Source organism: Tubulanus polymorphus, chromosome 6 (genome assembly GCF_964204645.1).
Source record: "Tubulanus polymorphus chromosome 6, tnTubPoly1.2, whole genome shotgun sequence".
NCBI lineage: Eukaryota > Metazoa > Nemertea > Palaeonemertea > Tubulaniformes > Tubulanidae > Tubulanus > Tubulanus polymorphus.
This window is the reverse complement of record NC_134030.1, coordinates 3,761,252-3,905,430: the sequence shown is the minus strand read 5'-3', so window position 1 is coordinate 3,905,430 and position 144,179 is coordinate 3,761,252. Positions and strand designations below refer to the sequence as shown.

The 144,179-nt window shown below is 37.7% G+C and overlaps 11 protein-coding genes across 17 annotated transcripts; 4 read left to right on the top strand and 7 right to left on the bottom strand.

The window, feature by feature from the left end:
* The first annotated feature begins 35,927 nt into the window (after window positions 1-35,927).
* Window positions 35,928-58,122, top strand: LOC141907374 (ITG-like peptide). Of its 2 annotated transcripts, none has more exons than XM_074796995.1 (5): window positions 35,928-36,245; window positions 51,073-51,154; window positions 55,241-55,309; window positions 56,462-56,623; window positions 56,982-58,122. In XM_074796995.1, exons 1-4 carry the CDS (start codon window positions 36,120-36,122, stop codon window positions 56,620-56,622), a joined length of 438 nt encoding a protein of 145 aa, XP_074653096.1. In that variant the 5' UTR covers window positions 35,928-36,119; the 3' UTR covers window position 56,623; window positions 56,982-58,122. The 2 variants fall into 2 exon arrangements, with proteins under 2 accessions (XP_074653096.1, XP_074653094.1); XM_074796993.1 differs by lacking the exon at window positions 55,241-55,309 and adding an exon at window positions 55,045-55,188.
* A 5,432-nt stretch (window positions 58,123-63,554) lies between these two features.
* Window positions 63,555-64,580, bottom strand: LOC141907202 (RYamide receptor-like). Its single transcript, XM_074796782.1, has one exon. It carries the CDS (start codon window positions 64,578-64,580, stop codon window positions 63,555-63,557), a length of 1,026 nt encoding a protein of 341 aa, XP_074652883.1.
* A 720-nt stretch (window positions 64,581-65,300) lies between these two features.
* Window positions 65,301-71,573, top strand: LOC141907201 (endothelin-converting enzyme homolog). Its single transcript, XM_074796781.1, has 21 exons — window positions 65,301-65,850; window positions 66,633-66,704; window positions 66,989-67,147; window positions 67,251-67,334; window positions 67,443-67,648; window positions 67,754-67,930; window positions 68,297-68,380; window positions 68,461-68,603; window positions 68,687-68,786; window positions 68,885-69,013; window positions 69,136-69,234; window positions 69,323-69,400; window positions 69,529-69,632; window positions 69,816-69,877; window positions 69,981-70,029; window positions 70,350-70,417; window positions 70,552-70,679; window positions 70,761-70,826; window positions 70,935-71,030; window positions 71,259-71,335; window positions 71,427-71,573. The coding sequence occupies exons 1-21, from the start codon at window positions 65,301-65,303 to the stop codon at window positions 71,524-71,526; spliced, it is 2,631 nt and encodes an 876-aa protein (XP_074652882.1). The 3' UTR covers window positions 71,527-71,573.
* A 636-nt stretch (window positions 71,574-72,209) lies between these two features.
* LOC141907331 (palmitoyltransferase ZDHHC23-like) lies at window positions 72,210-76,993 on the top strand. 2 transcript variants are annotated; one of them, XM_074796938.1, is made up of 6 exons: window positions 72,210-72,275; window positions 72,416-72,584; window positions 73,593-74,254; window positions 74,554-74,665; window positions 74,767-74,943; window positions 75,316-76,993. In XM_074796938.1, exons 2-6 carry the CDS (start codon window positions 72,421-72,423, stop codon window positions 75,563-75,565), a joined length of 1,365 nt encoding a protein of 454 aa, XP_074653039.1. In that variant the 5' UTR covers window positions 72,210-72,275; window positions 72,416-72,420; the 3' UTR covers window positions 75,566-76,993. The 2 variants fall into 2 exon arrangements, with proteins under 2 accessions (XP_074653039.1, XP_074653040.1); XM_074796939.1 differs by lacking the exon at window positions 72,210-72,275 and adding an exon at window positions 72,656-72,711 and having other exon boundaries at window positions 72,513-72,584.
* A 12,521-nt stretch (window positions 76,994-89,514) lies between these two features.
* On the bottom strand, window positions 89,515-94,361 carry LOC141907071 (uncharacterized). The gene is made up of 12 exons (XM_074796641.1): window positions 94,271-94,361; window positions 93,811-94,014; window positions 93,110-93,313; window positions 92,563-92,772; window positions 92,336-92,482; window positions 91,835-92,185; window positions 91,675-91,754; window positions 91,330-91,549; window positions 90,918-91,235; window positions 90,445-90,765; window positions 89,810-90,066; window positions 89,515-89,698 (listed from the first exon to the last, which is right to left on the bottom strand). The coding sequence occupies exons 1-12, from the start codon at window positions 94,344-94,346 to the stop codon at window positions 89,624-89,626; spliced, it is 2,463 nt and encodes an 820-aa protein (XP_074652742.1). The 5' UTR covers window positions 94,347-94,361; the 3' UTR covers window positions 89,515-89,623.
* Window positions 94,362-98,093: 3,732 nt separating this feature from the next.
* Window positions 98,094-99,164, bottom strand: LOC141907199 (membrane progestin receptor gamma-B-like). The gene has a single exon (XM_074796776.1). It carries the CDS (start codon window positions 99,162-99,164, stop codon window positions 98,094-98,096), a length of 1,071 nt encoding a protein of 356 aa, XP_074652877.1.
* A 3,151-nt stretch (window positions 99,165-102,315) lies between these two features.
* LOC141907589 (uncharacterized) lies at window positions 102,316-103,777 on the bottom strand. Its single transcript, XM_074797277.1, has 2 exons — window positions 103,342-103,777; window positions 102,316-103,011 (listed from the first exon to the last, which is right to left on the bottom strand). The coding sequence occupies exons 1-2, from the start codon at window positions 103,433-103,435 to the stop codon at window positions 102,776-102,778; spliced, it is 330 nt and encodes a 109-aa protein (XP_074653378.1). The 5' UTR covers window positions 103,436-103,777; the 3' UTR covers window positions 102,316-102,775.
* Window positions 103,778-104,445: 668 nt separating this feature from the next.
* LOC141907470 (putative defense protein 3) lies at window positions 104,446-107,257 on the bottom strand. Of its 2 annotated transcripts, none has more exons than XM_074797119.1 (5): window positions 107,211-107,257; window positions 106,285-106,498; window positions 105,817-106,042; window positions 105,262-105,350; window positions 104,446-105,106 (listed from the first exon to the last, which is right to left on the bottom strand). In XM_074797119.1, the coding sequence occupies exons 1-5, from the start codon at window positions 107,250-107,252 to the stop codon at window positions 105,051-105,053; spliced, it is 627 nt and encodes a 208-aa protein (XP_074653220.1). In that variant the 5' UTR covers window positions 107,253-107,257; the 3' UTR covers window positions 104,446-105,050. The 2 variants fall into 2 exon arrangements, with proteins under 2 accessions (XP_074653220.1, XP_074653221.1); XM_074797120.1 differs by lacking the exon at window positions 107,211-107,257 and adding an exon at window positions 106,666-106,775.
* A 700-nt stretch (window positions 107,258-107,957) lies between these two features.
* Window positions 107,958-110,315, bottom strand: LOC141907686 (uncharacterized). 2 transcript variants are annotated; one of them, XR_012619535.1, is made up of 2 exons: window positions 110,158-110,315; window positions 107,958-108,875 (listed from the first exon to the last, which is right to left on the bottom strand). XR_012619535.1 is itself a non-coding variant. In XM_074797412.1 (2 exons), the coding sequence occupies exons 1-2, from the start codon at window positions 109,069-109,071 to the stop codon at window positions 108,296-108,298; spliced, it is 618 nt and encodes a 205-aa protein (XP_074653513.1). In that variant the 5' UTR covers window positions 109,072-109,110; the 3' UTR covers window positions 107,958-108,295. The 2 variants fall into 2 exon arrangements, 1 of the variants encoding a protein (XP_074653513.1); XM_074797412.1 differs by lacking the exon at window positions 110,158-110,315 and adding an exon at window positions 109,034-109,110.
* A 468-nt stretch (window positions 110,316-110,783) lies between these two features.
* LOC141907684 (CDK5 regulatory subunit-associated protein 3-like) lies at window positions 110,784-115,586 on the bottom strand. The gene is made up of 15 exons (XM_074797411.1): window positions 115,375-115,586; window positions 115,131-115,173; window positions 114,876-115,007; window positions 114,631-114,731; window positions 114,506-114,554; window positions 114,335-114,423; window positions 113,866-113,955; window positions 113,624-113,760; window positions 112,971-113,127; window positions 112,821-112,892; window positions 112,600-112,711; window positions 112,342-112,430; window positions 112,058-112,260; window positions 111,548-111,719; window positions 110,784-110,938 (listed from the first exon to the last, which is right to left on the bottom strand). The coding sequence occupies exons 1-15, from the start codon at window positions 115,378-115,380 to the stop codon at window positions 110,867-110,869; spliced, it is 1,524 nt and encodes a 507-aa protein (XP_074653512.1). The 5' UTR covers window positions 115,381-115,586; the 3' UTR covers window positions 110,784-110,866.
* A 27-nt stretch (window positions 115,587-115,613) lies between these two features.
* LOC141907683 (protein Aster-B-like) lies at window positions 115,614-140,316 on the top strand. 3 transcript variants are annotated; one of them, XM_074797408.1, is made up of 18 exons: window positions 115,614-116,239; window positions 117,323-117,454; window positions 120,243-120,935; window positions 122,859-123,087; window positions 123,223-123,307; window positions 123,966-124,069; window positions 124,143-124,322; window positions 124,959-125,108; window positions 125,748-125,858; window positions 131,498-131,729; window positions 131,999-132,142; window positions 132,719-132,843; window positions 133,702-133,894; window positions 136,297-136,350; window positions 136,796-137,036; window positions 137,474-137,590; window positions 137,677-137,797; window positions 138,393-140,316. In XM_074797408.1, the coding sequence occupies exons 1-18, from the start codon at window positions 116,001-116,003 to the stop codon at window positions 138,489-138,491; spliced, it is 3,249 nt and encodes a 1,082-aa protein (XP_074653509.1). In that variant the 5' UTR covers window positions 115,614-116,000; the 3' UTR covers window positions 138,492-140,316. The 3 variants fall into 3 exon arrangements, with proteins under 3 accessions (XP_074653509.1, XP_074653510.1, XP_074653511.1); XM_074797409.1 differs by lacking the exon at window positions 125,748-125,858; XM_074797410.1 differs by lacking the exons at window positions 115,614-116,239; window positions 117,323-117,454 and adding an exon at window positions 118,787-119,086.
* Window positions 140,317-144,179: the final 3,863 nt, after the last annotated feature.

Below are 144,179 nucleotides of genomic sequence, written 5' to 3'. Positions count from 1 at the left end.
TTAAACGGATCACTATGCTGAAATGAGAACGCTGTCAGTTGATCGCATACTCCTCAGGGAAATATTGCTTCCCATGATTTGAGACGAGTTGTCGATAATCCTGTCGCCAAATTGAGCAGCTCGTCGCACTGTAGCAAATTGCTTTATTCGGCCGGAGAGCGGCTTTTTTCATCGGGGGGCATTAAATGATATATGTTTATTAAGGCTAGTAGATAGTTTCGAGTCATAAAAGCCGGATTACGATGTTTCCGAACCGATAAATTCAAATTTTGCGTCGATGTAACAATTTTCACTAATTTATTTTCTTTTCGAGTTCTCAATCGAATCCAGAGACAGATTTTGCCAAATTAAATAGTAAGCGTTCGCTGACCCGGAAACAACTGTGCCGATCGAGACGGCGATTGATGACAATCGGCAGTTGTACAGTCTTGTGAAATTAAGCCACTGGGACAGGAATAGTATCTCCGAGGAGAAACAGTCGCAATTTATAAGCCGGTCGATATGATAATAATCAATGTTTGTTTCTGAATACGAGAAGGGATGCGAGTAGTTTACGATGAATTATGAATAAAAGGACACGTACAATATCGCTGTATTATTCCGTCCTGTGACGTATGTTGTATACAATTAATCCCGTGTCATAATTCTTCACTGTCCTGTAATTCGCGAGTTTGACAGTTTTATGTCGTCAGATTAATGTTGTACTGTTAAGTTATCTGCGCGATAACGAACGCTTCGACGACAAGTTCGTTAATCCCAAGGTTAATGCAATGTTTACATTCAATATTAAGTGAGTAATGATTGTTGGTTGTTAATCAAGTCGAAAAGGAAAGTTATTCGCTTGGAATAATCAGCCATGTTCTTCTAGAACAACTCTGGTGGCTGATCGGGAAATACGGATATTTTTTCATCCTCCACGAGAAAAAACAAATTTTTGCGCGCTAAGATTTGTGCGAGGTCGCAAAAACAATTAAATAGATCCCTTATTCAGCATCAGGGCCATTCTGAATCAGTGTCGATGATTACTGGGTTCGAACCCAGGACATCCCTGTACATCTTCTATTCAGCATCAGGACCACTCTGAATCAGCGTCATTTATTACTGGATTCGAACCCGGGACACCTCTGTACAGTGTAGGGATCAACTCATCTCGCAGTATACTATGAACCTCTATTAGATTAGTTTATTTCTAACACATCTTCTGTTTGTAAAATAAAACTGTATCAATCTGCTGTCTATAATATTCATCTTTAAATAAGATTGTAATCCAGCAGGTCTGGGGTAAGGTGACAAACACTACAGTAAACCGGCTCACCCTTACTGGGACGAACTGAGACCAAGATTGGCACGAATTGAAGTGAAAGTCCGAGTAAGACTGTAAGGTTTACTGAAGTTATCTCTCATTACACTTTATAAAAGTGTAAATACAATCTGGACTTTAACTAGTTTACATGTCCATGAGTAGCCCGAGTTCTAACTTAAATCCATTCAAACAAGTCAGTTGAGGAGAGAGAGAGGGAGAGTCGAGTCAATGTGATACTATACTTGATTAATGTAATTCGAGTCAAGAGCCGAGTCTACTGTAGATTACAGAACCACAAAACAATTTGTAGCGAACAACTAAACCACGAATAGATCAGTAGTTGTGATCAATAGTTCAATACGTACATGTATCATATAAGTAAACATAAGTAAACAAAGACTTCAACCAATTATCAAACACCATAAAATCAATATAATTTATTTAAACATTTAAACACCATGCAATCAATAAATCTAAAAGCTCGTACCTGTACTTCAAATACACAAGTCACACCTATAAAGTACTAACCACCTCGTTTTACTTATTCAACACCAGGTTGACTCGGCTCCTCTACAGATCCTCATGCCATTTTATTGAAATAAATATGTATTTGCAATAACAAATGAATTAAAACAGTCGTAATTAACAAACACTGACAGAAGTCAACACAAATAAATCAAGGTCAGTCATCATGTTATGTCAATATTCAAACACACTACGGAACTGACTGCTGCATTTCAGTTCCACCTCAAAACAACATCAAATACTCTTTAGAAACAATCAAAGATATTCTAACTTGTTTTATTTAAATTAAAATAAAATTCAAATTGAACACACATGTTCACATACAGGGTCAGTTGCACCCAGACAATAATTCTCCAAGTCTTAACATGCATTAGAGTTCTCCAAGTTCGAGCAACACATTAGAGTTCTCCAAGTTCCAGCAACACATTAGAGTTCTCCAAGTTCCAGCAACGCATTAGAGTTCTCCAAGTTCCAGCAACGCATTCGAGTTCTCCAAGTTCCAGCAACGCATTGGAGTTCCAAGTTCCAGTGACACATAAGTGTTCTCCAAGTTCCAGCAACGCATTAGAGTTCCAAGTTCCAGCAACGCATTAGAGTTCTCCAAGTTCCAGCAACGCATTAGTGTTCTCCAAGTTCCAGCAACGCATTCGAGTTCTCCAAGTTCCAGCAATGCATTAGAGTTCTTCAAGTTCCAGCAACGCACTAGAGTTCTCCAAGTTCCAGCAACGCATTACAGTTCCAAGTTCCAGCAACACATTAGTGTTCTCCAAGTTCCAGCAACGCATTAGAGTTCCAAGTTCCAGCAACGCATTAGTGTTCTACAAGTTCCAGCAACGCAGGTATTCTCAAATGGTCAACAGATGCCATCTGAATATCAAAGCCAACATCGTGTTTAATTAGATGTTTCACATATTTTCACCTACAAGACAATCAAACAACGAACTTTAAAGGATAGTTTCAACAATCACTAAATCAATAAAATTAATCTATCTATTACAATATATACCTGATTTATAGTCAATTCAGATTCATGACTCATCCATTCTTTCATCCTTTCAACTAAGGAATATTCATGTAAATCCCTGCAGGTATTTTTCCATCTTGTAGTAACATACCATCTCTAGATATTTCCTTATTACAACAGGAAAACTCAAAATATGAATAATTTTGAATAATGTAAGACTTGAAAATTGATGTAATTTTCAATATCATACCTGATTTATAGTCAGTTCAGACTAATGACTCGACGTTTCTTTGCAACTGTTAACTTTGTGACTCTACTTTGCAGATTGACTGAGGCAGTTGACTCAGTACTACTGATCTCAGTGGTGACATTCATCTAACTGATGCCCGGTGATTGTCTCATCTCTGGTGACAATCAGTTCTGCGGTAAACCTTTCCACATTTGCTACAAGAAAACAAAAAATATGAGTAATTTTCATTTTTATGACTGACTTATAGTCTGTTCAATGACTGATCATTCCTCTGGTATTGCGTGTCTAACGATTTGCTATAAGAAAACATGTAACAAACCATCATAATGTTTGGGACTTTTCCTAAAACAAGAAATCAATGTTATCTGTATCTTAACATACCTGATTTATAGTCAGTTCAGACTAATGACTCGACGTTCCGTTGGAACTGTTAACTTTCCTCGTGACTCAGTAACTTTGTTCCCTACTTTGACGGAGATTACTCACTACTACTGATCTGAGTGGTGACATTCATCTAACTGATGCCTGGTGATTGTCTCATCTCTGGTGACACTTTATTCGTCAATATTTGCTACAAGAAAACACAAAACATGAATAATTCTTAATTTTGAGACATTGAAAATTGATCCCTATAATTTCAATATCATACCTGATTTATAGTCAGTTCAGACTAATGACTCGACGTTCCTCTGGAACTGTTAACTTTCCTTTGCGACTGTAACTTTTTTGCTGACTTTGACGGAGATGAATCAGTACCACTGATCTCAGTGGCGACATTCATCTAACGGATGGCTGGTGATTGTCTCATCTCTGGTGACTCAGTTCTGTGGACCTCTCAATATTTGCTACAAGAAAACACAAAATATGAATAATTTTCAATTTTGAGACTTTGAAAATTGATTTATACAATTTCAATATCATACCTGATTTATAGTCAGTTCAGACTCATGACTCGATGTTCCTCTGGAACTGTTAACTTTCACTGTGACTCTTTGTCACGTTGCTCCTGACTTTGAGGGAGATAACTCAGTACAACTGATCTGGTTGATCTGACACGACAATCTCTCTATAATCACTGCGACTTAATCTTCACTATATTATTTCAGACATTGATATTTTCACATTTAATTTCTACCACTTTTACAATTAATCATTAACCTTTCACATTTTTCTCTACAAAATGGGTGTTTAATCTTATCACAAATTATTTCCACACACGAACAAAGAAAGATAGCACGCTACATGGACCCGCGGGTGTGCATGTGTATACCCTGAAAAATACATAAACACAATCTGTGTGTCTTTATGTATTTAGTGCCATTTCATGCAATTGCGTTAGTGCATGGATGCATCAGTGCAAAGTGAGACATCAGGTGCAAAGTGAGACATCAGGTGCAAAGTGAGACGTCAGGTGCTAAGTGAGACGTCAATTGTTTTCACCGGTGTTTATGATGATCGATCTTCACTTTTAAGTCTATAATGGACAAGACTTTTAAAGAATTGGCTGCAATGTTTTGAAGCTTTATTAACTCAGGTTTAGAGTTTATCAGCATTGATAAAACACTCTGACCCAGTTTAGCTGCTTCAAGGGCTATCTAACGCATCTACTGAACAAAGTAATGATTCATCCAAATTTTAATCATCACCCTTAAAACAGAATGTAGTAATTAACAGGCAGCAGTATTTCCAATACTGTTTAGTTGACATGTAAAGTTCAAAGGACATTATAATTATTTTACATCATTCTTTTATATCTAGTATTCTTTTATACTCTGTCATACCTATTATTCTTTTACACCTATATATTGATTAAGAACTTTTGCAAGAAGAAAATGATAAAAATTGAATATCAGTTAACATGTATCCAGAAAAGGAGAATCCAGCTGATAGTTGTTCAAGGGGGTGTCATCCCAAAGACTTGAACGATATTCAGCTTTGTTAGCGTGGACCAGAATTCTTGCGGTAAAACAAGGTGGCCTCCGCAAGAGAAAAAGGGTCACTCAGTCAGCGACGAAGATGAGTTGAGTCATGATATAACGCAGCAATGTAATTTAACCTCATTGGTCTTTTTGGACAATTTCTTTGACTGCCTAATGAAAGCAGTAACTTAATTCAACCCCACTATTAGTGTTTTCTAATAACACCTGACAACCTTCAGGTGCAAAGAACCAAAGTTAAGCTATCAAACAATAGCATCTTTGAATATAACAATCTTAAAACGCAACTCCGTATGTAATGATAATTTGCTGATACCATATATACACAGAACCAACACCAGCGATATTTCAAAGATTCAACCACCACAGAACTATCAATGGATAGCTCTTCTGAATATTTTTACAATCTAAACGTTAAGTCGTAATGAGGACATTCGGGAAGCAGAATCAATCGTAATTCAGCGACATATGATACAATATGTACACAGAACCAACACCAACGACATTTCAAAGATGCAACCACGACAAAGCTATCAATGGATAGCACCTTGAATATTTATACATTTAAAACGTAAAGTCGCAATAAGGACGATCAGAAAACAAAATAATCAATCCCAATTAATCGACATATATTACAATATATACACTGAACCAACACCAGCGACATTTCAAAGATACAACCACCAAAAAATTATCGATGGATAGCTCCTTTGAATATTTATACATTTAAAACTTTAAGTCGTTATAAGGACGATCAGGAAACAGAATCAATCATAATTCAGCGACATATGATACAATATGTACACAGAACCAACACCAGCGACATTTCAATGATACAACCACCACAAAGCTATCAATGGATAGCTCTTTTGAATATTCATACATTTAAAACGTAAAGTCGCAATAAGGACGATCAGGAAACAAAATAATCAATCCCAATTCACCGACATATATTACAATATATACATTGAACCAACACCAGCGACATTTCAATGATACAACCACCACAAAGCTATCGATGGATAGCTGATTTGAGTATTTATACATTTAAAACTTTAAGTCGTTATAAGGATGATCAGGAAAAAGAATCAATCAAAATTCAGCTACATATGATACAATATGTACACAGAACCAACACCAACGACATTTCAATGATACAACCACCACAAAGCTATCGATGGATAGCTGCTTTGAATATTTATACATTCAAAACTTTAAATCGTTGTAAGGACGATCAGGAAACAGAATCAATCATAATTCAGCGACATATGATTCAATATATACAGAACCAACACCAGCGACATTTCAAAGATGCAAACCACCACAAAGCTATCAATGGATAGCTCTTTTGAATATTTATACATTTAAAACATTAAGTCGTTATAGGACGATCAGGAAACAAAATAATCAATCCCAATTCACCGACATATATTAAAATATATACACTGAACCAACACCAGCGACATTTGAAAGATACAACCACCACAAAGCTATCAATGGATAACTCTTTTCAATATTTTCAAATTCTAAACATTAAGTCCTAATGAGGACAATCGGGAAGCAGAAACAATCATAATTCAGCGACATATGATTCAATATATAGAGAACCAACACCAGCGACATTTCAAAGATACAACCACCACAAAGCTATCAATGGATAGCTCCTTTGAATATTTATACATTTAAAACGTAAAGTCGCAATAAGGACGATCAGGAAACAAAATAATCAATCATAATTCAGCGACATATGATACAATATGTACACAGAACCAACACCAACGACATTTCAAAGATGCAACCACCACAAAGCTATCAATGGATAGCTCTTTTGAATATTCATACATTTAAAACGTAAAGTCGCAATAAGGACGATCAGGAAACAAAATAATCAATCCCAATTCACCGACATATATTACAATATGTACACAGACTCAACACCAGCGCCATTTTAATGATACAACCACCACAAAGCTATCAATGGATAGCTCTTTTGAATAATTTAGAATTCAAATTTAAAATTAAAGGAGGTCATCAGTGTTGTAACACACTGATAATTCAGTTCGTTTGTCACGTTTCTACATGACAGTTGAAGAGGGAAGGAGGAGACTCCTTAACTCAATATCACCCCAAAACAGAGTGTATCAATTAACACCCAGCAGCAAGCAGCAGTATTAAAGGAGGTCATCAGTGATGTAACACACTGACAATTCAGTCCGTTTGTCACGTTTCTACATGACAGTTGACGAAGGAAGGAGGAGACTCCTGCACTCAATATCACCCCAAAACAGAGTGTATCAATTAACACCCAGCAGCAAGCAGCAGTATTAAAGGAGGCCATCAGTGTTGTAACACACTTACAATTCAGTCCGTTTGTCACGTTTCTACATGAGAGTTGAAGGAGGAAGGAGGAGACTCCTGCGCTCAATATCACCCCAAAACGAAGTGTATCAATTAACACCCAGCAGCAAGCAGCAGTATTGAAGGAGGTCATCAGTGATGTAACACACTGATAATTCAGTCCGTATGTCAAGTTTCTACATGACAGTTGAAGAAGGAAGGAGGAGACTCCTGCACTCAATATCACCCCATAACGGAGTGTATCAATTAACACCCAGCAGCAAGCGGCAGTATTGAAGGAGGTCATCAGTGATGTAACACACTGATAATTCAGTCCGTTTGTCAAACCGCTACATGACAGTTGAAGAAGGAAGGAGGAGACTCCTGCACCCAATATCACCCCAAAACTGAGTGTATCAATTAACACCCAGCAGCAAGCAGCAGTATTGAAGGAGGTCATCAGTGATAACACACTGATAATTCAGTCCGTATGTCAAGTTTCTACATGACAGTTGAAGAAGGAAGGAGGAGACTCCTGCACTCAATATCACCCCATAACGGAGTGTATCAATTAACACCCAGCAGCAAGCAGCAGTATAAAAGGAGGTCATCAGTGTAATTTGATAATGTAATTATGTAATGATTCATGATGTTATAATGTTTAATGTAATAATTCTATTGTAATAATGTTTAATGTAATAATTCAAGAAGGTAAGGGAAAGAGAAACAATTCTCAATATCACCTTTAAATCAAAGAATTAACACCCAGCAGCAAGCAGCAGTATTGAAGGAGGTCATCAGTGTTGTAACACACTGATAATTCAGTCCGTTTGTCACGTTTCTACATGACAGTTGATGAAGGAAGGAGGAGACTCCTGAACTCAATATCACCCCAAAACAGAGTGTATCAATTAACACCCAGCAGCAAGCAGCAGTATTTAAGGAGGATGATTCATGATGTTATAATATTTAATGTAATAATTCTATTGTAATAATGTTGAATGTAATAATTCAAGAAGGTAAGGGAAAGAGAAACAATTCTCAATATCACCTCTAAATCAAAGAATTAACACCCAGCAGCAAGCAGCAGTATTAAAGGAGGTCATCAGTGATGTAACACACTGATAATTCAGTTCGTTTGTCACGTTTCTACATGACAGTTGAAGGAGGAAGGAGGAGACTCCTGCGCTCAATATCACCCCAAAACAGAGTGTATCAATTAACACCCAGCAGCAAGCAGCAGTATTGAAGGAGGTCATCAGTGATGTAACACACTGATGATACAGTTCGTTTGTCACGTTTCTACATGACAGTTGAAGAAGGAAGGAGGAGACTCCTGCACTCAATATCACCCCATAACGGAGTGTATCAATTAACACCCAGCAGCAAACAGCAGTATTAAAGGAGGTCATCAGTGATGTAACACACTGATAATTCAGTCCGTTTGTCAAACTGCTACATGACAGTTGAAGAAGGAAGGAGGAGACTCCTGCACCCAATATCACCCCAAAACTGAGTGTATCAATTAACACCCAGCAGCAAGCAGCAGTATTAAAGGAGGTCATCAGTGTTGTAACACACTGATTATTCAGTTCGTTTGTCACGTTTCTACATAGCAGTTGAAGAAGGAAGGGGGAGACTCCTGCACCCAATATCACCCCAAAACAGAGTGTATCAATTAACACCCAGCAGCAAGCAGCAGTATTTAAGGAGGATGATTCATGATGTTATAATGTTTAATGTAATAATTCTATTGTAATAATGTTTAATGTAATAATTCAAGAAGGTAAGGGAAAGAGAAACAATTCTCAATATCACCTCTAAATCAAAGAATTAACACCCAGCAGCAAGCAGCAGTATTAAAGGAGGTCATCAGTGATGTAACACACTGATAATTCAGTTCGTTTGTCACGTTTCTACATGACAGTTGAAGAAGGAAGGAGGAGACTCCTTAACTCATTATCATCCCAAAACAGAGTGTATCAATTAACACCCAGCAGCAAACAGCAGTATTAAAGGAGGTCATCAGTGATGTAACACACTGATAATTCAGTCCGTATGTCAAGTTTCTACATGACAGTTGAAGAAGGAAGGAGGAGACTCCTGCACTCAATATCACCCCATAACGGAGTGTATCAATTAACACCCAGCAGCAAGCAGCAGTATTAAAGGAGGTCATCAGTGTAATTTAATAATGTAATTATGTAATGATTCATGATGTTATAATGTTTAATGTAATAATTCTATTGTAATAATGTTTAATGTAATAATTCAAGAAGGTAAGGGAAAGAGATACAATTCTCAATATCACCTCTAAATCAAAGAATTAACACCCAGCAGCAAGCAGCAATATTAAAGGAGGTCATCAGTGATGTAACACACTGATAATTCAGTCCGTTTGTCACGTTTCTACATGACAGTTGAAGAAGGAAGGAGGAGACTCCTGCACTCAATATCACCCCATAACGGAGTGTATCAATTAACACCACCAGCAAACAGCAGTATTAAAGGAGGTCATCAGTGTAATTTGATAATGTAATTATGTAATGATTCATGATGTTATAATGTTTAATGTAATAATTCTATTGTAATAATGTTTAATGTAGTAATACGCGAAGGTAAGGGAAAGAGATACAATTCTCAATATCACCTCTAAATCAAAAACACACAGCAGCAACGAGCAGTATTTGAATAAGGCAGCTATCAGTGTTGTAAGTCACTGCCAATTCCTTGTACCTCACAGTTCTACTTGACAATTCAAGAAGGTCAGGTTGATTTAGCAGTAATTTAGTCACAGTGTTTTGTAACACTTAATTTCCATCACCACCAATGGATTTAGCAGTAATTCACCCAGAGTGTTTTTAACACTTAACTTTCATCACTACTAATTGATTAAGCAGTAATTAATTCACTCACAGTGTTTTTAACACTTAACTTTCATCACTACCAATTGATTTAGCAGTAATTCACCCACTTTTACCTCACTTTTATCATAGTTTGAAATGAGCTGCAATCAATGAGCAGTTCAAACTTTTCTATTGAGAAAACCACAGCAAAAAACTAAATGTATACAAACAATTGAGTGTCTTATTTAATTGTTTATGAGAGAGAGGAGAGGCGAGAGAGAGAGAGAGGAGGCATGTACACCTACCTAACATAACGTTTAAAACTCAACTTCACACTTTCATTGTATCTGAACACTAAACTTTCACTACTATCAATTGATTCAGCAGTCAACAAAAGATTTGTGTCTTACTTATTTGTCAGAGGAGAGAGAGGAGTCATGTGAGAAATCTAGCGATACACCTTTCACAGCGTTTTTACAAATGTAAATCAGTCTTTTCTAGACTTTTAATATTAGGTGCTGTATTCTAATCGAAACCCTTTTAGCTTTTTCTTAGAGAGATCAAACCCAAGTCTGGCAAAGACTTCAACATTTTGACAACTGCTCGCGTAGACCTGTTTACAAAACCAGCATTCATCATCATCAAACCAAAGCTGAAAACTGCAACCAATGAACCAGCGAGGGGAAAGTATGCCGAGATGATTGTTCATAGCTGCAACCAATAAAGTGAACTGCAACCAGTGAGGGGGAATTATATTGCGAACTAATAAGGAGAAAGTATGCTCAATCATTGAGATGATTGTTCATAGCTGCAACAAATAAAGTGAACTGCAGCCAGTGAGGGGGAATCATACTGCAAACCGGTGAGGAGAAAGTATGCTCAATCATTGACATGATTGTTCATAGCTGCAACCAATAAAGTGAACTGCAACCAGTGAGGGGGAATTATACCTCAAACTAATGAGGAGAAAGTATGCTCAATCATTGAGATGATTGTTCATAGCTGCAACAAATGAGGTGAACTGCAACCAGTGAGGGGGAATTATACTTCAAACCAGTGAGGAGAAAGTATGCTCAATCATTGAGATGATTGTTCATAGCTGCAACAACTAAAGTGAACTGCAACCAGTGAGGTGAACTGGAACCAGTGAGGGGGAATTATACTTCAAACCGGTGAGGAGAAAGTATGCTCAATCATTGAGATGATTGTTCATAGCTGCAACAAATAAAGTGAACTGCAACCAGTGAGGGGGAATTATACCTCAAACTAATGAGGAGAAAGTATGCTCAATCATTGATATGATTGTTCATAGCTGCAACCAATAGTGAACTGCAACCAGTGAGGGGGAATTATACTGCAAACCGGTGAGGAGAAAGTATGCTCAATCATTGAGATGATTGTTCATAGCTGCAACAAATAAAGTGAACTGCAACCAGTGAGGGGGAATTATACCTCAAACTAATGAGGAGAAAGTATGCTCAATCATTGAGATGATTGTTCATAGCTGCAACAAATAAAGTGAACTGCAACCAGTGAGGGGAAATTATACTTCAAACCAGTGAGGAGAAAGTATGCTCAATCATTGACATGATTGTTCATAGCTGCAACCAATAAAGTGAACTGCAACCAGTGAGGGGGAATTATACCTCAAACTAATGAGGAGAAAGTATGCTCAATCATTGATATGATTGTTCATAGCTGCAACCAATAGTGAACTGCAACCAGTGAGGGGGAATTATACTGCAAACCGGTGAGGAGAAAGTATGCTCAATCATTGAGATGATTGTTCATAGCTGCAACAAATAAAGTGAACTGCAACCAGTGAGGGGGAATTATACTGCAAACCGGTGAGGAGAAAGTATGCTCAATCATTGAGATGATTGTTCATAGCTGCAACCAATAGTGAACTGCAACCAGTGAGAGGGAATTATACTGCAAACCGGTGAGGAGAAAGTATGCTCAATCATTGAGATGATTGTTCATAGCTGCAACAACTAAAGTGAACTGCAACCAGTGAGGGGGAATTATATCTCAAACTAATGAGGAGAAAGTATGCTCAATCATTGAGATGATTGTTCATAGCTGCAACAAATGAAGTGAACTGTTCATAGCTGCAACAAATGAAGTGAACTGCAACCAGTGAGGGGGAATTATACTTCAAACTAATAAGGGGAAAGTATGCTCAATCGTTGTTGAGATGATTGTAACAGCTGCGACCAATGAGGGTTAAGTATATTGCAAACCAGTGATATTATAATATTTGAAAGAAGATTCTAGTTAAGCAAATAGTAGCTTCTTATATCAAAGACATTTTGTCACAAGCTAAAAAGAGCATTTTATATTACCAGGTATATGTCAAGAAATAAGGATTGAAGTGATGTTGCGTCCTGAGATCTCTGATCTGCTAGTTTGCAAGTGTATTTAACCATCACTTGTTAGTAAATGATTGGGTGTACTTAATCAAAAGGAGGAGGGACTAATGTATTGCAATGGTATCAATGCTACGAATGTATTTAAAAATTACTGATAAAATGTATTGATAAAACGTATGTTTAAAAGAGGCAGTTTAACGTCATACCACAGGACAAAACAGATAAAAATCGCTGATAAAATCTATTGATAAAACGTATTGTTTAAAAGAGACAGTTTAGAAAAGAAAGAGAAATAAAAACTACTATTTACAAATTTACAAGAAAGTTAAAAAAAAGAAATAAAAACTAATATTTACAAATTTACAACATTTACAAGAAAGTTAAAAAAAGAGAGAGAAATAAAAACTACTATTTACAAATGTACAATATTTACAAGAAAGTTAAAAAAGGAGAAATAAAAACCACTATTTACAAATTTACAATATTTACAAGAAAGATACAAAAAGAGAAATAAATACTACTATTTACAAATTTACAATATTTACAAGAGAGAGAGGGAGAGAGAAAAGAAAGAGAGATAAAGGAGAGTGAGGAGGGAGAGAGAAGAGAGAGAGGAGGGAGTAGGAAGGAGAGTGGTGAGAGGAAGAAAGGAGAGGAGAGAGTTAGTGGGTTAGAGAGAGAAGAAGAGAGAGTTAGTGGGTTAGATAGAAGAGGGAAAGGATAGAGAGAGGGAAAGGATAGAGACAGAGAGGGAAAGGATAGAGACAGAGAGGGATAGGATAGAGACAGAAAGGGATAGAATAGAGACAGGTAGAAAAAGAAGGGGTGATAAAAATGATAAAACATATGGGTAAAAACAATAAAACATATGGGTAAAAACGATAAAAAATGATAAAAACTGTTAAAAAGAGGCAGTTTAACGTCATACCACAGGACAAACAGATAAAAATCACTGATAAAATGTATTGCTAAAACGTATTGTTTAAAAGAGGCAGTTTTACATCGTACCACGGACAACTTGTAAATAGAGGTACACTAGCAACACTACTCATATGTTACTAGGTACAGTATTTTAGACAATTCTATAAAATTCTATAATTATTTTAACCTCTGCACTACTAAGTATTCGACAAAGGTCATCTTTAAAAATGTTCATATGAAATAAAACCAACAAAACAGAATGTAGCATTGAATTAATACCAAATGTAATCAGACGCTGAAAATCTGAAATCAACCATCAGCAATGTCAAGGAGGCAGGGCTAATCCAAACTTATAGGTACAAATGTGGCTAAAACAATAGATTCGACATTAGTCAATGAAAAACCAGTGAAAAGAAATATCAGTATCAAACTAAGATGGAATGCATTCATTCTGTTGTTTTGAATACTAAAATTATTCAATAAAATTAAAAATATTAATCATCAATTAAATCTATATCAAAATTTTCACTAAAATAGTCCTATTCGATGTATAGACATTATGATGTTAAGAAAATTAAAAAGTTTTAAAATTACTTTTAAAAAGTTTAAATAATCATTAAAAATCCAAAGTTAAAAGGATATCTAAAAAATATTTACAATTAGAAAATCGAAATCAATTAAAAATCTAAAAAGAAATATAATATAAAATAAAAGAAAAGAATATAAAACAATAAAATAAAAGAAATATAAATAAAAAGCTATTTACAACTTTACAATATGTACAAGTAGTGTTAGTACGGATAAAATGTGTCAATCGATTTGATGAAATATTTTATACCAATCATAATCAAAACCAAAGTGATTTCCAATTGGAATAACTGGGCCAGGCCAATCACTCACTCGATGATCATCAATTACTGGTACTACACAACCACAGAAAGAGTGGTTTTTTTACCGCGCAGTATATAAGGCCAGGTGAACCTCCCAATAATAATGCCGCCTATAATGTTTGGCTATTCATACGTTGATATGTACATCGATACATCCTCAATCACCAGGGTTTTATTGCCGCCCACCGGCACTCACGCTAACACAAACCCTGCACGCAAACCCTTCATTGGACCATTATGTTTTGTCCAAGATCTCTCGGGTCGACAGGTTGCTGCTAAGCGGCCACCAGTCTATATATCCAGTCAATCAGATGCCAGCTGCAAGACTGCCGGCGAAAAACAACGCATCCGATTCACTTAATACATAGACTGGTGGCCGCTCAGTGGTAACCTGTCTAACCAGGAAATCTTGAGCAATGTAAGAGACCAATGAAGAGTTTGCGGCCAAGGATCGTGTTGGCATGGGCTTCGGCAGATGACAATTAAAACCTGGCAAGTGAGGATGACATCGATATTGAATGAAAAAGCTGCATGAAATGTGTACGAGAACCTTGAAAGCGGTGAGAAAATAAAAAAACAAAGGGTGCAGGGACACCATGCCCACTCTGTGCAATGCTTGAGAATCTGACAATTTCAATATTCAATGCCCTTGGTAAACACAACAAAAACCAATGCTAGAAATTTTCAATTGATTGCAATAAAATGCGTAGGTACCAAAACTGATGAAAACATTGTATATAATTCTATTCCCATGATGGCTACCAGTCAGCTATCTTGATTCTCTGTCAGTTTTGGGCTGCAGATGCGTGTCTAGGGTAGATATGTGCATAAACCAAAATCTCAGGACAATCCATTGAAGCGCTTCCAAAACAGACAAATTACAGATAAAAAGTGAACACACTTAGGTCCCAAAAAAACCCAATCATCTATTCTATAACTTGTGATGTAACTATCAATTAACAAGAAAACAGGGGGAGGGGTAATTAAAACTGGTGTTAACGCTAAAATATTTTCAATGAACTGAGAGCAATTTCAACAATGATGAATTTACCCTCAGTTCATTCATTGTTTTAATGATGATCCTGAGAGTAATTTCAACCATGATAAATTTACCCTTAGTTCATTCATTGTTTTAATGATGATCCTGAGAGTAATTTCAACAATGATAAATTTACCCTCAGTTCATTCATTGTTTTAATGATGATCCTGAGAGTAATTTCAACCATGATAAATTTACCCTCAGTTCATTCATTGTTTTAATGATGATCCTGAGAGTAATTTCAACCATGATAAATTTACCCTCAGTTCATTCATTGTTTTAATGATGATCCCGAGAGTAATTTCAACCATGATAAATTTACCCTCAGTTCATTCATTGTTTTAATGATGATCCTGAGAGTAATTTCAACCATGATAAATTTACCCTCAGTTCATTCATTGTTTTTATGATGATCCTGAGAGTAATTTCAACAATGATGAATTTACCCTCAGTTCATTCATTGTTTTAATGATGATCCTGAGAGTAATTTCAACCATGATAAATTTACCCTCATTTCATTCATTGTTTTTATGATGATCCTGAGAGTAATTTCAACAATGATGAATTTACCCTCAGTTCATTCATTGTTTTAATGATGATGCTGAGAGTAATTTCAACAATGATGAATTTACCCTCAGTTCATTCATTGTTTTAATGATGATCCTGAGAGTAATTTCAACAATGATGAATTTACCCTCAGTTCATTCATTGTTTTAATGATGATTCTGAGAGTAATTTCAACAATGATGAATTTACCCTCAGTTCATTCATTGTTTTAATGATGATCCTGAGAGTAATTTCAACAATGATGAATTTACCCTCAGATCATTCATTTTTTTAGTGATGATCCTGAGAGTAATTTCAACAATGATGAATTTACCCTCAGTTCATTCATTGTTTTAATGATGATCCTGAGAGTAATTTCAACGATGATGAATTTACCCTCAGTTCATTGATTGTTTTAATGATGATCTTGAGAGTAATTTCAACAATGATGAATTTATCCTCAGTTCTATTGTTACTATTCTATTCAGTGAAAATCTCTAAACTGCATAAAATAATGAGATCTTAAACGGGATTATTGATTAATAATGTACCTGAGTGTAACTTATCATAAGATAAATTGACCCTCAGTTTATCAGAGGTTTTAAGTTAACTGCATTTAGTAAATCAACTTGACCTAAACTAACTAAAACTTAAACTAAACTAGATTTAAATCAACTGGAACGAATTAAATTCAAACAGCAAAAATTGATACAAATAACTAAACCAAATCTAACTAATTTAAGATAAGGCTAACTTAAAACAAACACACTAGTGAATTATAAACGTCATGCTCACAACTTAACAAAACCCAGTTCAACAGTTATGTAATTTTATGTATCTAAATTCTTGTAAGTCTTGTATCCGAATCAAACTGTGGAGCTGAGTACGGTTTTGTATGGAACGAAATAAATAAAAAAAACAATCGGAGTGTATTTTTCATACGATGTTTTCAGCGACATATTTTGTTATGATGACATCAAATTTGTGTTGATCTATATCATTTCCAAAAATACTATAGATTATCATTACGATCAAAGACGAGTTTTGAAAAAGCCGTGACGACGTTGGATAAAAATGATAACATGACCGCTAGCATTTAGGCTAGAGGAAATTCTAATTCAGAAATAGTATTGGACTTTTACTACTTTCTGTATCTTGTGCAGGAAAATTAAGTTTATTGTTACTGTTCGTACTACAAGTGGTTATGTTATCATATTCATTTGATGTAATTGAACTACGGTAATAATCTGACATGCCACCTAGTAGTGATTTTCTGAACCTAGACTTAAATAACCTACGTCAATTTCATACGTCGGAAAGCTGAAAATATCCTATCAAAAATACACTCGGACTGTTTCTTATTATTTATCGCATTCCATGATAGTGAAACATCTACGAAAAATGAGTAGATCTTCCGTTGTAAAATAGAAAATTGAAAAAAAAAATTCTCAAGAAAAAAGGTAAAAAAAGTACGAGAAAAAGTTCTCGAACACATGTCATGTTTACTGAGCCTATATCAACTATGAGTAAAAGCTCTTTATGCGTGCATTATATACAACATGGGCCTTTTATATAACCACTATTTATATCTGTGTTGTGGACCACGTAATTGTGTCAAAGAGTATTCAGTGATAAAACCTGGACCTTCAGTTATTCCATTCATGAAATCACTGAGGTTAGAATATACACAGTGATAGTCAAATATAAAATATTTCATCAAATTGAACTTTTAGCTAGTATTATAATACAAAAAAAACATTGTTCTAAAAGAATATGTACAAATTAAATAGTTTTAAAATATACACGAATGAAATATTTTTTTTATATACATACAAATAAAATAGTTTAAAGATACTTTGAGATAAAATACACACAAATTAAATAGTATAATATTCAGATAAAATAGTTTTTCGATATCATAGGTATTTTAAAATTCAGATATAAAATAGTTACCTTAATAGATTAAAATTCAGATAAATAGTTTTTAGATATCATAGGTATTTCAAAATTCAGATATAAAATAGTTACTTTAATAGATTAAAAATTCAGATAAAATAGTTACATTAAAATTGATATAATTCTCATTTCTAGAATAGTCGTAAGATACGTGTAAAATTGTTTTTAGAATTTTTGTAGAATTACTAGTTTAGAAGTATCAACGAAATTGTTTTCAAATATGAATATTTAAAAATTTATGAAACAGTTTTAGATGGATCACCTTGATCAATCATAATATCAAACCAAACCCCAAAAGATCTATAATCAATCAGCAAAAAAAATCCAATAATAGTAATAATTATTCATATGAGATATGATTTTGGGCAATAATAAATATGAAACCAGGAAAATAACTGACGATATTTCGCAGACATTAAAAAACTGCAAATAATTTTGAGAACTGGAATGAAATCTTTGACAAGAAATAGAATAGGAAAAGTTCAAATTTTTGCAAAGTTAAGATTAGGAAACTTAAAATTTGTGATAAAATGGAATTTCAGCACTGAAGGACTCAAAATTTAGGAATTTTCTATTATCTCGGACAGTGAAAAAAAAACTGGAACCACAAAAATTACAACACTAACTGTTCTGTAGAAATCTATTGGTGGTGCTGGTCGGATTTTGGGACCTCTTTGCAACAATAATTGCGAAGTGGCTGAGAAACTACAAGTAGCCTCTTTTCATGTAATAAATTAGTAGGTTATATCACATACTTTGATACAACTTATGCAGTTTTTGGGGACCAAGGAAGTGCCTGAGAACCTGATCTGATTAACTGCCATATGAATGATCAACCTCTTGAAACCAACTTCATCGTCGATTTCTTAAATCTATTGATAATTCCCTCTCAACAGCCTTAATCTGATGTGTGTTTTGTGCATTGCATGCCTACATGGAAACAATTCCACGCTCTATCAACCATATTTAAATTGCTTAACACAATTCTTGCAATTCAGACCGCAATCGAGGACCAGAAGACGTTACTTTATCAGAGCGGTGTCTATTACCGAGTTGCTCGATTGTTATGAACTTAACAATTTTCCTTTAAGACAATTTCCTCTATGATATCTCCTTAAACTCCTCTGTCATACTTCCATACACTCTCTACTATATCTCCATAAACTTTCATATTCCCTGAACCTCCTCTCTCCTGAACCTCCACTCTCCTGAACCTCCGCTCTCATACCTCCCCAACTGCCTCTCTCATATCTCAGACCTCCTCTCTCATATGCCTTATTGATTTCAACAAGAGATGCAGATTAATCTAACAAGAATCTTAAACTCAAATCATCATCCTGGTGATCGTTAGAATAAGTAGAGATCAATATCTATCAATAAAACCTGATTACTGAAGTGATTACGACTAATTCTCTAATCCAAGGTCTTTATTTTATCCAAGATTCTTTATCATTGCATTTTTGCAGATTTTTGCATGTTCAATTAAGAACTCGTAAATTCATGGATTGATCACTGATCCAGTGAACTTTCGCACCTTAGAAATGTGATGAAATTGATTACCGTAGTCTTTGCTGTGGTTTCCTTTCTTGTGCAATTTTTAATCCAAGCAATCTCACGTATATAAATATATATTCCTTTTCCTTCCTGAATAAACATTTTCGATCCTTCCGCTCACATGTGAAGGATTTTCCTCCGTTGTTGAGCATTAGATATTAACATTTCAATCATTCAAGTTTTCATGTCATATTAAATTAATCTTTAATTCTGTAATTAGAAAAACAGGTATGTTAATAACAATAATAATGGTTTTACACTTGACGTATAAACGTCATAGTATTTGGGGGAGGGGGCAACATGGAACATTGAACAATCTGTTTCAATGTAGTTTCCTAAGGAATCGCATTATGTGAAACATAGCTGTTCCTTCTCCACGTTATTTTCAGCTTCATAAGGAAACGCATTATGTGTGAAACATAGCTATTCCTTCTCCACGTTCCTAGTTCAATAAGGAATCACATGTGAATGCTGTTCCTTTTGATTTGAAAAATCCACTTTTTTCAAACTCCATAGGAGTTATTATAGGAATTGATTCCCTGCATATCCCGAAAGAGATTTTACATGGCCGACCATAGCGTTAGAATAGATGACTCATAAGAAAGACCATGCAAAAATGGTAAATGCTTCAGCATCATGAGAAGCAAAATGAACCTTAGTTAATAAGGTGTTGTAAGAGGTAATTCAAGGATGGTAAATGCTTCAGCATCATGAGAAGCACAATGAACCTTAGTTAATAAGGTGTTGTAAGAGGTAATGCAAGGATGGTAAATGCTTCAGCATTGTGAGAAGCAAAATGAACCATAGTTAATAAGGTGTTGCAAGAGGAAATGCAAAAAAATGGTAAATGCTTCAGCATCGTGAGAAGCAAAATGGACCTTAATGAATAAGGTGTTGCAAAAATGGTATGGAACACAGTGGGACGTACAGTCAAAAAACAAATAAATAAATGATTTAAAATGTATATGAATGAGAATGGGAGATGATGGAAAAAAATTTCTTTTAATCCAAAAAATAAATAAATTGATGAAATGATCATGAATTTTTTTATATTTGTATCATTTTAAATTTTTTTGGAGAAACCGTAAAAACTCCATAAAAACAATGATTAAATAAAGGTCTGGTTTTTTATTTTTATATTTTTCAAAATAAAAGTAAGGAAGGACTGCACGCCCACTGGTTCAAGGAGTGTTGACAGATATTTAACAAGGAGGAAGGGAAAACTGAGTTTCAAGAAGTGCCGATCTGCAGACGTGCGTGGGCTGATGTTGTTGCCCGGGTGATGGCGAGTGAAGGGGCTGATTTACTTTGATGTTCGCCGACGTTTAACCATTTGAAATTTTCCTTTAAAGGCCCCTTCAACATCGCGGAGCATTTTGATGGGATCGTGGTAATCAATGTTTTTAGACCAACCAGGGCCGCGCGCGATAAGCTCAACAGCGGGGGAGGGTGGTGCCCCCACTGGAGCGCCCGATGTTGACGCCTGGGCGGGTGTAATATTAGGTGTTTCATTATTTTCATTTTCTTCTTCTATTCTTCTTTTGTTTCGTCTTATTCGTGGTATCGTTGATGCTGGTCCAGTTGATGGTGGTGGTGGTGGTGGTGGTGGTGTTGCGGGCCCTGGTGGTGATGTCGCTCCAGGAGTGGCGAATTCCTCCTCATCACTGCTCTCCTCCTCAAAATTTGGTTGTCTCGGTGGAGGAGGACGAGCCGCACGTTTGCCCTTTTTTGTTTTGGGACGCCCCGAACCTATGGCATAATTGATATCTGGATTTATATTTCTACGGGGCGACCGACGCAGTGCGGGCGTCTGAAGCGGTGGGGCCTCTGTCGGGGTCCCCACGGCAGGGGCGTCCTCCTGCTCCAGATGTACAGGAGCAGGGTCCGCCTCCTGCGGAAGAGCAAGCTCAAAAGGTGGCACAATAACTAATGGAGGAGCTTGCTCCTCAGGCTCGCGAAGGGAGTCAACGCGCCTGTTAACGAAAGCTCCAAAGATGTTACGAGCTTCGCGGGCTGCTTCAGACTTGTTTTTCTGTATTGCTGTTAAAACATCCAAATCTGGAATGAAAAAAACAAAACATTAAGGATCACGAATATTACGCATAAAATTTTCATATCTGTAAAAAGTAACCTATAAAATAATGCAGCAGGCGATATTCATTGATAGGTAACGGAAGGTGATGTGATGGAAGAATGAACGAAGGGCCAGTTGAACGTTCGGAAACAACCATATTTGTCATGTCGCTGGTTGCAAGAGATGGTTGCCACCCTCTAACGCTGTTGTAAATACAATTTTACCACTCTCATTATCTGTAATAACCGTATTGTTAGACAATGGTATAGTAGATCATAAATGAGGCAGATAATGGAATCTTTCAGCGTACATTTTATAACTATATCCAATACATTTATGACAATGCATCCGTGGACGGGTACTATGCTAGTTACTGGTATCTAAAATTAGTGTCGATTTGATATTGAAACGAATCAAGACCGATATCCAGTCTCGTTTGGCTGCTTCGCGGATCGGTCTCGTCGAGCCTGGTAAGTGTTGGAGACCATACACCCGAAAGTGTTGGTAGGTGTGGTCGACCTGGTTGAAGTGGTCCGCGACTGGAGTCGAATTATACGTTCTGATGCGCGAGACGTGATTTGTGACACGTTCTTGTAAAGACATTCCGGTTAGGCCGACGTACAGCAGGTTGCACTTGGTGCATTCGATGCAGTATATGATTTCACAGGTCGCGCAATTAATTGTGCTGCGGATCGCGTACATTTTGTTGTGGCTGCGGCAAACGGTTGTTTCTCGGATGAGGGGGCACGTGCGATATCTCAGCGTTTTTCATCTCATTAGGTAATTTGATCAAAAGTTTTATTGAGCCTAATAGCGGTCAAAATAATCAATTTCTTTGTATTTTATACAATCTGACCATGTAGTGAATCCCCAAATTCCTTCTATAACTTTTTCAGTGCCCTGTCGACTTTCGTCGACATTTCTTATAGCAGTTTAGTCGCATAGAATTCAGCGGAGAAACCTGCCGCTAAATGGCTTGATTAAATGGCAGCACCCATTAGTAAGTTTTTATGCTGCGTTTTTGTGGTGTTGCTATTCGAAATATTTGAGTTTTTTTGCATTTGAAAGTAGCGGGTACTTATCCGGAGGTCACATGATTTAATTATAAGCTCATTTACTAATTATAATTACCCATAAAATATATATTTCTGACCGTAGACATAGAATATTCCATTGTCAGCTGTTAGCTGAGGCTAGATACCCGATTTGTTCATTTTGATACCTGCAATTTAGGGGGTTTTCAAATAAATAGGTCACTGATTATGATTTATGCGAATTAGCTCATTTGCATAGGACTTCACTTTCAGTAAGAATAATCATCACCAAAATTATCCAAGGGTCATACCCTACAAACTTTTCAATTACCAGCTTTATCTCTTACAGTTTTCACTCTATTGAGCTCCAAAGTTTCTACTGATTTTCCTGCTTTTAAGTAACAATGATGGGCACTCTGAGGGTTTTTCTCTAATTACACACAAACACAAGTCCTTCAATAGACTGGACATTTCACGTTTCTTTATCCCGCAACATTTTCCTCCGATTCAGTTCACTTGTGATGTCCTCTTTGAGTAATGGAAACTATGACCAGTTTAAGTCATGCGTGTGCATTAATAGAACATAAGGCCTAATCACTAGCAGCAAAAATACATAAAGATGCATGTATTTTTTTATGTATTTTTGTTAACAGAGATAGAAGGTTGATAGTACATAAATGTATTCTATAATATAGGCAAACAGCCATTACAATTTACCGGTTTAGGAATAAACGGAAATGAAGTGAACATTTATGGGATACGGAAAGCGTTCTGGGAAACCAGATCGTCATGGATTCGAACCCCGTATATTACCGTTGTGTCCCCAGCAAGGCACTTATCCTCATTGCCTCTCTGCACCCAGGAGTAATTGGGTACCTGGCCTGATAGATGACCCCTGAGCGCCTAGCAGCTGCTCGGATGTTACTTCACCCCAGCAGACCATTAAATGGCTGGGGCAATAAAACCGTAAAATGTAAAGCGCTCCGAGCTGCTGCTGGATTTAGGGCTACCGGTACATCAGACGCATAATATTGTTATTATTATCATCATCGAACAGAGCAATACCATAAAAGGCAAAACATATGTATTTAGAACAACATTTCATCTTTATTTCATCGAATTGAACAGATTATACCAGATATAGACCGTCTACCAGTTTAAGCGAAGTCTACAGTATCATTAAGGGCAAAAAATCCAATAAAATGCGATACATTTGAAAATATTTTTTTCTAAAATGAATTTTCACAGAATTTTAGTTCCAAAAATTGTGATATTTCCTTCGAGTACTGTACATTTCCCTATGGTTTTTGCTAAGTAAGTCTAATTTATTTTCATTGCATGACAAACAGAAAAATGACACCAAAAATTTCATTCATATTTCTTCTGTATTTTCATCATCAAACGAAAAACTTCAACTGTTATTCTCAGAAACAACCATCAGGGGTAAAAACCATTTCACGTGACACTGCCGGCTACTGTACCTTCAGAAACAACCATCAGGTGTAAAAACCATTTCACACGACACTGTCCACTGCTGTACCTTCATACAATCAAATCCATTCACTACAAATTATAATAAGATTTTTATCTATAAAAATCAAACATCGTTAAAACGCGAACAATTAATGATATTTAGAATTTAGGCCTTTTTCAAATGAATTCATTAAGTATTTCAAATAAGTCACTACTTACCATTCAAGTATAGAATCATTCAGTGGAATAATTCACTATGAATACAGCTGCAGCCATTTACAGAAAAAACAATATCAAATGTCGCTGTCGAACTTGTAAGGTGTAAAACAGGATAGACCTTGATAAATGTCAGGCCTGGATAACGGTGGAGGATATACTTTTTATAAAAGAATTCTGAAAATAAAACATTTAGTCAAAGGGTAGGCCTATCTGAAGAACAGCTAGAGGAAATTTGATAAAATCTGTTCTCAGAACGAAATGAATCACACAGTTTCGTTACTGACTAAACTGTGGTCCGGATACTGACTAAACTGTGGTCCGGATACTGACTAAACCACTGTATGGGACCGTATGCTTTGGTGCAGCTGAAAAGTAGCAATATTCTTGTCAGATTTTCGCTATATTCATTTTTACTGAATAATTCAGAATATTGGATAGATTGATCTGTATAAATAGTAATTATGGCATATTACATGTTGAGTTTCCTACACAATGTTGGTGCGACCTAATTACAATCAGACGAATACTAAAGAGAGTAAAAAAAGAAGTGAATTTTGACGTTCTGACAAAAAGAGAAGTTGGAACTGTAAACCAAAAGTAGCGATTTTGTGAATGATTCTCCTCAGTACAGAGATAAGCATGTAACTGGCACTTATCCGGATCCCGCGGCAACATCTGTGCTAATCGCAACTTCCGCTCACACCGTCCGATCGCGCACCGTCCATGAGATGATAAGCTGATACTTTTGTAGTTTTTAATATAGAAATAAAGCAGCAATTCAGTTTAGTAAAGAATCAATGGATTGCACATCGTCACTTCGTCATCTCTCTGCAAAACTTCATTCCTGGTCATAACCAACAGTAGTATTTTTTAGTATTATTTTCATGGATGGGTGAGCCCTCTGAAGGTGAAGCCATTCGGGCAGAACTGAAGAAACAACAACAATGTTTATTATCAACATCTGAAAAAATGTTGAGAAAAATGGAGCACTCCTCAGAGAAGATATCGACGAAAAACAAGTTACAGTTCTCGAATCGTTGCTGGAGGAATTTTAAAAAACATACAAGAAAATTTTAACGATATTCGAGAGAATTGAAGAAACTTTAGTCTAGAATCCGCAAGCGATAAGGATTATGAAAAAGAATCGACAGAAATTGTTGACCACCGGTCCACCGCAAGAACAGTGCTACTTGATTTATCGATCAACAGGATGCTGAACCAATCAAAAAGAAATGGAAAGTAATATCATGATTCATACATGTAAAAAAGATACGTCGAAACGAAAGGAAACGTTCTGTCAAAATGGTCATCGATATTTGATCCTTTGGGACTTAGTAGGATCGTTGCACCATGAAAGCCCTTATGATTAAGCAATGGACAGTGAACATTGAAAGGGACGAAGAGTAAAAACGGGCCAATGGACAAAGATCAGAAATTCCTTCGAACTTAGTAACGAAAAAGCGATGGATGATAGCAGTGTTTTCAATAAGAGCCAGGTCCCGGGTCTCAGACGCGTCTGTCATTTTTTAAGGACCCCACTGTTTTTTCAGGGACTGTCACATACGATGTGACCCTCCTGTTTTTCAAAGGGACCTGGCTTGTTAATTTCTTACTGAAAACACTGGATAGACGATTTGTTGTCGACCCATAACAAGAAGCGGAAATTGTAATCTTCACTGACGCATGTCCTGAAGTTGTAATCGGCCGCTTCATGTATATTACCCTGGATGTAAAACTGCAGATTCGAAAAATTAAACGAAAATTTTAAGATGAGGAAAGAATAACAAGCAATGTTAATGAGTAGAATATAGCGAGCTAATAACCGACACATACGGATCTATGTACTCAAACATGAATGTTGGATTTGGTCGAAAAAGATTGAAATGATTCGTACACAATAGAGTGGAAAAGATAAAAACGTTAACAAATGTTTCTGATTGGAATTACCTCGAAACAGCTGAAAATATTGCATAAATTCTTTCTAGGGGGTGCTGTTGGTGAAATTCATCGATTGGGAGTGGATAACTGGTCCGAGATGTTAATAATGTGGGATGCTGACTGATAACAAACATGTAAACCTCCTATAAGTAAATAAAGAGATGGCTAATGATTTCACGCTGAAACTGCAAAAAAAAAACATCTGCATATGGACACCTACCAACAGACACCTGCCAACGGACATCTGCTGCATGATCGATGCAGAAAACTTCAACTTGTGCAAGAAATTACTGAGTACTTCAGTCTGCAACTGTTGAGGACACAAATCAATCTACTTCCGTACAAGAACAACGAAAATGATGAAATAGTCGATCCAAAACTTCACGAAACGAACGGCACGTGAGGATGATTGAAACTGAACCAGTGATGTTGCAGACGATTCATTGATGAATACGTGTCATGGCTGCTGGTAGTTAATGTCACTCGCAGTCCACAAGGAAACAAGGAATCTTGGGCGTTTGTAAAAACTCACAGATACACCATTGAAGAATTCTATGGCAGCTGGGCGTTATTATAGCAACAAATGTAGGCACAGACGGGATGATCTGCTCAGTTAGAAATAAATCGTGTTTAAACTCTATTTACCGCAAGGCCGCAATATTTAGGATTCGCCAACAAATAGACGATGAAGATTCGGACTATGAGCCGAGCTAGTGAAAGACATTCGTATCAAACATCATATCCTAGTTTAGATCTAAAATAAACATTGAGTGGGTGCGGCTTGAGACTACTTCGCAGATAAGCTCATGATAGCAGTCGTGAGATATACCTCCTTCCCGCCATAATCTCAGGATCTCAAAATGTTGCGAGCAACTACCTAGAGATATGAAGAACGAAGTTTAACCAATTAATTAAAAAAGTGATCCTGAATTTCCTGACGTTTGATCAATGATTAATAAAAAGAAAATCACATGTTGTTGGATCCTGGAGTCGCAGAGAAAAACGAAAGTACCGTAAATACTAGTGCTACATTTTAGCGGTATCTAAAAAGTTGGTCCCATAATGTGACGGGTATCTGGATACGGACTAAACAGCTGTCCGGTTCCTGAACAGCAGTCTAAACTGTAGTCAGTAACCTGACTGTGGTTTAGTTTCACGATCGGATATTTTCACAAACCACAGTCAGGAATGGGAAGGTCATTTTTGTATGAAATCTTCGTCAGCCAATTTGACTGACGAGTAATTTGCCTGGCATTTCATTGTCTCTTAAGATATCTGTCTCATTTTTGTTGTAATCGACGCACAACAGATTCGTAGTTTGTCTGATACCTATAACACCTCACCTGACGATCTTAATCCATGTGCAAATCGGCCGTAAAGTGAGAGTAAATTTCCGTCCAGTCAACAGCTGCCATTTTGAAAATTACTGGAGGTGCTGGCACCTGTGGACTGAGGCCAGGACAACAGCACAAACTAACAAAGCGAAACGACGAAATTTAAAAAAATTAAAAAATCAACACTTATTCACATTTTTCTTTTACCAGAAATTTATTATTTCATTATTTATTATGGAAAACACGAAGACTTGAAATAAAAGTTGGAAAACCATCAAAAATAAAAATTGTCGTTTCGTCTTGAAAGTTTTATATAAATCCTTGTAGGTACCCTTGTCTTATCATGCCACATGTGCAATACAGAGAAATGGCGGCCAATGGCGAAATTTGTGGAGAAATTAATTAATTTCTCAAAATAATGCTGATTAATCACTCGAAACGTACATAAAATTGGATTATTTCGAAAGGTACCTGTGTTAGTTTGTGAATTAAGCCATTTATTGTGGACTGAAGTGAATAGAAAGTATATTTTTGAAGTGTTACTTTTTTCAACCGTGTTTTGGTCCTTGTCATCCCTAACGTTGGTATAAGCCCATCCGATTAGAAAAAGCTTACCACCAACGATTAGGTAACTAACTATCTAAACTGCAGTCCAGTTATTGACTAAACCATCGACAAAACCGCAGTCCAGTTATTGACTAAACGATGGACTACAGCGCAGTCCAGTTATTGACTAAAATATTGACTACACCGCAGTCCAGTTACTGATTAAAATATGGACTAAACTGCAGTCTGCTTACTTACTGACTAAAATGGACTGAACCGCACAGTCCAGTTACTTGATTTATTAAACATATAAATCAGGATTTTCCATGAAGTGCATTGGTCTGCAGGCCTAGCCAGTTTAAACTGTTTATGTTGTAACTTATCTCTATTGACTGGATACAGCATTGCATATGAAAAACATGATGAATATTTCACAATTTCGACGATATTTGAAAACCAGGAACGAGGAAATGAAGTTACTTCCTCAAGTTCATTCTCATCCACCAGAACCTCTACTCACTATTCAATTCAATTCAATTCAAATTATTCAATTATTCACCATTAGAATTATTAGCAAATTAAATTGAGTTTAAGTCGAGTAATTTGAAAAAGAATAAAAGACTAGAAACATAAAATGATATTTTCAAAATAAATTGAAATGAAATCAGTGTGAGACATAAATTGAGTTTTCCGAAATTAAAAAGTGGATTGAAAGAAATTGACATTTGATGATAGAAGATTGAGACAATTCGAAATTTAGTATCCAATAATGCGGAGATTTGAGATAAAATAATTGTGAATTTGAGATCAAACAATTTCAGATGTTGGAAATCAAATAATTTTAGATGCTTGTCACTAAAAATAATCGAGAATTTGATGAAGTAGAGTTTGTACTTACTCAAATCACAAAACGCGCCGAGGGATACAGGGTCGAGTGTCAGGACCTCGGCGCGCACTACCTTTATCAATCCGGAAAAAATGTCATATTTTGAAGACATGGTCGTGTTGCTGCTGAAGTAGAAGTTGAATTCATTTAAAGTTTAAGTTGAAGTTGTAATAAATTTGCTGGTATCAATGTTTGTCTTGTACTGTTGCTGTCACTGCTGCTGCTGCTGCAATGTAAAAACAATTATGTTATAAAAATCAAGAAAATCGAAAATTATTGATTCTAAGAAAAAGCTAACTCGAGTTTGCATTAGATAATAATAACATTAAATTATTGGGCATCATTATTTTCTAAATATTAAATATAGAAGCCACCAGAATTAAGTTGAACGACGCTTCGAATAAAAGGTTTCTATGGATTCGAGTCATGGTTGAATAGACTGAGCGGTCTGTGTATTACACCTAGGCATGTCAACTAGCCGCATTAGCGCGTAGATTTGAACAGCAGAATAACTGCTTCCGAAAATTTCATAAATAAATTAAATAAAATTCCTCAATAAAATCACAATAACGTCTTCATTTTTACGAGAACGAAAATGAAAGTCAAATGTTGTAATTTACTTCTAAATATTAAAAATACGATTTGGACAATTTTGAGCAAAAAGAACATCACAATGGAAATGTCATAATTAAACACGTATATGATATAATCCGAACTTTCGGAACTTTTGAAATTGTCTTAAACAAAACCGTATGCGAAACCTAAGGTCTATGTATGAAATTTACAAGTAAGATTAATAAATAGATTTGATCGAAAGAAATAAATAAAATGGACGACGTTTGCTTACCTGAAAGATGGCCGAACTGGAAGGAGGGATCAGCTGACCTGAGTATTTATACTGACAGTGTGACGTCACTGATCCTGACCAATGAAAAGTACTAATATTCCCGCCACGTCAAGAAAATCATTTCCTTATGGGATTCGAACCTCATCAATACCACATAAAAATTTCATTTGGTTCGAAACCACGCAAATTCAATTAATGCTCATCGTGGTGTGTCTTCAGTTTACCCCGGTTAACTCATCCGTTTAAAAACTGTCTACGATTTACTCTGAAAATTGTCGATTTTAAGCAGAGACATACAAAATCACATAGCAGGCAAACTTACAATCCGGACAGATTACCTGAGATCTATGGCCCAGTGGTTAGCACGCTTGCCTTGTTAGCTTCCCCTGCTTATTGCTGGAGGTCGCAGTTTCGAATCCCGCTAGAATAAACCATACATTTGGCTGGCAATTTTTTTTCTTAACGGGACTAGATAGTTCGCCTCTTTTTTTATATTTCAGATTGTAATGAGGGGTAGGCCTAATTCGTGATATTAATTGTTATGTGAAATGATTTACTTGATCTCTAATTTAAGAAAATAGATGGTGTGAACTGGCCCATGTTGAAACACGAATTTTGGTCCGACAGAAATGTTTAAGAACCCTCCAGATGATAAAGTTTCGGAGGGTATAATTTCTACTTTGAAGGGACAAAAAACAACAGCCCCGTATTGTGAGTGAGTAAACCCCGTGGTGGCTCCCACTCGAGGATACCTATTGTGTCAGGCCCCTGTGATTCCTGCGAGTAGTCTTTACCTATTGTCGGGTGGTGCCCCTATGCATATCAAGAAGTGAATTTGTGAACTAACTCGGTGTTTCGACTTTCATACTGTGGCACGCGAGTAATCTAGAACAGTCGATGGAGTTCTCATCTGCTATCGGAGAATGCTTAAACATCTCCGAACTCAATGTATTTCATCTCACGCGCGAAGAATAACTTCTCTTATTAAGGGAAGAAATATCATTTTCTGATATATTCTCGTCTCACGCGCGGTTGGGTGATTCCGCAGAGATTCAAATATTCCCCCAAACGCGTTCGATAAATTACATATGGATGTAAAAATCTGACAAAATACGTGTCGGATACGAACGAGAATTTAGTTATTCGACTCAATGTCGTCAATCAAGATTCGCTCGACGACGCCGTTCACTTTTCGATTTCCTCGAGTTGCGAATCCGAAATTCGCGATCGGAAACGGGCGTCATAAATAACATCCGATCGAGGAATTTGACGCACCTGATGCCTGGTAAATTCATTCCAGGCAAAACGAATGAGATTGGAAGTTACACAAAGAGAAATCTCCATATTTCATTCGTAAAATCATGACTCGAATGCACACCGAAGAGTGTTTTTTTCTTTTTCGTATCTTATCATTTTTCATTTGATTTGATTTGATACATTGGTGTCCATTACGAATCCCGCCACACCTGCCGGGAACGACAAAGGGGAAATCGTAGTACAGATATAATACAGTGTTTTTACTACATATAAGCCGTGTTCGTAATATAGCCAGTAGATAGTTTCGAAACAGCGTTTTACGAGTACGCTAACATGACGTGACGTATGGCCTGTTGATGTGACGTCACGGTTTTGTGTGCAGCTCTTCCCGTGCTCCAGAGTTTCACGTGTGAACGCAAATGCGGGGATTTAGACATTCGCGTAATTGTAAAACGTGGTGCTGAAATTCTCTTGTGGAATATGGCCTTTTTTCTGCTGGTCTGAGGGGGCGAGTTTATGTTTTTAGTGCACACAGTTCTCGCGGCCATTATCGCTACTTTTCCACGTATCAATCACAAATGCAATCCTAGTTCATTAACAAGTTGTCGATGAAGTGCCTTGATTGATTTCACGTCGACGTCCAATAACAGAAACCCGGTCGCTGGCGAGCGCTGATTTGTGCAGACAAATTGAGCAGCAAAGCGTCTATTTTTGATCCGTATTTCCCCGGGGCCATCGTACAATCACACGCCGTATAAAGTCCGAATCAAATTCTGATCATATTTTCTCCGTGGCTTCATCGGTAGTTCCGGATTGGGATTGTTATTATCTTTGTGAAAGGTCATAGCGTCCTACTACTCGGAGTGTTTCTCTAACGACCGTAAAATAGTCATTATTCCGGATGAAACGACGATACAATTCCGATAAGCTGCTAAACTATCCCACGCCAAACTGTAACTGAATAAATGGAATAAAGATAAAGACGCAGCAAATACCGGTAGCTGGTTTTCTGTCGTGGGTTGGGGTAGAAGAGGTGTTTAGATCGACAACTCTCGAATTCTACGCGGTAATAAGAGAACCTTTGCTGGTTTTACCAATTCAAACAAGGTTTCGATTGAACCCGATCAGATTTCGAAATACGCCCCTCCAATGCGTCCGTTTAAACCTGGTTTCATTCTCTGCCACTTACTGAATTAGTGTATAATCCTTAAATTTGACGACACTTAGGACCAATACCGGTAAATGAAACCAGAATGATCGTCAAAATATATAGCATCTATTCGGGTCTTCGTCGGTGAGCCACGAAATACATATTATATACCCCGTCTTCGCTTTGCATGGAGTCTGCGGTACACTACATTATTTGTTAATTCCGTTCAAATGTTGCGAATGAGACTTCAAATCAATTTCCAATTCGCTCGAAAATCTCTCGGGATTTGAACCCAATTGATACTCGTAAAATCTATTATCGCTTTGAAAGTAGCTTGATTGATCGAGCTATTTACAGCCATCGATCGAGGCGTTTTTCATTAAATTCTCAGTAAAGGGTAAAAACGCTGAGTTCGTTAGACGGTAATATTTGATTGTACGCACGTATTCATGAATTCATGAAGAAAAGACGTGAGAGCGTTGATTTGACGAATCAGAAGATAACTTTTTTTTCGTTAAAAGACGTTCTTAAGACGCTCTGAAGGGGTAAACGCAATAACAACTATACCGAAGCTCGCGGTTTGAATATCGTTCTGCGTTATTCTGAGTGAACGCGGTGATGTTCTTCTCTGTTCGTTCGGAGCAGGTTAAACGTCGAGAAAGCAGAAACTGACGATCCCTGAAGCTTGAAATGCCGTCATGCCAGTCATGCTAGTGATACTAGTTCAATCCGATGTTGAAGGAACTTAGATCTCTTTCATTCTCAAAGAGTTGTCTTTTGGACAGACTCTGTAACTGTGCTCCGTCGTGTTAAGTCACTTTTATACGGGTTAACGAACTGCGGCGGATATTGACAATGTTGTTTTGACGAAAACATAGGTCAAAAGTTCTCTGAATTACAGACTGTATTACTACTAGTACTGAAATAGGGACAGAGTCGAGACAGAACCGTTCCAGCAGTTTGCAGCCGTGAATGCCTCAAATTTGCGATAAGAGCATTTTATCTGCAGTAAATATCTGTGAAACAATTACGGTTGCTTTTGCGCGACAATCTCTTCAGGCAATCATATACAACGCTAATCATCTTTCTCGAGGAGCCTTCGGGTGCGGGTAGCTGTGTCTTCTGCGTCGTGTCTCCTCATATATAAAAACGCCGAAATCTACGAAAGGCCGTTGCCAGGTTAATGAGTTATATCTTTGCAAATTGTGTACACGAAATTGAACAATATTTCATGCCCCAGCGATGGAAATAAAGTTGGCGTCGTTCTTCGCTTATTTTTCGCGCTAGCGAACAACGTTGTCGGAATTATAAGGACAGCTTGATGTAGGTTTACGTGTAACGTCATTTACCATTTGAATTTGTACTACGACTGACGAGTATAAAATGAATATTTTCACATCTCCATCTATGAGAATGATAAAAAGGAATTCGATTGTGTTTTCGCTGAAAACCACGATTATATTTTTTTGTCTTTCTTAAATCGTTATTTAGACCGGCGTAACGCTCTAATCGCTCAGAACTCATTTACTGGTAAGGCAGGACTAAGTATTATGTATAACGACGCATTCGGAGGATAGTTTGAAAGGCCTCGATGCTTGTATAGTTCTGAGATTAAAGAAACGGGGAACGTGAAGATAAAATCTACAACCTTTGATCACACGCTTTATCCAACACAGGAAAATAAATAGATTTTAATGTGTTTTACAAAGATAATTCTTTGCATTGAAGTAGTCTCGATTTTCGAAAATTGTCTCTGTTATTATCATGATGGGTTGAAACACGGGTATCGAAACGATTGTTTTGATAGAGAAAAATGTTTCCCCCACTTTGAATATGAATTCGCTTCTAACATCTCACTAAGACCTTTTCCTTGCACGACCAACCTAGTCGAATGACTGGCTGAAACCTACGTTAATATACGCTGAGGTAATGCCCAGTTAAGATTCCGAGCATAAATAATGTCATTTCATTCTTTTCCAAACATAATCTGCAGCTGCGAATGTGAATTAATACCTGTCGTGTTCACGGTGAAACGGATCGACAGAGGGATTGAAGCTGTGTCCGGGGAATGAACGACAACGACTTCGGGGTTTTGGAACCGCGTCTGAGGAACACTGGCGGCGTTAACGAGCGCTAACGCCAGCGTTCAAATGGAAAACGACATAATTTACAGGCTTCCGCAAGTCGTTTCATGTTTCCAGTCCATTGACTAGTTTAACGTTATAACGAGCTGCGACGCATCGACACCGTAAACGAAATAGCATTGCTCCTTCGACTCGTGGTTTCTGTTGGCTAAGATTTATAACACTACAAGATCCCAGTTCCACAGTTCCACAGTACCACAGTTCCACAGTTCTGAGTTAAGATTTATTTCCGCTCCCTCTTTGTCCGTAGAAGTTACTTTTCTTTTCTATAATAGTGATGACTGTATTTTTGTATTGTACTTTTTTAGTAAAGAAAAAAACCTATAAAATAATAATGATAATGATAAAACATTAAAATTACTTAATTTTGACTCAGAGTTAACTCTAACTCCACACCGACCCAAACATACTGGCCGTCCAGATTACATTGCCAAAATACATAATACACGACTTCTGCTTCTTTCTGTTCGCCGAGGAACCTACAATTATTGTTCAGATATGATTTATATATTACTTGCAAATAATGAATGAACCATATTCATCGATTTACAGCTTCATATAGTTCACACGAATGTGGTGGCATAACTCTTTAAACAACACGAGACTTTCTGACACTTACAAGGTCGGCTGAGAGTTATTTGCACATTCGCTTAGTTCGGACGAGCCTAATTTACGATGTGTATATGACAGTGTTTGGTTCGAATATTTACCCGATGCGGCTTAATTACGAGAGCGATATGTGTCGTATTTTCATACGAATTGAAGTCAACGTCTGCGCCACGTCAGTATTGACGGACGTGCGTAATTCGTACGTAGCGGGCACGAGGAGTGATATCAGTTCGCGTGACTATGAATAACACTGTCCCTGCGATATGAGACAATTATTGGCCACAGTTATAACTCTAGTAGTAAAATAATTGCGAACACGGATGTAGGCTTTCTAACAATTTGCATCCTATTCAGCTCCAGCTTTCATCTCAATAATCAATCTGATCGTGAATACGGACGAACATTCCGAAATACGCCTTTTACCCTAACCTAATTTCTCATATTTATGGATAGAAGCGGAATATTTTTCCACTACTGTCACGGCCTCGACGCTGAAGCAATTTACGTTGCGAATTCCATTTCATTTCAAGCAGGTAGGCCTAACATCGATTAAAGCTGAGAATTAAAAATCAAAAAGAATCGGGAATAAGAAGTTCGAAACCTAAACTCGAGTCGCTTTGATAGTCGAAGGCTTTCTTTAGATCATTTCTATTCTGTTTGACTGAAACGACTTTTAGAAGCGAGAAAGTGTATCCCTCCGTGATATGTACGTGTACCGAAAAAAAACCCCGAAAAGTTCCTAAAAATTGGGAATGTACATGGATATAGCGTGGATATAGAAGTATTGAATGGGAGTTCAATCGCCTACGCATCTATTGAGACCAGATAATTGGCACTTCTCTGATTCGACGCTACCCCCCAGAAACTTGTCAGCTCGATCCACAACGCGTGATGATTGAGTCGGATAAACCAATCAATACTTACGCTTCATATATTACCGCGCAGCATCCATTCAATATCTAGTTGTTGTGTCGCTTTTCATCACGTGAACTTACGACGGACGGCGAACCATCATCTGACGGCAGCTGATCACTTTCCGGCGCGCGCGATTACAAACCAGAGCTATTACGGCAAACGCCCCTCAGTTGAAACATTACGACGGAACGATTTTTGTAAATTTTGTGAATTTTTATACATACTAGTCACACTTTATTAACTACCAACAAAAATGAATGGTCTGCTTTGTTTCGGAGTTCTTACGATAGTGATTGTCAGTTGCCACGGCTGGAAGAACGGAGAGCCTTCATATTCAGACGGATACAGATATGGTTATCCGTCAAGAAGAAATAGTTGGGTAAGTTTATTTTTTCAAGGCTTTCAAATAAATGCAATAAATTCGATACAATTTCTTGGTTTACACTATCAAGTGAAGCTTTTTTGCAGCATAAAATAATTTGATTATCGACAAAAGACAATATTGTTATAAAAATTTTTTTTTTTAAAGTTGATACATAAAAACACTCTAGGTTAATGTTTAAGTTGAGCTGTTTGCGCTTGGAAATAGAATAAATTCCGAAAATAAGTATGATTTTATACATGTAGCACAGAGACGATGGCCTTGTCCGTAAAGCATTTATATATGTAACTCTCTCTTACACAATATTGAATTAATGTAACACGGACACTTCTAGAGAACTATGTATCATCATCATCGTGTCCAATGTAGGAATCAATTCTTATTGCGTGTAACGAAGACCACGGGGCTGAGGCGGCTTTTGTTTGGCGAATTGATTTGCGATATATATTAATTGTGAGAAACTCTTACGCAAAATCTTGCTGTGTCGCTATTTATTTATAGATAAACCATTGGCGCAACATAATGGAATTTCCGCACAAACAAATCAGTCGTGATTGCATTAGATATTTGATTTTGTGTAATGATGTTTTTCACATTTTTCTGAAACATGTACAGCATTTTCATGAACTAAGATCTCCCTGGCGTAAAAGGCCATTTCAGGGTGATTCATTGCGACGGGATTCTCTGTGCCCATTTACAACCTGTTGTATCTGCTCGCATCGTAAGCAATCACGAATCAACCTACGCCCCTTCGCTTTAAAGGGATTCCTAAACGATTTCGATCCACACACTTAGCTGGAACCGACTGAAATATTCCGTGAGTTTGACGACCTCACATTACTCCTTACTAAGTGTGAGAATAAATTGTTCGTTTAACGACCCGGTCAATCCCCCTCAAATCCTCACGCTGTATACTTAATTAGATAAATCAATTAGCAAAGGCAGAGATATTTAATGCTTAACGGAACCACGATCGAATCTCTGGACAAATATCGTCATGTATAATGACACCATCTTGCACACCATCGAATCCGACATTAAATAGCATGCGTTATCAATGAATATGAAATTTATCAATATTATTGAACAATTTACAGTAAAGTTTAAATTGGCTACGCGTAACAATTTAATGCTTCGTTTCTGTATACTCTCATAAGAAATTATTCGGAGTGTTTGACATTTCATTCGAAAGTATCACCGTAGAAAGAGGGCTGAACATAAGTGACATAAAACCCGTGCGTCAATGATAGGTTGTCGTCTTAGCCGATGTTTGCAGAAAGAATGAACGACGTCAATATTCCGTCTGTTCGTATGACACACATATTCTGCTGCGAGTTTTATATTATCGCTCAAACTGATCAATCAAGGGCGCCGAATGACGGAGACTTGTTCCAATTAACGAAAATCTATACTCGGCGAAGATGAAATGGTATCGATTTGTCATTTTTATTTTGGTACTTTAAATAAGCAGGGCACAGTCGGAATTGCGAATGGGAGCTCGAACTTTTTGATGTGCCGTACAGTGCTGCCGCCGCAACAGGCAAATGATATGCAAATTATATAGATCGCGAACGACCTGTCTAAACCTTCAATTCTATCAAAATAAGTTGCTTATTATGGCAGCTTTCTGTTTGCCGAAAACCATAGGAGATTACGAAATTTAGTAATAGGCTTAAATCATATGTATCGATGATGAATAGAGATAAAAGCATTGATCAGCTCTTTCCAGATATAGATGCGTCTGATTGGAATACGAAACCATCAGCTCGATACACAAACAAAGTTTACACAGAAATAGATCATTATTTTCAACAAGTCTTCAATCAGCGCTCTGTGGGTAGCATGTAATAAGTCGCTATTTTTGTTCACATACTGGGTTACAGATGACCAGAGGCAAATGCTATCGATTTCTGGAATACATTTTGATTTTTTTTTCCATGTTTCACATCAATATGCTGCGCAATACTATTCTTGTAATTTAATAAAAAGAAAAGTATTTGATTTCAGAGGCATTCTTATCAATATCCTCAATGTCTGGATGGACTAGATAGATTTAATGAACACAAAATCACATTACAGAAATTACAAGAACTTTGACTTTTGAAATATCGAATTTAATGATCAATTCATATTCAGAATTCGCTAACAAAGAATCTCTCAGTACGTCACTAAACTGAAAAATAAAATCACACATTTCATACAATTTAGTCTTGAAATCAGTTGCAGCGAAAAGGTACAAGCGATCGAACAAAAGGCGATTAATATTGTCATATTCTCTGTATGGGAAACGCCCTTCAATCAAACTGATGGACAGGAGGCAAGACAGTTACTTCATTTGCGTCAATATCGCGTATCTCATACCGTTTATTATTCTTGTAACTTTGTAACTTCTTAATTCTTCATTATTTTCTCCATTTGACGAATACTTTTGACTAATGCAAGATTAAATATGAGTCTTAGTTTAAAAATATGAAATTCATTTAATATTCAAGATAACGCGGTAAGAATAGGCTTTAAATGTTTGAATACAAAGTTCTGAGTCTAATGATGTGCCGACTTAGAATATAAAAAGCGTCGTAAAATGAAAAAGTTGTCAATGAGCACTTCAACGACCTGCATGTTCAGAATACTGCGACAAACTGCCTTCGTGAAAATGATTAGATTATATGGAGCGTCGGGTTTTTTTCTAGTCAGTCAATTTCACTGAGAGCAGTTTACTCGTCATTTGATCTCACTCGAGACACCTGTTTAGCAAGAAGCGACGCACCGAGAATGGCTATCATCCTCAATTCGGCCATACATCATTAACACAGATACCACTCCGAATTTAAATTTCTACGTGCCGAAGAATGTGCTAAAACTATCTCATCAACTACCGTGTAGAATTTACCAGTTTCCAGCTCGTTCGTTCGAATTTCAAATATTTGCGATTGTATGAATAATCAGTGTTATTACAAGGCGTGTGATAGCAGATGTCCATAGTCAATTTATTTGGGTAGGACTATTACAGTCAAATTCACGCCGAGTTGATAATGATAGAATAAAGGAGAATTAGCACTTCGATGTGAGTAACCGGTGAACTTACATCAATGGCTATTATTCGAAATGAAATGAAAATCGCTGTTTGGTTAATGTACAGTCTCTTGTGAAGTCGATGGAACGTCGGTGTGGCCATAGGGAAAGTTAAAGCTTCCAGTGATCACATTGCTGAGTCGGGCAATCAACGATAAATTGCCGGCAAATTTTATCAAGCAATTTTCGCCCGAGACACGAAATGAGGTTTGAGAGACCGGTGACTCGTGGCACTTGCTAATGTACACGTAGCTTATACGCTCCAGTACTACTAAGTCGAGCAGTATCCATGAATGTCTTTAGAAAGCTTTTTAAATGAATGAACCCTTCTACTGTAGGCAGGAAAATACTTCTACATAAACGACAATCAATCTATTGACATGTCAACAAAATGCAAATACAAATGTGAAAACATTTATAGTATATATAAATGACGACGTTCATTTTGTAATTTGAGCACGCTCTAACAGTTTTGCTGTTGGCATCGTAGTTATACTCAACCTTTTTGATCGTGCTTGTTTGGGAATACGTTTCATTTTGATTATTTTTTTTTCTGTTTCGAACACGTTCCGCCCTTCAGCACACGCATTATTCCAGGGAAATGACATGATGGCCGCGATGGTTAAAAACAGAAAGCGGAGTTTTAACTTCTTCGTTATTCTATTTTTTGTTTACAGAAATTCGGTTTTGCTGATTCGATCATTTCATTCGATACAAATGAAACATTATTAGTCAAACCCGGCGCACACGATTAGTACAAACGAACGTTACAAATCACAGGAAAACGAATAGAACAAAATGCATAGTATATCGCGTTACTCTCGTAAATTTTCTAACAACTCGTTTGCAAAATCGAATAGCGTGCTTGTCACCAATAATTAGCGTAATGTACCGGCCAACGCGTCTTGAGATAAGTGTCAAGAAATAACGACCGACAGATGTACTAAATCACTTAATAATCCTTGGAAAGAAAACCTACGGTTCATAATGACGCGTATACGTTCGGTTCGTGAGCCGTTACGTCAACAATAGTTATCAGAAAATAACGAGTCATCAACACCGACGAAATCGGCTGCCCATTGTCAGGTATGGCAATCAATAGTTTGCGAATAACAAGCTCGGTTTTTACGTCGATAGCGCTGCAAAAACATGATACTTTGCCATAGAAACAACAGTTTAAACCAACCAATTATGAAAAATAAATCAAATCGTTTTCGATTACATATACGCTTCGGCATAACCTCGAGTCTTCCTTGTTTAGGGTGGTATCTGCTGAATACCCTCACAATACAGCTGAGCGATTCATTATATATTTTACTTCAGTGATGGAAATCTTTGTTATTCCCACTTAAATATCGTTAAGATTGCTCCCGGGAACTGTTAGAATTATCTTTTCGTTTCTTCGACTCTACGATGGAATTTAATGAAATCGATTGGAAATTAGGAATGGGAATTCTTCGCTGTAAGTCTGCACTTGTCAAGAGAATGTTTGTTTGGTTTTCTGTCGAAACCATTTAATCTATTAAACGCGCGCTCTTGGGGCAATGACGTTGGAAAAAATAAAGGACACGGAAAACTTAATTCGGCGAGAGTAAGGCAGTTACTGACAGCAAATGAGTTGATGAAGTGATGAAAATTCCCACGCGTCACAACACCGGGTAACTAATCCACTCTTCAGTTCCATGATCGTGATTTACTCGTAAAGAGCCTCTTCCGAAAAAAACTGAAAGAAAAAAGAATTAGAAAACAATAAGCAGTTTTGGCTGGTGTTCAGTTCGGGAGTTTTACATCATTTAGCAGCTTTCAACTACTCGATGGAAATGTAACGGTTAGAGCCCTAAAAGCCGCAATCGTGGCCGTTTGAACAATAGCAGGAAGAGACTTATGATAAATTATTCATTCCATACCGATTTTTCGATAGCAGTAAAAACCAATAACCAACCGAGATGTATACACTATGATATACATACGCCCGAGAAGGACGTAACCATTAAAAGTTCTTTTCACCAAATATTTATCGTTATCACTTACTAAAATCTGTACCAACGATATTGCAATTATTTTTGGAGTGTATATATTTTCAGTATTGCCACAAACATGCCCGAATTCGAAGTAGAATTGCTTAAAGGCGGGCGTCGATTTGCGACACGATGCGGTCGGTTGCAACTGGTTCGGTTGCAAATGACCAAGACCCAGTTCCACAATTGTGAGTTAAGGTTAACTCGGAGTTAAAATTAGTTCATCTTCAATTTGTTAACTCTGAGTCGTAACACAGATCTGTGGAACTGGGTCCATATCAGCTGCAATATGATTGTCAGCGTTGGTTTGCAATTTGGTAACTGGTCAGCCGCAAGAGCATGTTGGTTGGCTGTGACTGGGAGAAGCGATCGTATCGCGTCACAGAGAGTAGAACGGGTCATTGCTACGTTTCGTAGAGGGGTCGTAAAGAATCGCGTCGCTAGGTGTCGCAAGCATTCTTGTAAAATGTTGTAAAACTTACGCATTTCAGTCACGATACCGTATTTGTCTGTCAAGCACTTGACTTTTTAGCTGCACTAATTCTGTTGGAGACTTGCCATGCATTACAACAATGGCTATCATCTACAAATTTTGACAGTACATGAACCTGTCAATTGACCGTCAATATGGCATCATTCCGTGAAAAAATGGCTGCACGACCTTTACATATAGGATGGGGACCGGATTAGCGTGTGTTGATCCGCCGATGTCGCTTACATAACGCGAAGACACGAAAGTGAATCATTTGATTTTCTTATCCCTCGAGGGGATTAATGTTCACCGTTCGATAAAGACCGATGTTTACTGAAATACGATACGGATTGTTTTGGATGACGACGGGTTCGTAATCTCTCCCGTTTATGCACGACGAGGGAAAAGGACTCAACGGACGTGTCGGATAAGCTAATAAAACGTAGAACGCAGATTGGATCACCTGCGGTATGTGTATCGCTATCGAAGACCCGAGTGGATTGTTTTCGGTTACGACGCACAAAAACTTGCGATAGCAAGATAGCCTTCATTGATACCGGACGAAGAAAAACCTCTTCATCCGTATTGATTCAAAGGGATGTGCGCGATGAAGTTTTATCGTTCACGGCTCTTTTCCGGTGGTTTTTTTGCACGAAAGATCAGATAATCTATATTGTTTTTTTTGCCACCAAATGGCACCACTTACGGCTACAATAATTTACCCCCAAACAAAACCCGACGAACACGCTCTTAGTAATGGTATACAAACTTAGCTATTTCCATCGTAAGAACGGGGCTTATAATTGGCCGCGTAATTGCCTAATGATGGACTTCGTTTCGAATTTGATGAGCAAATCCTGTAATTAGTTAGCTAAATAAAGAAGCCTCTTAAGTGACTCATTTTAAGTTGGCAAATTATCATATCATGCGGCTATTTTGGGTTTCATTATACAATGATTGCCTTTCAATTCGAATGGCAATATCGTGGTCATCTGCAAGGCTAATTTCTTCAATACAAGCGGTTAAAATCATCAGTAAACCCCGGTGGAGCGAACTCTAATTGGCCGGCTAAACTTCGACTAATAACACACAGTTTCTCCTCTGATCGGGGTATAATTCGTCGTATGCGGAATTCCGTTGCTTCAATACATCTATAATTGACAATTACAGACTTCATTAATTATTTAGCCACCGAACAGGGAAAACCGTATTTCACATTGCGTCGACTGTGTACACGCCCATTCATTTAGACGCTTGAGGCTGTTGTTGTGCTGTTGTTGCGTCGATGAAATCGTCGTCAACAGTCGTTATGTCGGTATATTTAACTATATTGTGAAAATTCATTTTGCGCATTACATTGTTTCTTCGTGAACAATGGAGGACGAGCATCTCACCGAAAAGTGGCGGTGGCATTTCAGTCAGCATGTGATGGAAAAGCCTAGATATTTTGAATAGTTTTTTAGCGGCTTAACAGTAGCTATAAACCCTCAAATATCTTTGTCTTGTTTCCATCAAAGAGAATATCCGAACTATGACAAGAGAGTTCTAATCTTTGAATCGCCACTGGCCTGATGTGATGAAAAGAGAGGAGGGAGAGCACGAGATGAGGGCACAGTGTGTCTGCGTTTGTCTCGGCTATTTTTCCAAATTACGTATTGCTATTTTCTCATTCGTATTTCCATTTATTTTCATTTAAAACGCTAACTATTGCTATTTAAAGCCGTCGATCTTATATTTCTAAGGATAAGCAATTGCAGCTGCGACGAATTTAACAATACGATTTCAAATATATCTACACATAAGCGCATTATACGATTCGAAATGAAGTTCCCTTGGGGTTATAACACGTATCTATATATCCGGAAAGCCTATCAGTTTAGATCTACCCTTCAGGGTATATGGTTGGAGGAGTAATGTTGCGATAGTTGGTTGTTTTTTTGTAGGCGGTAGCACGCGTAGTTAGATGATGGACGTTGGCGAACTTGCATCGATTCTGGCTTCCACACAATTAGTGTTTTTGGCTAATACATCATCTGAAAGGCTGTGGCGTCACATTGGCAAAGCTCAGTAAACAATTGAACACTTGTATTTACCGGATAAATCAGCATAGTTAGATGGAAGGCCGAATTAATGAAGCACTGATTCTCTAAAACTGTATAAAACATTCGCTGGATAAATACAATGGTCTGTAAGACATGTCTACGAGCAACTGAGAAACCGAAATCGATCAACGCAATCCAATAACTTTAGCCACCGCAAAATAAATGACTCGGCTTCGTAGTAGGAAATCTCAAGGATTGGTGAACGTTTCGTCAACACGACAACAAATTGATACGAATGGCCGCGTGAAAAGAGCCGATAAGAAAGACGAATCGTATGACAAACAAGTTTCGCGTGACACCTCCCCTAAACGAAAAAGCTTTCTAATTAACAACACAATTCGTAAATTGCTCTTTTAATCCAATAAAGTGAAATAGACGTTAACCTATGCGGGGCACGTTGAACCCATATATTACAACAACGACGACTTCTTTCAACCGTTTGTTTTCGAACGATGGTTCATCACATCCGGTTCTTGACGGGTGGAAATGTTTTCCAGTTTCCTGCTTCCTTTCGTCGCCGTTTGAAGGACGTTTGACATTTGGATGAGACACATTTCATATGAGCAGTGTATTTTCATGTAATGAGTTCCAGCTAAAATCTGGAAATCTCTTCACGATAACCTAGTCTACGCACCTCTGCCATCAATAGACGAAGACTTTTTCTGAGAAATGATAATCACGGTTTTTAAAAGAATTTTTCATCTTTATTTGCCGTTATTTTTAACATCTGCATCCAGTCTATTGTGATGTTAAGGGTGTTGAGAAATCTAAACTGTTCTCCATTTCTGCGTCTGTCTTCCTCCATACGGACTGACTTGTGTACGCTTTTTGACTATAAAGGTGCCTCGGTCTCCCAAGGTATAATCTTCTAAAACGTTTCTTGGAACGTGTACCGGTTTGCCAGCAATTCCACCGCAAATTGACAGCAATTTTGCTCAATTTCAGCAGCTCGATATCCATTATGTTTTATTTTACGATTTGATTACACATTTTTCTGCTGGCAATAGCCCCGAAAATCACTCTCATTCCGAAGTTATACTGGCGTGATTATTGTAGGATAACGTATTGAACCGCGGGCGTTTACATTGCAGGCAAAACACGCTATAAATAAAGGGCGAAATTTATTGTGGAAAAAAAACTCGTAAGCTTTATTCGGTGTACTGCTTAAGAATTCCATTCTATCCATAACTGGTTTTCAGGATTTTCAAGATTAGAACGATGTAAGCTGAGAAAATTGAATTTTGTATTCTGGGGGAAACTATCTAACGTCAGATCTTTTACCCGTTCGGCGTGTGATGTAACACGAATTTTGACTTTAAGCCATTTTCCAGACGATTTAATCTCGTACATCTATGAATATCTAATTGCTTCCCGAAAGGCTGTCTGACATTCATATCCGTTCAGGTTTTTGGAAGTTTGCCTGAACGCCGTGTTATGCATTTGACTTCCGTCATTCGTCGTTAATGCAATTGGTTCACCCCAGCGATACGAGACTCGACTTATATAATTCAATTGCCGTTAACGAGGCCTGAGTCTCAATAAATCGCCTGATAGACTCGAATCTCGGCGCGATAATCTAAAATTCCACGCTGGCTTCTGACCGTACTCCCAACGATTATTCGCTATGGACCAGATTAAACGAATCGCACTGTCCGTCGTGTCGGTCGACGGTGACAACATGGGGGAGACATTAGCGGTAAATTGGCGTTATCAAGCTCACCGAGCACGTCCTCAACTATTCGTGGACAATCAGTACACAGCGTGCCATCTTCTATCCGGCATTTACATCAGCAGTTTGATGATGGATTGACCTAAACGGGCCAATTTGCCACAGATCACTGGAGCGATCGACATCATCTTGTATCGTAGCCCACCTGTTTAGAGACCGCGCAATCAGTAAGCTATTGATCCTAGAAGAATATTCTAGATTGAATTTAATTGGAAAATGTGCTGATTTCGTATCGGCGCGTAATATATCCGATTTATCATCTCTATCTGATTTATCATCTCTAAGGTTTTTGAATGAAGAGGCATCTGGCGCTCTTAAAAGAAGAAATCGGAAAGTGATTACGGATTTTTCGATGCACCGGTGACGTGCGATATTTAATCATCTATCAAGAGACAAATAAATAATATCCGGACTGGAAAGAATTCAAACCAGCATCTATACTCATATTTCTTAGAACGAACCTTTTCGAATATATTCAGTACTTTCCGATACAAAGATAGATTTTTTACCGATTTTCTTTTGAATTCTAATAGAGCGACATCTTGATAATAAGCTCTCACTCTCTTACAAGAGACGGGTGGTTAATTCTATCAACAGCCTCTAAATAGCATTTACAGTTGAATCCAGAATTGAATTTATCTTGACAGCGCATTTTCGCTGAACAACAGCAGTAGTTTATTCCGTGGATTTTGTTCATCCTCCATTCGAGATTAGAATTGACTTAATTCTTTATCAACCTGGACGCCAGTGTTGGAAAATTGTCCCATTCTGCATTGATGGTAAATCTGTCAAGTGTCACTAACATTCATCGGCGGTGTCTATTTTCGAGCAAAATGTTTCTTAGCCAAACCGCGGAGCGCTTTAACATGTGACTATTACATCCGCGAGGTAATGATTAAACAAATAGAAAATTACACGAGGATTTATTGTTCAGTTGATCACGCGTCAAAGAAATATGTTTCAGAACGTGAGAGATTTAGTTTAGACATTCTAGTGGCCGAATGAAATAGAGACGACTTAACTGATGGAACTCACGAAACTCATTGCATTGGCCAACTATACGATCGATCAATATGACTGGTGAATAATGAAAAACGATAGACTTTCACTCACAAATAGTACATAAAATCCATTTAGAAATGATATTATTCGCCAGAAGCTAGAGACAGTCCTTTGAACATCATCTGGACCCGATTTTATTGACAGGAACTGCGGCGAATATGTTTGATTAGATCGGTTAGATCGCAGTAAAACGACGAGACAGCGCGTGAATCTGACGAATTCATTTCATGTTGCCTTAGGTAAAAAGTTAAAAACCTGTTTTTTAAAACCGCAACTACATTTACGTATTTTGAAATATATATTTGTAATGGATCGTAATAGATATTGACGCAAAACGTCGAGTTTGGCCCAGGGTAATTTTTTTATGTACTCGATGTCTGTTTATTCTACAGTTTCCTTTAATCACTGCGTTCGAACGATCCCGACTCTTTTGACTGAAAAACCTATCGTTCGCTCGATTTAGTTTCAAGTTTCCGTTAATGTACGTGGCTGGTGCGCGCCACTTTCTGTAGGGAACGATGGTCACCGTAGCGTGTTAAGGCGCCAGTATACAGCTGACTTTATTCCCACAAACGACATGAAAACAATTATAAATCTGCAGACGCCGCCGTCGCTGCTAACAGTACACGATATATGACAAACGCGATGTCATTTTTACTATGAATATATAATACAGTATCATATGACCGAAGCGCCGTCGTGGAAATCATGGCACAAATTGCTCTTTTTCACTAATTCCAGCGAGAATTTATTTGCGCTTTACGAAGCAGTAAAGCCACGCGCCTGACACATATAGACCTTCCAAGTTCATAAATACAAACATTACTTGATGATGAGATATCGAGTTGTACTCAGTAGAACCAATAAACAAAAAAACATCCAATAATATGTAACGCATATACGAATAATCTTTATTACTCATTTTATGCATTGGACGAAAATGTGCCTAGCCACCTTAACTGTGTAAACGACCTTGGCTTTAACAAATTGTTTATTCCCTTAACGTGTGGTCATGGTGGCCTGGACATGAAATATTGCCTTACTAATCCGCAATCTGTATTTGCGCAAGGATGGTGGCTACGCGCAGAAATGAGACCTTCGAAAAAATTCAATATTTACACATTTAGTGACTGGATCCTTGTATTATTTACTCAACGTGTTTAGAAAGGGATTATTTTGTTAGCTACATAAACCGCATTAATTTCAACATTTTCAATCGGACCGTAGTCCCCGGGGGTTGAATTGAAATCGATGTGGTATGTGCAGCGTTTAGGCGACGGTAACGAATCGGTGGAATTCGATTAATCGGTTCAGAGTATATGAGAATTTAATGGAAGACCAAGTGAGCGTCGGTTGTGACGACGGTCACCCTATAGCATACGCGTCTTTAGATTGCGTCACTGCGTCTTTTACTCAACAAAAATGCGCGTACTCTCCGCTGAAGACTCAGTGGCTGTGTCATCAAACGTCACCCGAACTCTAAATTGACATTCCCGGCACATTTAGACGTTATAGCTCCCGAAAGATGAGATGCGAGGCAAAAATTTCGGGAACGCAGCACCGTGTCTAATTCGTATAATAAATTGCCTCCCAGTTTTTTTAAACCTTTTTTTCGGTAGACTGTTTCCGAATTTTATGTTCGTATGCCTAGTATTACATGGTGCGTATTGAGTGTAGACAATTTAAATCCAGTACTACCATCTCTATTGGCAGTTACATTCTGATAATCGTAACGCCATTCAGACTTGATGTCCAAATTCATCGTTGCAACAACATCGATAATATTGACCGATTTTAATTGCTCGGTGTCATAAACCTCGATAAGCGTTACACTTGAGAGTATCATGTTGCATCGGAAATATTTAAATTCTATAATTATGTGCATGTACTTCACATCACACTACAATCTCATGACGACAATACGTCCACTCCTTTGAACTGTTTGCAGTTAGTACAGTATCGGACTTTGGAAACATGAAAAGAAATGGCTCATAAATTTGAGTCGAAACGTCAAACTCTTTCCTAGTTTTTTTTCTTATTGTGGGATTATCAACTTTAGCCCCAGTGATCCCCATTTCTTCAATCTTGAAATAGGGAACTATCCCTCTTTTTATCTTTGATTGATTGAGTACCTTCAATTCGATTTGAATTGTCTGTCGTTTACAAACCCGCCACTCCTGCCGGGAACGAAACAGATACCTCTGTAAGCGATGATGTACTTGTACTTGGCATCGATGAATCGATTGAGTCATTTCAGCCGTAAGCAAATAAATCTTAGATAGGTGTAAAAATAACTGATAGTTACCAACATAATGGTTTTGTTGGATCCATTAAGACACACCAATGCTTTGAATTAACGGATACGGTTTTTTTTCTAAATTACGTAATGGCCACTAGAAAGGGTCAAGTAAGATAAAAGGGACTGGTTACCGCGTGTTGGGTGTGGCACCAATTTTCATGTGGTGAGTGAATCTATTTACGCGGCTCTGAACGCAGCGCGATTTAACAAACATCATCAAATTCTAATCAATTTGACGACAGCCGCGTAAAGATTCGTGTAGCGTAATTTGGTGGATTTTCATCTTGAATTAGATATAATTATGCAGCTGACGTGCTCTTAATGTTCGCGTGGAACGGCGGCCGCGGTATACGGTGCGCGAATATCGCTGCAATTACAACGAAAATCGCGAAATATCGTGATCGCGTCGTATAAGGAGCTGAAAACGACAAGTAGTTAAATAGAATTCATGTCTTTGATTCGGCGCCGCGTTTCAGAAATCCAATCTGAAAAATCAACTAACCAGACGCTTAAAACGATGTATAATATGTTTTATGGCGCAGTGTTGTCTCTTGATTGTTCATAATTTCATATTACATCGTGTTTCTATTATATCAAAAATGATCTACTTAAAATGACGGTATGTAAATCATTGCGCGATGTGTATTTCAATGTTTATCTGATGTTTTGATTTATATTCAAAAATACGAAACTTCATCTCGCCGTGGGTGTATTGTATAATCTATTATTCCGTGTAGGATGAAGCGACGATTTGCTGTTTATGCGGAAACCAATAATTCGAATTACACAGATTTTTTGATGGTGCTTATCGTCACGAAAAACTGTGGAAAATAATCGCGTCCATTAATTATTCAAAGGCTAATTTCCCCCAAATAGCGAATAAAGATATGACGATCCAGTTTTCGAAACAGTAGTCGAAAGTGTTGATTCAAGCAGTTGATATCCGGAATAGTCGTCGTGTTCTTGTATACCTGTGAATAATCAGTATCTTATTGAACCTCACTATCTTAAATTCTTTTCTAAATATCTTATATTTTTTCTCCTTCTCTTCTCTATATTATGATATTAGCAATATGATGATTTCTGTAATCAATCATTGCCTGCGTCATGTAAATATATATATCTATAAATGATTGATATCTAAGAAGAATCGTATATATAGAGGAGCCGAACTTGTTGTCAAATCAGTCAACATGAAGACGGATAGCGCTTTATTGGTAAACTCGATTTTCTGGAAATACGAGCTTTAGCTACGAGTTGCTTCATCGAGATAAATAGGTGCTCGTATTCTTTATGAAATCAAGTGAACTCGCTTTTGTTGAAATTTGTTAAAATTCAGGTAATAGTTTGTCACGACTTAAACGATATCTCTGCTCGCTGAACCTGTGTAGGGGACAATGGTGTATAGAAAATATTTTCAAAATGAACAATGAGCCTTGGGCTGAAATGAACTGCCAAGCTGCCTCTGAAAAAAAAATGTGTATGAAAAGAATTCAAATCGTGTACGGGGTGGAGGTCTTTTCAACGATTGTTTTCGCTCTATCGATTATGCGTGCAAGTAGTCACGATTTCAATTTTCAGCATCTCGACTAAAAGGCGTTGTCGAGTCACGCCTGCGTCGGGCAATTTACTGGTTCTCCTTCCCGACATCATCAGCTCCATCAAGTCCGGATACATTTCCTCTGATGAAAGCGAAACTCGCAATAGCTTTTGATTAACCCTATGTTTTGCCTCGGGAATATTTTAGTCTTTCAATTCACACACGACAACGTACGTCACCGTAGTAATTTCGAAAATTAACTTTTAAAAGGGTTACCGTAGAGTCTGTGATCTGGGCTCGGGGTCGTATTCACAAAGCACCCATTACGTGCCCCGTAAGATCCCGAACAGACATACGTGACACGTAGGCCTGCGAGTGCTTCTTGAACTGCACGAATGATGCCTATTTCCGAAACGAAAATCAACCGTGCTTTTACACAGGACGTGGACACGATCCCACATCTCTGGTATTTTTCTATTTATATTTTTATGTAAAGCGTAAAGATTTGTTTATCTGTTTGTGTATTTTAGTGTGGCAAGCAGGGGAATCGATGTTTTCAAAGCAGCCAATGTTGTATGGGATTTTACTGTGCATCGTTAGAGTCTGCAGAAGGTACGTATTCATTCATAACCGAACGTTTTGTTTCCATATACAATATCAGAGTTAAAGATATTTCCGAAGATTGTGTCGATCAATTCAAGTTCTGTAAGAAGATATTCATATTGAAGTATTATTCTACCAAAGAATCTCTTGATTACTTTCAAATTACGTACGATATTTGCCGTCACACAAAAATTAATTCCGTTCTATCTAAGGTCTTTTTCAATTTCTATATACCATCGTATACATGATCTGGCAATGAATCTTTTCTTTACGTTATTAGTTTTCCCCCTGCCTCTCTCTCTATTTTTAAGAGAATAAATTGCTATTTGCCCATTAATCTTCAGTGCCGTTCTCAAAGCTCCATATCGATAACGAGCGTTAGTTTTTATAGTAAGTATCGCCGAAAGAATCTTTGAATTCGACGGATCGAACGTGTAAAAAGTATGCAAAAATATGCATGCAGTATTTGCTATAGTTTATCGCGGAGATGATGAAAATGGCTGTATGGTTGTGTCAAATTATCGGAACTACTCCAGGGATGAAGTCAGCGATCTAGTCTGATATGTACATATGTATAATAAGATATATATCATCGGATATTTCTGTCTCTAGTATAAGCGTAATTCTTTCCCCGGTCACGCATCGATCATATCAAATATCAATAAAATATAACCACAAACTCCTCGCAGACGAACTGAGAACTGGCCTTGAAATATCGTCGTCGTGAGTTGGCTACGAATTAAGCCGCTTCTAGGACTGAGGAATCATGCGCGACCAAACCATTTCTCGAGTGGTTCTCGTAACGTCAACGGCTTAGTAATAGTTGAAAGAGAATGTTATCGAATTCGGCAACTACAGGAATGAAAGAACATTACTCATGCCACCACAAGTAGTCCAGTAATCCCGGCGAGTGAAGTGCACCACTGGCTAGTTTATAATACTTCGCAGTTTCCCCCACGACGCTTACCATAAGCATCTTACCCACTATAAACGATAGATTTTCTTCGTATTTCTGGGTTGACTGGGTTTCATACGAACCGATTACTCATTGCGCGTCTTGTTGCCGGGCGTTGGACCGAAAGTACAAGTCCGTGCCGTCAAAGGATCTGAGAATGTTTTTCACTTTTTTCAAAAACAAATCAGTGATTTATCCGTAGCCTACGATTTCCTTTCTGTAGCACACTCTCTTATGTTTTATCTTCACAGTCTTGTTGGTATCCGCCTCTGATCTAATCATTTATTTCATCCAATCTCTTCAGCCGTAAGTGGTCTCTTTCGTTCTTTCCAACGGAGCATTTTCGTCGACCACTTTCGGACCAAGTGGGATCTCATTAATCAACTCGGACGAGGACGTAGATATCCCACTGCAGTCGTTGTAAAGTCACATCGTCGACTATATGTTCGTTGTATTAGTGTACATTAGTAAAATGCGCACGCAAGAATTCTACATTATCTCCTTTTTTCGGAGAGATCGCCGTCAAGTAACGATTGTCATTTTGACCCGGGTAACCTTTTGATCGATAGAGTTAGTGTATAGCGACAATCATCAGTGCTGATAGATTCTGTAAGAAATTACGAAGTCGTCATTGAGAGAATCCCCCGTAGCTAAACACGGGTGTAATTGTCTACCAGAACAGCGTTAATTGCCTTTATTTTGTGATGAGAACGTGTAATTAAATCAGCACGTTTCGTCATGATTTGTATCAGAAACAATTTACATTTAATCAGAAGTTTCGTCGCTATCGAAAACTGTTGATTGCTCATCAGAACCAGATGCATCAGCGTCTTCCCGGTGCAGTGAGTATATATACATCAACGCACATACGAGTCGCCAAAAACCTTTTGAACGTTTCGACTATCACAGGTTTCATTTATGCACGCTCGCATTAATAGCTTTAGCTTCCGATCAGATCCATTTACAATGGGACATCACTTTTTACATGTCACGAATTAGTTTCGTGACACGGGGATCGTAAAATCGGATCTTTTCAATTTCTTTAAAACGCTCATCTTATCTTTCTCGCTAAATGACTCGTTATTCAGAAGACACCTAATGGTTTACAATACCTGATTACAAGACGTGCCTGATAGTACGTAGGCCTACTACTCGTGAAATTTGCCATCATCATAATTCCATACTGGAATTCAATTTTAAAGTAACGCAACGAAATATCTTAAATATATTTGCTGACATTCTTCAGCCGGAGACAAAATAGAGTGTTCCAACGCATGTAATACGAAAGGACAGTGTTTGTTAACGACGGTTAAATGCATGTTTTATTGCTGCAACCATTTAACTACGAGGCAATAAATCATAATGCGATCGTCTCCCGGTAACTCGGCTGGATATTGCGCCGACAAAAATCTATTTCAATCCCCCGCAAATGACACGACCAGCAATAGTTATACAACATTGAAAAACAAGCTGTATTCAAAAGTCTCGTCTGAATCGCGAGTTTGTGAAATTGGATTAGAGGAGGCGGTATTGAAAATGCGCATTCACGCACTATTCCCTCGTGTCGTGATTTAATCTTCAGTTTGATACATCTTACAGATTCTCACTAAGATCGCGTATTGACGCTCTATACAAATTAGTTCATCCCGCTTGATGTTCCAGCTTTCTTGTATTTTGTTTAGGTCCCGAAGGGCTGCCGTAACACTGAGCTCCATCTCGATCGTGTGCGTTATGAACGAACGTTTCGCCCCAGAAATCTAATCAATCTCATTTTGTGTTTATTTTCTTTTTATCAAATGTCGACCGTCTTCAGAGAGAATCAATGACGTAAAAGTGCAAGAAGAACATTGAGCGGTGTCGATCGATGAACCTCAACTTCAGATATTTTGGTTAAACTCTGCATGATACGTTCGTTCATGGACTGATTTTCAAAAAAAGAATTCATTAACTCCAATTTAGAACCCATTGATACATCAATACTATTCACGTAGATGTAATTACTTTCGCTGAAAACGCCTGCGGAGTTCACTAACAGGCCTATTTCTCCATTATAAATCCGTTACCGTTTCCCGGCATGCCATCGAGATTCAAAAGATAACTGACGTCTACCCGTTTCCGGTGTTAGTTGCTCTATGCAGGTGAAAACCGGCGGCTATACCACGTGATACCGCCGGATTATCTGACTCGGTTGAAAGTAATGACGTCGTTAATGCAAATCGGCCAAAAGCGACAAAGTGTTTATATATCATAATAATTCATCACCGACTATCCCGAGGTCTACCCACATAGAATGGTGGCTGATTATCAGGCCATATAGCAAAAATGGCAAAACCACAAACGTAGAAATTTTTTTTTTACTATTAACCTTTTTTGTCCATTGCGAATTCGTCTGAACAAGGCATTTAAAGGTTAAAATATTTTGCCGAAGAGAACACGCTTAGCGCGTGACTTACTTACCGAATTAGCCACCATACTATCTAATGAAATAGACGGTATATAGTTTTTGCGACACTCTTGAGATATTGTAAAACAGGTAACAGTATTCTCGAAAACACCCCGAATGATAGCGCAAGTAGGTATATATATATATCTCATAAGATTAGTAAAATTCACCATTCGATAGACACCATAGTGATATCGAAATTGCATTATTTCTATGGCATTTATCCTTTGGTTAACTTAACTCATCCACGATATACCCAATTTTTGAGCAACGTCCCTGTGCGATGCAATATCCATCATTGACAAAAATCATGACGTTCATATCAATTACAATATGGGTATATCAATACATTGGATGTATATTAATTTCAGTACTTTTATTAAAATGGAAATACATATATTGAAATTGATATTTCATTGTTTTATTGCACTATGATTGTGTTTGTAGTTTTAGAAAACGAAGCTTGAAAAAAAAACATTGTTTCCTTTCCTTGTTTGACAGGGAAGGGATTGTGGGGAGCATGTACCCCGACTTGTGAGTCCGATGTCGATTGCGCTGACGGTGAAGAGTGTACACTAGGCGCCGTTGGCAAGGCTTCAGTGCGCATGTGCACCGACAAGAAGCAAACTCGTAAGGCAGGACTCGGTGAGTATTCGTAGCGATCACGTGACGTCAATGTTTTCTTGCGATTTTGCAGGTTATAAGAGTAGTCTGGGGGAATGTTCGCCTGCTGAACGTTTAAAATCGGCCTCGGGGAGGTCACTAGGTAAGAGACCGCTATCGATGATCAGCCCTGCTCTCTCTCTCTATCTATCCCTCCATATCCGTGTTTCTACGTATATTGCTTGAAATCTAACTGTCGCAAAGCGTCCGACGGATAGAGAAGGCAAATGGCATGGCTAATACTGCAGTATTCTATATAAAATGCGTGTTTGGTGCTGGGTATATCATCAGTGTAAAAATTTCTCGGCAAAGATCTGAACTGGTGCTGAGTGATGAAGAGTCTGTCGTTGATGTTGTGAATACTCTGGTGGTTTATTTACTATTAAAGCATGGTGATGTATTTTACGCTGGTAAACTGATACATTTAATAAACGCCGAATGAAAATATTGCCGAAACAGTTTGTTATGCTTGCAAAAAAGACGAAACTTCTCTCTTTGGATTGCCCTGGGTCTAGGAGTGGTAGATAATTGTCGAATTATGGCTTTTTGTTACCAGATAGTTCAGAACAAAGTATTCATTTGAAATACATGCGAGTTGAGTGAAAATTAAATAGTGTATAACAACAGTCGTAATGATGTGTTCGCTAGAATTTCATTTGAATTTCACTCGGCGGATCCGCAAATCAACGAATCTAATTCATTTTGTATTGTGCTATTTGTTTTCCTTTCTAAAATGCTTTTAATTCATATATCTGTATATTGTTTCGAAATATCTGCATGGCCATTGTATCCTTATCGGTTTATTGATATTGATAAAGCTGCAATATGGAACGACCATTGATGACCCATCCCCGTCTGCCTTCATGACGTCATCGTATTGCCAAGTGGTTTTATTCATGAATAATTGCGTTCAGTTGGTATAACTGCGATGAGTATATACGTGAAGAAATAAATCAAAATGGAATTGAAATGATAATTGTTAGTAAATTAGATGCTGATGATTAAGTAATTCATGAGGGATATTGTCGAGATGGCTACATGTCTCTTCTGGAACAATTAGATATACGCATGACTACAGTGAATACTAGCTCAACTACATTCGAATTCAGCCGTTTCCAATCAAATGAATACTCTTGACGATGGGCAGATGTATTCTGCTGCTTGAAATTCTATAACTATATATGCTACGGCTATTGTTTTGATTGTGGATGATTCAACTGTACGACTACAGTGGCTATTTGTACCTAATTTTCAGGAGAACTATGCGAAGACTCGTCCGACTGTGATATCAGTCAAGGTCTCTGCTGCCAAACCGTCACATTCCATCGCCGCCGACCGAAACGTGTGTGTGACGACATATCCGGCTTCGCAAAGTGCATCAAACCAACAAAATATACAAAAATGAACCGATTATAAGGTATTCACATAATCGCTTTTTAAGAACAAAAAAAAGCTACTGCCCCCTTTCGATAACACTTATTTAGATAATAATGTTAATAATTGATGTAGTTTCTATACTGCACGCCATCCATTGTCATCTTATTACATACTTTTGTATAGTTACATATTAAGATCGATGGTAGAATACGACATCGACGGATATACTCATTAGAAAGATTAATCTTATGTTTAAGTTTCAACATCATTGCAATTTCTGATGGAAGTAGACAAACTATTCTATAAAGATGGTACTGCAAAAGTTAAACGTTGTTTACCATAAAACAGCATTCTAGAGTAGATCCATCAATATTCTATTTTAATTTCGTATCTTTTAGATGATGACCTCTGGAGAATCAAAATGGCGGACTGATGAAAACATTGCGCGTGTCGAGTCAATGAAACAACATATTGTAGATACATGTATAAAGAGTTCCGTGTCAACGCAACCTATCTATCAAATTACGACTTTTACGATGGCGATACTCAGTTTTTTATGTGACATCACTGAGTGAACTTTCAACCGCATATCATATACAGATATATGCCTCAAGTATCGAGTGACCAATTCCGAGAATGAAGAAAAAACAGTAACTTCAGTCCTATATTCGTAAGAAATAGTTTTAATGATAAGTCGAGAAGATACGCAATATCCGTGTAAGGAGAGAAATCGCACAATAATTCATCTATGGCTGAATTATTGAGCGATTTCTCTCGTCTATTTAACAATATTTTTCCAACACAGGTTACACATACGAAAAGTACGGGTTCTCCGGTGCCAAATACTGAAGAAAACTAAACAATCTATACAATTTCTACTCTAGCTCCATGGCAATTATATATCAAAATTGATCCGGTTTTTGTCGGTGTTGGTCATCGATAGCTGAGGATATATATTACAAATTGATTTAATGTTATTAGTGTATGTTGTTACATTGTGCGATTGAAAGTTTTTAGTAACGAGTTTTACGAAGCACGCAACTTTCCACCGATAAACCGTCAGTTTTCAGATCGATGTTAATCGCTTTTCCCTCGAAAACGAATAGTTGTTACTGTGATTTTTCCCTATTTATCAATTGAAAATCCACTCATTCGAATGTGAAGATAAACCGTTGAAATTATGATGAGTTGTACGCTTCCTATATTAATGGCAAGAGTTTCGTAATCATTATTTGGAAAGATTCATTGAATTGTGTATTCTATTTCGCGAGCATCCTAAATCCAATCTATCAATAGAAAAAAGCGTGCAATTTATTTACATTTACTATTTCTCAAAGTTCTATGATATATTTTACGATGTGTCTCTTGAATAATATGGATCTATTTACATGTGAAAAAGAAATACAATAAATATCAATATTAATCATTATCCATACATAATAATGATATTAATGTAATACTGAGTGGGCTTTTTCGACGTGTAAAATGTTAGTGAGCGCATTTATCAGAATCAAATAATACTGTGAGAATCTCCTAAAATACATCGCGTTGTTGTTAGATTTGAATGTGTTTTACAGTCGTCGCCTATCTGATCCAGTTGGAATATGTTAAACAGTCGCCACAATACACAGCAGAGGTGCATCCAGAAAACGTGCTCCCATCACAATATTCCCGTACCCTTTTGAAAAAGACGATTTGTCCTACCACAGCTATGCAGCTACACAAGACTTCGACCTCTTATATTTAATATGAAATACGTGGAAATTAATATGCACCGAAAGATTTTCCAAACGCTTTACACTATCAATGCTCGCGCTACGTGGGTATGCCCTTCTTTCCAAATTCACAGTCTGCCTTTTTTATTCCTTCGCGCTCTTCAAAGCCCTACCTCTGGATGAAACTCATCAATATCAAATAACAGCATGTTGAATAGCTAATGATGACGTTACCAAGGTTATAATTGCTACGGTAATTCGTTATTGGCGGTATCGATGGCAATACGACGATGGTTACGTAAAAATGGAGACGGAAAGTAATACGAACACAGCCAGGCTGCATCGGACTCATTTTTCCGAGGACGATCTCGCCGATTCGTCGATGGTTTTGCAGGACTTACTTCAAAGCTCTGCTAATAGTAACAAACGGAAGCTGAAGGTTTTAGAAGGAAAGGTCGACGAACACGAAACGGCGATGTTCGAACACGTGGAAAGGATGTGTTGGAAAATCGAGCATGTTATCGACGTGGTGCAAAAGATTTATCCAGAAGCCAAGGTATCGTTGTTATTATGTAATATTCACAAAGACATGCTTCAAGTTATTAAAATGGTAAAACCATTGAAAGCAGCCGTCAGTGAACTAGCAGTGGCTAAAGAGCACGCGTTCTGTTCACAACAGCAAATGTGGGCGTTTGATGATCATTTGAAGTTACCCAGTTACAGCACGATCGAATCGCTTCGTTCTAAAAATGACGACTCGGCACCAAGCGAGGATCGTGCCCGATTACTCCCGACCGATTCGGTTATGTGGGGAGATCTGAAAAATATGGTTTCGACGCTGAGATCTTTGAAACAATCGGTGACCGAATTGAAAAAGAGCGTACATCTACTATCCCGTCTGGACGTCAATGTTGGTGAATCGCAGACTGACTTTGAAGAGACGGCGCTCAACGTGCAAGATATAGGAGATAACATACTCGATGAAGAAAACGACCGAACAAACCTTGACCTCGATAATATACAGCAGAATATCGACCCATCAGAAAATTCGACTATTCAAGATGCAAACGAAAATCCTGCCGAAGAGCAAATTGATATATCTTACCTTGCTGGCGAAACAAACGTACGCAGTGTACATTTCAACGACGAAAAGCCTACTAGAGATGCAGTAAACCAAGCAAGCGATGAGAACCTGAATGAACGAACAGATGAGGAGGAGATGGAGGAGGAAGTAGAGAAGGAGCAGGAGGTTAGGGAGCCGTTCGCCGAACATAGCAACGAGGAGCATCTGAATCGGCCGTCCAGCATTTATCGACACGTTATTTCAGGGCTTGTTTTACTGAATGTACTGGTAGTGTTGTTAATAACCGCTGGGGTTGTTTACTACCGCGACGGTGAACCACCGAAACAAACTATGTTAGAATACGCGATTTACAAATTAATCGAATTCTTTCTCAATATCGTTTTCCTCGGAAATCCGCCTGTATAATCAATAAAGCTCGATATCGTTACCGGGGCGTTTTTCATGTATTCCGTGATTCACGTTAATTTACTTTAAAATCGTCGGCTTTACTTTGAACTTGAGGCATTTCTAAATCAAACAATCGAACGGATTTGTAGCGAACCCAAACTAAAAGAACTGAAATAATTACACATGAACTTATTATCATTATTTACATTATCACTTTAATCTATCCTGACTGTGTTTCATTCCTCCATTTGTTTTTGGCCCAACTTATGATGCCACGTTTCGCTCTCAAAGTAAACAGGGCTTCGTCCATTTGATATCTTTTCTCCAGATCTGCAAGAGACTCGGCAAACAGAGCATCGCTCTCTGCATCTTCCGCGTCCATAGTAGCAACGACCACAGCCACCATCAATACGATCAACAACATCGTGATAATTGAAATTTTCATCCTACGTGTCGGTAGAAGTTAAAAATTAAATGAAAACACTTGCAATATTCGTGGACCGCTCCTCGCAATCTGACAGTCGACAGTCTTTTGATAACTGTGTCTACAATCTTTTAACATGATGAATAGTTAGATCAAATCTGAGTGATTGGGAAATTATAGAATACAATTTTATATTGAAATTCCGAAAAATAGTAAAACAGTGAAATCATAGTAACGGTACTATATCTAAAAATCTAATACCAGATGAATGACAGTATATAGCTGAATTACCTTCTTCCTTGGTGATGTAACTTACAGTACCAGGTAAATAATACCCCCGGTAAATACCCCCCCCCCCCGCGGTAAAAAAATCCCTCCTCGGTGAAAATCCTCCTGGTAAAAATCCCTCCAAATTTGATTTCACAGCAAAATTCAATAAAATACTTCAATATTCTTATGTTGAAAAAGTTAGATAGATTTCAAAGATTTCAAATTTTCCGCGGTGTCTCCGTGGTGTTTTTCACAATATTTCCCTTGGATAATCTATGACTTTTACCAAAAGCTACGTATGGAATACCTCAAGGGCCATACGACTTACGAGTTACGTTTTACGACTTACGAGTTACGTTTTACGAGTTACTAATACATTTCCTACAATACGTTACGACTTACGTTTTACGACTTACGTTTTACGAATTACGAGTTACGATTTACGAGTTAAGTGTTGGAGTTTCGGTTCGCAAGAGTTCAAGGACAGTGGCCACGTGGTAGGCATTTCACTGTGTGGGTGTATTATTAGACGAATAACTGTAACGATGATGGATGGCTGTATGCAGCCCAGTGTTTTCAAAAAATAAATACATTTTTTCTAAATTGATGAATCTTGTTCTAATTATCAAAATCATTTCCAGCTAAGATCTATTGAAATATCGTCTATTAAAATCATCGTGCACGTAACGGGGCAGTCATCAGTCAGTGTGAAATGTATTGTCAGCATTTAATAGATTTTGAGAAGGTTCGCACCAGATGGCCAACGCGCAGATTTTCTGCCCTGTAATAGACCACTGCAGTCGAGATTGATTCACTATGTACAATAAGTTACTCTTATTATGCTGTTTGAAATGACAATTCGACTTCATTTTGAAACCCGTTCTTTGAATTATGCGCTTCGGATATCCGAAGCCAGTTAGTGAAAAACGTGTAATTCGTAAAACGTAAGTCGTAAATCGTAAGTCGTAACGTATTGTAGGAAATGTATTAGTAACTGGTAAAACGTAAATCGTAACTCGTAAAACGTAAATCGTAAGTCGTATGGCCCTTGAGGTATTCCATAGCTACGTGCATAGAAATGACATTATTCTGTGACTTTTAGCTAGCAACATACATAAAATATCACATTATCGTAGTTTTGAAAATTTCTATACAGAAATCTTGTTTAAAAGTAATTGTAAAATATCTTTGTACCCAAGTATTACTGTAAAAAGTATTATCTGTTTTCTTTTAGGTTTTATATTTAAGTTTGACCGAAAACAGAACTAAGAGGGGGGATTTTTACCGGGGGGATTTTTACCTGAGGGGTTTTAACCACCCGGAAATTTTACCGGGGAGATTTATACCTACATTCGTAACTTACCTAAGATCAATTAAACCCTAGTTCATTTACAGTACGTGGTCGAAGCCGGTAAAGCAACAAATGGGAAAATTATTCCGGTTTCGCCTTTCTATTGAGATTATGTAATTAGTTTAAAGGATTCAATAACACAGATGTTCCATAGTCTGAAGATTTAATGTCTCGCAATATCGTCAATTTCACCGTAAAACATGACACGCAGCTTATGGTGCTTTAGACTAGATCGCCCACCTTAATGTCAAGCTCTCGCACCTGCAGGAACATTCACGTCATTCAATGAGAAGCTTTTAAAAGCATCTACGTTGTCTCGAATTGAACAGGAATCAATTCTTTTTCATTTCATTCTAAATCCGACAAAACATTGAAAAATGTCTCTGAACTTGTTGAAATGTCTCAAACTCTCTAAGAATACGTGATTTACAAATCAATCGAATTCTTTCTCAATATCGTTTTCCTCGGAAATCCGCCTGTATAATTAATAAAGCTCGATATCGTTACCGGGCATTTTTCATGTTCCGTCTTTCACGTTAATTTACTTTGAAATCGTCGATTAAAATCTGCGACTTAACTTTAAACTTGGGGCATTTAAAAATCAAACGATGAACGGATTTACAGCGAACCCAAACTAAAAGAACTGAAATAATTATACACGAACGCCACAAGTGATACATTTATATTATTATTTTGGCCGTTTTCATTTGTTTCCTTTCAACAATAAACGGTCGGTTCCAGTCGATCATCACTTTAATCTATCTTCGACGACAAATGTGTTTCTCTTTGAAATTCCGCCATTTGTTTTTGAACCAACTTCTGACGCCACGTTTCGCTCTCAAAGTAAACAGGGCTTCGTCCATTTGATGACTATCCTCCAGATCTGCAAGATACTCGGCAAACAGAGCATCGCTCTCTGTATCTTCCGTGTCGATAGCAGCAACGACCATAGCCACCATCAATACGGTCAACAACATCGTGATTATTGAAAGTTTCATCCTACATATCGGAAGAAGTTAAAAGTGAAAAAAAAAACACTTGCAATATTCGTGGACCGCTCCTCGCAATCTGAATTGACAGTCTTTTGATATTACTGTATCTATCTTTTAACGTGATTAATAGCGTGACAAAATCTGAGTAAATTGGGAAATTACAGAATACGACCATTTAATGAAATTACGAAATAAACAACTGTATCATAAACAGTGAAATCATAGTTACGGTACTATATCTAACATCTAATATCAGATGAATGAAAGTACAACGTCGGCAAATAGAAAATAGCTGAAATTACCTTTTTTCCTTGTTGATGTAACTTAATTCATATCAATGAAACTCTAGCTATTTATATATTCTTTTACAATACGTGCTCGAAGCTGCAAAAGTAACAAATGGATACATTATGCTGGTTTCCCCTTTCTATTGAGATTATATCATCAGAATATCTTTGTATTCGACGGTTTAAATGATTCAGAAACACAAATGTTCCGTAGTCCGAAGACTTTTTTGTCTCGAAATATCATCAATATCACCGTAAATATGACACGCAGCTCATATTACTTTAGACTAGATCGCCCACCTTAATGTCAAGCTCTCGCACCTGCAGGAACATCCACGTCATTCAATGAGAAGCTTTTGAAAGCATCTACGTTGTCTCGAATTGAACAGGAATCAGTTCTCTTTCATTTCATTTCAAATCCGACAAAACATTGAAAAATGTCTCTGAACTTAGATATTCGACTAAAAGCTGGTCCCATTGGTCAATGTTACGATGTTTGTCGATCTTGGGGAACAAGTGCACCTGCCGCACAGTAACCTTTTGAATGCCGCTCTAAACGTCTGGCTATTCCAACAATAGATTATCGGATTCATGAAGGAATTCGAAGCCGCCAAAAATAGGAAAACCGCCCGTATCGGATAGAACCAACTTTCGAATGTTTCCGTAGTATATTTCAACATGATACAACTCACTCCTAACGGCGTCCAACAAACGATAAAAACTAGTGAGATTTTCAAAAGCAGTTTTGTAGATTTGTTTTCTTGTCGCTGTTGAAACGTCTCGTCGACAGCGGCGACCATTCCCGCAACCCGACGTCTTTGGCGCCTTTTCGAGCAACCGATCAAACCATAGACGAATACGATGATGAAATCCGCTGACAACATTATACATCCCAGCATCAAAACGTGCGCCTTTCTAAAGAACGTCTCGAACGAACAATTTGTAGTGTTTGTAACGAAAATTGTCGGCATCGCGGTGGCAACGCTCAAAAACCAAATAACGCAAACGATGACGACCGTATGACTGGTTGTTCTACACGTTCTATATTTGATCGGCCATCTCGTACTTAAAAACCGATCGAACGATATTGCTATCAAATGATACATCGACGAAGTCAGACTAACGACGTATAAAAACATCGCTACTATACAGTAATTCACCGATAGTTGGAGCCAGTTGAACCGGTGAATCCACTTAAAGAAATTCAACAACGAACAAATCGATACGAGCATGTCGGCACACGATAAACTCGCTAACATGTAGTTCGTACATGTTTGTAGATTTCGGGTTTTAAGAATGGACAGTAAAACCAAAGCGTTGCCGCTAAACACTAGAAAAAACAAAGCTATGTCGCGACACGGGTAAAATACATTACGAACGACGTCGAATTCAATCACTTCTTTTAACCCGCTAAATTGACTCGAGTTTGTAAAATTTTCAACAACACCATCCGCGGTCGTCGAGATATCAGACATCGCCGGTTGCATCGTCTGTGAGCGATATGAATAGATTCAAATAAACTGCCAACGTCGTCTCATAATGCGCGTTTGACCAAGTATTCGCGTAGCAACCTACGCACCAGGGAGTCGAGGAACACACCTTAGATGTCATTTTCAAGCCAAAGAGTCATATCCCATGGCATCCATCGTATCATGTTTGATTTGACACCATGCACACAGTCAGCCGTAATAGCCCTGATAGGTGTTGTTTCAAATTTCGATAAGATATTTCAGCGTGGTTGAAATCGTACAGAATATCCAACCATCAAAATAAGATGAAACGCCTCAGAAACGACATTTTAAAGTTAAAGGAATATTCTATTTATGCTCGTTTAGACGTTAGCGGCCAAATTCAATTAATGTTTACGTTGGATATACGAATCTCCATGACATCTAATGAATCTAAATGACACGTTAGATTTTAAGGTTTCTTCGATGGTTTCTTTGAAATTTCTCCTGCCAAGAAATGACGAGGAAAGCACATTTAGAAGGTTTATATAGACGAGTTCAACACTTCATAAAAATACGAATTCGTGGAAAATACACGCTACGTATCTTCTCTTCGACATCGTGTACTAGCCTGATTTTACGATGCAGATAAAATTGTACCATAGACCTAACGCTCATTTTCAAGTACACACAAGATTAAATGTAAAATCTGCTCAACCGACACACGGTAAATAGTATACAGAACTCTATATAGGAATTATGGCTGGAACCAGTAAACACACGTTTCTAGCGTTGATATTGCTTAGTAGTTTTTATGTTTTCCTCGCGCAATGTTACGTAATACGACATTCAAAAGGAAAGCACGACGCGAGAGACGGCGTCCTTCCGCGAGACGCGGATAAAAATACATCGGTTAGTAGAGAAGAATTCCGAAATCGAAGCCGTATTAACGCGAGTTCAGAGACCGTGCAGTCAACGGATACTATATTCAATAAACAAAGGCACATAACGGAAGATTTTACCTCGCACGGGATTGGCGATGATTTAGCGTTGGAAAATGGCAGCGGTAGTGATCAAAATTACCGGTCATTTACGGACAGTAGCGATAATGAATCGCGGGAAGGTGCTACAATTGCATCCTTAGAAAACGAATCCAAATCGCGTGTGGAATTAGGATACAATGCCTCGACGGCGGATAACTGCGTCGTGGCGTCATCGTCGCATGGCAACGATTTCGTCGTCTGTTCAAGCCAACAGCCAATCAACGACCAGATATCTGCACCGGATGACGAAATGACGTCACTTCCATGTAGGTTTTTCTCTGAAATTAGCATCTCATGAAATTTGAAAATATGTATTTAGGCCCACTTCTCATCTAAATAATATAAACTGGGTTCAGTTTCATGGAAACTTTTTTGGTTTAATTGCTTTTGTTTACTTCGAATATCGTTAATGACGACAATTCAAACGTAACCGTTTTAAGCTTGAACTTTTTTCGTGAAACTGGAACCCCGGTTGAAATTGAGTAAACGCTGATTAATTTGTAAGGTCGGCTTTACTTGAGGAACGAGAATGAGATGTGTATATTAACGTTTGGTTATTTCACATTTTCGATGAGGACGGTTCAAACTTAACTGACTTTTAAGCTTCGAACTTTTTCATGAAACTGGACCTGATCTTAAATAGAGTCAAACATAACCGAAAACTGTAAAAACTGGGTCTGACTTTTCATTTTTTTCACGGATCCGAACGACATGTTTTTGCTAAGTGGCAAATTGAAATCGTATTTTTCCTTCGCTTCGAGGTAGGTCTATAGTAGGAGTATGGTACACGTGATAAATATGTTTCTTCTTACACTAACACAAAACAAGCTCCGGATCAGATAAAATTTACTACAAGAAGCTAATCTTCAATTTTCTGTCTACCGCGCGAGCGTGATAATTTAACTGCGAGTATTAACGCGTAGATTGGATCGCTCATCTCTCACGAGGCCATTTCTGAACATGTACTGCCCACAGTAACACACGACCATCTTCAAGAGATTCAAATTCAGAACGTTTTGTCATCGACGCAAAATCCTCTATTTTGTAGACGAACCCACTGTAGAAGATCAGATAGAAATGCCGGATGTTTTTTGCACGAGTGAACAATGTATTCAGCTAGGTACGTGTGCAAAGACACCGTGTTCACGGGCGAACAATGATATTTCTCCTACTATAAATCAATTCCAGAATGCAGTCATTTCTAACTTGTTTTGTTTTGGTGTTTTTGCTCTAAGCCCATACCATCATAATCCTCTATAAGCCTGAACCAGCATTAAATTAATTGGAAATTTGAACACATTTTATGATTAGAAACCCGCTGGAAAAAAAATTGTTCATAACTTGTAGGCGTAATGATAACGGATTTACTATAAATCTCCATGCACCCTTTCATTTGAAATCTAGCCAACTCGTTCCAAGAACTGATGAACAAAAGTGTAAACCCATGCGACGACTTTTACGAATATGCTTGTGGTAACTGGACCGAGAATCCCATTACCGACGGAGTGAACCAAATATCGCCATTAGTGTTAGAGCGCGTTAGAATCGGGCAGACACTTCGAGGTTCGAAAATTCCTGGCGCACATTTGTTCGTGTAATTCCATACGTAATCTACCCGTGGTTGATATCGAGCACGGATATAATTCGACATTTCTATAACTTGTAGATGAACTATCTGAACCCCTATCGTTAAATGATTCCGCGGCCGTCAAAATGGTTAAAGAATTGTACGCATCGTGTATGAATCGTGGTGAGTTAGTTACACATAAACACATCTCAACTTTTTTTATTGAAACAGTTTTTATGTTGGACGACTTCTAAAATAATTCACACATATATATCTTTTGCACTAATGAAGATACTATTGAGCTGCGCGGCTTGTCACCGATATTGGATTTTGTGAAATCGCTCGGTGGATGGCCATTGTTAGTCGGTAAAGACTGGGATATCAACTCATTCAACCTGGTGAAAATGATGTCGCGATTAGCAGCGCATGCCACCAACGCTCTCCTTCAGCCGTTTGTTAGTACTAACCACGGAAATACTAAGCAAAACGTGCTAAGGGTTCGTAGACTTCCAAATCTTGATGGAAATAAGTCAATTCCACGTATAATCGTTTCTACGTATAATATCTACCGTGTTTCCTTCCTTTTTGTTTGTTATGTGTAGTTAGCGCATCACAGACTTGGCCTGCCGCATCACGCTTTTTTGAAGAAAAAGAAAGTCGACGCTTACCGGAACTACATGACCGAAGTTGCAGTGATTTTGGGGGCTGGTAAAGTCGATGAGGCCCAGGTTTCGGCGGACGTTGATGATATGATTGAGTTTGAAGCGAAGGTCGCTAAGGTATGCATCAAACAGACACCTTTACTGAAACTCTCATTCTCATGGACATCGTTAGTAGATTACAAGGCCTTCAGTGATGCCAATCAATCAAGGCTAAACTTTTAAATCATTATATATCAATTGGGACATCTGTACAGGCATCAATTTCAATCGAATAACGCATTAGTAACAGCCATTTCATTCCTGTATCTATCTAGCCACAATTTGATGTATTTCCGGCTTTGGCGAGTAAGATCGTGGGCGTTTGATCTATCTGCACCAGAGATTTACTTACAACCACTGTAATGATGATATAAGGAATTATATCTTTACTCGTACATATAGATGATATTGTGATTAGTTACAAATAACAACCTGTATTTGCAGACTAAAGCACCAGTTCGCAGTTATATTTACGATTCTTTCCTGAGCATAAGCGTCGGAGAATTACAAATGCGGACTGGAACCTGGGTCAGTTTATCATTTTATGCATTATCATCGAAATAAAATTTTGAAAGTTCAGAAATAATTTCGAATTGTTCCAATTCCAGTTTGATTGGAAGATGTACTTGAACCTGGTAGTAAATGAAACGATGGGGAATATCATGAATCTCACTGTTGACGAATCAATCGTTGTCATTGGTCTCAGTAATCTATACGAGATGCTTGATATAATTCGTGATACTCCTAAAAGGTGAACTCAATTAAGATCGGGCTTAACGGTGGTTTTTGATTGCAATTGGCCTCAGGATAACAAAGAATTTATCACTATTTCAGAACGCAAGCCAATTATTTTGTTTGGCGTGGTATTAAGTCTATGCTTGGCTTCGGAGGCGCCTCAATTGTAAGAAATGCGACCAGACGTTTTAATGAAGCGGTGAGTACAGTTTGCCCGATATTCGATATGATGAATTAGATATTTCCTAAAAGTACATCCCCGTGTTCAATATTTTGAGGTAATTTATGCAAACATAGGTGGCGCTTGGAGTGAATGACGATTATCCTGATTGGCTGAACTGTGTTCGTAAAGCGGCTTCGGCTATGCCGTCTGCTGTGGGTCGACTTTACATCAAAGATAATTTTGACGAAGAAAGTAAAACAAAGGTGATCATAACGTTGAAATCAGACGCCGGCTAGATTCACTGTGATAATTAATGAAAATTATGTTCTGTCTATGAAAAGCGATATCGATAGCGATATCTGTTTGTCACATATACTGTATTTAGGTAGAAGAAATGGCGTCCTACATTAAATCTGCATTCATCGAGATTTTAGAAGATGCCGATTGGATTGACGAGATCACTAAAGCGAAAGCAGTCGCCAAAGTAATTATTGATGATAATCTTTTTATGACGCAGATGCTAATAAAACTATAAGTAACGTCATTCATCGCAGTGATTCTCTCATTTCTAGACGGACGCAATGGTCACATTGGTCGGCTATAACGATTATATACTAAATGACGAGTTACTTCTGAAGGACTATGCGGGGGTGAGTACTGGTAGTCATTAACACATTACACCGTTTTGCTGGCCATTTACGACGACACTAGCATCATGTAGTCTATTATATACCCCTAATTGTTGTTCAAGTATCGCATGTATCTCACTCGATTCTAGGTTGTTATCGACAAGGAAAAATATTTTGAAAACATCCTCAGTTTAGCGAGGAACAGAATCAGGTCATATTTTGAGAATCTTCGCCATCCGACCGATCGAAATGTGTAAGAAAAGAAAATTCGCACGTATCTTCGATTTAAGATTTTGAATTAAAAGGGAATGACGTTTATCTGACCATCTTCTTTCTAGCCAGAAATATTTGACACTTTTTGCTACGTGTATTGTTTGAAAATTAACTCAAACCATTGTCAGATACAAGGTATAAACCGGTCTATTGTATTTTTCAGATCGATGCAGTTACAACCAGCAAACCTCAATGCGCACATAGTCCATACAAAAAACCAAATGGGTAAAATTATCCTTTTTTAGTTGGAAATGTTTCTCGTTTGAGCGCAGTACTTTATGAATATATATGTATTATGTTTTCTCATTGAAATTTTTTTATTATCTAGTTGTCACGGCCGCAATGATTCATCCATTATTTCAGGAAACCAGTCCGAAGTAAGTACGTATGATTAGAATATTTACGTACATGGTTATCCATATGCAATTCATATCAATATCTGAGTATCTCGATATAGAAGGTAGCGTTTTATGAACACGCTCTAGCCCACGCAAGCTTACCTTTTGATTAATATGATTAAAGACCCAATTACATTAATTGAATATCATTATGCATTAAGATGAAACGGCTACTTTACCTCGATTTCAGACAGCATATGCATCAGCAGAATTTACGCGATATCGTGTTCATGTGTACAATTTAATCTTGGCGCACTTTATGCGTCCGATTCACAGAAAAACGAATTTATTCATTTCAGTTATGTGAATTACGCTGGAATAGGTTTTACCATTGGACACGAGCTGACGCATGGATTCGACGATTTTGGTAGTGATAAAAATTCTCAGCTTTTTCATTTATTTCTCAGTATTCCTGAATAATGATGATGGTAATAATACATTTCATTCATATCATCGATGAAATCTGGTGTAGTTATCAAAGCGTGCTTCTCTATTGAAAAGGTCACAGATTCAACGAGGAAGGTCGTCTATCGGAATGGTGGGACGAAGATTCATTGCGCAAGCTGAAAAATAGATCACAATGCGTCGCCGATCAGTATAATCAATATCGTCTGCCAGGAGGGCTCCGGGTATGAAACACCGAAAAAACCTTCTCGTCGCTGAAGTCGTCTCTATTTTCACATCGACCACGCGTGTTGTTATCATTTCAGTTGAATGCCGCTTTGTCTAATGGAGAAAATATTGCAGATAATGGTGCCATCAAACTTTCCTTCGCTGTGAGTCTTCAAATAGATAAGACATATAATAAACTATAAATGCCCGTCAGAAACCATCGATTTCTTTCCTAGTCGTATTCACTGTTTTCAGCGCGTATTTATTTCTAGGCATATCAAGCGTGGGTAAAACGTAACGGTGTCGAACCGACCTTACCCGGATTACAGCTCAATCAGAATCAAATATTTTTCCTTCGATACGCACAGGTATTCAGAGGGTGCATTTCCACAGTTCTGAGTTAAGATTTGACTCATTGAAACTCATTGAAATTAAACTAACTTTAACTCAGAGTTATCTCTAACTCACGAAGTCCTGTGGAGCTGGGTCCTGAGTTTTAACTTACTGACATCGCTCAGAAAACGCTTAACGATCTTGAGAATCTGTCCGGAATCTTTTTTAGCTTGTATCAGAAACTATGTTGTTTTTCTTTCTAGATTTGGTGCAGTTCATATAGTGACAATTATTTGAAGTCGATGATTGCTACATCCCACCATGCTCCGGGAAAATACAGGTTGGTGTAAATCAAAATTTAGGCATTCAATATTACGGAGAGTTTCTCAGTGCCGGCTGCTCGATTTTCTAATAAGCCGTTTCTTTTTCAGAGTAATTGGACCATTATCAAACTTTCCACAGTTTTCGGAATCGTTTAACTGCCCAATTGGAAGTCGAATGAACCCAGAGCATAAATGTTCTGTTTGGTAATTTCAGGGTCCACTTTCTTTGAATGGTAGTGTCCAAAAATGTTTTCAACGGCGCTTCTCTTGTGAATTTTAACTGAAATAAATTTCCAAATATTTCTAAGTATTCTATTCTGTTTTATCGTGCATCCCGTTATGTTAAAGTTCGTAGTGTCGTTGTTTCAAGAATTCCAGTTTTTCTGTAGCCAGCCGCCCACCACCAGTGGTAGCAGATCTTGACCGTTACGAGACGGTGCAAACTTTATTGCTCCTTAACGAACATAACATTATCGAATTAGTTTACAATAAAGATACAAACAGAAAGAAAATGGGATACAAAGGAACGAAAATAATTACAAGTTACAAAACAATGAAAAATACAGAGTATTCAATCGGTATAGTACACCAAACAATTTCAAGTTTCTTATACAAAAAACAGAAATAAACTGTTGAACTTCATGATTTCACGGTCGTTACTGCCTAATAGAAAGGCTATTTTGTGCGTATAACAGTTAAGATTAAAATCAAATGTTGAACTAACTCGTCGCGTGCCACAGAAGGAATATCGTTTTGTCCACTTAGTTCACACACTTCCCTGGTTCACATAATCACCGTCAATGTTATATATAGCGGCAGCACGAGATGGTCAAGAACTGACATAACCTGCACGCCGGTCCATATTTGTCGCTAGACGGCGTTTCAGGCGATTCTCACTGTCAAATATTTTTGATATTCTATCTAGTATTTTACCCCCATTTATCAGTAATTCACACAGTAAGTAGGACAAATTCCCTCGAACCATCAATAAATCCGTTCTTAAATTGAATATATTTGAAATACTCAGGTTTACTAGCGAGGTTAATGTCAAGTAAATCAAAATATCTGGTACCACATGTTCCGTTTCAATTTCTCAGGATTAATGCGGCACAAATATGGTCGAGCTTTGACGCTTCAGGAGCGATTTTTTGCTGTAAAAGATGATGAATTGTTGTGCTGTTGTGAATACGTCAATGAGCGTGGAGAGAAGAGTCATATTCTGACTTGTTGCTGTGACTGTGAAGCGTTAGACCTGGCAGTTGACAGGTACGTCAGACAGGTGCACAGTAAAGCCTGTTCTGAATTTATTATCCTAAACCACATCTTACTAATTTTAGGGAAAGATGTGCTTTGTGATTCTACAAATCAGTAATTGGGTTTCTATAATTTTCAGGTATGCTACACACACATTGTCTTTGCATGAGAATTACTTTCATTCCTGCTTTCATTATGAATATTTAAGAAATTTCAGTTTTCAAATTCCATTGGGGGCAGACCTTACTCGAAAGTAGTATGTAAAATTTCGCAGCTTTTGATGATTTGTGTATTCATACTTGTTTTGTGGAATGTTTTACCCAAAATTACTGATTCTTTTTAAGAAATTCTTGCAAGCTTTAAGAGCCAGTGGCTCAAAAGACATTTGGAGTAAACTGGTGGAACAATTGCATTGTGAGCATAGTATTTGTCAACCCTACCCAACTTTTGAGCTACTGACCCCTTGATCCAGTTCCTCAGTTGTGAGTTGAAATGAGTCGAAATTTATAACTCTTGAGTCAAAACTCTACTCTGTGGAAATGGGTCCTAGCCATTAAATGTTTTTAGTTAGAAGGCTAGAAATATAATTTTAAGTAGCTGGAATATTTCGTTCAAATGTATATTTTATTGTAAGTGCCATAGAGCATCCGACTGTTTCAAATTCAGTGCAACCTCATAATAACGAACTCAGATGTCCCGACAAACTTTCATCCAAAGTTTAAGACAATACAGGGTTCTTACAGGTCGGGGAATTCAGGTTATCCTTCTCTGTATCTGTAACATAATCGATTCTTGAAAGTCAGGGTATTTGAGTTTTTGGTTTCTTGTTCTTGCTAGTAATGAGTGGCATAAGAGAGAGGAAACAACCCCCACTGAGGATACGTTTCAATTCAAAAAGGGGAGCTTTTATCAAGGGTCTTTTTTGGATTCCCTGATCTGTAAGAACCCTGTATAGGGTATATTGATATTTGTATTTGATTCTGAGGTGCTTTTGAATTATAACGTTGTTTTCTCTTGCAGATTTATAACGTGTCGGAGTGTGTCGCCGGGTACGATGAACGGTATAATCGATGCTGTAGTCGATCGCTGCCGGTTTCCGATGTGTTTCGGAACCGGCGCCGTTAAAGTGCGATTCGACGTTCTAATTCCGGTTGTTCTCGTGCCGACCCTGTGGATGATCGCCGCATACGGGCCGTGGTTATCGGTGTTCGTTATGGCGTTCGCGACGTCGCTCGTCGCGCTCGTTCACTCGACGTGGAAACGCCGGTTCAAAACGTATCGTACGAAGTTCTTCTTCTCGTGGGGTATGACGTCGGTGTTCTGTATGCTGTACGTATTCGAGACTGTGATTGTCGCGTTGCGCGAGATTTTACTCTGGGAGAATTTAATCTGCGTCACGCTGGCCGGCGCCATTTTATACTGCGTGTATTTGTGTAAGACGAGCGCGTTGAAATACGAGCGCAGCGCTTCATCCGTCCAATCAGCGGCCGGCGCGACGCGTACCGGTCGTAAGTTTCACAGCGTGATGTATTCGGGCGACGACGGCGAGGAGGTGATGAAGGTGACTGTCGAAGATGAAAGCGATGATGACGATGATGGCAGCAGTGAAATCAATCATGAAAACGCTGAAAGTATTAAACGCTTCCACAACAGTAATGGTATTGACTCGAGGCCGATTAAAGGTAGAATTGATAGCAGCCCCGGGGCGCACAGGGGCTTGTTACAGGCTTCTTTTATAAATCTTTGACTTAAGACTCCACCATGTAATAAGCCCCCCTGTCGGGACCTGTTGCTGGAAAGTTTGGTTAAGTTAAGCAGTTGATAGTGATGATTAAAACTGGATTGTAAATGTAGTGGTACATGTAAACCAAAATTCAAGCAACTGCCTCCCATTTTATGTTCAATAGCGAAGCCCAGTTATATTGTAAACTATCTGTGCAATCGATAGACTGACGGATACCAGTGTTTTCTTGATTTTTAGACGGTAACCCGGCTAATTGGTGCGACGACTGTAAACGCCTGAAGAAACTACGGTCTAGTCATTGTACAGTCTGTAATGTATGCGTAAATGTACGCGATCATCATTGTATATGGTTTGTATTCCGTGAAAAAGCTTTGTTCATTTGAAAAAAGAATCGTTCTCTATTCTGTTTTACTTCTATCTGGGAATGATGGTATGTATTTTTTATTGCAGGTTGGATTGTTGTATAGGTGAACATAATCATCGCTCATTCTATTTCTGTATGGTTTTATGTGTAATACTCGGTATTTACGGATCTCACATATCGCTGACGTCTATTTGCACTCCAGAGATGTACAATGGTTGGTTTCTCTACGCCAACGACTGTCGGTTCTTATACGCAGATATACGGTGAGTCTCGGTGGATCAGGATTCTCTTGAAGTATAGTAATTAACTGGATCCTGAATTGCACTAAGATACTGGATCAGAATTCTCTAGAAATATAGTAATTAACTGGATCCTGAATTGCACTAAGATACTGGATCAGGATTCTCTTGAAATAAAGTAATTAACTGGATCCTGAATTGCACTAAGATACTGGATCAGGATTCTCTTGAAATATAGTAATTAACTGGATCCTGAATTGCACTAAGATACTGGATCAGAATTTCGCTATAATATTTAAGTTGTGACTCTTGAAGGAGATGTTGGGACTTTTAAGGGACAACTTAAATGATATGACGACTTTAACTGTAACATAATCGATTTGCTCATCTTTACAGATTTGCGTCTGCATTTGTCGGAATAGTGTACGCGATCATTGGAACCGCAGTGGTGCTTTGCGGTGTTATCATCCAGTCAATATTCATCAGTCAGAACATTACGCAACAGGAACACCACCGAGCTCGTAACAATCACACGACGAAATGTCAGTTTTTCGCGTTCAGAAATTCGCACAATTACGGCGTGCTTAGAAATTGGCGTTTATTTCTGAAAGGACAGCGTTCGATAGCGGATGATCACATCATTTAAAACGATATTGCAATGTGCGAGACTTCGGGACACCGGTATTCTCGCCGCATTTGTAGTTTCGGGACCATGCGGTATCTTTCACAGTTCCAGTTTTCCATGAATAGAAAGATTTCTTAATGATGAATAATATATTGTTGCATCCTGCGCGGCAGGGATTCGAACCTGATGGCATCGCGACTCACAACGGTATGAAACCTTGCTTGAATAGCCCAAGGCAAAACTTAGATGATGTCGTTATCTTAAATCTATTAATCGATGATTGACCTTTCTTGATTTTGACGTCCACTGGAAAAGCCCTTTAGTGTCCATGTTCAATGTTGGATGCTGAAGGGTTTTCACAGTGACATCATTATCAAGAACATACTTATAGAACAAACTTAGTATTTATTGACGTGTTTATCCAGGGGCTAGCGAGTTATGGAGAAATACCATATTTGACCATGCTTACTACACCGGGATGTTGTGCACCAAGATTTCATCTTTATAGAGTACGTTATTGCAAATCCCTGAACAAAACTATTTTTGTGCTCAAAAGTTAGATGTATTCAGTTGATCCTACTGGGTCCATGATGCTTTATTCAGTGTGCAGTTTATTTGTGAAATTTGCCCCTAGTGTGGCAGGGTTTCGTGCTGTAGCTGAGTGTGGCGATGCCATCAGGTTTGAATCCCTGCCGAGGGCGGATATTTTGTTTGTACATCTGTGAATAGTTTGTAAATGATTATAGATAACCCTTATGGTTTCGTATATATAAATGAGCCATGAGAATTATGTTTTTTACTGAAGTTTACTTACTCACATCTAGTCCTGGCTTAGGGTGAAACCCTGAGACATGCTGATTTTGCAGAGATACTTTCTCCGCGGTGGGTTGCACCAACACAACTGACTGTGGAGACTATTTCGATCAGTATTAAACAATGATTGCCAAAATATAAAGCACAACGTTTTATGTCGTATTTTGAAATCAGATTTTGCTACATCTCTATGTAGGTCTACGTTCGCTACTAGTGTTCGTTAGTAAATAGTCTGGATCCGGTTCCACAATTCCGAGTTAAGATTTCACTCTTGAGTTACAAAATAGAAAATTTAGAAAATAGGGGTCAAATTGAAATAAAATGACGCGATGTTTCGGCATCGCTCTTCAAGGGACCCTCATTGTTTTTGTTCTATTCCATTTGAAAATTTGTGTTTATTCATTATTTTTGCCTGAAATCGTGTTTTTTACATTCGTATTGTAAATTTGTTCATGATAGTGGCACTAACGAATTGTAAACCGCTAACACGTGTTTTTTTTGTTTTGTTTTTTGTATTTATGATTTATAATTTATGCACTGTCTGATGAATACAGTATTGATCGTCATTCTATGCGTAATATATTCTTGTACGATTTTTCTATCAATGTTGAGTGATTGCGTTCATAAATAAAGCACCTCGGGACTTTTGCTGATTAAAAGAATCGGTTGTTTTGGGTTTGGTTTGAAGGATTATCTCTCAAGATACAGTAAACATCACCAAACTAGGACCAAGATTTTCCGTATTAAGCGAAGCCTGAATTTAGCAAATGCGTGATTGGATATTGTCCAAGTTGGTCAGAAAAAGTACTATTTGGGCATATAGATGTTTACGTCACATGAACTATGAAATTTTAAGCCCTTCTGGCCACTGGTGGATCTAGGATTTCTTGTAAGGGCTGAGCAGAAAAATAGGCCAACTATACTTTATACCCGGCGTGGTGCGAAGACCGTTATAGGGTCTGTTTGAGGTTCTCTCCAGAAGATCTCGAAAATTTAGACTTATTTTAGTGACTTTTCATGGCATCTGATCTCAGTAACTACGTTCCGGCAATTTTCAAAATATAAATGCTTACTAGGTGATAAGTCCTCTACCTACTGATGGATGACTTTTTTCACTTGGCCTGCGACTTCATTTGCAATGAATGTTGTTCCCTGTTTCCCCGTTGGCCTCTATAGTGAAATTCATTATAACAAATAGATTGGCAAATACCGCTGGGGAATCTAGCATATTGGAAACTTTGTTTGCAATTATACAAATTATACATGATTGTTTCAGGTATCTGCTTGGGTTATATTGAAGCGCCAATGGTTGAAGCGTATTGGTTTTTATGTCGTTGCTTATACAATAATGATCTTTAAACTTCGTTTTTTCGCGCAAGTGACCATTGAAATATCGACACTAACTGAAATGAAATGGGGTGTTTACTGTTAAAAATAATGATAGGATTTTGTAGTGTATAATTCTGTTCAGACAGGGGAAAGGAAACTCATATATACATTGTATAAGCGTTTTGTATATCTGTCCGGGCGAAGTTAACACAAATTCGAGCAAAATCTTTTTATTTCATTTAATAGCCTGTTTTTAGCTCATCTCATTGTTTATTTATTGGACTTTTCTTTTATGTCGGTTCAGCTAATTTTCTGATGTGGATAGACAATGGTTGTTATTTTAGATCGATGTACCGATTCTATCGGCATAGGTTGAACTTCTGTATAAATTATTCAGATACGTAGATAATAACAACGTGAAGCATTGACGCATCGTATTGAAACTGAATACGTTTAGACGGGTAAATTCGTATGTTCATTATATACGTGAATTCATTGCGTTGAAATGACCTAAATTACTCCTACTTAAACGACAATTTCTCACGATGAACCACATAGTAGCACTCTTGAAATTTAAATCTTGAAATATGGCACAAAGCCCGTAGTCATGACAGTTCGCTAGACAGTTCTCTTATCTATTCCAAAAGCTTTTACGCTTCGGAGCGTCGCTTAGATAAAACTAGACCGTATATTATTCAAAAAGAGATTTAAAAACAGCATTTTAATGCGACCAAGACGAATACTGAATCCTGAACTGTTATGATAGTCTTTCCGCGCGGACTCGAACTCGAGACCATCAGCATTGGAAACACCACGTTTAAGACTACATGACTGAGCCGCGGCGATGGTCATTGGTGGGAAGTTTGTCTGTTCAGTGACACTGTGTGGCGAGGGGTCAGGTGGTCTATTCACAAACAATACCGTGTCATTCTCTAATTACAAGAAGGTCTTATCGGGCCCATTACCAGCGATTTTGAAGGTGCCCTGTTTCACCGAAAAGGGAGCAACACTTTCGCCCCTTAATTTCTAATAGGACATAGAAACGAAGGCACTGTATTCGGTAGCCTTATTCATATATCATACACGGGGACGAACGATCATTAAATGAACAAACGACTTATCCCCATATTTCCCATTTTCAATAGATTTCTGGAATTCATTATACTTTCAGTTTTTATTTGATATGATATAATCCAATCATTCATATAGATATAATGTTTAGCGCGATAATGAAACCATTGATCATCAGCAGCAGCGCGTTCTGAATCATCTTCGGTCGCGCGGATACGGCTGATTCGCAGCCAAATCATCAACCGGTATTGAACAAAATGTGGGCGATGAACAGCTTTTAATTTCTTAACGGCTCCAAATTTCGGAAATCCAATAGCCCAGTAACACGGAATCGTTCGATATGAATTTTGACGTATTTAAGAAGAGGATATTAGTATTTATTACGGTAAATTTATTATTCACTCCTGTGTTTCTGGATAGATTTTATAAATGTATCATCACCGTTAATACTGATTCTACCACGAATATTCTTTTTGGACGCAAAATGATTGCATAAATTTTGTGAATGTGTAGGTCATCCAAACAATTCTCGCAGCAAGCGTTGATACCACTCCTGATGTTTGTAAGATCGAAGCCGAAATGTTTGCAACCGATAGTGCGGGTAAATCAACCATGTCAGTTTTACATCAAACCACGTTTGCTGCCTTCTGCGAATCTATTCAAGTCTTGCATTGAGCGAATTTAGAGCATCTTCTTTAGAATTTAGAATTGTTCTTTACTTCCGTCTATCTATGTTTCCAGATGCCCACATCAACAAGATGAGGGGTACGTTGACAAGTGCGCCGTCACTACCGGCGCTACCATCATTTGAAATGGAGTTCACTATACACACATCTTATCCTAGATTATGCTGTCATATACCAACGAGCCCGATTAGTGTAACGTCAGCAGGACAACTTGAATGGTATGTTATATACATAAAAGTTCCACGGAGATATGAAAGAGGCCGAAATCAGAGATCAGAAAATGTTGAATCTCGTGGGTAAAATCATACTTTTCGGTACGATCTGATACGCCATTCGAGTGCGGTAACTTCCGAGATGGAAGTGATTAATGAATTAACCTCTTCATCTGATGACGAATCTAACTGAAAATTTGCGAATCATTAGTGAACATTTTCTAACCGTACCCTTTAACATACATATATATATTGATATGATTTCTATTATGAAAAGTAAAATTAGAAAATTCAAACTCCAAGATAAGGTTCTACTGTGAATGTTGCCCGGTAATATATTTTTGTCAACTGAAAATCATGAACTTATTAAATAATAGACTTATTACATTTGTAATAACGATAAATCAATTGTTTCCCAATAGGAATTTTATTTACGTTAGGAGATAAAATGTTTTATGAGAGCCAGCGTAGTTTATTTATCACGTGTTCCAAACACGTTTCTTATCACTTGTTGAACTCCGCCCACTGAGTAACCTCGTGGCGATTCAGTCCGTCTGGGTTTCCTATACGCATACGTGTTAGATGCATACGTGTTATTAAAAATTTTGCTGCAAATCTAGTTCGGTGTTTTATTCTCACGGAGCAAGGGGTATCATTAATGAACTTGACATGGTGCGCTGTTACATGTATATCAATAAGACAGTCAGATTGAGTTTCAGGCTACCCGACAGTCAAATTCAATCAATTTGAGTGCATTGGAGTGTTTATTTCCTCACTATTAAACAGTTTATACTAAATTATTAAAATCGAGTTTATGGTTGTCAACCTCATAACTGGAGTACAGTAACGGGCAATAGCGCGTTTTACCTGAATAATTCATTTTTGCAATCATTCAAAACGATCATTATCTCTCTGGTTTTATCGGGAATCATTCGACGTGAAAGTCACAACGATAGCAAAATCGAGACAGTTTATGGTTGTCGATCGAATCGCCATTCCAAATGAACACAGAACCTAGGTCCAGTATGTGTCCGAGTCCTCCAGCTCCACAAAAAAAAAACTTTCATGCTACAGCCAATGTGTTCACAGCCATTGGGTCACTAGGGGTCTTTATATATGTCATTTATGATGATTTTTTTAATTTATTCTAAATCTCATATTTTACGTCGCTCCGTATTGACACAATGAAAATAGAAACTTAGCTTTCAAACGATCGCTAATTTGAGTAAACCTAAGCCGAAATTAGTTCGATTTTTCACGAAACTCCGTCCCCTTTTCATATATCTTTTCACGCGTGTTATTGTGTATCTATTTGAGTCGTTTGTAATAAAGGAACTTCGTTCGTAATTGTTTATAGGGTTGTTTATTTCCGATGTCCAGTGGAGTTCGAATATATTTCATCGGTGAAAGTAACGAGCAGTATCGCATTGTCTCTTACGTCGGTATGTATGTAATGTATCGGTTTTAAATGTGAATTCAAATTGATCGAAGTCTTATTTGAATTTAGAAATAATCTATGTCGAATTCTATTTCCGGCAAAGTTTGCGCCGATTTTGCCAAATAACGGATTCTGATTATTTATGATTCGTTCTGTTGATTCCACGTTTAGTTGGAATTAAATATTGCTGCTTATGATTACGGTATTACATGGAGATCATTCGAATTGTCAAGTCCAACTTTGACGAGAGATCTACCGCGAAAGATCGCTGCAACGATCGGATATCCGCCACCATCACCCGGAACAGGTACATACGATATATCAAATGGCTCGCGCGTAAACAAACGTATCGATTGATTTGACGCGATTGATACATATAATTTCGACCAGATTAGTTAAAACTGAAATTCAGTCCGATTTTAATCATTTTGCGCCTGTTTTCTTCTCGAAGGCTCGATATACACATCTTGTAACGATTTCATGACGCGCTCGTACTTAGACCAGCACCCGCGCGATGGATTTTACCAGATCACAGTCGACGGTAACATCCATCGGGTGATTTGTGACATGAAACGTCACGGCGGTGGGTGGACGTTGGTTTTGTCGGCGCCACCGACTCAAGAATGGCAGAACGCGGCAGCTTTCGCCAACACCGGGACAGTCACTATCACCGATAAATATTCCATATTGGGGTTATCTAAAGAAATCATTGCTAGTGGTTGTGGGAATGAGTTTGAGGTGGGTGAGCTAAGCTCTCGTACATTTAATTAATCTTGCTATCAGTCATTTTTTCGAGCAGTTCCAAAATGTGTTCTAACTAATGGCTTTTACAGTTTCGTATTGAATTGAATACCGAACAGTTTCTGATAGCGAAAGCTAGCACTTCGTATGGTATGAACAGCGTTTTCGACAATCAAGGTTCGATTGAAGTTGTTTACATGTCTGATGAATTTCGATCAACTTTTGCTAACATTGATTTGAGAATGTTACGCGTCGTACAAAACAAGTTGTACTTAGGTACAAAGTTGCTAGTGCCCAGCAGATACCGGGTTCATATTTGGATAAGAGAAAAACAGATTTCAGGTAATTTCAACCGTGAAGAGAAAAACCAACGAGATGAACTGTCAAAATTATAATCATATAGTGGCAATCTCTTTAGAATATCCATCATCCTGTAACGATATTTTCATTACCAATATGGCACTCAACGGCAGAGTAGCGCACAATTTCGAGACGAGTGCGCAAAATGTCCAAATTCGTGGGCGAAATGTGGCGGTACACTGTCGAATTTCAAGGCGTCAGAAGTCAGCGAGTACCCTGATACTGGCGGCAGAGACAACTTCACCTTGGGCAGAAATAAAGAAAATATTCGATTATCCAACAATGTCGGCCGAGGGTGATTATTCAATATTCATGATGGCAGATGATATTAAGTATGGTGGCAACGAGGGAACATTTCAGGTTGGATTTTACATTGATAAGAAAAACAATTATTCAAACAATTCCGTTAATCATGAGAAAGTCAATTGAATAAATCAATGCTTTATTTGCAGTACACAATCTCAGGTTTGAAAGATGGTGAGAAAATAATTTCACAGTTTTCCGCATCAAATATGTTAAAGATTGTACGCACGAGTGCCGACCCGCAAGTTTCAATATCAAAATCTCAAGTGAACAATTACGAGCAATGGCCGGATGACGCGTTACCATGGTTTGACGTAGCCAATCGAGCAATCGTGACTGGGACGAATCCAGTGTCTAAAATGGTTGGAACGGGTAGTGTTACAGGCGTTAAATGGAGACTCATTGAAGACAGAAAGTGTAAGAAACAAAACAAAAAGTTCATGAGTAAAATAGAGACTTCGGTTTATTTGTTGAAGTATAAACTACAGGGTCCAGTTCCACAGTTGTGAGAGAGTTAACTCTGAGTTAAAGTTAGTTCATTTTCAATGTCTTAACCCAGGGTCAAATCTTAACTCAGAACTGTGGAACTGGACCCAGGAGAATAAAGGTACATTCTGAATCTGATCTTCATGTTTGATCTTCACATTAGTACCTCAGAAGTGTTCGGATGTCTATAGAATGTTCAAAGATAGATTCGCGATATCTACAGGATACTATTGGCTGGAAAACGCAACAATCGGTTGGACACGTGTTTACTGCGACATGTATCGTTACGGCGGAGATTGGACCCTGTTCTTAGGTAAATGCGCATTAATTCATACAAATATCGTGATTGCAAAATATCGAATACTTTATCATTTCCTATTTACAGCTGGTTCACATAATATTTTGACGACCAATCATACCGGCCTGGAACCTTTGCTTACCCCGAGTCCTGGTGTATCATCGTTTCAATATCTGATAGAATTGGAATCTGGGTAAGTTTTATAACTGATTATTTATGATAAGACGGTTCTATAGCCCCAACCTTTTTGAAAATAGATAAAAACGTTATGAACGCTTTATTTGATTCTAATTTGCTCGTATTTCTCTGCTGTTGCAATAGTTTCTATGGTGGTATATGGACCCACCCCAAACCAAATGGACGTTTCATCGAACCAGCAAACCCTATCAATCATGACATCATATTGACCCGCATATTCAATTCGTGGGATTACCAAAAACCAGGATTCGGTATCAGTCAAACGAAACCATATACAGTCTCAAAAAATATCACAGATGCCAATGGACTGGTAGTACCTGCCGGGTGAGTGTTTTGATTTATATCAAATCTTTATTTAGAGTCTGGTATGAATAAAGAAATTATAGTAAATGTTGCATTATTCTACAGAATGATAACAACTGCTGACGATTTCAATTCGACTTGTGAATATGCAGGAACGCTGTTCAGTAAAAACGATAGTTTGGTGTCCTGGATTACAGATGTAGCAAGCAGACATTTCAAAATGTGGATACGAGATGTAGACAGCAAATATACAGGTTTGAGGTTCATTCCACAATCATTCATCTTTTCGAATAGCTCCACCATGACCTCGTCGATATCCTGTATATCTTAAGCACGTACGCCTGTTGATGGCCAACAGTTTTTTTTATCTTAAAATAGGGATTGTCTCTGTTATTTATTTGGCTGGAAAATTTCGTTTGATTTTTCGATTTAGTGTCCCTTACATATACCCAACACACCTGCCGGGAGCGAAACAAGGTGTTTTTGAAATCGGAAATCGAAGTACAGATATAGTTGTGTGATCGGCGGTCGAGTTTACAGAATTTTTTTTTGTTTTTGTTTAAATCGAAGTACATAATTAACAGTTTTAGCTGAAACATTGGTCATAGTTTTCACACTTCTATTCAAGAAGTTTTTTTCATCTTCGGCTGAATATTTATTGTGGGATTTCTCTCGTGCGTATATCTCAACCACGTGTCTCTTTATACAGAAAATACCGATTTCAACCAAGAAATTTGTAAATCGGTGAATAACTTTCGGGAAATACGTCATCATATCTTATCGATAAGTGGAACACCGACGATTATCGATAAGAAGACGTGTCGTGAGCAATGCGCGAATGCAGCAACTTGCACCGGGTTTCAATACTCAAGCGGATCATGCGCCACGACTATTTCTCCACGGCCTAATCTGAAGCCGTCGACGGCTAATTCAACTGCATTCATCAAACAATATTGCCCGAATGGTAAGAACATGTTCGGTATATTTCAAACCCATTATCATCTCGTGTTAATATATTGCAAACAATATATTCATGAGCATAATCATTTAATGATTATGATATATCATGATAATCATCAGTGCTAAATAACAAAACAAATCATGTCTATCCCCATAAATGACAATAGAAATCGCTATATCAAAGGTAAGAACGCATGACTCCTTAAAATATGTTCTACAATGTAGAGAGTTGAATTTACTTCTGTTTAAATAATCTTCTTTCTTATCAATTAACAGTTAAAAGTCCTAATGTTTTCAGACGTAGCCGCCGAATTTTCGGCAGAAACTACTACGAGGATAGGAGCAAGATTGCAGTGGTTGGAAGCTGAGTTTTGGTGTCGCAGAATTGGGGGTAATCTCGTCAGCTCCCGCCTAGCAATCAAAAAGCAGGTTGAGGCGATGAACGATCATACTTGGACGGGAGTATACGTCACCGAATCAGAACCGAGGTGAACATTTTCAAAATCAGTTTTATCGTAGTTTGTATTACATAGAAGAATAACTTATCATCAATGCAAATACAAAATACACATCGATGATTTGCAATTTTGCAGATTTTCAGACGGTAACCCGTACGTCAGCATCCAACACCCGGCAGTGCTGGCGTTAGACTTATCGAGCAACGGATGTGTATCGTACTCATCAGATACATACACGACATCGGCGTGCTCACAAACCAAGCTAACGTTCTGTTCCTTGAACTCAGGCAGGTTTATGTTAAGAAAGAAAGTAATTCCCACGATATTCAATGATATATACGTGTTTTTGTCATTTTCAGCCGGGCGCCGTGACCCGTACACTGGACTTTATTTCAAGTTATTGAAAACCCAGAGAGAAAGAAGAGTAAGACTTTTTACCGCTCAGAACATGTGCAGAACGATTCTCGGAGGCGATGTGGCCTTGCTGAAAACGGCACAGACACGAAAGCTGGTCACTGACTATATAAAAGAATTAAATATCGACAGGTATCTTCCAGCAAACTATCAAAACTTTTGTCACTCTTACCCTACTGTGGCTCCTCTGCAGTTAAATCAAAATTATGTTATATACATATGATCAGGTTTGAAATCGTGAAGAATTTCTAACTATTTCCATTTTGAAATTTAATCTAATAAAATTATTCTAGGGTTTGGCTCGGCGCTTGGCGGGAAAATGGAAATCCGGCGACTCCATGGAAGATCATAGGAGGCGGCGGCACCTTTACAGACTACAGTTTTTCAAATCCGTTTCATGCAATAAGTAATCATCGTTTTCAATTTCTCACACAAAATTAGCACATTAGAATCCACCATGTTTACCTATTCCAACTATAAAACCGACTGTTAACGATTTGATAATCTCGTATTAACATTGTTGTCCTTTCGTCAAATTTATGGAAACTAAATTACAGTAATCGATTCCGGTAATTATTACATGTATTTCCAGATGATGACTGTATGACTTTAAAAAACGATGGAAGCATAGTGGGAGCTAGTTGTGATAGAGATGTTAAATACGTATTATGTATGTACGATAAGAAAGGTGAGATGATAAGTAATCGATTGTTCAAAAATGTGCACATTATTATAAAGAAGAAACTGTACATGATCGCGCATCCGTCTCTTTCACTTACAGCAACAGATGCAAAGAAATCCTCGCAATGTCGTAATGTTTATTCTACTACGAATAACATAAAGCGACCGAGAGCAGAAGTTACAGTGTCGACATCCGGAAAATACCCGAATTCGTTATTGGGTGGCTTCGAGGACGAATCTGATTGGTCAACTGGGTGGGTCGCCGACAGAGTTGTCAATACTGACGTCACTATTATTATATCCATAGCTGAAGAGGTAAATAATAATTACCTGAAATATCTAGAATCAGAAGTATAGCATGTTGCCTCCCAGCAACCTTGCCGTATATGAAGATGTGCTAGTTATAATCCCATGAACGCTCGTGATACAGTGCATTTATTTTGAAACATTATTATGTAAAATCGGGAACATTTTCGTATTTCATGTCATTCCGTCAAAGCTGGAAATTGCCTTTTTTCATTCAGGTGGTTAAGCCTTCCCATAATCTGCCTCGATGTTAAAGAGTTGCATCACATGCAAATCTGATTATTAATTTAAAGTCATATCGGGTTGAGAATGGAAAAACTTCTTTAATTTTCAGCTCCAAAATATGCGAGGGTTATTAATTCGCCCAGTGGTGCGTGCTTCTAGGACGTATTACGTCGAATCATTGGTTGTGAAAAATGTTTGGCCGAACGGTGTAAAAACAATGGTATCAAATCGATTACAGGTAGATATGAAAAATTGTTTTAAACACGTAAATTTGAGTCGTCATCGTCAGGATACAAGTCATATAAGTGCAGATGACAATGTATTCGAAATGTCGAATACTATGAACTAACTAATAAGGAAACTTTTTGCACTCGTCTCTCATCTGTAATGCGGGATTTTATATCATGAACTGTTACATGGGCTTATGTAATTAAACTAATATTATCCGTGATTTCGTCATATTATACGGTCTCATATTGTTTTTATAGGGTCCAACATCCACCAAAAATGGCATGTTACGGTTGGTGGGAAATTTAACGAATCGCACGGAGATAACTGTTCCACGACAGGAGACTCGTGTTGGACTCGCAGTTGATTTTATCATCTGCGACCAACAAGAACCAATCGGTAATCGGGCAGAAAGAACCACACAACACATCTATATCCAAATAAATCAATCATCAATCTTCCATTCAAAAGCGCAATCCTTTTTCAGACTATCCGTGTCCTGATGGTTGGGTCGAATTTGAATCCTACTGCTACTTCATGGTGAAATCCCGTGTCGATAGAATAACTGCCGATAGAGAATGCGCCAAACTAGACGAGGCTAAAGTCGCATCGCCGAGAAACGTTGAAGAACTTATGTTCCTGTCAGAAATTATACTGGCGGAAAATATTGACCAAACGTTCATAGGTAAAATAGACTATGTTGTACGGATGTTCTGTATTGCTTACCTCATAAAAAGCAACTTTTTTATATCTTTAGACTGGGCCAAAACGTCCGATAAGACAGTCTACCTAGCCCGGGATGGTAGCAAACAACTATTTTTCGGAGTAGTAGATATCGTAAGGGACCCATCCTCTCGAGTAGAAAGGAGCGCCAGTGAAGAGAACTGTGTGTTACTGAGCTCCATTGGCAAGATGACGAAAGTTCGTTGTGACAGCCAGCCTCTAGGTACAATATGTCAAAAGAAAAAAGGTACCGACAATTACTAGCCATCTGGACGATTCTAAAGCCGGGCGTAGGTCGGCCTTGCGACGGCTTGCGACTCACTGCGACGCGACTCACTGCGAACGCCAGCGACGATCGCGTCGCATCGCAAGGTCGACCTTCGTCCGGCTTAAGACAAATTGTAAAATCAGTTCTGTGATGATTCGTATCTTTCGTGGTTTTTCCTAGGTCCGATAAGTTCGCGACTGCTCGACAATGAACTGCGACCGGAAGGTTGGTGGTCGAATCGCGTACGACATTATTGGTCATTCGATGAGTTTTACGAGTCCTCCTTCATCGATAACATATCCGGTGTGAGGGCCACAATAGACGGGCCACCGCCCGTTCTTGTGCCGGGATATCACGGCCGACGTTTGCTAGTTAAAGGGAGTTACGGTACTCTAGTGAAATTTGCGCGCGATGCAGAACTGTTGAAAGCCAAATCACCGTCAATGTCGGTCGTACTGCATTTCGATTTCGATGAAACCTATGTTACCGATGCGTTGCCTACGAACGGACAAACGTGTACATTTTCTTTGATATCCTGTGAAAATCTGACGGCTAAAATAACGCTCGAAATCAGCGTGAGTAAAAATAGCGCCGATGGTTTCACCATTCGTCCAAAACTAGTAATCACCTCGTATGACGACGAGTTATGTTCGGATACGATGAAAGCCTTCGAAAGCAACGACGAGATTCGTTTATCCAGTCCAACTAGACTCGGGTATTCCATAAGACCGAACAACGGTACATACGTGGCCGAAATGATAATCGAAGACGCATCGATTTGGCACGCCGTCCTCGCCGGTGAACTGCTACAAGACTTGGTTGATGACGGTTGCTCGTGGCAAATGGAAGTTAACCACAAAAATAGTCGGAATTACTGCAAAGACTGGACATATCTCATCGATGAATTGGTTATCTGGGATGTAGCTTTGTAGTTTTGTGTGTTTATTCTTATGTGTGTTTATTCATACATATCTGTTAGAAGATCACCCATTTAATGTGTTACCAAATCATCTTTTTGTTACTATCTTGTTTTTATTCATCGGTACGTATCTTTCTTCGTCCACTACAATTTCCAATTTTTTACATTTTTAAGTGTTATTCAATTCTTTATCTTACAAATTTCAATCCATTCATAATTACTTTTATCACACTTTGTTTTAACTATCATTCAAGTCATGTTATCATATATATTTTGTAATTATTTGATCAACATGTCCATAATGCGTTATTCCAGACTGGCAGGTATCTTTTTTGTATCTTATATCAGTTTGCTGTTAATAAATTGAATTAAAGAAAGAGCACACCCCAGTCATTTATGTAGATCTGTCCTTTCGGATGCGTGGAAGATTGTCATCGTCGTTTGGTTAGTTTCTGAACTGGTAACGACTCAAAGAACGAGTTTTCAAATGAGATACAAGAAAAAACTATAAGCTGCATTGCTTTGGCATAAAGAGCTATATTTTGTTTGAAAGTACTTTTGCCAGACCACTACTAGGAATTTCTCGTACAATCTATATTGAAACTACCATACGCATTATTGTTATGCTGTTTCACTTCCGTTGCAATCTTAGATACAACTTAATCACGTGGTGCTGTTTGTATGTAGACGTACGGTGAAGCCGGACCCCAACCCTTCTTGCTTCGTGCGCTTGCCTGAATCAAATAAGAATATCATATCATATCATATTATATCATATCATATCATATCATATCATTATCTACCTGCAGAGAAAGTAATGCTACTGAATCGCATGCCTTACTTACCCTACATCCATACCACGTAACTGGCTTCAAGTCATCAACCTGGATAGGTAGTTTCTTGACAGATTTGTCGACATCCCAATATGAAAGAGTTGGTTTACCCGGCTCGACGCCGGCACTGGTCGTCTCTCCACACTGCAAGGCATATTTTAGAAGAACTCCGGGAACGATTGCGTCGTGATAGAACTCGACGGTGAAGCCTGTATCACTGTTACCGTCGCGTTCAGCCAATTCAAGCTTTATCTGCACCCTTAAAAGGACTGGAATCAAAATCACGAGGACGAGAAAGTTGATATTGAATATTAAGTTACTTTCGGGAGAAAGAGGAGTGGAAAGTGTGAAAATTTGAAGACAGTATTAAGTAACAAATGGTAAGAATATAGTGGAATCCGGTTATAACAAACTTGGGTATGACACGATTTATGATATACGTAACCAACACAGAAATTTTGTCACGAGTAAAACAAGCTTATTCATTTCATACTAAATACAACGAACTATTGGTTATAACGAATATTATTTTCATTGCCCTGAAGTTTGTTGTAATGAGATTTAAGTGTACAGTCGTTGCTTAGGCGAGGTTGTTTTGGTAAAGCGTTAAATTCATTCCTATTTTACAAGCTTAACGCGTTACTTACTAGTTTCATCCGTCTTGAATTGATTAGTTTCCGATTGAAGACTTTCACCAGCTCTACTCGTCCAACTATAACTCAGTAAATATTCCGTGAACGGCTTCAGATCGGAGAGAATAAACCGTTCTTCTCTCATTGTAACGTTATCCTGAATCAATTCACCGGTATCTTTCTCGTAAAGTTTATAGTGGAAGCCGGTGAATTGGCCATTTTTCTTGTCACACGGAATATCATGGAAGGTCACACGGGCTAAGGTCTTTTCTTTGACTGTATCGAGATCCAATCGTTCTGGCATTACAAATGGTCGATCTGGTGTACCTTCGGGAGCTGAAAAAAAAAGTTTAATCCCTTAATAAAAACGATAAGATGTATGATGGCAAGGCTAAGTTCCACAAGTTTTAGAAAATAATTGACAATGAACGTATTTAGACTATGAAAACGGCTGAACTGGGGTTCGACACACACACATTAAGGACTACCTGTAGCGGCTGTAGTTACATTTATCGTAACTGCTTCACGATCCAGGATACTTTCATCTAATGCAACCGGTTTTACTGTCATTTCATACACGGCGTGGCCCTTTAATCCGAACACTTCTAATTCGTTGATTTTCGTCGGAAATGGATATCTATCCCTTAGTTTCTGATAAGTATCTAGGCGACGCTGTGGACAGGCTATGAAATTTCTCAACCGATATCTTCCAGTGAACTTAAACCGTAGATTTTGCAGAGGTTCTGGAACGTTCCACGCGATTTTCACGGCACCTGATGACGTGTTTGTTGCTGTCACCTGGGTGACTAGAAATTAATAATGACGACATATTTTACAGAATATTTCAATCATAATTTCGGACCGGAAGTAAGATCAACAGCATGTGCTACTATGGAATACCTGCGGATCCAGTGAAGAATTCGCGAATTTTTCCGAAGACAAAATTAGCGTTCCCTCTATTCTTGATACCTACTTTAAGTCGGTATTTCGTGTAGGGTTTAAGGTCTCTAATTCGTATGACCGGACCATAATTTTCCCATGTTGGTTTCGTTGCTGAGCTCAAGAAAACTGCATACATTGTACCCGGTACGCTGCATCGTCGTTGAACCGGTCCAAGCGACTGAAAAATGTTGCAAAATGTCGATGAAATTGTCTAGTCAAAAAGACATAAGACTAATGCTTCGTGTCACACAAAGCGATACTCTGTGAGACATCCCGTGTTCGGGCATGGAGAACTTGACTTGCCTCACGTTCGATTTGTACAATAAACGTGTCTTCCGAAACGTCCTGTCGTAATCCAGTCACCTGTGGACCAACCAATGGTTCTAACGAAAACACACTTGATTATGATTATTGGATTTCTTTCAAAAATCTAATTCCGTAACTACAGCTTCAGTTTACTTACCGTGACACAGTGTATACGTTGGTTTACCTCCACTCAGTAGCGTCGAATTCAAATTGGCTTTGATTTTACGTAAAGCGACGGCAAACTCGTAAAAGGTGTTAGCTTCGAGACCCGTTACAACCTTCTGCCGTAGCGGTTTTACTTTGTTAGGATCATCCCCCGGTTCAGCCGGTGGCTCAGTGCTCGCTACGATCCAGTCCTTGGCTCCCCATTTTTTATACAGCAGGCGGTAACCAACGCGTATACGACCATTCCCCGAATCAACGTTGTCCGTATATTGTATACCGCTCACATTGACTATGATACTGTTAAGCCGGGATACAAATTCCATCCCCGTCGTATTAACGAATTCTGGAAATTAATCGTTAGGATTCAGGCCAAACTTTATTATTAGGTTTAAAATCTTGCATCAGTGAGACCGTGAATAAGAGTCTACGGAAAGCTGACGAAATTAGACGTTTTTTTTATTATGAAGACAAAATCTGGAAGATCAATGTCTACCTTTGTTGCAGAATTCGCCCATATAGTTCGCGCTACAGCCACCGTGGCAATATCCAGTAAGATAGTCGACTCTATTGGGAACGTTGAGATTGCATCGAGCGTCTGCCATACAACCGAACGAACCCGGATATGTGCACTCATTCGGATCTGAAATTGTTTCATCGTCTCTTAATTCACTTCCTAACTCATGAACGAGTACGAACAGTTACATAACCATTACTACTTACCGATATATTTGAATCCGGTTACTTCGATTTCTGAAAATCTCAATCTGTCGTAGCCTAAAACTTGCACCGAAACATACCGTCCTACGAGCGCTTCGTCGCAACGTTTCTCTGTCTTTTTGGTGCACCTACCGACGCGTGTATAGTTCGCGCACAATGCGTTACCAACATCTTTTCTATCACCAACGCGACTCTGTATCAAGTTCCACTTTGCTATAAAAATTTCAGAATTATTATAGCAAAAAGTATATACGTATATATAAACATGTAACTTATAGGAAAAATATTTATCTTTTTTATATTATCTGTTTTTAGATCTTAACAATTATAAGTATCTGCTCACAACAAGCAAAGATATCAATTTATTGCTAATACTGGCAAAATTCCGCCATTGTTGCAAATCAATGTGGTCTGGTGTTACCGACAAGGTCAGTTTTATTGGGATTACAGCTGCACAACTAAGATCATGGACGTATAAACTAGACGTATAATCTAGTTTATACGTGCATGCTAATATGAGAGAACGCGCGCGGTCCCAATCAGTACTTACCATGGCAGGAGATGCTTCGTTTTTGCCAGATGTTCACGTAGTGCACGACATGTTTGGAGCCGAGGTCGATCAATAGCCATGGATTATCCTCTTGTCTTGTTTCGCAAAATGTGTTTGACGCTCTACCATCCGTGCATAACCGTGGTGCATACCAACTCGATCCCGTCGATGACAATGTAACACTCTTTGAATAGGCTACATTACCTTGAATCAAATTCAACAGAATAGATAAAATCGACGATGCAGAGCGCGCAAGAAAAAGATGATCCAATTTTGTGAAAACATAGAAAATATGCATTTATGTATATATTATTTCGTTGATATCATTTTCAGGAATGGTCGAATGTAACCCACTGAAAATGTATCAATTTTAAATGCACTGTAGTTAGAGTCATTTATTTATTCAACTAATCTTACGTATATGTCCTATAAATCTATGTACGTATCCCAATAATCGAAATGCTATTCACGCAAATAACTAATAACTAATTGCGTTGTTAATGCGATTTGGTCCAAAATATTATAGCCGAGAATTTAAGTGTCCCGGACTATTATCGCTATTGTTAATGAGGCATTTTCGGTTAGGCCAATATATCATGTATGTACACAAATATACACATATCTAAATGTTAGCTATCGGTAGAGTGGATAGAGTATAAATTTTTGTTATACATTGTTTTAAACTAAGTATCACAAATTACCTATTTGGCAGCCGGGTCCCTTCCATCGCCATTCAAGACCATCTTTGCTATGAGAATCACACCGCGTTGACGACTCTGGACATGTCAGAGGGCTATCTGATGACTGCAACGGACACGATTTCTTTTTGTAAGTGCTGTACCTACCGCGGACCGTTTCTTCGCAATGACACAACCAACCGGAGCAACTACTACCAAAACATGTACCTATACACAATACAACAAAAAACAACGACTAGCTACAACTGTTCTGTGGTCACCCCAACATATGCTACGACAACACTATCTATAGGCCTACATAATTCCGACGGAAGGAAGTCTAAACAAGTATTAACAAATATACAACTGAACGAAAAACGAGAAAATCCGTTGCGTCATTGATATTTTCCTACGACCTACGAAGCTGATATTCGAAGATGTAATGAAGTAGTTTTTAATCGGTAACATTATGTGAAATCTTTACCTTCTGCATAAAGTAATGAATCAACCAAGGTAAGAAGCAAGACGAACAGATTACACCAATACTTCACTCGCGTCATCCTGATCAGTGACAGGCTCGTTATGATTGTAATGTGGTGAACACTGTTATGCGAATGCATTTTTTCATCCACATAAAACCGTAAATAACAACCTACTATTAACATTGTTCTTCTGCTGTGTAATATTCTACTTGGTATAATTTTCTAATACGATATAAATTGTAGTAGCGTGTTTTTTCGTAGGTATCGGAATAGCCAATATAATTGTTTCAGTAGACGGGCTTTCCCTGATTCCCAAGAATGAGGCAGCAGTCCTACAGTCGTTTCAATATGTTGTCTAGAATATTGGTCGAAGGCTGAAAAAATATACTTTGTTTCTCCTAATAGGCTTGGTCATTTTGGAAACCGCAATAAAATTTTTTATCATTTCTTTTCTAACACTGCCGGGTCTGTTATGGTTCGCTTGAATTTTAAAAAGTTATGTAAAGGGTAGATAGGCGGCCGCCAGGTCAACTTTTAAGTTCAGCAGAAAGTAACGTAGCGATAGATTTTTGATAGAGGATAAATGGAGACTTAAACATGAACATATCACATTTCTTGCTGCTATCGTGATCTTGCTTATAGATTTTGCATTTTGCACCAGGAAGTTCAGGCAATCATCATTCCTATTTCTTACGTACGCCCGACTTTTCTGCTATTGCCTCGGGGCGTAACCAAAATAAAGCGCGAAGAAATAAAATAACTAAAATAGCTTATGATGACACGCAAGAAATATCCATATCGTCACCACCTCGATGGAAAAAATGGATAGAAGAATGACATAAAGGAATTCTCTGTCGGCAGTAGGTATTCCCCTCATATCCCAGCAGTGTTGTTATTGTTTGAGGATCTTGTTCTTCACGGAGTCATGAAAAAATGCGCCATTAAAATTCACACGCGCCGCATGGCTGTATTGTGCTGTTAGTTTTACGACGGGATTTCCACCACCTGCCGCACGAACAAGCCGACTTCACGCGTGGTTGAAAATGGAAATTTTCACAAAAAATGAAAAGATTGAAATATTTACGAATATAAATATACATTCGGGGAAAACTGATACGACCCATTGTTTTCTGCATAGTATATAAATCCGAGAACTTTTAGTCTAGACTTCAATTTCATCAGGTAGATTTAGGTTGATCGAGTTTATATATAAGCACCGATTGAAAATTGACAAAAAAATTTCACAATCATGGTAAGTGATTTTAATGCTTAATCGCTTGTGCAAAAAATTGATCATCTTAAATCTTCGATTAATTTGAGATATAGTTTATCGAATAGCTAACTCAAAATAAAAATGCAAAAATCACGATTTAAATTTGAACATGAATAGATATTTTTCAAACAAACGCGTAGTTCTTCTTTAATTCATTTCCGATAAACTAATTTATATATGACAATTAGAGCGTAATACATAAACAAGGAAAAAAATCAAAAAATGGTACAAGTATAATTACAGATGGCCGAAACTATATGCGAATGTTTTCATAACAGTTGATACAAACATTCACAAATCTTTTGATAGATTTTCATTTTTTGTTGCATCCAGAGCTCTGAATTTGAAAGGATTTTGATCAGCCAGAAAATATTGGGGGATCGCTGAAATGATCACAACTAAAGATATGATATTCATCACCGATACCATTGTTACATAGGACATAGATAGTTCCTCTGTATTTGTCTTATCCCATATCCCAGTTTCCACCGGAAACAGTTGATATCATTATATAGTAGGATCGGCGACCTCCACTGAACTCGTGCATAATGAAACGTATATAATTAACGTGGTGTCAATGTTTTCAGATAACTTTCAGTTTGTTGCTGGTATATCTATCATCGCAATTCGGCCAAGTCGGTTCAACGCTGCTTCTCGACGACTATCGACACCTATGCGAAACCGATGAGAAATCGTCAGCAGACGGACTCGCCGCGTCTCCGCCGAACTTTTCCGGCGATAGTAACATCATCTATTTGCCGATGAACTCCGACGCGAACGCAGTTCACGCCGCCTACGAGAAGCAACGAGACACGTATCTCAACCGGATGTTACGTGTCGATTCCGTCACGCAGAGGGCGCTGTGTTCGAGCCCTTATTATTCGATGCCGTACAATTCGACTCGCATTCCGATGTACATGTTGCAAGCTCACTGTCAGAAATGCACGCGATGCGCAGAGCTCGGCGGACGGTGCGAACCGATTACCTACAACATCGATATATTAGAACTCGATACGCGGCGACCTTGTGAAAAAGGATTCCTGAGGTACCGGAAAACATCAACTCCTGTAAATGTGGGATGCACTTGCGCAAAATATTAAGCCGTTTATTTCGGACAATGGTATAGCGAATGCCCATCGCCACCATCTGCTGATTCTCGAATATATATGTACATATTTTAGCACATAACCACAGATGACCTTCGCATTTTTGTTCAACTCGGATGTTCTTTTCTTTTCAGAATTATAAGATATATATGTAATAAAGATATTTTATTCCATTTCGATTATAAATTGCCGCACTTGTATCCACTTATTCGGACTATCGCTCAAACAATCCTTTGACCCGATGCGTAAACCTTAAAAGAAAAACCAAGTTCACTGAAGTTTAACTCGTTAAAAACTTTATTTTGTACATAAATCACTAAACAATAATAAACGCGTAAAAACGTATAAAACGTCAGCTCACTTTTACGAGTTGGATGGTAGTTCGTATTTCGTATTGTGGCACCACGTGCTCCTGAATATTTCAACAATACACAACCCCTTTCATTCTACCTTGTAGGGTATATATATATATATATATATATATATATATATATATATATATATATATATATATATATATATATATATATATATATATATATATATATATATATATATATATATATATATATATATATATATATATATTTGCATTTCTTTTGAAGATTCTAGTTAACTACGAGGTTAAGTGATTTCGAAACAATTGAAATTATTATGCTTATAACATCGATGAATTTTTCGATAGACTAGAACACTGTAGAACAACAACGATAGACTTCGACTAAGATTTATTGATATGCAAACAGGTGAAGTGTTAAATATACATAGAATTTAAAAACAAAACAAATCAAAATGTATCGCACGTAGAGCTCACTAAAAACGAATCAAGAGGATTATCAATGAACAATGGGTGATCGAGTGATAAATAAATACCCGTCGCGTACACGGTGCATGATCACAGACTGACTACATTAAGAGCATGAAAGAGATCAAAGAAAAAAACTGTTTCAAAATTCCCTTTTCTAGTTATGTTTTCATGTACATAATATAAAACAATATCACATGGTTATTGATATGCGCGATGATAAAACGTGGAATGAACATTAAAATGCAATTTCATACATCAAAGCCCTCTGCTGATTGGATATGTTGATAATAAATTGCTCTTGAAATATCAAATACATGATTTGTATGTATATTACGTATATACCCTGAGTTCATTATAAACGATATACGGTCAACGGGTGATTATGAGCGTCGACAAATGAGCCTAAAATGAGGTTTTTGTTTACACGATCTCCATTCGAGTTTGACGGATTCGTTTAATTCGGTTCATTATTAGATTCTAATTCTTGCCAGTTTTTGACGGACACGAAATTCGGCGGCCACGCCGTGTCGCCGCGTAAGAAATGAAACTAGATCATTTTGCCGCCGAGTTCTCCATAAATCCCGGTCACAAAATGCAAGGTAATAACGACACAGACAGCGTGTAGGATGACTCGATAGTTAGTTTGATTTCTCATGTTGCTGGGAACATGAATTACCATTAGTCGTAGACTGTGCGACATGTTCGAACCGTGGACGTCTGTCCCCTAAACTAGAGCTATCAACGAAACTCAAATAACAGAATATTGCGAGCAGGAAAATTGAATTAATCCCTATGACAAACATGAAACAATAAGATGTCCACATCTTGTCCGGAACAACGTGGTTTGTAATCATGTAATCTTCTCTCTCTTTCATATCTGTTACCAAGCAACGCAGATGAATGAAACTGCCGATAACGCAAAGAGTATGGAACCATTGATGACTGTGGCCGACTCTATCGAAACATCCGGGTAGATATTTCTCAGGTATTTTCGTTATGTAAAAGAAAACGGCCAGCACGGCAAGGCAGTTCATATACAAGTAACCGGATGTGCCAACCGAATGACAAACGGAAGTAGGCGTCGCTTCGGAGGCGCAAAAGACGAGGCGGAAGATGATCGGAATGCAAGCGTGTAAATAAGGCATAACGAAGGCTCCCAATCTGCATACGATACGCTTCGAATGCGTGTCTAGAAATCGAGATGTAAATGATATGATCGTGCACACCGTCGATACTAATAGCGAAGTAGGAAGATATATCCATAAATACCGCGCTCCGATCCAATATTCCGGTATACTGTACGTGAAGTGAGCTACAGAGGCTCCGTAGCCGTACACGCTCAACGCCGCGTAATCAACCATAAAACAAAGATGTCGGGCACGGGTCGACATAGCGTTGAAAATATGAGCCACGGCGCTCGACAACATGTATCCGCTTGTGGTCAAAAATACGATAGCCAACGGTACCGTATACGCATCGGAAAGCCATTCGGTTTGTTTATAGAGCAGAATGGCGAGGAGCGCCAACGCCGGTAGTAGATGCGTCCAAACGTTCAGTGTTTCGTTATGGACCGTGAAAATACTGCCCACGCATTGCAGTAACGTGTTCCTACTACCGCGATAACCACTTTGTATATACGGTTCTTTAAACAAATCAGGAACCTCCTCGACGTCGTACATCGTCGTGCTTACTCCTCCGCCAACGATCATCGTTGATGAATTTCTAAAAAACGACGATTATATCTGCATCAAATTATTCGTACTATTTCGGTCGTTTTTCACACTCGTCGTCAACAGAACTCAAGTAAACAGCTACCACTTTCCGGCATAGTCCATTTCTAGTTCGCAATTCGTCAATTGAACACTGTTGTTCACGTTCACGTAACGACTGACCGAAGTAATATGTATATTGATGATGCGTTATAACGATTGTTCCTACGTTACTACATTAAGCAGTACATACACGTCATAGCTGACCGTATTCACAACTCACAGTTTCATTAATATATGGATATATATGCCCACACTCTTATCCTATGACGCCGATGCTGCCACTCCGATATCTTACCGATATCTCCATATCGGTGACGGATATGCGTGCGTACATGCGACATGCTAGTGCGCTTCTCCCATCCCCATCTTCATCTCTACAGCAGCGCGCAGTCAGTTATCAACCAGTCCTCTCTCTCCCGCGACACGACACATCGAGCTGGCACTACACGGCTGCAGCATTGCGTCTAGTTGATCCGATATCAACTTAAAATTTCATGTATGTTTCAGCGACGACAGATGATTGTAACCACGAGCTGAAGACGACAACAAGCGCATGCATAATCTAATCCTAGTTGTATAGTCTTCGTTCCCTGGATCTTTGTCATTCATCGTCGACTCCTCGTCAATAAATCATTTAACCATATACAGAATGATACAATGTGCTACTGTGATAATCAACAAATTGGTCAATAACTGAGAGTCAAATATTAACTACAACGATGTTTTGCCTGAATTGCTAATCACCATTGGCATGGCGCAGAACACTAACCTGCACCGCGCTTTTCAGAATCGATGGTAGAATTCACTACTTGTGCTGGATTATGGACTCCATCTTTTTTCATTAAGCGTTCGTTTTGTATATTTGTTGACTATTTCCCACGAACGCTGCAGCGGGAAGTGGATAAATGTACGATAGTAATATGATCGAAGATACTTAACGAATACAAGTCATTAAATATTGATGCACAACGCCGATATGTATATTAACCACCCTGTTCTTATATGCAGAAATTCGTTTAATAAAGTCGATGAATTTGACACCTCCTCTATGGAGAATACCATAGCAACGTGAGAAATACAATGAGTTTCATTTGTTTTCTCTCGAAATACGATACACATACCATGTAAATAAATGACCAAATATTGATTTGTATTTGCCTACCTTACCGATATAAAGCTGAATATTATATACACCATTATGGAGTCAAATATTGTTGAATGCAAATTCATTAAAGATATTTTCTCATAAACTCATTCGCAAAGGTAGAATAAAAAAGCTCCCACGTAAAATGATTCGAACGAGATCACAATTTTTCGTCGAACCACCAAGAACAAGGTTTATTGTATAGGGAAACAAATAACACATAAAAAAAGAAATTATTCAAAAATCCGACCGTTACGTTCTGAGGCTCTTTACGGCTACCACCGGGGGGCTTCTGAAAAAGTTGTATACCGGCACCACGCATTTCAAACCCATTTCAAGATATTATTGGTTTAAAAAGGCAATGTGCCCTGGAGATCGTATAACATATGACACACTGGGGAAATCGAAATAGAAGAAATCCATCGATATGATTTTATGTTTTCAACCTATTTGGAATGAAGTGTCATAAAATAGTTGTAAACGCGACGATATGTTTGAAAAATTAGAAAAAAAATTCATTATGGAAATAATTGTTCATTTCTAATAGTTGAATAATTTCTTTTTTATGTGTTATTTGTTTCCCTATACAATAAACCTTGTTCTTGGTGGTTCGACAAAAAATTAGATTTTTCCATCCTAACAAATCACACGGAACGGAGATGAATAAGTTCTATATATCACTATGTTTGGTCTATATTCTGATCTTCACATTACATTACATTACAATATTTCATGTTTGTATATTTTTGTATATTTCTTTATGGCTTGTTGTAATTTATTGTGGAAATAAACTACTAAACTATAAGCTATACTATACTATAGCATTGTTACTATAGCTTAGTTACATTGAGAAAAATTATTTATTTATTTTTCTAATACAGTAAACAAGACTTATACCGTATCGGCTTCGACACTGGTAATATTGACACGATCCAAACATCCTCCGCGTGAAATTTTGATTCGGCATTATCCTTCTAATTCCTCTGCGGCTCTTTAATGTCTATAGTTGATATTGATGAATTCTCCGAAGACTTTAGAGACTTAGTAAATAAATGATGAAAGTGTTTTCGGTGGTGTCTGTGAGTGTATGTACTGCGGGCGGATGAAGGATTATTGATTGCGACAGGTATTATTCAAAATTCGACAACAGGCGCGCTTAAGATATCACGTGATATTCTGGCGGAGGATTGATCAAATATCATAATCTCATTGCATTGATGATTAATGAGATATCGATATCGCTTTGTAGGCGTAGATGATATTAACAGCAACAAAAAAACTCAAATATTTCGTAGCCAGAATGTCGTCGTTGCGCCTTGAAGCCGAAAACATAAAGCTTTGACGATCGATCGTTTAATCGCAGAATGGCCACAATTCCGATAATACTGGATCCGTTCCGTTTGGTGAAAAGTGTATTTCAGTAGATTTTTTTGAGCACAAATTGTTAACTCGATGAGTTTAAAAGTCTACTACCAATTGGTATAATGGTTCGCATCATTTATGGCTGGGAGCTACAACGTATTAGATTCAATTCGAGGAGCATAAGTCGTTGAAATATCGCTGCGGATTCCATTTACTCCTTTCACCCCGGAAGCAATAAGGCGCCTGTGGTCTACGTCAAGTCGACGTAAATATATAAACATATCGTGACGTTTTGACGACAAAACGAAATATGTCGGCAGGCGGTTTTGGAACGCGACAACTAGAGGATCCTTGTCGCGTGCGTATTTTATTTTTCAAGAGGCAGAGGACAGAAAATACGAGTGAGTGCCGGTATCAGCCTCCCGAAGCGGAGAGGCCTATGAATATCAATAATGATGAGCGCGTCATATTCATAGTATACGGTACACATAGTGGCTTACGTATATGCTAAGCCGTTTCAAGTGGAAAATCATCGTCAAGAAAAAAACAATATCATCCTTATAGTACAAATTGAAGAGTAGCAATTTATTCAAACTTATTAGAAATATAGCATATGCGCACACGAGTAGAATGGCTGAATCTATCCGAACGGGTTTCATTAGTCAGAAAATATATACGTATATCCATATTGATTAATAGATGAAATATCTAATTTATTCATAAGGCTATCTACCGTAAAGTCATTACACACACCGGTAAACCATTTCATTTTCTTTTTAACGTTCCAAATACATATACAATCAGTAAAATTGACAAACCTCTCTCTAACCGGAGCTGCTACCTAGAAATCACGTCATATATCAATCGTCGATCATTGGATCAAAAGAGAATACAAATACAACGTTTATATACAGAATACACGCAGGGAATAATTATGGACGGATTGTTCAGGCTGGTTAGAATTTCGGAGCGTGTCTACAAAGAATTCCGTTGCTGTTATTCGTCATTAGACGTTCGTAGATCACCACGTATATTTCATTCATTATATTTTGACAAACACCTCCGTGCCCGCAGGAGATGTGGTGCCGCCCGTTGTAGCTTTCGCTGCTGCGATGGCGCACGTATCACCCGTGCTGTCATATTTCAGAGTTTCGCAATTTGTGTCCGCTATCAAGCATTCTCGGGCACAGTCCATCAGGTAGGTAACTCCGGTTGTAGGCGTTCCGTAGGATACACTGTTAGGATCAGCCACACGCGCGTACATTGCAGATCTAGTCGCTGAACGATAAAAGAAAAAGACAATAGATTTAACAAAAATTACATTAAAAAACAAATTTTGTTTATTACACCCATGAGATGCAATTCAACTCTGATTTGTGAGATCATTTCGAACTTCGTAGTTTTTACGAAAAAGGATTATTGTAATTAATGAACTCGAAATGCAAAATTATCAAGACCATGAAGTGAAAGATACTTGAAAAATATAGAGTCAAGAGTCAAACTTTATCGACAAGTGAGATATATAAGCCATTTTCAAAATTGCAACCAATTTACATTAAGATGATTTCATAGATATAGGTCTATATAGATTTAGGTATGAATACGTACTTTGACCAGTTGCACAATTAATGATCGTTACAGCGACAAATACACGTAAAAATATTCTCCTCGACATTGTCATCATCATCATCATTGTCACCATCAGTATCGAATATGATCAATTCAGTGTTTGTCTCGTAACTGTTATAGAACGTGTGAACGTCGTGCGCTCTACTCGACGCTGCTGACGTTGACGTACGGGCAAAATCGTCGGCGGCAACATAAATGTCGTCACTATGGAAATACGTTTTACCGCCGCGAGTCAGAACGCTATAATGCAATTGTTTCATTCTGTAACACATACACGTACGCATCGCTCTCGGTCGTCATACGAACATGTGAGTTTCGTGGGCCTTCCAATACTCTTAAAACCGGCGAGATAATTAATCACAAAGGCCGTTAATTGATTAGCATTTCGTTAATTCCAGCGCAACCGACAGTCAATTAAAATGCACGATGTATCGCATTTAAGATAATCCCAGTTGTCACGTATACGACTTTTAGAGCGAGAAGATCATTTGATAACTGATAACAAGTTGCGGAATTCAATTGGAAAATACATTTCCAAAGGTTTTACTTGTTCAAGTTTGACATATGTTAGGTGTATCTCAGTGTATTGTATGAACTGCTGTTTATAATTGCCACAATTATATGCCACATAATTTTCAAAACCTCCACGAAAAATCGTCTTAGAAAATGTGTAATATATTTTCATAAAAATTGATTAGATCTTCAGTATGAGATGCTTTTGAAGATAGAATTACGAGTCATTGATATTGTATTTCCCAATTGCATGGTGTGCATGTTTTTTTTTCGCGGCATCTCCGATCTTCCGTAAAATGAAAAATAAAAATGCACGCACGTTTCTCATTTCCCTTGGAAGTACAATCTGTTGAGTTAATGAATCAACACGCGTTTCGTTGCAACAGATGGAGTAACAGTAGAAAGTGACATTGGTTTATGGACGATAACTTAACACGCAGAGTCTGGTTGAGCGCGTTTACGATAAGGTTGACCCGCTTCGCGGGAATTGTTTCATTCATCTATTTATTAAGTCCTTTGCTCATTGTGATAATTTTGTAACGATTTTATTTTTTTTCATTTTATCTGAGAATCAATTAACAATTGACAATACAAAATATTGTAAAATAAGATAAGATGGTATTGAAATTAAATAATTGGATACATACGCGTAAAAAAACTGGAGGCCGGTTCCAGAGTCATGGCGTCGACGGATAGTTTTATAAAGCCAATCGAAACTATTTAAGACCTAAGACAACTTTTGGACTTCTCGACTACGTCTCGACTGTGGAACAGGCCTCAGGACCACTTTTTATCATCGACGTTACATATTTGCTGAGGTTATTTAAAACGAAGCTGTGGTTTTGATTTTTACAGTATATAGGCCTATGAAATTGTAACTTATATGCTCTAAAGCTTTAGATATTCCATCATTGCGTGTATATATAGAACACTCATCAATCTCTCGACCAAATGATTTTTTCGATTTGACATTAAATCAATGAGAGCCATGTACGATCATGTGTGCTCAACTATTTTATATGTGAATTGTCTCTTCGTAAGCGGACTACCTTTGGTACAGTTAATTCAGCGTCCATTATACAGTATACACATTAAACAGTGAAATACGTAAAATTCATTTCTGTTGCAAATGAGACGACGATGGTAATGATGAGAGAGACGATTAGCTTTCATCGTTAGATGAGTAATAGTTGCTGGACTAACGACATCAATAACACCAATATCCCCGCACCTGAAATATATAGCTAGATATTATCTAATTGAAACATAAAGACGGCATCTATTGTAAGGGACATTGAGATATTCTGTCACAGTAGTCTCAGCGCGAGTGCACTTTAGTTTCACAGGATATTTTCCTTTCTGTCTCAATATTATTATCATAACCACCTTTACAGTTAGCTGCTTGTCCAGTGAATATAAGTTCGGGGGATGAAACGTCCATCCAGTAAGTCGGCTTCAATTGGACGACAGTTGCGCTGAAAATTCAATTATATCTATACATACGCTGATCACTGAAAGTGTTGTGATCGCCATTCAATTAGAAAAAAAACCCTAGCAGAAACCCCTTTTGTTATTCTCCGGGTTTTGCAGAAACCCCGTTTTTATTAGTATAACTGAACGTCATTTATTTTTCCTCCATTAAAAAACGAGCTGTAAGCGAGCACTAAAAAGATTGTAATTCACTTTGGTGCAGTTGAAACATCAACTTTGGCTTTAGCACGATATGATGTACATATGGGAAGTTATCGAATACGTAACTAAAAACCTGTTTCCACGAATTATAGCCTGTTATTTCTGTTTGGTGAATGTATAATCATGTGACGTGTAGACTGTTAATTGTCATGTAGAAACAATTTCAATTTTTTACGCTTCACATTTTGCAATCATTCGAATTAAAAGCATTGAATAAGCTTTATTGTTCATCTACGTAGAAAAACTCACACAAACTTGATTTTTTTCGGAGTCTGAGTCGAAGCCACCCATCGGACGGTTATGTTAGATTTACTGTTTGAATTGGAGTGAGTTAACGAATCATCCGTTGATGTACACGTGATCAATTTCGTGTCAACCGGAAGTGACGTGGCATCGAATCTACCGACAGGGGTCGTAGTTCCTACTTCACGCGCCTGTAGTAGTAAACCTTTGTAACCGTTACCAAAGATAGTAACTGCAAGATGAAAATATATACATTTTCTATATTCAATTCAATTTAATTGCTTTAATTCAATTCTTTATCTACTAGAAAACTATTCTTCTTGTATTACTACGTCAACCAAAAATTCATAAAGCCTTTATGCTACAAAATATGTTACCGGGCAAAACGTGCAAAAATGAAAATCTTAGAAATGCATCAAAAAGGTTTGAAATGGTTTATGTGCACTTCAGTGTGGTAAAACGTATACTCTTTACCGGTTAATAACTTGTTTTTGTCGTAGGTAGTTGCGGCGGTCCGGTTCTGAAATGTGACGGTGATGGTGTAAGGCGATGCCGAGGTTTGCCGTAACGCTCCTCCATGTCCCGGTTGCATGCTACCGCATACCTTGAGAGGAGCTCCACTACTGTAACATGATCCGTGACTTACAAATACCGCAGCGAGTATCAGTGCGATCAAATAGGCCATTATCTGCGAACGAATTTAGAAATAAAGTAAGAAAATTATGTTGCTTGAATATATAATAGCGACATGGGGACATGTCTATTAAAAAGATTTTTCGAGGTTAATAAACCAGTTTTCTCAGTTAAATGTGATCTATGCCTTGTTTGTGCAACTGGGCCCAGGTATATAAGTACCTCTATGTAGTACGTTGTATTTTCATATTTTGAAATATTTTATACATGCTGTTAACCGTTATATCCAATTGTTTGCAAACTGCTGTCTCAATCAATGTTCCGATATAACATAGCCTCGCTAGTGGTTTCAAGAGCCATCGTCAGCACGTTGCATCTGCGAGATATTCAATTTCTATATATGGGCCGGGCAAAGCAAATATGCTGTTGAAAAAGCACGTGTTGTCGATATGTGTTTAATACATTTAGTGTCTAAATCATTCAGTGTGTATTGGTGTGATATGTATATAAATATTTGGAAAAAATCCTTTTTCTCGGGTATAGGCGTATTAAAAATACACTTCTCTTTTCGACGCCTCAAATTGTGTTTTCAAGGATGGCATGTAGAATTATGTATAGTTTTGGTAATTGACTTGCCGTAAACCAAGTGGTTGGCCAGAAATACTTATTGAATTAGAGCTGAAAATGTAGAAACAACGTGAAAACATGTTTTTCAACGTATTAAGTCGAAGTAATAGAAGTTTTCAGTTACAGTACTGTATACTTACATGTTTAGGTTGTCGTATACAGTCCCCGTTCATGTCTTGCATTTGCACGTGTCACACCGTATTTAATGAAAAATGTAGATCTAGAGTGCAGTGTACATATTTATTCAACCTTTATTATTCAAAGTGACAATGAATTGTAGGCCCTACTATTTGAACCTAAAATTTTTATATTACTTCCCAGGTTAGTTTGATTTTTTATGATCAGTAATTGGTACGAAATGATACTCGTTTTAATGAGACTTGTGAAAATGTTCAATCTAAGAATCTCGACATTGTAGAAGGGCCGCCGTCTGCGCGAATCCTATTCATTTTGGATGAAATCAAGCGGTTGGCAAGTGTACTCATGGACGTATATACTAGACTTTATACGTCCATGGTGTACTCTACCACAATGTATTCTCATGGGCACAGGACCGAGCCGCAAGATTTTGAAAAAGGACAAAACCGTTTATCCTTTTTCAAAACAACAGCGCCACGACTGACTAGTCGTTGTGTGAACAGTAAAACATGTCTTCTCTGCCACCGTCTTTTCTGTAATCGTCTGACATCATACGACGTATCCTCTCTGGAATGTGTGTATTTCAAACAGTAAATTGAATAAACATCTTTTATTGACCGCAAAAAGCAATAGAATCATAAATTTATTATCATTATAACCGGAAAATCCTCGTATACATATTATATTCATGTAAATTGTCTAATTGATTTATCGAATATCGTAAAAAGATCAATCGTGAAATTGACGAAGTGTTCAATGATAGTAGGCCTATATACTATACAGATATAATTATTTGTACATATAATAATATATATAATAAATGAAATTTAAAAAGCAAGCACATGTTCTGCAGGAGATGAATTGACTCATTCGACACTGGTTCAATAGGATTAGGTAGAAAAATTCATATATAGAAATTTATAAAAAATTATTCTTACATTAGTACTCAGCCGGATATTCAGATTGCAGGGCCACAAAATGCATTTAAAATTACTTATACGATAATGACATGTTAATGATAGATATGTAACCTTATTCATAATATATTCTAGAACTAAATGTTATTAAGAGCGAATGATCGTGTAGTTTATGTTCTGACAGTGTGCGTGGACGTACTCGTTTGTTGATGCGTCGCTATTGCCCATTTTACGCAAAAGAATGCCTGGATGCCGAAGAAGACCCCGCCGGCCAATGTAACGATCGTGACGCATATACTTAGGGCATAAAGGGTCGTAGGTTCGGAACTGTTTATAAGTTTCATCTGATTCATGTATTTTCTGTAGCTTTCTGTATTCACGCATGCGCATATGAAAGCTATCAGCGCCAATACGCAGATGATGCAGCTTACGATTGTTGCAAAAATCCGAACTATCCATTTCGGAACTTTCCACGAAATCATAGCCACGACACCTCCTGCGAGGAAAAATATAAACGCCCACCAGTGAACTTGTAAATCGCCCGCTTTCGCACTGTTCAACTGGAACTGTCCTATCTGTACTTTCATTCCACTCCTTACGGACGCGATAACTATCCCTAATACGAGCAGTATGAGCGCACAGACCATCTCACCGATACCGGTAATAAGAACCCAGCGATTCGGATACGGCGGGCCGACAGTCGACGTCGTAGTGCGGGTAACCGTAGCTTGTCCTTCATTTGACGACATCCTAAAAAGAGTAACAATTACGTAGTTATGTACGTATACACTCAGGCTTGCGGAGGGGGAGTTACGGGTGTTGACGGCAAACCGTCCAAATCGGAAAAACGTCAACTTTTGAAAAATGAATTCTCAGAAATTGAATAAAATCCTAGGCTTGTCGCTTACTCCCGGTCCTTGCACGTAAAACAGGTAGCGGATTCCATGGGTAGCCTAGAATATTATGAGCGTGTTTACCGCCTCCATGAGACGTCTTAAATTTATATCGCCGTTTCTAAAGGTCCACCAAAGGTTGCGCGTTTTTGCGAAAACGAACTGCGTTGGCTGTGGACTTCTTTTCAGCGGTTTGAATTCGTCCAATGCTGAGTCGCACAATTGGTCAATTGCTACAGCGTGGGATTTCATTTTCATCGAAATGTATACCTCAAGATAATCAACTATAGTCCACCACAATCGAAATTCAATGCGGTAAAATTTGCCTGGAAAAATATGGTAGGCCTATTGGCCATGTTCGAAGCATTAAATTCATTCTACCCGTCTATAGTATCGGTGCTCTTGGTTCTCTCTGTGGGTCCGCCTGGATATCTGATTAGCTTTGAGCAGGTTTCCATGGGGATGCCGCGCATGACTCTACGTGGTTGAGGTGTTTTTAGAGAAACTGTGAATACGGATCGCGTTTAGAAAATGCGCTGCTGAACATCGATTGCAATTACATAAATACATCAAACAAACATCAGTTGTGATTATTCATGACTGGGAAATTTCTGAAGCAAAAATAGAGCTTAAGAAAGCAAGAATTCTAAGCTATGATCACACGAGCGTTATTGGCCCGGGCCGGTGCCACATTTTAGCGCGGGTCAAATAATTCCGTGTGAATTTAGCACACTGGGCCCAGTTCCACAGTTGTGAGTGAAGATTTGACCCTGAGTTAAAACATTGAAAATGAACTAATTTTAACTCAGAGTCAACTCTAACTCAGAACTGTGGAACTGGATCCAGGTTGTGGTAGTCTGAATACCAGTCGTTGTTACGGGTTCCCTACAACGGGTTGTTTGTGGAACGACGGCTAGGTACTAGACTATTGTTGTGAGATTGAATCGGCTTCGTTTTGATAGCATTTCAGTAACGAGTGAGTGATTGACGTTACACTCTCTCTCTATCTCTCTCCTTCATAAACGACAGGCCACTAATTTGTCTCGGGCCTGTAGCCTTGTGACTATAGCAAAATGATTGCGTACGTCATTGATACAATACGACGCTCACATTGATCCCCTAAAACGCGTAAAACTCACCTTTTGTTTTCCTAGATTCCCGCACCTTTTTTGCGTAATATATATATGAATATATTTGTGTAATATTTCACTGACTGCCTCTATGTCCCGTAGAGTGAATGCTTTTGTACATAAATAATGAGGTAACAGATGCCGCCTGCAATTATCAACAGGCGTTTGTCGAGTTCAGCAGCAAATCGAACGTTTTTTCCCTCGCGAAAAAGACCACTCCAACGACTGCGCAGCGCGACTCGCAACAACGGGACCGTAATGACAAGGCCAGCTGACGAATATTTAGCAACACTTGAAGGTACATTGGCCTCCAGACAATGCGGATGACTAGGCTCACTATTCGATAGAACGTTATTTGATCCAACGTAGGCCCAGGAAAATTTTGTTAATCTGCGCGTGCGGCTCTGCCTGAAGTTCAATCGATTGACTTACGATAAGTTCATCAATGCACGTGTAGTTCAATTACAGCCCCACTCATGCTTACTCGGTACTGATCAACTCGGGTGAATCGATCGGGTTGATAATTTTTCCTAAAATCTGTTCGGAAAAATCTTGAAATTCCCCGATTCTTTTCTCCGGTGAAATACTTATGAGTCTGCTGTAATGAAATCAACCATCGGATTCGTGCGTCAATTTTAACGAAACAGTCAAATACAGTGACGTACATAAAATTTATTTGAACACCAACAATTCCATAAATAAATAACCGAAATTAAAATCAAATCACGTTTATTTCTCCCATGATGTTTACGGGTCGGTTTTTATACTTTTTCGAAATTTCTGACTCGATCTGAAAGTAAAAGAAATCAGTTTTAAGACATCAAAGCTACGCATGGCGTATTGTAATACGTACATTGATCCATACCGTCTTTGTCCAATCTTGGAGTAATCATTTGTCTAATTTATCAAATGATTACTCCAAGGTCAAATAATGCTAGGTAACATGAAAGATTGTAAGATGTTGATGCATGTTGTGAAGATGGATTATATCGTATTTTGTGGTTAGTTATTGTCTTTAGAGTCCTCAAAAGATCCCAAAACAACAGTCTGAATAAGAGGAGTATTTTATCTAAACACTATCAATGCATTGAAATGTAAGCCAAAAAAAATAGTTTACATGAAATGCTCTCCGATTCAAACAGTTGTATTGGGATCTTTAGTTGACTTCACAGACAATGCCAGTAACTAACTTGTTTCTCATAATCGACCATGTAATTTTGTAAACAGCAATAAAATTTGTAATCAGTTCATTTCTATAACTGCTGGGTCACTTATGGTTGGCTTGATCACGATTTAAAAGAAAGTTAAGTACAGGATAGAAAGGTGGCCGACCAGGTCAACTTTTAACCTTAGCAGAAATGAGAAACAGGGTATCAACTTTTTTTTGTCTAAACAGCACCTGTTTTTTTAATTCCAACGTTTTATTTCTAATGAGTTTAACTTTCGGTTCCATGCGCTTTTCTTCCTCTCTCATTTCATCACGTTTCTCGACCATTAGTTTTTGCATCTGGTGATATTTTTCCGCTTGTGACATATGCTGTTTCATGTTCTCCGCTAACCGATGAACGTATCTGAAATTTGATGAAAAGTTCATAAGAAAAAAAATTTCTTTTTTCTTAATCTGTTACACCTAGCCCATTTAATCTTCAAGAATCTAAGTGAGGTGCAGTGGCCGAGTGGTTTAAGCCACCGGTCACTGGTCTCGTCGATCCAGGGTTTATGGATTCAAACCCTGGTGGCAACAGAGTTTCTTGGTCGAAGGTTCTTCTCTGGTCTCTCCCCTATTGGGAAAAAGAAACATCGAACCCGCTTATAATGCCCTACGTGACACTTAGCGGGTGTTAAAAAAAATCAAGAATTCATATTTTCCGGAAAAAAGTCAACAGTAAATAATGATTATATTCCTTACCTCGGGAAACTGCGTATAGTTAACATATGTTGCATTTTTGTTGCATTTATCAACTGTAAGACATCATCGATTCGAGCTAACATCTTTTCAACGGCGGACACGTCGAGCTGTAATTCTGACGGCGCTGACTGAAACATGATGTCACAAATTGTGTCCGTGTGACCGTTTAAATCATCTAATCGTTGATGGAAAAATGCTTGCAACTAAAAAATTTCAAATATACATTAATTTCTAATTTGACAGTAGAATTTGAGATTGAATTTACGAATTTACTTTTCACCGACCTCGTACAGATCATCAAGAAACAGATTTCTGGTTTCAGTATCGTCTAATATACTTAGGGCATCATTTCCTTTTGCAACACCTGGTTCTTCTGCACGAAAAAAACAGACCATATCGATCATTGACATTTTAAAATATTTCTGGCTTATCTGAAAAAGGCCTCACCGGTAGATACAATTTTTTAAGCTGTCTTTATTGTGAATCAATCTATAGACCTAATGAAGTTTCAGTTACATAAATACTGTCGTATATTATATTACCTTCTACAGCTATGTCAATAGTGTCGCCACCATCTTCTACTTGGATATCAACACTTTCAACATCACCCCAGTCTATTTCACCTCCATCTCCATCTCCGAAATCAATAGCACCCTAACATATAAAATCAATTATCCTTATATAACATACAAGTATTATATTTATGCAATATCTTCAATAGACATCATTGAATTGTAAGCGCATCAATATCAAAATAAATCACCTCTTCAAATGTGATGTTGTCCAGAGCTGATTCTAGATTTCCAAGATCCAAATCTTCTGTTCCCCAATCAATCTGAGATAATACGAATAAATGAGAAAAATTCTATGGTGAAAACTCTGATTGTTGATATTGTGTCGATGAGTTTGTTACCTGGTCAGATTTCTCTTCTTCGTCTTCAAATTCAATATCAAGTGGTGTTTCTTCAACGCGTCGAGGAGCCTCGCCGTTCTTCCATTCATAAATTGTTGTGTTTCCTTTCGTCATTAAGTGATCCAACATTCTAAATGACGACGACTGATGATTTGAACTGGAAGAGAAATCATTTTTTTCGCAAAGCTGGCAGTTAACTGGTTATAGCTGCGACCGTTCACGCAATCCCTAGTACAGGGACAGGGTGGACACTCTTTTTGCCCATTTAGATATCCCCTGAGTTTTCCATGTAATTACAGAAAATTCTCAAGTATTGATAAAGAAAATACGATAAAAACCCACTATCTACAGATTAAAAGAATTTAAAAACAAGAATTTATTAATTCAAGCAATCTAAAATATATAGAATACACAACGTTTCGATCTCACCCCAGACAATGGACAATGATCTCTAGGGTGAGATCGAAACGTTGTGTATTCTATATATTTGAGATTGCTTGAATTAATAAATTCTTGTTTTTAAATTCTTTTAATCTGTAGATAGTGGGTTTTTATCTTATTATCCGTTCACCACGTTTGAGTGTGGTTATCTCTATATTGGTACAGAAACTTATATCTACGTGAGGAAATGGATTTATCTATTGAGTTTATACCTGCCACTTATAAACTGAACGAATGAACGACAATATTCAACAGCTGATGAAAGATTTGACGTAGACTTGACAACGTTGTCTAATTCAGACGGTAGATCATTTAATAATGCCATCAACTCAGTTTTAATGCGAACGCCCTTAGAATAAAGAGATAACATAATCAATCTATGAAATTTAAATACATTTAGTTGTAATACAACTAGGATACGAACCCAGGATCTAATATATCATTATGTACTTACCGGAATATCCATTTGTTTACAAGCAGCATGATACTTCTGTTTGAATTCATTTTCTAAAGTGACATATTCAGCTTCCTTTTTAATTGTCTCCTGAAACGCACGAATCAAGATATTATTGTGATTTCTTACTACAGTAGACTCCCTCTTGCATCTCACACGACAAATAACTCCTTTCGGAGGTGGGTCGAAATTCTGGGGCAGTTGAAGCAGGGTTGATGTTACGAGGTTTAATGATAATAATTAATTTTTCATTTATTAAATGAAAAATGAATTATTATCTTGTATTGTAGTTAAACTACAATACAAGATAAGTTTTTTAACAATATTCGGAATAAACAAAAGATGTTAAATGATGGATCCAGCGTATTGAGGTAAGAAAACAAATAACATATTGTCTTGGGCACGCTTAATGTAATCAGAAGCAATCGACTCTGGGGTAAACAGGGTTTATTGTAATCATGTTACTTACATCGTGTGTCTGCTTGCATTTGGCAATCTGTTTTTTCAGGGAAGGTATCTCATAATTGACATTTCTTGTCAGCAACTGCGCAACTTCAGCTGAACACAAACATTTCAAAAATGATCACAACCGATTGTAACCTCTACGACCTACAGTCTATGATGTGATTTTTATACATACCTAGGTAAATGCCATCTTTTTCGTATAACTGAACAATTTCATTCCAATCCTGTTAAAACATGGAGTGAGTATAGGTAGAATTTCATGATAATGAAAAATAGAGATGATATAAATAGCTATTGTACCTTCATTCGTTGAGACGAATAACGACCGAAGATATTTTTCGTGTTTGCTTCGGTGTCTTTCAGTATTTCCACAATACGCAAACAATGGAAATAGTTGATATCTGTAAAACAAAAGAAAAAGATATGACACAAATCATTTCTCAGACACCACAGCTGTGTAATTACAAATCAACTGGCTCAGGTCGGCGATCTTCATCACAAATGATGTCATGTTTTGATAGATTTCATAATGAAAATAAACTTACATGTGCCTTGCAGAAGTTTTGTAATCTCTTCAACTGCAGGCATATCTTGGATGGCGTTATTGATTTTCTCTCTGATTGTTATTGCTGATGCCTGCCATTGATGCAGACAATGTCGTCGGTTAATCAACCAATCTACAACCAAAAGAGCGGAATGAATAATTGTTTATCTACCTCTCTCTCCTATCTATGAATCGTAGTACGATGTTAACAAACACAATAACCGAAAGAGGGACATTTATTGATGTTACAACTTACCAAGCAATTTGTTGTAATGGATATCAATTGGCAAATTGTCAACCTGAAATCATCACGTCTTCAAACATTAGCTTTTGTGATCAGTAAAAACGGTGTCATATTTTTCTATGAAATTGAAAAAAATTGAAATTTTTTTGTTGTTGCATTTTTGAAGCAGTTCCCTAATTGTAGTAAAGCCGTTTTTGAGACTGAAAGGATTTTCATACAGTTTTTCCCTGGTCTCTTGTCATTGCTTAGAATTTACCTCCATTTTAGATACCAAAATTTCAATCTTAGGTATCTGTCAAGCCGACAATATGTTAGATAGCAAATAAATTTCGCAGCGGTAAATAAAGTTTAATTGAATTTGCCTTCACTTCCTGATTCCACACGACCTCGAGAACCCGCCACGAGTTCAATTCACTTCAACTTTATTAGTACACGTTGTTTGGATTTTTTTTGGGAGTCACCCTTAATAGCTTCGGAGCATTCCGTTAGACGAAGCAGCGCTGCGACCAGCTGTAACAAAATGGCGGCTTGTCAAGTCTCGCTCCGACATTGAAACACTTTAGTTCGCTCGTTTTGACTGGTTCATTTCTATGTCGTTATCGATTAAGTCCATTATTTTAGACAGTTCTGTGTCGAGATAGATAAGGATAAGACGCCGCTATTTCACCTCATTCAATGCGATCATTTTGTCGACCGGACCAGATTTTTTTTTGTTTCCGCAGACCGCAGTTTTCATTCGAATTCGAGCGAGAGACAGCTGCAAATCAGTTGATAAGTCGTTGAATATTGGTAATAATTAACTCAACGAAACTCTTATTCATAAAATGAAGATTTACGAATTGATTTGTAGAAGAGATTGAAAGCTGTCAATTGTAGAAAGTCATGTCTGAAGCAGAATTACCACAATCATCTCAGACACCAGCAGCAGCAGCAGCGGGAGGAGATCTCAGACAACATCAACTCAATAATAGGACGCGGAATTCACCTACAAGTCAAATAGATTCAGTCGTTGTGCCGAGTATTTTACCGATTATTCCGGCTGGATCGACCGTCGTCGGAAACAGCAGCAGCCCGTCTGCATTATTGATGAATAATAACAGTTTCGCAATCGTCTTCAACAAGTAAATATTGAAATTATCTTTATCTATTTAACCCTTTTTTCAGTGCTGTTTAGTAAATACCTGAAAGTGCTGGAGATTATTTGAATTCTACCCCAAGCATCGAATAACAGGCATGCCATTATAGTGTGTCTACACCACGGAGCGATGTATTGTTAGATAATAATATTTTACATTCTATCTATACTCTCTGTACACCTCCATATGTAATGGATATAACAGTATAATAAAGAGTTATATTGAATTGAATTAAATATCACAGGCACTCACTGATGGGCTTAGGGTATAGATCCTCGGGTTATTGATAATGTATCTGTGTTTTGAGTGGTTATTCTGCAATAATCAGAAAAAAACGTCTTGCTACTGAAAGCGTTTAAAAAGACATTGGCCGCTGGCTCCACATGGCGACATCACAAAATGCTTATAACAAAATCTCGTTTATCAAATGTAAAATTAAAACTTTCATCTTATGTGACATAAACTTGTGTTATGACGCTGATATATCCTATTATTACATCGATTGTGTGAAACTATCAAATTTGTCGAAACGTCTTTCAGTAATATAGTCATAGAATAACCAAGACCAAGGAAGATACATTATCGCGATAACCCAATCCCATCAGCGAGTGCCTGTGGACAGGTGCTGCCATCTTTCAATAGAGATAAATACTAATTACCATACACTGCCGTGTACTAGCTAAGTCCACCAGCACTGTGGTGTAGATGCACTGAAAGGGTTAACATGTTTCATCAACCGTCCCTCACAAACACCTGTCCATCCAGCAATAGTTCCATAATGCATCAATTTCTTCAAGAGATTTTTGATAATTTGTCTGGCCTTAGAATGGAGTGTCAAACCCGCAATGAAAGGTTTTTTAAATACATCAAAAAAAGACAAAACCACCAAATTACAGGTGTACCGAGATAAACAGTACTAATTTGCCAGTCTACTGTAATTGGGATTGATGCGGCCGCTTTCTCAAAATTTGTAATTTTTTCCTTAAAACTCCTTATACCCAGGATTGACTGATCTGTAGGGAGCCTGTATAAAGACCCTTTACTGATGAGTTTCGTGTCTATTTCCAGAAAAATGGAAGCGGCTCTGACTTCAAGTGAAGAATCAGTTCAGATCGCAATTCAAGCTTCTCAAACGTCGTCTAACTTCAATCAAAACAGTAATGAAAGTTCTTCCACAACAACGCTCCGCGATGAACAAAGGTAATTATATTGTACGCCTTCTAGCAACTGTGTTTTTGTGTCACCCTGATGTTGCACTCGACACCTAACAGTCACACGAGATAGAGAGAAAGGAGCTCAATCAGAACTTGTGCGACTGTAGATGCAAAATTTTCATAATTATTTATTATATGAAATAGGGAAAACCTTGTTTAATTCATAACAAAGTAAAAAGTAAAACCTTTAGTATTTGGTTACGAAACATTGAAAGTTCTTTTAATGAAATTTATTTGTGTTGAAAACCTTAAGTATTTGGTACAAAACATTTAAAGTTCTTTTAATGAAATTTGTGTTGAAAACAATAGAATTCAACAAGGTTTTTGAACATTACTCTTTAGATTAGATGATTTTGAATAGAATCGTAATCTATATTGAAATATTGAATATATTTCATTTTAAAGCCTACACAGGTGTGTGCTTGAATTCAATCTGTATACAATGTAATCAATGTAGGCTTGTTTAAGACCTACATAGATCCTATTTTGAAGACCACTGTGTATGTTTTTCTTATCACGCAGATCGATTGTAGAAATAAATGTTCACAGATGTTACCGACGAAAAAGGTTCAAAATCGACTAGTTTGATGACCTGGGCAAAATACTTTTTCAAAAGTTTTTTTTTGTTGGATGATAAAGATATGGGATACACCTATAAAAATATACCACAGATTATTACAAACATCCCTTATTCCCTTATTAGGCCTATATCATATGAAAAGCCTTTTTGTTCTCACTGCGAAGACATTAACAATGCCAATGAGGCAAGGGATAGTTTTTCCTATTTCACATTTTATTAAGTAGTAGAACTGCTTATATCAGTGCGCATCAGTTATTAAAAGTTTTTCATTACACCAATCAATAAATACCTTTCTAGATCATTTTTCAACTGTTGTCTATTGTATTTTCTGTATTCAATGCAATATCACTGAATTACTCCTTCAGGGCATCGTCATAAATCCTCTTTTCCATGAGACCTTAGTACCGGTAATTATTTTCAAGTTCACCATTATTTTTGATGAATATAATGGCCTCCTGCGTACAGATCTAACAGCACTGTATTGCTGACTGGCTTTTGAATTCATAAAACGATTTGATTTAATCGTTCACCCAAAAATAGTGGTGTGATTTACGAATGGCCTGACTTGAGAATTTGTGGTGAGTTTATTATCGAATTCGAAAGTCCAAAGTTTATTAAGCACAATTTTCTATCTATGTACCTGTATAGAATATGATATGTAGAACGGAACGTCCAATCATGTGAGATAAAAATTTGAGCTATTTTATAATATAACTGGGCTCTTGACGTGCAGGATTTGACGATTGAAAGAGTTGGTTGTCATTCTTCATACACAAGCTGTGCCATCGTTACTCCATACAGTGAACAATCAATATACATCACACAGGAATACATACAAATTAGACCGGTGATGATGATGATGACGATGATGATAATGTCTGCTATCAGATTATGATCTCAATGATAATTTTTTCGAGCAGTAATTCAAGAGGATATTGTGTTCAATTCGTACCGGAAAATCATCATGGGTTACATTTTCTACGCGGAATAGAATATGTCTTGGAAAGACAGTTTTATCACTAGTCAAGTACTAGTACAGTAAGTAAGAATATGTCTTGGAAAGACAGTTTTATCACTAGTCAAGTACTAGTACAGTAAGTAAGAATATGTCTTGGAAAGACAGTTTTATCACTAGTCAAGTACTAGTACAGTAAGTAAGAATATGTCTTGGAAAGACAGTTTTATCACTAGTCAAGTACTAGTACAGTAAGTAAGAATAAGTCTTGGAAGACAGATTTATCACTAGTCAGTTACTAATATAGTGTAAGTTTACACTATCGATTTATGGTTTTCAGTTAAGAAAGGGTCTGCTCTGGGGGAAAATTTTGTCTTGAATTGAGGCGCAAAACGACTCATATGAACACGTCCAGTGACTGGTATTCATGATATTTGAAAAGGCTATTGTACATTTCTCCAGCCCCGGTATTAGGGAAACCCACGAGACTCCATGTACCAGGGGTAGAAATAAGTTCCTGGTATGTCTGACCCAATTAATAACAAAAAGGAAATGAATCTAGTTTTCATGATTATATATGAACATTTCTGCATGCATTAGACTATTGTCAGCGGGACGGGTGCTATTTCATAGAATTTTTTGCTTTTCGATCAAAACATTTCAGCTAAGTTTTATTGAGATATTGGATTTAGTAATTGGACAGCACTTGATATGGCCGTTTTCGGGTAACATTTGCTTTATTCCTATTTCAATATCAATAACAGTCATGAGGACTTTGAACCTAATCGTCGGCCGTGTCGTATTTTGAACCTTTTAGTCATTTTAGATTTGTTTTTTCAAGTTCACTTCGTTCTATACTTTTTAAATACACATAGACTTCAATATCCATTTATCATAACGATATATTTTCAATCAAATTTTCTACTTTTCTTTAAACCATTCAACGTTTCCACTATATTCTAATAGTCATCTTCAGGAATACAGTTCGGTATTCCTGAAAATGATTATTATAATATACTGGAAACATAGAATAAACAACTACCTCAAGGAATAATTTTGGAACTTAATTTATTTCGTTTTTGGGATTCTCTTTGTATTATCATCATATCACGGATTCTTTGTTTTATCAATGGTGAAAAAGTCAATGTATATTGAAGTTTGTTTTTCACTTGATTGTTGTTTATTATTTCGTTGTTTTGCGTTGTGTATTTTCATGTTGTATTCACTGTTGATTTCTAGACGTTTCCAGACTAGTATCCGTAGTAAATTTAGACGTAACAGCGATAACAACTCTGTCTCCTCGACGAACAGTAATGAATGCAGCAACGGCGACGATCATATCGTCCACCAGGGGTCGCCCACAATTTCTGAAGCGCGAGCCGGTGAATCTGCATTCGAACCAATTAAGACGACGGAACACGCAGAATTTGAAAACAGTCTCGAATCCCCGAAAACTATTAATATTCAGTCTAGTACTGTGAATGTAAAACACGCTCCCCATCGGCAGTCCCCGTTATTACAAGATTTCAGTAGGTCTAGTCCCGTTGCGTCGGATAAGGATGAGCCGCTAAGCGCTTTTCGTAGCATCGAAAAACCGCCCGCTGAATTGAGAAACACGCCACCTAGCGGCGAATACGAGAATGAGAAGTCGTTTATCGATGCTGATACGGTGACGACTCCTACGGCTAAAACGGATGTGATTACTGAGGAAGGGAGCCTGGCTGATCTGAAAATGGAAGTTGCAGCTACTGATGTAGAAGTCGTCGATGATGAAGTCGGTGAATTGAATTCATCTCCTCGATTAACAGTAAAATCGGGATCCGGTGCGAAAGGTTCAGTTCCTCGTCGCGCTAGTTTACCGGCTCATCTTACATTCCGTTATAACGCGGCCACTGAATCGGTGAAAGCTAAAGAGGCTCCGGATACTTATAGGTAAGACTCATTGGTATCCTCGCTTGCCAGGGATATACTCTATCCGTCCTGACTGGTGGTATGGTCCCATTAACCTTTCTTCGTTCGGTCCAGATATGAATGATCTCAATTATTCAGTTTCGAAATGTTCATATCAAACCCAGTTAGAATCTTTTCAGTGCGTCTGCATGGCAGTGCAGTGTATAAATCGGTGCTTGACTTCGCTAGTACACGGCATCAATGTTATTAGTAAATAGTATTAATCTCTAATGGATGATGGTAACACCTAGCGAAACATTGTGAAATATTAGTAACTAACAATACACCGCGCCGTGGTGTAGACGCACTAAGTTGTTCAACACACTGGGTGCAATTTTTTGGAATTTTCAAATTATTGCCAGCGCTTTCAGGTATCAATTTGTCAGCACTGAAATGGCTTATTCAGATCTGCGTAATCTGGATTTTGATCTAATCCAGATATATGTATACCTTTATGTAAATGTATGTAGAATGTGATGTTTAATCCAGATTTCTCTAAACTGGATGGATTTCATCAATTCCAAATTATCCGAATCGAGCGGGTTCTGTTTCATATGAATTTTGTTATCAGTTTTGATAATGGAAAATTTTTCAATACATCAGAAACATTCATAGTGTACAATTTTACGTACTGAAATCAGCCATCTCTCCTATAATGTATCCTTGGGTAAGTTATGCTTGAAATTGTGTTCATGGGTGATGCGTTGGTGCTTAATGAACGTCTCCCATTTTTGAATATCAGTTATTCTATCTGGGCTGTGCTTTTACTAAAATATGTATAGTTCAAGATTTAGGGGAGATGGTCCTATGAAGGAGAATTTCGAATGGCTACTGCTATCTCTCTGTATGTTATTGAGGGGCATGTTGCTGTATGTTTATATAGCTTGGTTTATGTGTGACAGCTGACTTGAAAATTCAGATGACGTATGTGTCAGTTTTACACTAATCTCACAGTATGCACTAGCCAACCCTACCCATTAATTAAAAAACACTAATTGATCAATTATTAATCAATTCGATATGATTCTTATATGAAATCTGCAGCTCTGGAGAGGAGTATAGGTATGAGACCCCGATTCGAAAAGAATTGTCAATTCATGTTTTGTAATCATGAATTTAGTGAATGAATCATATGTTCAGCGCTGAATTAAAAATCATGGAAAGCTGTAGATTCATTCCGTATTCTTGATTTTTGTTTTCTTCCTAATTCGAATCAAAGTTGTTTTTAAGTGTCTTTATGACTAATTGTTGTGTGTCTTACCTTTACTATTATCTAACATATTTTTTTTTCTATATTTGGCTTTATCTTTTATATTACTAACACTTGTATATTAACCCCAATGCTCTAGATATTCATACACATATATGATGTGGCCTATGCTTTTATATTGTGCCCCTTAACCCAGGTATATTTTACCCTGTATGATAAATGAAGAGTAATTCTTCCCTGATATTGGATGCTATGTATGTAAAGACAAACAGAGTAGAACTATAGTAGAAGCGAAAACACACTATCAGAATAACAGCTAACATACGGGTATATGGTTCCACCATTTTGGGCAGGGGTCACTTGCTCGAAGTTGTGAGTTCGAGTTCATTAAGTGAGAATTTCATTTTCAATCATATCCTCACAACTGTGGAATTTGGTCCTAATCAATACTATAATAACTATGGAGTTTGAACTGTCAAATATCCACTGGTAACAAATGACCCCAGAATATTTCATGATACCTTTTTCAAGCAAATACCCTGAATGGACAGAAGTGTACGCCATATGTGTTTCTTGTGGGTTTTGCTTCTTTTAACAGCTTAAAACTGCTGTTAGTCTTGAACAATCGCAAAGATTGTGAAAAAACTGTTGAAAAACAACAATTATATAGTTTGAATTTCTCGTTTGAATTTCAGTTTGGCATCGAATGGCCTCGATTCGAACGATGAAGGATCCCATCTCGCGGTGAAAGGCGGCGGTCGGTTGAAAACTGATTCAGTCGATAGCTGTGATAGTAGTAATCTGAGCATCTGTGACCGGTCGATTGACCTGACCAACGGAGAGCTCTCTAAATCGGTCGGCTCGGAGAAACGTCTAAACGTTAGCGGTAACGACAAAAAACGAAAATCTTCCTACTGGTATAATGTAAGTGTCTATTAGAAATTACTAACTATATTTGCCGTATTTCGTCACTATTTGCGCAGTGAATGTATATACATTAAGCTGAACTAATGGTTGGATTCGTGCGTATTAGATTAACTGAATTTTTGCGCTGTTCAGGTTCTCAGTCCTACGTACAAGTCAAAATGTGAAGATTTCAAGAAGATCTCCAAAGATATTCCGAATGAAGAAAGACTGGTCGTGGGTAAGCTTCACCGAGCAATGTCTGTAAACGCATTTAATTCATTCTTTAGCGTATAGAAAGAATTGTGGCCGATTAAGAAGCAAAGCTTCAAAGATATTGATAGTTATGCTTCAATCTGCTGCTATGTGCCACTTTAGAAAGTAGTAATCGTAAAGGGAAATCAACTTGCGTCTATGTAGAGGGAAAGTAGATATTCTAATGGACAGCTGATATTCAGTGAGTTGGATATAAACATCTGGCCCTTGTGGAGAACATTGCTGTGATCAAATATAAATGTGTTAGCCCCTTAGGTCCTTTTACTGCTATTGTCTGTGTCCTGAATCGGGGCCAATGGAAGCAAGTTCTATATCTATATGTATTTTTCTAAATGGAAACATTTCGAATACTTTGGGGCTATTTAAGATCATAGTTATCCTGCACAGCATTTTATAGGTATTGGAACAGGCCTTGCAAAGGTTTTGGAATAACCTTCAGAAAAATATCATCCGCAAAATTTTTATCCCTTTCACAGCCACCCCAGCTCCATCATCCCAGTGAATATACATCTATTATGAATCCTAAATATTCCTCTAAGAAATACCAAACTATGAGCACATTTGATGGTTAAGTTATATAGGATTCCTGCAAGATTTAAATGCTTGTTATTAATCAATTTCAGATTATTCTTGCGCTTTACAAAAAGATATTCTCGTCCACGGTCGTTTGTACATAACGCAGAATTGGCTTTGTTTTTATGCCAACATCTTCCGATGGGAGACTGTGGTAAGTTTCGGTATTTAGCGCGATGAGACGAGTATGTGCACGATTATAAAGAACGTTTATTTCTATGTTGTAGATTACGATTCGTTTAAAAGACATCACGTCGATGACGAAAGAGAAAACGGCGCGAGTTATTCCAAACGCGATACAAATTTGTAAAAACAACAACGAGAAATTATTCTTCACGTCGTTCGGAGCTCGAGACAAAACGTATTTGATGCTGTTCAGAGTGTGGCAAAACGCACTGTTAGAACAGGTAATAATTAGATACGCTGTGATTTGCTGAATGTCTTTTGACTTAACCCTTCCAGTGCACCTTCACCGCAGTGCGGTGCAAATCGGTGATGGACTTAGTCAGTACACTGCACCACTGTGTATTGATGTAATTAGTAATAAGTTTTTATAACTAGTGAAAGATGGCAGCACCTGTCAAACATTTTGAAATATTAGTAACTACCTATACACCGCAGCTACGTTAGGGGTATACAATATTATTCAATGCACTGGGGTGGAATTTTTCAAAAAATTTGAAGTTATTATCGCCAGCCAGCACTGAAAGGGTTAACTTGTATGTAAACACTTGGTGTCTTATTGTTCTTGCTAGTGACAAGTGGCACAAGCAATCTTTTGATAAGGAACAGACCCTACTGAGGATATCTTATTTGATCAGGAAATTTTTTGTAGGGTCAGGCAGTTATCTGGGAATTTTGATTTTCTGATCTGTAAGAATCCTGTTTACTTACCTAACCAATAAAAAAGTGTCTCCGAGTATCAAACATTTTAACTACAGGTCATAAGATTTGTTGATAAGGGCCAAAATATAATTAAATGTCATGAATATATCATTAACTCATAGAAAACCGAATAAAGAAATAGTTGTTATTGTTTGTAGCCGATGTCTCCATCTGAACTGTGGCAGTGGGTTCACTACAGCTACGGAGAAGAGTTAGGTCTGACTTCGAGCGACGATGACTACATTCCACCATCGAGTGAAGATAAGATCTCTGATAATCAAGTATCGCCGGGTACAGATTCTAGCCTGGTAAGTTCACTGCTACAGCTAACCACCTATTCTTTTCACTATAGCCACATTGGTTGGTCGGGCTTGTTGGACTTATATGTAATTTACCTATGAGACTGCGTTTTGTATGCTGGGTTCTGCGCTTGGCACAAAATTCGTCAGCGGTGAAAGTCTATGTACATAAGGGTAGATCTAGGAAGTGTCCATGGCACGCGCTCCCCCTTTTTCCGAGTCCTACAAAATGTCAGCCTAAAAATTCTAAAAAGCTTTAATCATTTTACATTTTTTTGGGCAAGGAATACCAAACCCTCCTGTGAGAATTAGTGTCTGCACACCCCTTTGATATTTTCCTAGATCCGCCCTCAACATGTATGAGCATGTCGGAATAATGGTCAAGAATGCTCTGTTCTTCCTTTCGGAATATCAATATTTTGAATGATGTTTGATATAACTTCACATAACTTTATCTAAATATATAAACTTAACTATTTAACCGGACAGAATCTATGGGTTTAAATCATTGAGCTTTTTCTGTATACCTCTCTGGAACACGTAACACCGCAAACGCCCGGCGAAATGTGTATTTCTGTACGTAATACATGTATGTATGTAACACAGTAAGTTAAATGGTTTTTCGTCAATGGGTCACTTCATTTGCAGACTAATATCACCAAGGCGCCCTCTTGCGATGAAGCAACACACCATCACCAACACGACACACTGGACACATCGTCAGCCTCCCCTCATAAGCCGGTTGATGTCTCTACAAAGGTTATTTTCTATACATATATTTATACGATGTTTTCTTCTTAAATCCGCATATATTTTTGTATTTTGTTCTTTTTTTCATATCTATATCATGCATTTAGTGCGCTTTTGGTTTTTTTTCATTATTACTCATGAAGGGATATGCAAAAAACAATGCTAAGTCTAAAAAGAGTGCAGAAAACTGATGATGACCCAAGAATAAATATCCAGAGGCCATTTCGATGGACAGGGTTTAGATTTTACAGCGGTCTAATCTATAACCAATCTTGCAACTACTATAAAGGCCAGTCTTAGGATTAAGATCATATTCAGATAGCTTGGCCTAAAGGGGTTTAAGTTAAAGCCTATAAGATAAAAACCCACTATTTATAAATTAAAAGAAATCTAAAATCGAGAATTTATTTATTGAAACAATTTGAAATATAAGAACATGACGTCTCGATCTCACACTAGAGATCATCGTCAGGTGTCGATGATCTCTAGTCTATGAAACTGGCCCATGGATTCGAGTACATGCACTTACTGACTTAATAGTTTTCATAATATTTGCCTCATTCATTCACACTATTTCAAACTAAACTACTGCAAAAATAAGTTCATCAATCGGTTTAGTCAGCCATAGATGATTCGTTTATCAAGAAAAAGATTTAAGGAATTCAGATCTATGCATATCCCTTTAATACTGCTTTCACTATTGATTAATTGAGTTAGACAATGATCAATAATTGATTGAGTTATTGTTTTATTTTAAGTAGATCCGAGCCAATATGCTGCTTTATGCTTATATATGTAGTAGTACTTGTCTAACACTTGTGATTTTGTATGCACTGGTACAAGTGTAGGTATGTACCGGTACATGGGTAGATCGATAAACTGAAAAACTCAGGCCATCCTCGCTGTTGAAAAGTTTTCTTTGTTTTTTTTTAACTTTGTTCATCATTCACGGCAGGATGCACTGATTATTGTGAAATTGTTTGTCCCGTTCTTGTGTCTGTACCCTAAGGATAATTTTCTGATTTTAGATTTTGCATTGCCTGCTATAGCCTTACATCTATGATCTATGAAATGGTTCTTCGTAGTAATCAGCCATGTTACCTTTCATGAGAAACTTGGCCAAATAGCATATGCGGTAAATAGGGAACCACAAAACTATCCGAAATCGAATCGGTTGGGTCATAAAGGAATTTGTTTTGATTAGTAGAGAGCCTGTAGCCCATCATTTGAATTACTTTGAATTAGTGCTGACTAGTACGTAGATCATTTTACAGCATAGAAAGTTCTATAGGAAGTTCACCATATGTTTAACTTATTTGGACATTGCCCGGTCATTTGCTCTATATTGTGAAGAAGACGGTCAGTTCTGCTGTATATATTTAGTGTTTAGATCAGATTAGTCACGCGTATGTAGCACTGTCTAGGTGTCTATGATGTGTGCGTATTGACAGTTTGTCTATATTCAAATATGCAAATTGCTGGTGAAAAGGTAAGGTCATTAATAATATAGTATTGTGGGTGCATTTTGGAGGATTTTTTGATCTCTTAATTAACTGGTGTCTAGTTTTAAGTGAATTTCTCAATAAAAAGCCTATGTTCCGTTATGTCGGTTTGCAATTTGGCACCGAAGCAATTTGCTAATGGTGGCCACAATATCACCTTACATGTTTATGCATATTGCGTGAAACCTCATTCATTGAGTCCAGATTATGACATTGCTAATCCCTCACTCTCTCCCTCTCTCCTCAGTGAGTTCATTGAATATACTGTGGATTGCATCGAGCTGTTATTATCATCCTATCTGTGTAGCGAATGACACACAGAATTTGTCAGGTCGGGCGCAATCGTGTGATATAAGAATATCGGCTGGAAAGTTTGTTATAATTGCATGGCAGATTATATGACAGATCTGCGAATAACAGTTATAGATACAGAATGAGGAAGTGATCTTATAGCTAAAGAAGAGATATCACTCTTTTCTTCATCTAGTAATCGAAACAGTATTTTCAGTATGTTGTTGCCACTTCCACCACATGTATTAAGCTTCGTCCGCACTGTCATAAACACACTGCGTTTATACGATATAAGATTTTACCAGGTGGGCCACCAAAATTCTGACCTCTTGCAACTCCCCTCCCCAAAAAAAAAAATCATCTAGACTTACTTGGATAAGGTATAAGTGAGTGCTCAGTTCTGTCATGTTCATATTCTAAATACTCGAGAATTCCTAAATATTCGAGAATTTCAGATAGGAAGAATTTTGACATCCTCGATGTCTAGCTTATCCTAAACTAATGGGTTTGAATCCCACTGAAACCATTTTTGTGTACCATGTGAAGAAAGGTTGCAGGCGGTTTAAGGAGTAATAGGTTAGGTTAAATGTCGGACTGAATTCAGAACATTCTAAATGATGCAGTGTGAACACAGCTTTATTGTTATGATTTCTTGACCATCTTAAACAGTAATTAGCGGGCAATATTTCGTTGACATTCATGTTATGTGGTATCTCTAGTGTACATATATATATATATAGTGTGTAATACTCAGAAACTAAGACTCGATGCATTATTAATTGCCTTGTGAATGGTCGACTAATTTATCTATATCGTTGGGTATTTATCGGTTTGTTTGCGACTTATGCATACGTTAGTTCCCACAACCATTATCTCCGGTGGTAACGCGAGGCTCAGTTTCTAACTGCCGTGTTTAGACACGGTGAAGAAGTCATCGCGAGTTCACTTAATCAGGTTCTTCATGTCGGACACTCGTTTGATTCTCGCCGGATAATTTGCATAATTTTTATGAAAAGTTTCATTATACGATTAGATGGACGTAAGTTATAACAAATTAATTAACAGGTGTTAGGAGCGACGCTTGTTTGATGGAACAGTGTTGGTGTTAGTCGATACTTTAGTTTGAATTATTGGATGTGTTTATTTATTCATCTTATGGACAGTACATAAACATGAATTGAATGTAAGCAATGTGAATGAATCAACCAAAGTTACTGGAGGGTCTGTGTGTTACTGGAGCTGTTGGCGTATTACTGGAGCAGTTGGTCAGTGCATTATTGGAGCTGTTACTGGATCAGTCAGTGCATTACTGGAACTGTTGGTGTATTACTGGAGTTCTGCAGTCGGAGTTTATTACAGTTTTGACTGAAGCCACTATCGCTAGTATGTACAATCTTATTTGGAATGGACCAATATAGAATGGACCGAATCAATGCTGTGCATTCACGCATATGATATCAACTATTGTCACTGGTCCAGTTTGACACAACACAGTGATTGACTAAAGTTTCTATTCGCGCACAGAGAAATGGGGCGCCTTAAAATTTTGAAAAGTTTAAAAAATGGAATGGACCAATTTAGAACAAACATATCTCTAGTGCGAATGCTATGTAGAACGGACTTCATTGAAAACATTCTTAATAACGTTGTGTGAACGCGGCTTAAATGTTTATTGTTATAGATTCACGATTGGATTAACAACAACAGTAATAAAGATACCCAGCGAGCGGTTATGGTGCAGTTTTAATTTTGATGTCGAATCTCGTGAAATCCTGATTACTTCCGGTAACAGTTACCATACGCATGTATAGAAGATAATCCTAGATTTGTCGGTTTGCCCGGTTGTCGCGTGTTGTATATTCATTAAGTTTTCTCATCATATACGACACTCACATTGCCCCAGTCAGCTGCATGATTCAGGAATATCGCTTGGTAATGAAATTGACACTCAGCATTTGGCAGATGAGAGAGAAAGACAGCTTTTTGGGATGTTGAGGATACTGAGCGTTGTGTTGAGCTAAGAGTGTTCTGTGACTTGGAATAGGAATATGCAATGTTTGTAGATGGTTCATTCTGATGATTTGTCATTGTTTCAATTGCTGTGGGGACGAAAGAATAATTTGTGAAGTACTATTTTTATCGAATTGTTGTAGTAGAAGTAGTTCTTTTAACTGATCAAGACTTCAGAGTCGAAACAACTGTGATTTTCGATAAGTCTGATATCGAAAATCATGATGCGGAGTGCGTCGGGAATCACTTTTGACAATAGATGGCTAGATGTCGACGACAAACACCAGCATTTTTCTGACGGACCAAAATTGAAATCGCGGCGCCAAAAAATGAACGGGGTCAGCACGAAGCGTAAAGCGTTATTGACATGTTTTCCATCTTCGCCCAGCACATTTCGTCGCGTTCACAAATCTACGAGTTCAACTACTTTCAATTCAGTCCTGCTCGAGCGTAGAAGTTCATCATCTCCGGCCTTGAATTTGATCTGGGGTCCGTTAAAAAGTCGATTGAATCACTGTCAGTGGAATGTGTCCGACGAAAAGGTATGAATTCCAAGCAGCCATTTTAGATCCATTTTTTCAGAGTGGAGGTTTTTTAAAGAACCAGTATCGTTAGCAGTTGTGGGCCCATGCTCTCCCTACCCTAGCTTTTGGAATGCATTAAGAAATAACAAACATCCATATGTCACATACGCCATAAAAAGAAGTGAAAAAGGTGTTTGTTTTCGAGTGCTTTGTTAACCTCGAACATACCAATCGTTATTGGATGCTTGTCATTTTGACTGATAATAATCAAACCTCAATAAGTTTCACCAGCTGTTAATATATAATATAGCCAGAAGAATTGATCTTTGAAAATATAATTCCATCGGGTCTGAGAATTAGAAGTTGCGTGTTCGAATACATATTTTAATTGGTTAGTTCAGTATCGAATGCAGACTCTACACGCGTGCGCTCGCCTGCGTGCGGCGGTGGCGTGGCGAATATATTTCGTGTGCTCGCGGCTATTCGAGTGAAGTTCGCCACGTTTAGATATTTTTAAAAGGGTTAACGTTACCGGGTAGACATAGACGACGTGTGTAACAATAATAAGCCACCCTTCAAGATCGATTAATTGATTTATATGTGTTATTATTATCCTCTCATACGCACGTATACATTACGTGTAACGCTGTCTATATAATCTATAAGCAGCTGTGCGTTGTCAACAATTATCCTCTAGTTTCTTCCGATGGTTTTCGTTCAGTGACGAGAAGGCCGAGAGGAAGGATAAAAAGATGAAAGGAGGTGAAAGCAAAATCCCACAATTGGCGACTAAGAATTAAAGAGTTTATTGAAGTCACAATGTTTTGACTGTTGCAGCCATCATCAGGTGCAATAATCTTTAATTATTAGTCATCAATTGTGAACTATCACTTTTGTTATATTTTTCATGGATTAGTACTGTATATCAGCAGCTCCTAACTATGACAGGTTCATATCATTTTTTCTGAAGTTTCTTCATCGATCGTAGAATTGGATTAGGAAGATTAATTGTAAAATTCAGGTTTTGAGTTTTAGTTTAGACTTAACACGTCAACTGGTAGATGTGAAGTCCTCAGCAAGCCGTGCAGTTATGCTTATTACGGATATATTGAAAAATTCATCAGCTAATTCATACACTTATGTGTCGATTAAATTAAACTAATGGTTACTAGTATTGGAACCCTCAAATTGTGGTGGACGGGATTTTGTTAGATTTTCGAAACTGCTTTTCAATGATTCATCGCAGAATGTGGTACTAAGAGTTACAAGAGTACCTTGAAACGCAGTGTGTTCTAATTGCGATGTAAATTTCGTTTTTTAGGATCAGTTTCAAAATGAGGAAAACGATTCATTTGTCGACGGAAAAGACAACGATTCGATGGTGCCATCAGGTGTCGAAGAGCTTCACGACGGCGAAAGCTGCGACGTCGATGCCGGGCCGACGAAAATCAACGACAACAATCAGAAAAAGAGCGTCGATAAGAATATGAATTCGGCTCCTCCGGACGCGGATATTCCAACTGATGTGAGCGATAATACAGATTGTAGCGAGGGTAAGTATTATATCAGTGTCAGTATTGTCATTTAAGAGAAAAACTCAAAGAAATGGAGTACTATGAAAGTTCCCATAGTTTCAAGTAAATTGCAGTGAGCAATTTTCATAACTGCTTCATTACCAAAAACAGTTGTAATGGTAACAATTATTTTTCCGTTTTTTAATACGGTTCATAGCATTTTTTTCAATATTGTGGATTTTTCTCTTATCGTCGCCTTATAACTGACTTCAGTAGACTTTCAGTTTAATTTAAATGTCTCATTTAAGGGGAAGTGACGTGCGCGGGTCATGATCATTTACATCTGACAATGATAGATGAAATATTCCATATAAACGTCGACACGATGTTCAACAATTTGTTCACGGACAGCGCTTTCTTCCGTGAATTCTACGATATTCGGAAAATCTTCGGTACGTATCTAGAACTGGAGCCCTAATCGTTAAGCCCAACGCACATGGCACCGAAAAAATGTTTTTTCCTCGTGAAAAAACGTTTTCAATGTTTTTTTGTTATGCCGTGTGCGGGGGAGGCAAAACAAAACGCCAAACTTAAAAACGTTTTTCACGAGCAAAAAACGTTTTCTGTTTCGGCGGAACAAATGTTTTGCCGTGTGCGTTGGGCTTAACGGTCGTGCTCTCTATCTTGTGTTATTTACTTTTAGTATGACTCTACACTGATAGATGGCGAATTTGTTGAGATATCAAGTTAAAAAACCCACTCAATACAAATTTAGATTTGAAGCAAAATTGTTTATCAAGAATTAATTAAGTCGAGAGTTAATTAAAAGACACAATGTTTCACACTCTCTGTCTCTTTCTGGGAGACTAGTGGGTTTTAATCTTAATATCAATTTCTCCATTTCTGAGTGTGGCTATTCTACTGTATTATTGAGATATCATTTCTATTGGTGCCCACGCTCCCGAGACATTCTAGCTACTATGTATGTATTTGAAAGTTTAGAAAAAAAGCATGATTATTTCATTCAGATTTGATTTTGAATCCGTGGCAAGATGAAACGGATGCAAATGGCGACCGAAACAGGGAGATAACGTACACGGTTACTCTGAACGCTTCGTTCGGGCCGAAAGTAGCGACCACAACTGAGAAACAGGTACCGTTCATTCAGAGAATATAAACCAGCATGACAGCTGTGAAATAACCCGTTAAAATTTGAGCAAATATTTAAGTCCAAATTCTTATTCACTGTGTGTTTGTAATAATCTATACGGACCATTCATAGAGTATGTATGTAAATAAAAATTGAGCATAATTTTAAGGTTCTGCCTTGTGTGCGCACATTGCACTGCATTGTTGATAACTTCCTACCTTAGGTAAGCAATGTTTCACCATCTTAAGCCACGATCACACGGGACGATTTGGCCCGGGCCAAATTGGCACGGATCAGGCTCGGGCCAAATTTGGCCCGTGCCTAATTAGAGAGCGCGTTCACACACAAACCATTCACTCGATACTAAACAATGCTCAAACAAAGCGAAGTGGATCATTTCCGGTGCCAGTTGCAATTCAAATGCAATCATTTGTCTGGTGCTAAAATTTGGCTCGGGCCTGGTCCGACATTTTTGGCACGGGCCAAATTTGGCAAAAATGCTTGTGTGATGGCGGCTTTAGTTACATTACCCAATAAAAAGCCCCAGGTTTAGGTCAAAGTCAGTTTTGTTCTAAACGTGTCTAGCCGTATAATCTAAACATAGAGGGTGGCATAGACAAAATCATCTAGGATTTTGATGTCAACCTGTTACATATACAAGTCAAATACTATTGCATTTTGATTCATCAAATACGTACCGGTACGCTTTGTTTTAAACACTGACTAGAGCTATGTACGCAGATAGAGTTTATGCTTTTTGACATTAAGGTCCAAGCTATGGCTTACACATGAACGGTCCCATAGAAATTTATGATTAAATATGCAAGAAATTAATCCTCCTTTCCATGTTCTTAATTGCAGTTGTATTACTCGCACAGTAAACCGGGAGTGATCTATGTGATAGATTGTGAAACTATAAATGGTCGCATTCCGTACGGAGATTCATTCGGTATTCTGAATAGATACTGCATTACGCGCGTCAATACGTTGAAATGTCGTCTGAAAGTCACCAGTGAAATCGTGTACAAGAAATCCGTCTGGGGAATGGTGAAAGGTTTGTATTATTTTTCAACAGTAGACTCCTATAGCAGTGCAGGTCTATCCAGAAATCCATTCAAACTGGTAGTATAATCAAAAGATTTTCTGTCCCTACTGTTTGTCACTGCGAAAAAATCCAAAAATCTATACCGGTATTTGTCTATACTGATAACATTTTGGAGATTCTAGGCAGAGCATACTGTACACTGTATGTATATAGACCTTTGCAAGAAATATTGCCGCCTCCACAGATCAATTTGATCCATTATTCAAAAACAGTTAAACCCGCATAATTCTGATAATTTGGGACTTATGAAATTTAACGGGTTTATGAAAAGTCTGAATCAAACATATTTTCTATATATTTATCTGTAAATGATATCCTAATTAAGTCGTAATCCAGATTAAACGGGTTTCACTGTATTTTAAAATCCTCTATTAAGAAGAACGAAGTAACGAGAAGATACAATTCTTTAATGATCCAGATGGACACGGGACAACCACATGAGCTGTGCCCGAGTCCCGTGCCCTTAAGAAATGGGATACCAGCACTCTCCAGATGGCGCAACAAAACACTGGGTTATTTGTTTTAACAATCAGTTAATTTTTAATGAAATTTGAACTTGATCTTTAGGCTTCCAAATCCGATCTGCTTCCTCACTCAGTGTATTGTTTATATTTTACTGAAATTTAATTGAAATATGGGAGGAACTTGAAGCACGGTAACCCAGTGCTACTAGCGATCCTGGTGGATCATCGCTGAATCCTCACGTGCCATTGTAGCATTGCCAGCATCCTATTGATAGTTACAAAAGTACTCTATACAGTTAATCTCGCCTTATTCTGACCGAGTGGGATTGGCATGATTGGTCCGAGTTGAGGATAGGACAACAATACATTAGGATGTCGGAAAAATATTCAATTTTTGTCCAAGTTGTCGGTACTCAACCTATGAGTAAGGCTAGGTTTACTGTACTAACATGATAGTACATGGTGATGATGATGATAATGAATATTTTATTTCATTTTTGTCGTCTAATCATTGATCTAATTTTGCCTTGTGATGTCATTGGGGGATTTATGGAAGCTATTCTAGTATTTTGCTTAGGAATTTTTCATGCTTGCAGTGAATTCTTTATTCCAATAGCGCGTACACTAGTACTCAATTCATTCACATTTTTTTCGTTCAGTTCGTTGAGTTAAACTCATTTCAACTCCGCCTACAAATAAATACACTTCAATGAGTCTGGTATTTTGTTTTTGAATACACTTCTTCAAACACTTCCACGAATTATCTCTTGGCTTGAATAAATACTACGCGGATATTTGGCTTCATTTCAAAACTGACAAATCAAAAGGATTGTCTCCTTTCCGCTACTCCACTACTACTACATAATGTAAATAGAACATTCATTAGCTCTTAGTACATGAATACCCATTGACCTAATAAAAGTTCACTTATTAAACACTATGATAATTTGCTCAATCATTCACTAATAGGGATCATCATGAATGGAAACCAGTGGAATTTTTATCACTCCTACGTGTAATACTTACATGTAATACTTACGTAGTACGAATTGGTCGGTAACCAGTTCAGACAAGGTTTCATTTCAAATCGGGATTCGATAAAACGTTATTAAACCACCGTATGTAAAGATAGAAGCTGTAGAACAGAATCGAAAGCATTGCCAATAATTACGTAACGTTAAACAGCAGTTTGAACGAAAACGTTCATACGGAATGAAAGTAATAATATTAATAACAGCAGCTAGCGTATTGGATTAAAACAATGTTTATTGAGACTTCAGTAATTGAGACGGTTAACTATTTAAACAGCCACAGTTGCGGTAATATGAATGTGACATATGTTTAGATGGAATATATTATGATATTTTGTTGGCACTGAAATCATCTGCTGAAATAGGGCCTCGCAGATATATACTACATATACATAATGTAAATATGATATAAGCATTTATGGCTGATTGATGTAGTCGCAGTATGTGTTTTCTATGTATTTCTGTGCTGGGTGACAATCATTATACACAGTGTTGCAGGGACCATCAATACGCATATATTCATATAGAACTTAGTTGGAACGGATGGTGGGCACCAATATGGATAGGTTCCCCTCTGTTCGCTACAATGCACAGCGCGGTAAGGAGATATATATTCTTTTTAATGGAAAGTCACATTTGTTCTTTTGATCTGGTGCTGCCATGGTGCTCAAAAGCCGGTTACACAGTTCTGAGCTGTGAAAAGAATGGAGTGGGACATCAGGCTGATATCTTATTTACCTCCCCCCATCCGCAACCCCCCCCGCCCCCACCCCAGTCATATCAATACCTGCAGCTGTTATCGTCTAATTCGCTTCCTCTTACAATAGTCAAATAATAGTCTATATTTATTATCCAGGAATCATCGACAAGAACTGCACAATAGGATTGAACGAACATTTTCAAATGTTGGGTAAGTCCTTTTATCAATCATTTATGTGAGCCCTGGATTTTCAGATCTTCCAAATACTAGTTAATGTTCTCAACATTTTGGATCATTGGCCACTGCTCCCTATGGACATCATACTTGAAAATTACGTTGTTGGGTCGAAGCATGTTCAGCAAAAATCAACGCAATTTTGCGTACAATCGTTTTGAATAGTCCCTCAACTCCATGTGCAAGAGATTTGATTTGTCTAGATAACTCATTTATCAGATCAGTTTTCAATTAAAGCTACCCTTTCTAAGGCCACTGCTCACGAACTGCCAAAACCTTTAAGAGAAATTGAACTAGAATTCAATGAAAATTATTCTTTAAAACACCAAATTCATTTTAACACCTATTTTTCATTGGTCCTTTGGAGTTTTACTTTAGTGTCTTATTATGTTTAATTGATATTGATCTATGTCGTTATTAGCTGAGAAGTTACGCGATGAATCCGATAAAGCAGCCATATTGGCCGGACAGCAGACGGTGAAAAAGAAAGTACGGCGTAAACGTCGCGGGCAAAGTATCACGGACAATCAGGTGACGTCTCGAGCTACACCGGACGTTAATACAATCGTCGGGCCACCGACTGCGATGAAAGGAGCAATCGTTAGGGAAGAATGGGTAGTTCGACTAAACGCCGAAACGCTTGTACGAATACTCGGCATTTGGTAAGAGGCACTTGTGCGTTATTGATCTTCCAATTAGTTTCACAATCCCGCAATCAAGAAATAGCTAATCAATCCACTAATAATCTAGTCTCAGCCCCAGTATGTGCTAGAATACTTCACCCAAATCAAATCTAGTCTATCATTTCATAATCAAATCTGTTCATCTATAATCAAATTTGTTCATCAAAGCTTTTGATTAAACAAGTTTTCTCTGTTCTCATTAGCATGGATTTTAATTATTCTTTTTAATGACAGATAAGACCATGGGGTCATTCATTTATTACATACACATTAGGGGAGGGGGAGTGGTAAGTGCAATTGCGTACTGTAATGTTCAAGTCAAATTTAATGCATACGTAATAAATGAATGATCCCCATGTGAATTCTCTCATCTGTATTTACTGAATAACGAGATCCTAAAATCATGGTTATTTCAGTTTGTTGGTATTGATTTTGTTTAATGGCTTATTGTACTATAAACTATGGACCCTGGAGTCTCAGTCTGCGCGTTTTCATCGCCCCGCCGAATATCATTATAGATTCGACGATCTAGGGTGAGTGATGAGTGAGATCAAATTCTGCGTTCAAAAAATTGAAAAATTCAGAAATGAAATCCGTTTCTTTTTGTTGTTTCTACTAGGAAATATCCGAAGAATAAAGAGGAATGGTTAGCATTATTGAAAACGCAGCAGTATTTACATGACAATGAACTGGAACGTTGGAAAGGAATTTTAGGCTCGTCTATTACTCTAATTGAACAGGTATGTACCTTCAATGCGTCATCTAGGCAATCCATTGTAGACACGTGCCAAATCCAGGGTGGAACCAGACAGGAGGCAATAACTCTTGAAATAAGGCACATTTTTATCCTCTGACAAGGGAAGTATGAGATACTTAATACAAAAACAGCATGGGTAGGGGATCCTGCCTCAAAAATCATGAAAATCTAGCTGTTAGTCTTCTCGAGGCTTGACAGTGCTGATTTGTGAATAGAGTTGAGCAGCACAGTATCAAGGCACTATAGAGCGTATTGCTGGGGTGGATATAGGAAAATTGGAAGGCAGAGATCCTGAAGTATATAAAGCATTTCCTGGATGAAGCAGCCTCGTCAAATGCCACAAGTTTTCCTCCCCACTGTTCGTTTTTTTTTTTTGAAGAAAGTTATTCGAAAATATGTAATATCAGAGAGAAATGAATGTCAAATTGTACATTTTAATGATCTCTGTCTTGGCAAAAAGGGCAACCTCTTGTGGGAATGCAGGGATCCCTGTGAGACCACCCCCTTAATCTGCCCATGTATTGTCCAATACACAGTGTAGCTTAACCAATCGTATGGAACTTATTTCTTCATTTCAGATGAAAACAACGTTAGTTGAATTACAGAAAAGTATTGACCGATCTCACGGCGAGCATTCCAGCAACACAGCGACATCTGGTGGTGCTACGAATAGTTAAGACTCTACCCCCGGACTCGTGTGAATTATTCCTGTATCGTGTATGCGTACTTCCAAACTTACAGATCGTGGCAGCCACTCTCTCTCTCTCTCTCAAACTCTCTATCTGTGCTCGTGACAGTTTACTATGGTAACCACCAATGCCAAAAAGAGAATTTAGAAATATTTGCAGGAGCGCTAGATTTAGAATAGTGCAGTAGATATTCCGGTCGAAGTTGAAATGAGGATTATTTGAATTTATGCGTGACACTGTGAATGGATATCAATGGCTTTTAAACCGGTTTGAGTGCTATGCGTACTGTGAGACAGTGCATCAACCTGTGTCCAGCGGGACTACGGAACTGCAACCAAAGACTTCGGCTTAGATTGCGATATTGTGATATAAACTTATAAAGGGATATAACGTTTTTACTTCTAAAACTCGAGAGTCTTCTATTTAATGTTTTCACCGTATAAAACAATTACGAACGATTTGTGTGACTGAAAAAACAAACATTTGTGTTACTGGAAAAAGAATATTTTTTTTTCGTGTCTTAGAGCATATCTTGTTTTTCACAGGGCATTGTTCGTTAAATTTGTTGCTTAGATCTCAGATCATTTTTATGTTCAAATGAATGAAAGTTTTGATTTGAAATAAAAAAACCTTGATACCATATTTAATCAAAATGGCAAAACTGCAACAGGCTCTACGTACCTTCTTTATCATGTATAGCTGGAACTTGCTTATACTCCAGGGGCCGGTTGCTCAAAAGTTGGTTGGAGTTAACCAGTGGTTGGTTGATATGGTGACAATTGAAATTTCATTGTTACTATGGTATTTAACGGCCGGTTATCTTTAACCAACTTTTGAGCAACTGGCCCCAGTAGACTCGGTTCAGGTTGGATCTTTTTGGACTGAAATTTTACTTGAGTAGTATCTGAATTCAGCTAATTTAGGGAAAGAAAAATATTTCAACCAATTGCTTGCTGACTTAAGGAAGTGCCGAGTCTGCTGTTATTGATACACTATAGTCAACCGGTGTTTTTCATGTAATATCTCTTAGATTAGTTTATAGTATTATTCTGTGATCAATAATTGATAATGTTTAATTTATTGAAATATGAATGTTGAATACGAAGCATGTGATTATTTATTTTCTTTGGGGCTGTTTAATTTGACTTGAAAAGTCTGAAAACTGCTCTCACAATGAGTGGCATAATACATGTATGTCTAGAATGTTAATTTTAGGGAGTGTATGAATGAATGTGTATTGTACCTATTCAGGTACATATTGATATTTATCATGACATATCAAAAAATACTGACCATTACAGTAAAACCTTACAATATCATTCATAACCTAATACGACCATTGATGATTTCTTAGGACCAACAATTTCTATGAATTGAAAATTACGAATGTTATCCAACGGCTAGTGACTAAAACCTCTAGAAAAGATTTCTGTTCTTCTGATAATAGAATATTACGTTTTGTTGTGTAATTGTTGAATATAGAAGTGTCATTTTCGCAATCTTCCAAACATCGTCCACCATCTTTTAATCTAGTCATTGTTTCGTCATCACATATTTAAGGGTTTCAGAAAGTACAGATCTGTGCATATAGAAATTTTTGTGTAATAATTAGTCAACGAAAAGAACTCGAGAATAATTAACTTACCATTCGTAACTTTAATCTTCGTATTTGTTGATGAGTAACACTCCTCAAATGAAGGGTAGCTGAAGTTGTTAAACCTGAAGTTGTTAAACCTATGTAAATTTTGTATGGTTTGTCGATTGTACTTTACATGTAATAGGTCATGTATTATTGTTCAAACTCAGTTGTAAATAGAAAGATTTATAGCATTTGAAAGAAGGCTTAATTATTTTTTCTCTTTATGATTATGGACGGATTGAAATGATCTTTTCGCAATATTCGCATCTCATTCGATACTTGATGCACGAATTCGAACCAAGCCATAATCCGTGGGGTATCATCATCCGGACAGCAAAGATTAGAACGATTGGTGATAGGTCCAAGAGAAACTCTGTTTTGCTTACTAGATGCAAGTGCCATTTTGTTATGCATTTATTAAGTTCAGTTCATTCGTCAATCGACTGCCTGTTTTTAATGCCCCGTATAAAAAGGAGAAGAAATTTATTCCAGATTCTTCTACCACCTCTAAAGTCAAAATAAGAGCATACTGTTGAAAGAAACCCTCGACCTAATTCATCGATAACCCCTAGCCAGTTTAATGAAGGCTTTGAAAACATACGTCTCTAGAAATTTATGATGTACCGATGGGAGTAGCACAAAAGGCGATATCGTGGGGGCAGCGTTAGCAATGAATACTATGGCAATGATCATTGCCTCGGTCTGCCCAAGTTCGAACATATCCAATTTGAGACCCGTAGCGAGAGGAATATGTGGGTGGTTTCGTTTTGAACGCAGAACGCAGGTCTGGGGCCATCCCCTAAGAAAAAACATACCTTGGAACTGCGTAGTCATGATGCACTGTGGATTTTCACCTGAGATTTAATCACCTTTAAAAAGGCACGATTCATCACATAATACGGTGCGAGATTTCATCTTTTAAAATCTCTCATAAAATGGCGCGCAATTTTATTTCATAAAAGCCCGGAGTATTTTGTTAATATTAAAAAGGATACAAGATGTCATCATCTATTAAAATTGGCGCGAATTTTTGACAAATGTGTGAAGTGTTGATGCTGCTGGTGCTGTAGTTTTATCTGTAAAGTTTTGGGCTGTTCTGTTGTCACCTAAAATCTATAAACATACCTTGCTACTGTGTAATCTTGATGATGCATTGTTGTTATTCTTCAGATGTTTCATCCAATAAAATGGCGCGAAATCTCCTCTCATCAAATGGGTCAAAACTTTATTTCATAAAGTCGCGAGAGTATTTTTCAAATATCAAAAAGGATACGAGAAGAAATCATCTATTAAAATGGTGCGAGTTTTCGTCAAACGTGTGTTAAGTGTGGATGCTGGTGCTGTGCTCTTTTTATCGGTGAAGTTTTAAGGCTGAAACCTAAAACCTACAAACATACCTTGCTCCTTTGTTGACTTGATGAACTGTGGTTTTTCCTGTTAGATTTCATCCAATAAAATGGCGCGAGATTTGATCTCATAGAAAGGCGCAAGATTTTATTTCATTAAAGCCCGCAAGTATTTTTCAAATATTAAAAAGGATACAAGATGTCATCATCTATTAAAATGGCGTGAGTTTTTGTCAAATGTGTGATAAGTGTGGATGCTGGTGCTGTGGTTTTTATCTGTTAAGTTTTGAAGCTGCTGTTACCTAAAACCTATAAACATACCTTGCTACTGTGAAGTATTGATGCAGTGTGGTTTTTCTTCAGAAGTTTCATCTAATAAAATGGCGCGAGATTTTATCTCATAAAAAGGGCGCGCGGTTTTATTTCATAGAGGCCCGCGAGTGTTTTTCAAATATCAAAAAGGATACAAGATGTCATCATCTATTAAAATGGCGCGAGTTTTCATCAATTGTGTGTTAAGTGTGGATGCTGGTGCTGTGCTCTTTTTATCGGTGAAGTTTTGAAGCTGCTGTTACCTAAAACCTACAACATACCTTGCTCCTTTGTTGTCTTGATAAACTGTGGTTTTTCCTGTTTGATTCCATCCAATGAAATGGCGCGAGATTTGTTCTCATATAATGACTTGAAATCTCCCCTCATGGAAAGGCGCGCGGTTTTAATTCATAGAGGCATGCAAGTATTTTTCAAATATCGAAAAGGATACAAGATGTCATCATCCATTGAAATGGTGCGAGTTTTCGTCAAATGTATGTTAAGTGTGAATGCTGGTGCTGTGGTTTTCAATCTTTAAATTTTTGGGCCTGCTGTCACCTAAAACCTATAAACATACCTCGCTACTGTGTAGTCTTGATGATGCACCACTGTTATTCTTCAGAAGTTTCATCTTATAAAATGGCGCGAGATTTCTTGCTATAAACTGGCGTAAAATCTCATCTCATAGTAAGGCGCCAGATTTTATTTCATTAAAGCCCGCAAGTATTTTTCAAATATTAAAAAGGATACAAGATGTCATAATCTGTTAAATTGGCGCGAGTTTTTGTCAAATGTGTTTTTATTGTGAATGCTGGTGCTGTGGTTTTCAATCTTTAAATTTTTGGGCCTGCTGTCACCTAAAACCTATAACCATACCATGCTACGGTGTAGTCTTGATGTACAGTGGTTTTTCCTCTGACATTTCATCCAATAAAATGGCGCGAGATCCCCTCTTGCAGAAAGGCGCGAGGTTTTATTTCTTTAAAGCCGACAAATATTTTTCAAATATTAAATTATCAAAAAGGATACAAGATGTCATCATGTATTTAAATGGCGCGAGTTTTCATCAAATGAGTGTTAAGTTTGGATGCTGGTGCTGTGGTTTTATCTGTCAAGTTTTGAGGCTGCTGTCACCTAAAACCTACAACATACCTTGCTCCTTGTTTTATTTTGATGGACTGTGGTTCTATAACAGAGATTTCATCCTATGAAATGGCGCGAATTCTCATAAAATGGCGTGAGATTTCATCTCATAAAATGGCACGGGGTTTTATTTCATAGAGGCATGCAAGTATTTTTCAAATATAAAAAAGGATACAAGATCTCATCATCCATTGAAATGGCGCGAGTTTTTGTCAAATGTGTGATATGTGTGGATGCTGGTGCTGTGGTTTTTATCTTTAAAGTTATGAGGCTGCCGTCACCTAAAACCTACAACATACCTTGCTCCTTGTTTTATTTTGATGGACTGTGGTTCTATATCAGAGATTTCATCCTATAAAATGGCGCGAATTCTCATAAAATGGCGCGAGATTTTATTTTCTAAAAGCTGCGAGTATTTTCTTCAATAATCAAAAAGGATACAAGATGTCATCATTAAAATGGCGCGAGTTTGCGTCAAATGTGTGATATGTGTGGATGCTGGTGCTGTAGTTTTATCTGTAAAGTTTTGAGGCTGCTGTCACCTAAAACCTACAACATACCTTGCTTCTTTTTTTTTATATGGACTGTGGTTCTATATCAGAGATTTCATCCTATAAAATGGCGCGAATTCTCATAAAATGGCGCGAGATTTTATTTTCTAAAAGCTGCGAGTATTTTCTTCAATAATCAAAAAGGATACAAGATGTCATCATTAAAATGGCGCGAATTTGCGTCAAATGTGTGATAAGTGTCGAAAACCTATAAACATACCTTGCTACTGCATAGTCTTGATGCACTGTGGTTCTTTTCAGGAGTTTCATCCAATAAAATGGCGCGAGATTTTATCTCATAAAAAGGGCGCGCAGTTTTATTTCATAGAGGCCCGCAAGTGTTTTTCAAATATCAAAAAGGATACAAGATGTCAACATCCATTGAAATGGCGCGAGTTTTTGTCAAATGTGTTTAGTGTGGATGCTGGTGCTGTGGTTTTAATTCACAGAGGCCCGCTATTTTTTTTCGATTATCAAAAAGGATACAGGATGTCATCATCCATTGAAATGGCGCGAGTTTTTGTCAAATGTGTTTGGTGTGGATGCTGGTGCTGTGGTTTTCAATCTTTGAATTTTTGGGCCTGCTGTCACCTAAAACCTATAAACATACCTTGCTACAGCGTAGTCTTGATGCAGTGGGTTTTTTTTTCAGGAGTTTCATCCAATAAAATGGCGCGAGATTTTA

Excerpts from the sequence above, each read along its gene's own strand:
- LOC141907374 (XM_074796993.1), top strand. The coding sequence starts at position 36,120 with ATGAATGGTCTGCTTTGTTTCGGAGTTCTTACGATAGTGATTGTCAGT. Across the intron at positions 51,155-55,044 it reads ATCGTTAGAGTCTGCAGAAG|GGAAGGGATTGTGGGGAGCA; the intron begins GTACGTATTCAT and ends CTTGTTTGACAG. Across the intron at positions 55,189-56,461 it reads AACTCGTAAGGCAGGACTCG|GAGAACTATGCGAAGACTCG; the intron begins GTGAGTATTCGT and ends CCTAATTTTCAG.
- LOC141907202 (XM_074796782.1), bottom strand. The coding sequence starts at position 64,580 with ATGCAACCGGCGATGTCTGATATCTCGACGACCGCGGATGGTGTTGTT.
- LOC141907201 (XM_074796781.1), top strand. The coding sequence starts at position 65,301 with ATGGCTGGAACCAGTAAACACACGTTTCTAGCGTTGATATTGCTTAGT. Across the intron at positions 67,931-68,296 it reads TTGAAGCGAAGGTCGCTAAG|ACTAAAGCACCAGTTCGCAG; the intron begins GTATGCATCAAA and ends CTGTATTTGCAG. Across the intron at positions 69,401-69,528 it reads TTCTGAAGGACTATGCGGGG|GTTGTTATCGACAAGGAAAA; the intron begins GTGAGTACTGGT and ends ACTCGATTCTAG.
- LOC141907331 (XM_074796938.1), top strand. The coding sequence starts at position 72,421 with ATGCGGCACAAATATGGTCGAGCTTTGACGCTTCAGGAGCGATTTTTT. Across the intron at positions 72,585-73,592 it reads TTAGACCTGGCAGTTGACAG|ATTTATAACGTGTCGGAGTG; the intron begins GTACGTCAGACA and ends TTTCTCTTGCAG. Across the intron at positions 74,666-74,766 it reads CGCGATCATCATTGTATATG|GTTGGATTGTTGTATAGGTG; the intron begins GTTTGTATTCCG and ends TTTTTATTGCAG.
- LOC141907071 (XM_074796641.1), bottom strand. The coding sequence starts at position 94,346 with ATGACGCGAGTGAAGTATTGGTGTAATCTGTTCGTCTTGCTTCTTACC. Across the intron at positions 92,186-92,335 it reads GGGCGAATTCTGCAACAAAG|AATTCGTTAATACGACGGGG; the intron begins GTAGACATTGAT and ends ATTAATTTCCAG. Across the intron at positions 91,550-91,674 it reads TTGTACAAATCGAACGTGAG|TCGCTTGGACCGGTTCAACG; the intron begins GCAAGTCAAGTT and ends AACATTTTTCAG.
- LOC141907199 (XM_074796776.1), bottom strand. The coding sequence starts at position 99,164 with ATGATCGTTGGCGGAGGAGTAAGCACGACGATGTACGACGTCGAGGAG.
- LOC141907589 (XM_074797277.1), bottom strand. The coding sequence starts at position 103,435 with ATGGTGACAATGATGATGATGATGACAATGTCGAGGAGAATATTTTTA. Across the intron at positions 103,012-103,341 it reads TAATTGTGCAACTGGTCAAA|CGACTAGATCTGCAATGTAC; the intron begins GTACGTATTCAT and ends TTTATCGTTCAG.
- LOC141907470 (XM_074797119.1), bottom strand. The coding sequence starts at position 107,252 with ATGCAAGACATGAACGGGGACTGTATACGACAACCTAAACAT. Across the intron at positions 106,499-107,210 it reads GTATACGACAACCTAAACAT|ATAATGGCCTATTTGATCGC; the intron begins GTAAGTATACAG and ends ATTCGTTCGCAG. Across the intron at positions 105,107-105,261 it reads ACAAGCAGCTAACTGTAAAG|GTGCGGGGATATTGGTGTTA; the intron begins GTGGTTATGATA and ends TATATATTTCAG.
- LOC141907686 (XM_074797412.1), bottom strand. The coding sequence starts at position 109,071 with ATGGAATCCGCTACCTGTTTTACGTGCAAGGACCGGGA. Across the intron at positions 108,876-109,033 it reads TTTACGTGCAAGGACCGGGA|GATGTCGTCAAATGAAGGAC; the intron begins GTAAGCGACAAG and ends TACTCTTTTTAG.
- LOC141907684 (XM_074797411.1), bottom strand. Across the intron at positions 113,956-114,334 it reads AATGCAAGCAGACACACGAT|GAGACAATTAAAAAGGAAGC; the intron begins GTAAGTAACATG and ends CGTGCGTTTCAG. Across the intron at positions 110,939-111,547 it reads CGTTGGAATTAAAAAAACAG|ATCGAGTCAGAAATTTCGAA; the intron begins GTGCTGTTTAGA and ends TTTTACTTTCAG.
- LOC141907683 (XM_074797408.1), top strand. The coding sequence starts at position 116,001 with ATGTCTGAAGCAGAATTACCACAATCATCTCAGACACCAGCAGCAGCA. Across the intron at positions 124,070-124,142 it reads TCTTCCGATGGGAGACTGTG|ATTACGATTCGTTTAAAAGA; the intron begins GTAAGTTTCGGT and ends TCTATGTTGTAG. Across the intron at positions 131,730-131,998 it reads TAATACAGATTGTAGCGAGG|GGGAAGTGACGTGCGCGGGT; the intron begins GTAAGTATTATA and ends GTCTCATTTAAG.